This window comes from Peromyscus maniculatus, chromosome 4 (genome assembly GCF_049852395.1).
Source record: "Peromyscus maniculatus bairdii isolate BWxNUB_F1_BW_parent chromosome 4, HU_Pman_BW_mat_3.1, whole genome shotgun sequence".
NCBI classification, from domain to species: domain Eukaryota; kingdom Metazoa; phylum Chordata; class Mammalia; order Rodentia; family Cricetidae; genus Peromyscus; species Peromyscus maniculatus.
The window spans coordinates 25,811,392-25,955,570 of record NC_134855.1 but is presented as its reverse complement, the minus strand read 5'-3'; the positions used below and the strand labels follow the sequence as shown (position 1 = coordinate 25,955,570).

General features: G+C 36.1%; 1 pseudogene; it reads right to left on the bottom strand.

Annotated features, from left to right (window-relative positions):
• Window positions 1-133,869: 133,869 nt before the first annotated feature.
• On the bottom strand, window positions 133,870-134,558 carry LOC143272593 (TGF-beta receptor type-1 pseudogene; annotated as a pseudogene).
• Window positions 134,559-144,179: the final 9,621 nt, after the last annotated feature.

The window sequence follows — 144,179 nt, the reverse complement described above, 5'->3', positions numbered from 1 at the left end:
TAAATCTTTTCAGGAAAGAATCTCCTAGGTACACCCAAGGGTACATTTCCATGATAATTCTAAATACAGCCATGTATTTTTTTTTTTTTAACGCAGATTAACCTTCAGAATAGTACTGAAACACAGCACATCATTTTAAATCATAACATTTCATTCTTGGTCCCTGAACTTGTTACTTTCATTGCATTATGTGAAATACTAATTCCCCTCTAATAGTTCCCACAGGGTTTAACATTCCTAACACTGTTCAGAAGTCCAAAGGTCAAAATCTCTTCTGTGATTTAAAGCAGTCTCTTAACTGTGAGCCCCTAGAAAATAAATATGCTAAAGCCAAGTAACAAGTTACTGATACACAATGTCCCCGAATAATTATTCCCATTGTAAATGGGAAAAATAATGGCCACATTATTTCACTGTGAGGAAACATCAGTGTTCAGTGTGGCAGGTGGAAGCATTTGGGGTACTTTGTTATTTGGGCTTGAAACCTTCATTTTAATTTCTCTTAAGAACACATATGCAAGCACTGGAGAAATGACTCAAAGGACTTAGGTTCAATCCCCAGCATCTACATGGTGGGTTAAAACTGTAACTCCAGTTACATGGATCCAAAAACCTTATCTGGCCTGCACAGGCCCCAGACATGCACTCAATGTGCAGGTATTTATGCAAGCAAAACACCCATGCACATAAAATATAAACAAATACAATCTCAAAAAACTAAAACAACAATAAAATAAAACCAGCCTCTTCTAATAAAAAATACATATTAAATGGAGGGAAACTCCTACACTTTTTTTTTCTTTTTGATTGTTTGTTTTCTCTTCATAACTTTAAATATTTCAGTCTTCTTTCCGTTAGTTTCCAATTTTGGAAATACACATATTCCATACACATGGGCCTCTAGTGGAAGTAATACAGTGTTTTGTTTCTGTCTGCTTATACAAATTTGCCTTTGTGTTTGATTTTTATAAAACTAAATAGATTATGTGAATCTTGATATGTATTTACCCTAAAGGAGTTCCCAGGAGTCTTGACGTGTGGGTTGATATTATTCATTAAATTAACTTCAAATATTTGTATTTCTTTCATTTTCAGCCACTTTTTATTCTTTGTGTCTTATCAAAATTTGTTTGACCTTTTGTCTGCATCATTAGTTATCATTTCCAATTCTTACTTCCCATTCATTTTTTCTCTATGGACTTCAGTGTAGACATTTTAATGTTTACTGTTTGTTCAGCCCATTGTTATCTACTCTATAATATCCCTATATTAAACTAGAAAGAATTTAAGGTTTTAAAATTTATTTCTTCTTTAATAATTTCATATATATGTATACATATATTTACATCTTTGATCACTTCCCCTTCATCCTGTTAGTCTCTTCTCTTTTCTACCAAACCTCTCTGATTCCTAAATTTCTCCCCCAGTTTTATTTATTTATTTTGATTTACTTCATTTAATTAGAATTGAGTGCATGACATAGTTGGAGGATTATTTGCTTGAGCAGGGCCATTCACCAGTTGCTACAAGATGGGCGACTATAGATTCCTCTTCTCCTGTAAAGGTTAACTAGCTATAGCTCTTACCTATCTGTGGACACTGTGGCACAGAATATCAAATTTACAGGTAAGAAATGGCTACTGGAGTCATAATGGCTTGATTGCTATGAGAGTAACCAACTGCTTTCTCATCAGATTAAGATGATTCTGAAGGAGCAATGAAAACCTTGTACTATAAAGAAAGCCTGTGGCTGTGCAAGTCACAGGCTCTAGGGGAAAACCCAACACTGTTGTTTTACAAATATGGACAGAGTAGGTGGAAAACTGGCCTCATCTCATTCCTATTTGATTATACCCATTAGTACTGTTTTCAGCCTTATTGGCAGTGGGCAACAGTTAGTGCAGAGACTCATAACTCATCTTTGTTGTAAACAAGGACAAGCCATTGCCATTTGAAGTTCTTTTCTATTTTTTTTTTTTTTTTTTGCGTAATATTTTCGTGATTTTGTGTATCATTCACTTAAATTACTTCTAAGTGTTACTGGAGAATTTTGACCACAATCTTTAGATAATCTTTTTTACTACTTATTCCCAAGGGAAGAACACACCAATTTGTTATTCAACACCGAATTGTGAGTCCTGAAGGCATAAATATATAAGTAACTGCTGTGGGATGGTCTGTATGTCAAATACTCTGATTGGTCAATAAATAAAACACTGATTGGCCAGTGGCCAATCAGGAAGTATCGGCAGGACTAACAGAGAGGAGACTTGAGAGAACAGGAAGGTGGGAGGAGTCACTGCCAGCCGCCGCCATGACAAGCAGCATGTGAAGATGCCGGTAAGCCACGAGCCATGTGGCAAGGTATAGATTTGCAGAAATGGATTAATTTAAGATATAAGAACAGTTAGCAAGAAGCCTGCCATGGCCATGCAGTTTGTAAGCAATATAAGTCTCTTGTGTGTTTACTTGGTTGGGTCTGAGCGGCTGTGGGACTGGCAGGTGAAAGAGATTTGTCCTGAATGTGGGCCAGGCAGGAAAACTCTAGCTACAAGTAACATTGTACACAGTGAGTAGGTTGTATTTCTGTATTTATGAATATATATGAATATATGTGTGTATATATATTTACAAATGCATATTGTATATACATATATATATTGTGATATTAGTTTAAGATATGTTATATTTGTTTAAGCTGAAGAATATTTGTTTAATGATGCAAAGATATGTTGCATTCTTTTATGTTACATTTGTTTAATTCTGTGAGGCTGTGTTATTTTGCCTGTCTAAAACACCTGGTTGGGCAAATAAAAAGCTGAAGGGTCAATAGCTAGGCAGGAGATGGTACAGGTGGTACTGCCAGGCAGAGAGAATAAGTAGAAGGAGAAATCTAGGCTCTAAAAAAGAGAGAGGGAGGAGCAAGAAAAGGAGAAGGAGAGGAGGATGTCAGGGGCCAGCCACTTAGCCACATGGTAAGCCACAGAATAAGAAGGAAAGAAAAATATATAGAATGAAGAAAGGTAAAAATCACAGAGGCAAAAAGTAGTTAAAGAGTAATGGGATAATTTAAGTTATAAAAGCTGGCTAGAAAGAAGTCAAGCTAAGGTCAGGCATTGATAATAAGTATAAATCTCCATGTATTCATTTATGTGGGAGCTGGATGGTAGTCCTCCAAAAGAGTAAAAACAAAAGAAAAACCAACTACACATGTATTCATGTAACAATAATTAAAGGCAAAAAGATGCCATAAAATTGAAAAAGAGAAGGAAAAGTAGAGAAGGGAAGGTAGAAATGATATAAAAATACTATAATCCCCAAATCTAATATATATATATATATATATATATATATATATATATATATATATATATAATGTTACTCAATGTGATTTTTTAAATACTTCACAAAAGATAGCTTTTATAAGTAACACAAGCAATAATAGAATTTATTTCCTCCTAAAGATAACTATTGTGATGTTGGTATATGAGAGAATTAGTCTTGGGCTAGAAAAATGACTCAATAGTCAAGAGTACACATTGCATTTGTAGATGACCTAGTTGGGTTTCCAGCATTTATATCAATTGACAACTCACAATCACCTGTAAGCCTAGTTCCAGGGGCTCTGATGACCTCTTCTGATCTCTCTATGGATACCTTTGTACTCATATGGACATGTTCATGTGCATACATGTATACACATAATTAAAAATAAAATATTCAAGTGTTTAAAAAGTAATTGTATACTTAGTTTAAACAGCAATGACTGGGCATTTTGTACTGAAAAAAATGATAAACACACGACTTCTAAATTCTCAAATATATTTTGGTTGCATTGCTAACTGTGGTTAATGAATATTTATTCACATTTTGAGGAACTGTAATATTTAACTTAAAATTTATTTTTTGTTTATGTATATGAGTATTTTATCTACATGCATGTATGAATACTATGTGGGTACCTGCTGGCCTTGGATGTCAGAAGAGAACTGGAGTTGTGGGTGGTTGTGAGATGCCATGTGGGTGCTGGAAATCAAATCTGAGTCCTCTGAAAGAGAAGTAAGTGCTCTTTTTTATGTGTGTTGTAACATAAAATAATTACCTTTGAAAATATATGCATATTAGTATTACTCTGTGCATATTTTTCCTCTGTTCTATATTTCTTGTACATAATTGAATGCCATGAGACATGAAAGACAGACTTAAACACTTGACTTTTTATAAAATTCCCCATTCAAATAATCATGTTTTTAATACACACTGCATATATTCTTAAGAACAATCTTCTTAAGTCAGACATCATGGAATATTCAGAGAAAGAAAGTAAGATCTTTCTGATATACAATACTAATACCATTTGACAGAGTGTCTTTGGCCCTAATTGAATGTAGGAATCTTCTAGAAAAGCTGCCCATTCATCCACCATAGGAAATGATGCAGAAGAAAATGAAATAAGCCAAGGTATAATGATCATAATGAAGAGATTTGATGTAAGACAAAAGGCTGGTATAGTATACTTTCCAAAGAAATTACTGAATAAATTTATAGTAAAATAAAAAACAACAAAAGTAGAAATAAGACCCATATGTTAATAGAGATGAACAATGTGTAAAACTGAGATAGTCACAGAAGGATCTGTGAGTTCTCTTTTATCTGAGATATTGAGAACTATCCATGGGACCCCTTTGGCCATTGACTCAACTAGATATAACTGAAGGTGTCACATGGTAGCAAAAGATGTCTAGTTGGGACACTGCCCTCGCTGTTATTTGGAGACTCCATTTGTATTCCTTTCATATATGCTGTGGGATGTTCTGTATGGCAAATGTGTTGCTCTGATTAGTTAATAAATAAAACACTGATTGGCCAGTAGTCAGGAGGAGAAAAATTCTGAGAAGTGGAAGGCTGAGTCAGAGAGACACTGCCAGCTGCCGCCATGACAAGCAACGTGTAAAGATGCCAGTATACCACGAGCCATATGGCAACTTATAAATTAATAGAAATGGGTTAATTTAAGATAAAAAAGTAGATAAGAAGAAGCCTGCCACAGCCATACAGTTTATAAGTAATATAAGCATCTGAATACGTGAGTTGTGGGACTGCGGGGGCTGGGTGGGACCTGGAGAGTAGCTCTCCACCTACAAATGGTGCCCAATGTGTTGCAAGAGTTTCCATCCAAAACCTAAAAAGATTCTAAAACAGAGCTAAAAACAGTTCCTAGTTGTCTCTCTCAAATTACCGGCAGCCTGTATTTTTGAGCTACTATCTACTATGGTGGGCTTGACCTGCAGTATGACGGGAATGAGGCCTCTACAAGTGGCACATTAAGCTGCGTGGTCAACTTAGCCTTTGCTAGTACAAAACAAAAAAAGAGGTTTCTGGGCTACACGCTGCTTTGATAAAAGCATAGACCCACTATTTCTGAGAGTTGATGGCTCCCAGAGCTGGCAAAAAATGTACCACCACCATAATAAAAAGCTAAAATGGGTGGAGCCAGCAGCCACGGTGCTGTTTCAGTCTTAGAATGCTACAGTTTGTAAACAATATAAGACTCTATGTTTATTTGTTTGGGTCTCAGCGGCTGTAGAACTGGCAGATGACAGAGATTTGTCCCGACTGTGTGCCAGACCAAAAAAAAAAAAAAAAAAAAAAAAAAAAAAAAAAAAAAAAAAAAAAAACTCTAACTACACATAAACGTATATATTTAGGAAGATTCTACAGTAGTATGATTCCATATGGTTTTTCAAATGGTCTGGTAGATTGTCCATGCCCATATTCCCACCCTAACTCCTCTTTTCCATTGCTGTACCCACTTGGTCCTCCCAGTGCCTGTCTATAACTATATATGCGATTTCTGTTTACTTGAGTGATCCTTTCCAACAGTCCCTTACTTGATAGAGAACCTCTGATTATATTTAGTTTAATATACATGTTGAAGGCTTAAAAATCCACATATAAAGGAAAATATGCAGTATTTGTCTTTTAGATCTGGGTTACCTAATGCAGGATGTTATTTTTTCTAGCTCCATACATTTACATGTGAATTTCATAATATCCTTTTTAATATATACAAAATACTCTATTATGTACATTTGTATCACATTTTCTTTATCTACTCATCAGTTAAAGGCCATCTAGGCTATTTCCAATATCTGGCTATTGTAAATAGAGCAACAATGAGTGTGGATGAGTAGATTTATCTGTTTTGTAGTAGGATATAGAATCCTTTGGATATATGCCAGAGAAATGTGTACATGGACTTTGAAGTTGATCATTTCCCAGCTTCCTGAGAAAATGCCATACTGATTTCCATAGTGGCTATACAAGTTTGCATTCTCACCAGTAATGAACAAGTGTTCCATTTTTTGCTATATATTTGAAAGGGTGAGCTTTTTCCCCTATATTTTATTGATTTATTCATTTATTTATCTATCTATTTATTTATTAATTTATTTTACATCTAGACTGTAGCTTCCCCTCCCTCCTATTCCCTCCCCTACCTCCCCTCTGTTCCCCACCTCAATCCACTTCTCCTCTGTTTCTGTTCACAAAGGGGTATCAACAAAGCATGGCATATCAAGTTGCTGTAAGGCTAAGCACCTCCCCTTGTATTTAGGTTGGGCAAGGCAATCCAGTATGAGGAATAGGTTCCCAAAAACTAGCCAGAGCATTAGGGACAGCCTCTGCTTCCACTTTTGGAGTCCCACAAATACACCAAGCTACACAACGGTCACATATTTGTAGAGGGCGAGGTCGCATGCAGGCTCCCTGGTTGTTGGTTCAGATTCTGTGAGCTCCTATGAGCCAGGTTAGTTGTTTCTGTGGGTTTTCTTGTGATGTCCTAGAGACCCACAATTAAACATTCCCAGGCTGGGCTCTGGCAATCTTGCGGAAGAGAGGGAGGAAGTACTGTAAAAGCAGCAAATGCTCTTAATCTCTGATCCATTGTATTAGCCGGATGGTCAGCTTTCCCCTGACAAGAGAATCTTCATGAAGGCCTATCTACCTCAGGCTCTCCTCTTAATGACATAAGGGACTGTTACAGACAATTCCTAGTTGTTTAATATATTATGACAGCCTCTCCGTGTGCTGTAGAAGTTATTCTTCATTTGCTAGGCTATAAAGTGTTCTGTTTCCTGTAGTTTTTAAATTTCACTGTTTTAAAGACATTGGTCATTTTCTTTCTTTCTTTTCTAAATTGAAAATACATTTTCTCCCTCCTCTCCTTCCTCTCCCTCCACTCTTCCTCCTAGCTTTCCCCTTTCCCTTTCTCCCAGATCCATGATCCAAATAGAATAGATTTTGCAGGTAGACTGGGGACAGGTGAGGACTGAAGTAGGAGGGATCAGGTTGTGGGGTGGGAGGTTGAGGGAGAAAGTTCATGGAGAGATAGCTAGAATTGTGGAGCATTTGAGGGTCTGGGTGGAAATCTAGTGCAGTGGAAACTAATGGGAATTTGAGGGTGATCCCAGTGAGGACTCCTAGTAATGGAGGATAAGGATTCTGAATGGGTCATCTTTGGTAGCCAGGCAAGGCTTCCAGTGGTGCGACTAGGTTGCATTCAGTTGAGTTGTTGGTTGATGGGGTCACATGGAGATCCCTAAACAATACAGGCTGATGCTTGGACAGAGGGTCACTCTCTGAAAACTGACAATGGGGCTCCATTGCCAAGCACAACATCCATAGAGCTCAATGAACATAGAGAGGTCATATTGGTGCCTGCTCAGAGCCTTTACCCTTATGTTCTATTCTCTTTGGTGATAGAAGGTACTGTGCAGGCCATAGAAGGAGAAACATAGACACCAACCCAGCTCAAAACCCTCTTCCTATAATCTGTCTTACCTGCAAGATGTGCTGGGGCAATGGTGGCACAGAACTTATGAAATTGGCCAACCAACATCTGGTTTATCTTGAGGCTGAGCTCATGAGAGGTAGCCCATGCCCTACACTGCCTGGATGGCCAGGAGACTGGAAAGCCCAGAGACCTACAGCATTTGTTGTTGTTGTTGTTGTTTGTTTTTTCATTATCTATTTGGCTTTCCATTAGTCCTTCCTACTGGAGTTCTCATAAATGTTTTGATCTCTGAGAAGCTGTATCACTAACTCACTAAATTATGCCCACCACCCTTTCGCTTTTACTTTTTTGAAGGTTGAAGGTATGAATTCAGTTCTTTGTCCATCTCTACTCCTGTGTCACCTCTCTTCCCTTCCCTTCTATTCCCCAGAATGAAATCTTTAATTTCATTTCTCTGACTTGTTCTTAAGCTATATCTAATGGAAGCATGAGATGACTTCTATTTTTAACTTATGGTTTCCTACCAAAAATACCCATCTGTCATAGTTGTTATAATTTACTGTTTTTCCTTCTTTAAAGATATACAATAGTCACCTGTGCTGATTTAAAAACATTTACTATATTAACGTTTAACATATTCTCCAAGTTGGCAGTATGCAGTCTTCATTATATATTTGTTCCTTTTTAATTTTTTTTGTATAGGTTTACACTGCCTTTGGGGATTATCCTTTTACTGGGTTGTGTACTTGACAAAGGACAATAATACTATGACCCTAACTGGGTCACTGTACTTTAAAGCAACCTCCCCACTTCAGTAAAAGAATCTTGCTTCTGTGAAAGGAGTATCTTTAGTCAGTAACCCATGGAAAGTTCCTTAGACGGTAAATATTCAACCATTGAAAGTTATTAACACTCCAAATTATCCTCCCAACTTTGGATTCTTCGAATTACACAGTATCCCAAAATTAGGTGAGATCTTTGAAGTGTCAAACGGGTGTGTGCATCCTTTTATTCACTTCTCTTATCAGTATTATCTATAAGGTATCAGGCCTACAAACATCATTAAGTCACCTGTGAACAAATTTGTGCATAGTATTTTATTTAATTTAAAAGATCTTATGACTAAATAGACGAGACAGTTCAGAAAAGCAATATAAAACAACTGTATACATCCTGAGTGTTAATTCTAGTGTAGAACTGAGAGTCAGTTAACCCGTAATCACTCTAAACCTGCTTGTACTTCGCACCATTTACTGATGAACACAGCCTGAAGCTGCTTTGTCTACGTGTGTCAGCACGTGTGCAATCACGTGGGCTTCAGTGATGTTCTTTAATATTCAGGTTTTTTATCTTAATCTGCCATGGGCCTTTATGTCTTTGGAAGTTCATATTAAGCCAATAGGTAAGAAAGAAGGGGAGGTGAGGATTTTCCTAACAAACTGATAGGGATTTGATTTGATTTCCTCCAGTTCCTCGTGGTTTTAAAAACCCGAGACGAGATGGCACTCACCCAACCATTTAAAATGAGGGCTATATTTCTAACGTCTGGAGAACTTACAGTTGCAGTGTTCATTGCATTGGAAGTGTCACATTTTCTAGTATGACAAGATGTATTATGGATAGGAAGTTTTACAGATGTGGAGAAATCTCTCTCCCAGTTGTTTATTTGATTTTCTCCCCTTCTGCCTCTTTGTAGTTTCTCGGCCAACCTTGGGATAATGGGATTACTTTATGCCTTCCACAGCAAGCTCTGGATGAGTGCACAGAGGCCAGTGGCAAAGAAAAATAAGACGGCTGTAAAAATGCAAACATTGGAAGTTAAAAAAAGGTGCACCCAATAACTTGCCCTTAAATTTAAAAGGAACTAAATGAGGAACTTCTGGACAATTTATCTTGCTGTTTACTGATAACAAGTCACTTTGTTTTTATGTGCTCAGTCTAGTATTCCATAATTTATTTGAAAGAAGATGAGAAATAATGTAGATAAATGATGAAGTGTCAGGGTCTGACGCTCTTAAATGAAGCTATTATGGTCAAAGAGAAAACGTAAAACCTGCGGCTCATTATGAGAGTGTTCTACTTGTCAGTTAAGTGAAAAGGCCTGGAATGATTTCCAGTTTATTTGTCATTGCAGTTATTAAAGCTGTCTTTTTGGTGCCATGAAAATGAATTGAAGACTTTATTCGAAGTAAATTTGTACTAAAGCTTTCAGATATATCTTATGTGAGCTCAGTGAGGCAGGGCAGAAGCTTACATGCTGAAATATCACAAGGAGACAGTCCCCAATGTCTTCACAACACTCTCAAATATATAAGTGCCTATAAGTGAAGTGTCATCTCCACAAAGGAACAAACTTTTTGACTGAAATGTATTAAGAGCTCTAGTAGAATATAGAGAGTATAACTGCTAGGAAATACCTTATTCCCACTGCAGGCTGTTTATGCCTTTGTAAACTGATCCACAAGACTCTGTTTCCTAACATTGGTTTACAAGAAAAATTAAAGAATACCTTTACTGATAATTAATATGTAAGAAAATGTATTGACGATTAGCACAACAGACATATCAAACAAACAGAAAGGGTCAACCTCTTAGGAAAAATACCAACAGCCAGGCTAGAACAATTGGTTTTTACCAAAGGGGAGAGATGCAGGAAATGTGAGTTGTAGAATCTGTTTTTTTTTTTTTTAATCAGCTATTTGATTTCTTCTTACTACAAATAACAAACACACTGTTGAACTTTATATGTCTGTTCTTAGTGTCTTCTCCATGGAAGAACACACCAATTGGTTGTCTAAAACCTAATGGTTAGCCCTGAGGGTGTGCATGCAAATAGCATTACTCGAACTCAGCAGATTATGTATAGGAATGTATGTGTACATAAATAGGAGCATATAGAAACAATTACAAAGCAAGAGAGGCCGTTAATTTGAAAGAAAACAAGGAGGGCTATATGGGAGGGTTTGGAGGGAGGACATGGAAAGAAGAAAATATGTCATTATATTGTAACACAAAAGAAAAAAATTAAAGAAAACAGCACATGCCCTTGCCAAGGTGTAAAGATCGTGCAGTTTGCTCATGCTGAAAGAACCTGGAAAATTAGTGCTAGGCTTGAGGTGGATTTTTTTTTTTTTTACATCTTAAAAAATTAACTGTCATGTCTTCCCTTATTTCATGACCAAGAGAAAGGTTTGTGGACTTTCTTTGAGCAGCTCTTAATACTCCAAATGATTTGTGCATATTTTAGCTATGTTTTTTGAAAACGTAGAAGTGAATATTAGCAGGCATATCGAAGGGAAAACAGATAGGGGTTACTCTACATTTGTTTTTATGCTGAGTGTTTTATTTAAAGCCCAGGAACGGCCATGGCATTGGCTCTTTATTGTGGATATTACAAATGTTTTGACACATCTTCAGGGTCAGTTTAGAAACAAAATGGATTCTGCATCCCCCACAGAAGTAATCTTTCAGTGTTTCCGTCAGATTTTATAGCCATTTTCAATGATATTGTCAGAGTGAGTGGTAGATCGGGCTCTTTATTAGATGCCTTATTTTCAAGCATTTAAATGTGTGACAAAACTTTCCTTTAAAATCAAATTTAAAGCTATATTTGAGATATTTTTATAACTTTTATATGCTAATAGCTACAAAGGCCAATCATCTCAAAATGAATGTTTTATAAAATCATAAGTGTGGTGTGATAGGGAGACGGCATTACAGCAAGCAGCAGATAAAAGGGAGAGAGTTTGTCTGCTTCATGCTACAGGATCAGACTGCTTGTTTTTGTAATTAATTGATTAATTAATTTACTTTATTGAGACGGGGCCTCACATTTGCATCACAGGCTGGCCTGAAACTCATTCTGTACCTGAAGCTTCCTACCTCAGTATCATGAAGACTGACATTACACATGTGAACCATTATACCAGTCTCATGGTTTTTAAACTACCAATATTAGCTGAGAAATAAACAAAAATATAATGAATTTTGTAGCATAAACAGCTATTTTGAGGAGAGAAAGCATAATATCCTCAATCAAATATATTTCATCCCAAGCCAGTCACAAAATATACAATATACATGAAATATACAAGCATTGAATCCTAGTACTTAAGAGACAGAGGCAAGTGGATCTCTGTGAGCTAGAGGCCAGCCTGATCTACATAGTGAATTCCAGAACAGCCAGTGCGATATAGTGAGACCCTGTCTCAAAAAACAAACAAATAAACAATATATATGGGAATATATAATAAATAATATATGTGTTTACACACATATATATGGAATATATATTGCAAATTATTTAGTATACAGATGTTAAACATGAAATTAATTAAATTACACATAAATTAGTTGTGATTTTTATTTATTTAGCTCATGGAAGAGGGAGAGAAGCAGGATAGTAAAAAAGAAATGCACAAAATTAAATAAAGTGTGCCATGTAGATTCAATAGCTTCTAATTCATAATAGGTTTATCGGTGGAAAAAAGGCATATCCTTTGGAATGGATTCTTGGTTTTGAATGTTGGAGAAACAGAAAGTTGATGCAATGGCACTGTGTCAGAAATGACATATATTGGTATTCTCTGACCTCAATAGTGAGCCATGCTTATGCTATGAAGCTGGCATATTAATCACCTACCTTTCTCTTCCCTGAATATACCTGGATTTAATGTGAGCCTCTAGACTCGAGAATGATATGGTTTTAAATATCTTTTAAGTTAGCCATAGGAGCTAGAACTGTTTTGTTTTTTACACTCTTCTTTCTTCATGAATAAATATTTATATTACTTTCAGAGTGAATTGATCAATAGATACTTATTACACATAAGTAATGAGAAATGGTGAAGAAATTCAGGAATATATATAGCTTTCCCTGCATACATTTGTAATGAACATATTTATAAATTAAGCAAAAATATATTGTTGCTGGTGGGTTGTCAACAGAATATGTGGAATAATAAGGACAGTTTAAGTCACAGTCTCGCTTTAGTAAGCCTCATTTAATATTATCTGTATTTCTAGTCAAGCTTCCAAATAAACTCAAAGTGACAGGTATGCAGCCACTCTCCACACACACACATTGGAAAAACCAACAAGCAAACAAACCAACGATTCTGTCTGCTGGTCAGTAAATTTTTTATCTTTTCCTAAAGGGTTGATGTCACTGCTAAGAAAACTATAGGAGAACACTATCAAAGGTCCCTCCCCTCTATTAGAAGTTTAAGAAAATAATGTAAATGTATAGTTTCATTTTGCCTAATATTTCTGACACACTGGGTATTTAGCTTTCTCAGCTTTGTCTTCTCGCCTTCCCTTTCTGGTATCCATGTACTTACTGCCCTTTTTACTTTCTTTTTTTTTTTTTTTTTTTTTTTTTTTTTTTTTGGTTTTTCGAGACAGGGTTTCTCTGCGTAGCTTTGCGCCTTTCCTGGAACTCACTTGGTAGCCCAGGCTGGCCTCGAACTCACAGAGATCCGCCTGGCTCTGCCTCCCGAGTGCTGGGATTAAAGGCGTGCGCCACCACCGCCCGGCGTTACTGCCCTTTTTAAAGAGTAAAATTGTTTACTTCTTACCTAATCAGTGACAATTTGGCTTTCCAAATCTCGTCTGGCAGCTTTACCAAATAATGAAAACCTAAAGGATGGATGCCTAGGGCTCTTAAACTCTTCCTTGTGGCCTAGGATTAGTGAATCAGCCACCACCATAGTGAAAACCTATCAGAGGAAATAAAACGTGAGGACACACTTATTTGTGCGATTTGTTCCATTGAGTCCTACCTTCACTCCCAAATCACCAGCAGGGTTATAATAAAATGAATGTTCTATTTTAAGAGGAGGTAGCACAATTTCACTGCTATATGCATTTTTTTTTTTTTTTGGTTTGAAGAGATAAATGAGTCCTTTGTCTTAATGGAAAAATCTTTTCTTTCTTTCTTTCTTTTTTTTTTTTGTTCAGTTGAATAGCTGAGGTAGTTGATAGATACAGTTTACATGGCCCCATATGTTGGATGCATAAACTGAGCCCAGGGGAATTTAAATGGCTTCTTTAAGAACACCCAGGAGCCAAGTGAGGAGTCTTGCTCCCAGACAATGATTTTTCACTTTTTCTACATGGCAGAAGGAAATATGTACCTGCTCTCGAGGATATTTTCTGAATAAAAGGTAATAAGTGGTCAGACATGTAGTGAATATATTAGACTCCTACTTTACCCTGGTGTGCTATTATTTGGGGCTTATGAATAGGAAATTCAAAGTAATCTCAGAAGGAATTTTATTCTAATGTTCTTTCAAGGAATGAAAGCTTTTCTTTGTAAGGAATTAGGATGACAAAAACCCCAAGATTATTGGGAACCTGGTTGCAGATATTTCTTTGGCAAGATTAGAGTGAGTTATTACCAGTAAGTGGTTCACAGGGTTCATTCATTTTCCTTTTGTACGTTGAACTTCAGAGGAACTGTTGCCAAAGGCATTGCAGCAGATCATTTAGTCATGGCGTTGTCTGGAAGAAACATGACCCCCTTTTAGCCTTTCCATCTAGTATTCTACCAGTCTCTCTACCCACACTGTAACTGGGTATTTTGACTGTTCAAATTCTAACTTAGCCACAGGTGAAAGGAAAAATTAAAGACATTTGAGTTTTCATCACTGCACAGGAGAGAGGACTGTTTTTCCAGAAATTGTTAAATGATGCTTACATCTACATCACCAGGCTTCCATGGAAGGACAACCTTTTTGACTCTATGTGATTTCTTTTTTTCTGAGAACCAATATTAGTCACTTGATTTAGAGAACAAGCGCTGTAAGGTTTCAAGCAATTAAATTTACAAATAATTATTTCCACTTTTTACTTCTTTATGAGAATGATTTTTGTACATATAGGGTTCATGTGCTTCTCACATAAAGAATGGTTTCTGTCGTATCAGATGCTCTCTCTTTAAGACCACTTCCCCCCCAAATCCCAAAGTTATACCTTCATATCTTTATGACTCCTTCATTTTGGTCCTATTTCCAGATAAGGTGAAACAGATTTCATCTTTATTTCTTGTTCATGTAATTTTATAGAATGACTTTTAGGGCACTGACTCTCCCAAATTACAAATTACAAATTACATGGAGAGATAAGACAGCAACAACAACAACAACAACAAAAAAAAAACATTCTTTTAATGAGATGAAGCCAATTACTCTAAAATGATCAAATTCCTATCATCGGTATTGAATCTTTACATCCTAGTCTTTCTTTTAAAATGCAGGACAGGTGGATTTAAGAATAATAAAACCACTTACTAAAGAAAGCTTTATTTAATGTCTATATAAGAAAATATAGCTAAAAATACAAGTTCTGTATGCCTATCTCAAGGTAAATGAAATCTTAATTAACTATAAATTGGAGTCCTCACATTAATTTTAATTCTGTGAAATTTTAATCAGATATATGCACTGAAATTACCTAACATATTTGATGATGCTTTTTTTTGCTTGTTTATTGAACACAGGTTGTTCCCAGCCTATATTCACAATAAGATAGTTGTTTTTTAAACTCATACAGAGTTGCTTTTTTTTTAGTTGTTAAAATTTAAGTCTTTAAGATCTTTAAGTGTTTAAGTTTTAAAGATCACATTCCTAATTTTGAAATTGAGATTCCAACATTAGGATTAGATATTAGCATTAATGAACATGGTAATGAATGCATTAGTTAAATTTCTTGGCATTATAAGCAACTGAAAACAAAGATTTAACCCAAGGAAACACAACTCCACCTACTTGCAAAAGGAAATTATTACAGAATTATTATTATTTTTCTTGAAGAATCAAAGAATCAAAGAATCAAAGGATATGAGCAATCAAGAGTAAGGACCAAAGAACTGCAGCAGAAGGGTCTCTGTATTTTGGAATTCTAAACTTAAATTCACTTTTGACTTTTAATGGTTTCCAGACTGACCATTCAGTTGCAGATATTCAGCTTCTGGGAGGAAGAAGTCTGATATTCTTCAGTCAGTTTTTCTCCTAATCATGAGAAAGGTATCTATTTTGCAACTAAATGCGTTAGGGGCAATGGAGGTCAGATTGTAACAGGTGGTATTTCCAGAGAATCAGAGTGATGGCAATGTTAGAAGACCTTCCAAATACTAGACACTAGACAAACCATGCTGATTGTTATGCTGGATACCAAGAAGCTTAAGATCATGAAGGGTGAAACCCCCAATTTGAGTAGTTTACAATGCAGTTGAAAATACAATGATAAGATGGATAGAAAGAATAACAAGAACACACTCTTTATAAAAATAATGTAAGGAAATCAGATAATAGATATTCCAAAGAACACTGTGCTTCACTGCTGCAGTATCTGTTGGAAGTTTCATGGTCATAGAATATCATTTTATGTTTATAAAATCTGAGCTCTGTAGAAAGTAGTCATTTATTCATAAATCATTTTTTCTGGAAGATATGTTAAATTTGATGTGAAGCATAATTCCTTTTCCTTGATAGCATTTGTAAGGCTGTGGGCGGAGGCTTTCAAAAAGCCTAGAGACATTGTCCCATAGCTGCTCTTAACAGATTCACAGATTGTATTGTCTGCAGATTTCTGAGTATGGTAAAGCTGTCCATGTATTAGACTTCTAAAACTTATGTGAAAAAGTGGATTAAGGAAAATAGTTCTATTTCACTATATTTTTATAGATGTCTCTGGGTTTTATACATAAACTATTATTTAATGGGGAAAATAACATGGAGATTAGATGCTGATTAAAGGAATTTCATAATTTTGTATTATTTGCCTCATTTTTCAAAATCAAGACTTATGTTTGAATAGCTGTTTTTTCCTCAAATTTTGAGACCTTCTTCCAAATGCATAGTATTTGTAATTGACTGTTTAATATGAATGCATCCAAATCCTACTATTGTATGTGTTGATATGAGCTATATACTTAATTTTTCATTACAAGATAGCAAAAGCAATAGGTAACATTTTTCCAGACACATCATTATGTTCACACAAAGGCCAATAGATTTTACCTACTAACACAACAGCCCCCTCCATGTCTGACAATTTGCTAAAATAGAACCCACAAAACCAATTTTTATCTAGAACATAGGTAATTCTAAATTTTCACACACACACACACACACACACACACACACACACACACACACACACTCAGAAACTCCCAGTAGAAGAGAATAATATGTTCTTTGATAGAATGCTTCAACTAATTTAATAGGAAAAGACATGTAAATTATATGATCAAAATTATAGATATTTCACAACTTAATTTATTTTAGTAAAGAATTTAAATATTTGTTTGTAGAACTTATAAAACAGCATATAGGGTATAATTTTTAAAATGCACCAGGAGGTGTTGTGAAAGATGCTGGAGAAAAGGCATCAATAGTCTTACCCAGACTTGAGCCCCAGGAACTACAGGGCTAACCTGCTAAGCAGGATGTGTCCATTTGTACAATATTGACATGACAGTTATAAGGTTAACCAAGCACTTTCTGATTTATTTTGAAGCCCACTCTACACAGGGAATCCAAGCATGACTTTGAAAAACAGGTCAAAAATCCGTGGTGGGAATGTTAATAGACTCTAGTGATGAACTTAATACTATTATTTGACATATTGTCAAACTGTCTTTTAAATATCTATGACTGTGCTCACAGATAAATGCTACTCTCAGTTTTAATAGGGAAAGCTTCTCTTTGGAATTAATGGGGGTGAATTCAGAGAATTTTGTGAGTAAATAATGGGATAATAAGTGACAGTTGACTTTCCCTCCCTAAGAAGACATTTACATGATCCATTCCAAAGTTTAAGGAACATTGAGAGGGCTAAATAAAATATTAAATAAGTGAATAAGTAGATAAATAAATAAAATTATAACAGCTAGAATACAGTGGGAAAGGCTATAAATTCACATCTTCAGAGCATGACATAGTCATGGCACTCACAAACCCACATCGGCTGTAGATGCATACACTCAGTCGGAATAAGGATGAGTCCATCAGCAGTCAGGCATGGATAGAAAAGAGGCTCACGGTGTTCCACCATTCATGGCTTTGTTTTCTACTTACAGATCCAGAGAGAGTTGGGGTTGTTGCCTTTAGTTGTGTATGCACTGTGAACCCAGCACGTTCCAGTAAGTAGTCCTAATTTGTTGGCCCTTGTTAAACTAAAGCAGTCAAAAATCAAGACCATCAATCTAGGAAAGTACTGGTCAGGAAGAAAAAGAGTGATAGAAATAGCATGTAAATAAGACAGTGTAAGAGGGAAAGTGTAATCAGAATGCATTATATACATGCATAGAATTTTCAAAGATCTAATTTAAAAGAAAGGGGTTATTAGAACATTCTAAATACAATTTATAAATAACAGAAAATACAAGAAATGTAGCGTGAAAGAGCGTATAAAATTTATTTTTAGAAAACAAACATAAGATTTCCAAAGAAATATTTGATAGTAGTTCATACTGTAGAAAATTTTGGTGTGAGATTGAGATCACAGTGCATTGCCAAGCCGTGTGGAAAGGGTACAGTGCTGAAAGTGGATGGTCTCATGAGAGAGCACTGTATGGGGGTCTGCTAGAGTCACCACATAGACTTTATAGTAGACAAGTATCTTGACACACCACTGCTCTCTTGAAAGAAGGCTTTCCTTCTACATGTCAACTAGCCACTTAAAGAATTTATAAAAATGAGTTAGGCTGTGGTGGCTCATGTCTTTAATCCCAGCACTCGGGAGGCAGAGGCAGGTGTATCTCTGTGAGTTCAAGACCAGCAGCCTGGTCTACAGAGCGAGTTCCAGGACAGGCTCCAAAGTTACACAGAGAAACCCTGTCCCAAAAAACAAAAACAAGCAAGCAAACAAACAAAAGAATTTATAAAAATATTGTAGTTTCTGAATATATTTTATCTATCTACCCAGTCTTTAGGAAAAACATGAAAATCATTTAGTGTGGTATAATAAATAATGAATGACTGAGTTGTGGTCATCTCTTGGGAAACACTCTCTACCTCTGGACTTGAAAGTGTGTTACCGTGTTTAATGTCTTGCCACTAAGATGCTCTTTATAAGACAATGTCCAGTCTTTTCATGGCAACAAGTCATCAAATTCTTAAACTATTTAGTTAGTTTGTGTCCTTTACTTTTAAATTAATTTTGTGTGTTTTTCATCTTCCCTCAAAAGCAGAACAGGCTATGAGCACAGCTCCGAGCAGAGGAAGTTTTGTTCTGGCTCTACCATCTTCCATACTCTCCTTTCTAGATAGATAGATAGATAGATAGATATATAGATAGATAGATAGATAGATAGACAGATAGATAGATAGATAGATAGATAAGCAATAAAATATTAGAGTAAATGTTAGGAAATATAGAAAAGATATTTTCTTAGGTCTGTTTTGAAGGCTTGTCCTAGCTAACACACATCATTTTCCAAATATTTCATTTTTTAAAGTTATCAACTTAAAAACAACTTCTGCATAAACTCACATTAAATTCAGTAATCCAAGACAGGTCCAGAGACTCTAACATATTCTGTCAGAATGCTGTGAAGCAATAAATAGCCATCATTAGATGATCTTAGTATTGTATTGCATGTATTGTCTAAACTTCCATGCCAATCTCACTTTTAAGTGTTTTGAATCAATAAAGGTATATGGGTGTATATTTGTGTCTCATTATGTGGCATGCACTAATTGACAGTATTTGGTAAGTTACATGTGGAAACTGATACTCTCTCTCAGTGAGGAGGTATTCAGTTCTGGTATTTTAAAACTAATGACTAATGCTAAAAAGCCTGTGTTTTCTTTAATATTAAATTTTCATTTCTTCATCATTTTGCATCAAGAATGATTTCATCATATTTACTAGTAGTATGTGATCTCTGAGAGTTTCCTAAGATGTTCCCATGTAAAATTAATAATGTAATCAGCGAAAGCTATTCTATAGGGAGCTCAGAATCCTAAAGTTTCATGTGAATTAAGGACGAAATCTGAGGCATTTTACTACTATTTTTTTCCAGTCTGATCCATTTATAATTTAGATTGCCTAACTAATCTTAGATATTAGAGTTAGGTATTTATAAAGCACTCAGCTGACAAATACAGAGTGTTGGCTATTTTTTTCTATTGGGAAGTCAAAGATCTGAGCTGTTCATTTTGCAGCCTGACAGTCACCATGACAATTCCTTGAATTCCCAAAGCTTTTTCATGTGGCTTCCTCAAGGACGGCTATCATGTTGTAGCTACTGCAATGACAGATGGGATATAACGTGTCATGTGATGGATAACTCTGGAGCCATAGTACTTAATCCTTCTAATACTAATAGCTACATTATCATAGAGATTTATGAGAATGTCAGTTTCAAGTTCCCAGTTCCATTCATGGGTTTTTAAAACTTCAGCTGCAAAAAACATGCATCCATCCCATTAATTCTAATTATCATGGTTCATCTTCTCAGCAGTTTTGCACTCCGGAACCTTTCAGTGCAAATTAACGTACCAAAAAAGTGTATTAATTAATATTTGTAGCTTTTAATTTCTGCAAGAGTGTTGTCTGGAAGCAGCTGGCAGTACAGGGCCTCTGCTATTGAATCTTCGCCAAACAAGTGCAGATGTAATTTTGTTATCTCTTGCTTAGTCATTTACGCAAATTAATTTGAACAATTAGCCTTTTACTGGTCCTTCATGAATCATGCAAAAGGGATCTGCCAAAAATTGCTAGTTGACAGAAAAGAATTGGTTAATGCTCTGCATTTTGTCAGAAGGTAATGTAGAGGGAAATTCAACATTTTTTTAGACTGTGGACAATTGCCTAAATAAGCTGCGATAAGATTTACTTAGCACTTACAAGCAATAAGAATTAACCTTCATAGTAGTGAAGGTTCTGTCCACAGTCATAAAAACATGTAATATTCAACTTGAATTTATCTTAAATATGGATCTAAGGGAAGGCAGCGATTTTATTAAGAAATGGGAATTAAAAAGTAATGTTTACTGTTTTGTAGGTTATAATCCTTTTATTTTAATCTGTATTATATGTATATACTTTAGTGCAGTTAATCATTTATATCATTGGGTAAATATACACTTTCTAACCTCACTTGATAATCTGTCAACTTTCTGAAAAAGAAGTCACCAAGAACTATTAAATTACTTAAATATGCATTTATTGTATTTTTAAGAGTTTGGTGAAAGAGGCCTTAAGTCATAATTAAATTCTCACAGGAAAAAAAAAAAACAAAAGCAAAAACAGGACATCAATTTTTGCTGTGCACATTAAGTCATTGTTTCCCAGAAGGAAGAAGTGTATATTTGTACTATGCTCAGTTTTCTTTGCGACTGGTTCAAATGACCTGAAATTTTGTGTTCTACTTTCATTTCATTTTACCTTTGTCTTGCTTTTTAAAATGACTAATTCTACAGATTATTTCATAGAATTGTGTTGATAGTTCATAGATGACTGTCTTGTCAATACTTCCACAAGTCTTTCTCCATGTCATTAGTTTAGCAAAGTTCTGGAAGGCTTCTCATGGTGTAAGACAAGGTACAGAGAGATAATGGTTATGTAATTTTTAAAGAGACAACATATTTACTTATGTGCCTCTCAATATAAACAGATCTTAAAAAGAAGTCTTGAGGCCTGGACTAACAAGTCATCCATCACAGAATCTGTTGTTGAGCTGTCATCTATCACCATAAAGAAGACAGTCATTGTAAGGTTGCATTTAGAAATCATCAAAAATAACTTCAGACTGAGAAGTGGTTGATTTTCAATCTGTTTTGTTTGTTTGCTTGCTTGCTTGCTTGCTTGCTTTGGTTTTTCTTTATTTTTCAGGTGGGGGACTTTCAATGAAACAAATTTTCCCAATAAGACTAATGCAGGTGCACCATTAGTGCAAAAAAGAAATGTGAAATATTAAAATGTAAAAAAAATCATTTTCAGAAAATCTCTATCTATCTATCTATCTATCTATCTATCTCTATCTCTATCTCTATCTCTATCTCTATCTCTCGCTCATGCTCGCTCGCTCTCACTCTCTAAGTCATTTTGAAAAAAAAATTTTGCAATCTTCAAGAAATGTAAAAAGGTTTTAAAGTGAAATCTGCTTAATTCTTTTGGTGTATTCAAAGAAGCAACAGTATTCATTGGCAACATTAGAAAGCTCAAGCAATAAATAAGTAGAAATTTAAATAAGCACTGTTAATATAATTTTATAAAATGAACTTATTCCCATACTTTTAAAAAAATCACCATGACATAGTAAAATATTAAGTAAAATAGATATTACTTTGCTGTTAAAATAGCTTTTTAAATATCTCTGTTTACTTGCCTTTTTGAGATTGCTACACATTAAGCATAACTATTTTAAGTTAAAGCATATGAAGAAATTGTTATTTGTATTTATAAATTCTTTCTATATTTTTGCTAAATTTTAAGCTTCTCTTTAAAATATGTTGTGTGCTATATAATTTTCTCATCTGGAAAAATTATTAAGATGTGACATTTTGTGGTTATATTTTAAAATGTAGTTACAGCAATTAACTTAAATGTATTTTGTGAATTGTCTTATAGATATACAACACAACCACAAGCATCAACGAATAGTTTTGTCATTAGCAATTATGAATTTGTAAATACAATATTGCTGTGTCAAGTCAACGTAAAAGCAGCAATAAGCTCCGTATCTCTTAGTTAGAGATTTTTTCTTTACTTTTGATAAAATTCGTTTCAGAAAATTGATGGTTTTTCGCGTGTGTGTTTTGAGACATTCTCACTAGTACATATCAATAGTAATTTAGGCTTCACTGTTACATTCTCATTTATGTCTATTATGTACTTTGATAATTGTCGTCCGTATTTCCTTAATCAAATTTAATTTGTATAATAGAATTACCAGTGTTTAAAAATCCAGAGAGAGAGAGGAAGCTGAGAATGGGAGGTATTTTATGGGAGAATAAATAATAATAATAATAATAATGAAAATAATTCAACTGTATAGAGTCAGTCAGTCTTTAAATTTCATCTTACCTCAATTTTATTAGTAAATATTACCACACTATTATTCCACTGTACCATAGTTTATCAAGGACACATAGTAAAATTTCTTTGTCTTAATTATATAAAAAATAACAACTTCCATTCGGAAAACAAAACTTGGTTGGAAGAAAACAAATCAACAAATATTTTCATTACTATATTGACCAAAGTAGTTCAGTGATGATATTTATCCTTCACCAAGCAGCTGGAAAAATTGTCAACACATTTTTCACAAGCATCAAATAAATAACAGCTCCTCAGCACTTTTTTTTAAAGAGTGTATGACTTGATACAATTATTAAATCACTAAGTTACTAAGTAAACACTGAGGTAGAAATAAAAAGGACAAATCCTTCAACTTTTTGTAACAGTGTAACAACATATACTTATGTATGAAATGAGATGGAATTATGTCATTTATATAATTCAGCAGACATGTATTTGATATTTAAAATGCAAATACGATAAAACAAAATCATTCTTTTAAGAAAAGGAATATGACTCCTAATTATCAAGAGATAAGAATGATTTTTTTTGTGTGTGTATATGTGAATAATTATACTTGGAGTTAAACTTAACAGTTGCATAAAATTTAACAAAATAGCTATTTTTCTACTTAATATATAAGTACTTCTCATATTAGTAAAAAGGAGAACTATAAACATATTGCTATATTATTCAATTATTTGGAGATATGATCCATAATTTATATAAGCAATTTTTATTCTTACTTTTTATGTTCTAAGTATTTGGAATTATGAACAGTATTGAAACTAACATTTATGACAATCATTTGTTTATACCATTATCATTTCTTGGAATGGAATTTCACAGTAGATTTTTATGTTGCAAAGCCTATTTTAACATATGTCTTAATGATTGCAGTTTTTCTAATGCTATTAACTCATAACAAATTCTTACCATTGACCACCAAGGAATTCAGATTGTGCTTATTAAAAATGATTTATTTAAAATTATTTAAATATTTTGGCTTCTTTTCATCCAGTATAAGACTTGCATTCTTAGTAATGTGTAAATCAAGGTTTTAACTTATTTTATTGTATTTCTGGTTAACTGATCAGGAAAAAAAAAACAAAATTAAATTAGAAAAAACCAAACTTTTCTTTGTACAGATAGACAGATAGAGATAAAGCCTGGTGGCTGTGTAATTGGAAGTATCGGTGGCAAACTTGGCTGGAGCTTGATTAATGGTATATTAAAATCAGAGTCTTCATGGTAAGTGCTCGATAAGGAGTTTGGGGCAATTTACTTGGTTACTGGGAAGCTTCTAAATTTTAATCATGGAAGTACTTCAGTGTCATTAGAAGCTGAAAGGACGGGGAGTCTGCTGGCAGGTTCTCTGAATCCTGTGACTCAGATTCTTCTTCCAGGGAGCAATTGAGTGCCAGGCATGGGCTGCAATTGAAAATCCTTTTGCTCCCCATGACTTTGATTGCTATTATTGTAATTTAATATTACACAGGATCTTAGGATAAAGTAGTCCATGGAAATTAGAGGAGATAATGCCAGGGGTGGGGGTGAGGGTAGAAACTCAAAGAGAACTCAAAATTCTTCTGTAAAACAGATTCACAGCCACACTTATTTCTTCAGACTACTGCAGTTGTAAGGTGGAAAGCAGGGCAGAAAAGGCACATGGCATACTTGGTTCCTTTAAAGAACTTACCAAAGTGTAAGATCTACTGCTGGAAGGTGAGAGGTATGAGGAAGCAGGGGCTTTCCTCATTCAGCCTGCTTGGTCATTTGCATGTGGAATTTAGCTAAGCATATCATACCTGAGCAGCACCAGTCTTACCCAAATGAGAATCCAAATTGCATGGAATCATAAGCATGACTGGAACCTCCTGGATTCCTAAAAGACAAGGGAGCTATGGCTCCTACGGTTTTAAATAAGGTAAACAAAGGATCAAACCAATGGCCATAAGTTGAGAAACTTAGGAAATGAACAATCCAACAACTGTGATTATACCAAGTAACCAGGAGGAAAATAGAACAGAAATATTATCTGTTGAGTACTGGATTATGAACACATGCTTCCCATGAGGGCATTGCCAACCCATTTTGGAGTCTTGGGATTCTTCTAGTGTGATTGGCTGTCTTTTGAGACAAGTTTCCCAATGATCTATGCAGCTCTTCCCTAGATGATGCTGCAGTAAGCTTGTGAGCTTGTTATCAAAGAAATCTTTAACTAACTATGAAGCAATGTCATTGCCCTAACCCTAGCCATAGCCACCACTGCAGGGACACACTATGTACTCTATTTTGCCTGACAGATGCTTCAAGTTGCTCTGGCTGTATATATATATATATATTTTCTTTCATTGTTATTGAAAAGAAGGCCAATAAAGATACTTCATTTACAATGCAGTTTTCTGCAAAGTATGATCTGTTTCAGTACAGATAATACCATGTATATCCCAGGATAGCTGAGTAAGACCCAACACAAAACTGTAATCATGCTTAACATTTTAAGAGTGTTTTGTAATTTTTTTTGTAACTCAGTTCCTTGGTTCTCAAACATGTATTTTGATGACCATACTACATCACAATGTAGAAATGAATTAGATATACGTTATTTGAGTCATTCTAATCAATAATATATATATATATATATATATATATATATATATATATAAAAGCAGATTCCAAAAACAATTACCTATTTTATTGAAATTGGCAAGAAGATTTGTAGAAACACATCTGTAAGAGTGTACTAGTACTATGACACACCCTTGCAGAAATGTAAAGCAGAGTATGTTGGAAGAAAATCAAATTAATAGAATAGGAGAAACCATGAGAGAGAACTTGAGCATCTAAGTAGAAAGGGTACCAATACTTGTTAGTTTGGAGGAAAGTATGTGCCCAAATCGAGAGCTGAGCCAGAATTTTGTTTGAACAAAGAATAGCAATATGGCCTGCATTTTTCATAGCAGCTCAAGGCAGCCATCCAAAAGATAGTGCTCAAGGACTCTGGGCCCCTTTAGCTTCTGATGTTTATGGTAGTTATCCATAACAAACCCTAGCTGTCTGGCTTGCTTGACAGTCTCTTCCACTCTACATCTCCAAAGTATGCATCAGCTGAATTAATCAGAAATGTCAGAGTAAAATCTACTGACCACTGAGACAGGATAACTAGTTTCTGATTGTCTAGCCAAATGGCTGTCGAAACTGTTCACCATTAACATGCAGCTATGCAGAAATGTAGCTAAACCCTAGAACTAAATAATCTCACACTTACAAAAAGTTACCATTCACTTAGAAGTTGGTCACATTCATGCTCCCAAAACTTCATAATTCCTATTGCATAGATGCCCAGATTTTAGGCTGACTGTCCTAAGTTACCATATTAGAGTCAGCACCTTCTTCTTTGTTTTAAAATATCTCTCAAAGGAGCGAGAATAGATTTTTTTCATTAATAATGCAGTTATCTAGATCTCTGACATGTATGTAATTTCTACCCACCTTGCTTCACAAGATGATGCAAGACAATTGAAATGTGACAATCAACATATTTAGTGAGATATTGATTTGGAATGATATCTCAAGAGAAATAATTTGTTGAGAAAATAATCTCAGGCCATATTACATTTAATGTCTAATCATTTATTAATGAAATACTGAAGTCATAACACTCTGGCAACCTAGTGTATAGCAAGTTTGGTAAATACAGAAAGCTTATATAGGATTGTAAGTAAAAGAATATAAAATCTCCCAACAGTGATATGCATTTCTCTGGTTCCTGATACTAGAACCATCAGTCAATCATGTTACATATTTCCAGTTTTTTATTGACCCTACGATTGTAATCTATCGAGCCAGTTAAATGAATCTTCCACCTTCTGTTCTTTTGATCATTTACCTTTTAATCTATTTTTTTAATGTTTGAAGAAAGAACTGTATATATATGTTTGCAAAAAGTTTGTATTTTCTTTGAGGATGTTCAAGAATGCTTTGCAAATATACTAATATCACCACTCCATGCAGTAAGTTACCTAATGTTTTTTCATACTAGTTCTGAACTCTTTATCCTGTCTCCTATTGTTTCTTTCTGTATAAGCTCATCACTGAGCAAGACCTGAAGAAAAGTGTCAAAGCATGCTGAATATGGCAGCAATAAATAACGGGGTATGTGTGTGCACATGTGCATACTAGTTGTTCATTATCGCCAAAGACAATATTGGTTTCAATGGTGTTTAAGTTGTAAAGCTGAGAGAGGTTGAGGAAAATAACAGAAGGAAGACAAGTCAAAATAAAACAAAACCATGGTATATTAGTGCCTTCTACTCCAGGGATTTCAGGATACCCATGGGGAAATCATGCAATCTTACATACGACTGGAATGAGATAAAATCAGAAATAGCCACTGAAATCCTTGCAGACAGTGATGGACAGCACTTGGGGGATTTTTGTCACATGGAAACAATGAGCATATTTTTTCATGCTTGTTTCCTGCACAATAACGGAGTTGGACTTCTTACAAATGTTTATACATTTCACTGGACACTGTGAAAAACATGATCAGTTCTTTTGTAGTTGAGAAGTTCTATTTGGAATTTTTAAAGCGTTCAGACATAATTGGCCATAGACAGTTGTAAATTTACCTCAATTATTTCAGTTAGGGGGTGAAATGTTCAGTTAGACCTCTTTAAAAACAAAATCAGGAATCAGTTCTGATTAGTATGAATGATGGTCATAAATTAAGAACTAAAATTATGGTGCTCGTGCTTTATTTGAGAGCAGGCCATTTAAAATTATGAAGTGAAACATAAGAAGGCTAGAAAAGTTTGGAGTAGGCTAGAATAACTATTTGGAAGGCTCTGTGCTAATCTGCCATAAGTGTACAAATCAATTTGCCTGATAGGTAATGAGTGACTTGTGTTATATATGGGAATTTTTCAATCAGCATTTTCTGAACATGATTTCTCCTTATGATAATGACTAAAGGATTAATTATCACCATGAGTTCAGCAATAATAGCACTTTAAACTATACTTGCTACCACGTGATGCAGGCTATTGCTTGTTTTTATTTTTAATTTTTAGAAAGATATATGCATCTGGAAATGTTTGAGTCACTTGGTGAAAGTGAACTTATTAAGTTATTGGAATTAAATGATGGGGAGATGACATTTTGAAAACACTACTTTTGCACTGACCATCCCTTCACAGTTTTAATTGACCAGTTAAAGCAGAGAATAATTAACAGTATCAGTGCACATGCTTATGTCAAATAGATAGTTCAATTAGAATATTTGCTAGTTTCTTCTAAAAATCTCTACTCCAGCAGATAGAATGTTGTAAGCAATAACACTGCTAATTACCTTTCCAAAACAATATCCTTCACTAGCTCAAGTGCAACAGATTAGATGTTAGGCATTTAATGAGAATGGCATAGCATACTGGATTTTAATTTTAGATTATTGGATACATGCATGGTAGGCAACGATATAATTGAGAAATGACTATGTTGCTAATTGATACTAATGGAGGCAAACTATAGATTTTTGGTATCATCACTTTTATAGGGAGTAGGAACAATGTTTATTAAAATAATCAAATTAATTATGTTAATGATTATAGTCTAGAGTGCTGCATATTTGCCATAATAAGGGAAGCTGCTGAGTAAAAAGGATAAAAAAATCCTGAATCTCTGGGTGCATTTATTGCAACAGCTGTCATGCTTTGATTTATATGGTATTCTTACTGCAGCATGATTAAAACAACCACTGGGCAGTTCTGAGTGTTATTCCTCAGTTTGTTTTTTCTTTGGTCAACTTATTAACCCCCCACTGGTTTTGTTTCTTTGCTGTTTAAACAGATCACTGTAAAGTAGGTTTTCAAACTCTGCTGGCTAGGTTCCATCACAAGAAATATATTTTTGTTTTACCTGCCATGGTATTTTCAAAGACACAAAGGAAACAACTGCACAAAATAGCTTCTTTTCCTTCCCCTGATCTCTTTTTTTATAAATAGGACCATTTATAACCACTAGCTGATGGATATGACTTGCCATGAGTAAGACCCTGGTTTAAAGACAGTTAATATTAGACTAGTATGGTGCAGATAGGGTCAAAAGCAGGATGAGATAGTTTACAACTAAATATACTTCCATTCTGTGCACAATATCTTAGGTGGGTAATAAAGAATTAGCAGATTGTTGAAAAAAATCAGTGAAATATAAATGTACTTCATTGTCATAAATCATCTCTCCAAGTTTTAGTTTTAATTAGAAAACAAAACTCTTCAAATAATGAACGATTAACAAAGTCAAAAATAATAAAAAATATGTCAATTTTAATATTTGATGTGAACTTGGGATATTTCATATGTATAGCTACTGCTTCATAATAAAATATGAATTTTATTCTATATTGTTATATAGACTATTTTAAAATATCATCTGTGGCATTTAAAATGCATATATCATAACAAATCTTAATTGAGGAAATTCAAATTTAAATAATATTTCTCATTATCTTAGTTGCATATGAGAAAAGTAAAAGTGTAAAATGAGAAGTTGTGGATCCTGGCTTTGACATCATACACACACTAATGCTGCAAACCAGGAAGAGATTAGCATGTCCTCTGCCCAGGGATGACATCAAATTATTGAAGTATTCTGTACTTTATATTCTTTAATAAACAGTTTTCTCATGAACTGATGATTTATTTAAATGGAAACAAGACAGAACAAAACAGCGAGTAACTATTATATTTGATTCCCTGCTTACTCTTACAGGGACACATTAGGCTATATTAGGAATCTGTGGATTTCTTTTCATAATCATTAATGAATTCATCCTTGAGTAGTAGTGTTAACTTTTTAGGTTAAAGGTAACAGGTAGCAATTTTAGAATATATGAAATGACTGGATAAGAATCCAGTAAAAACTTCTCAATATTAAGTAAACTGTAAATTGTTGACTCATGAAAATACAAAAGATTTTTGTTTGTTTTGTTTTGTTATTTTGAGACAGGGTTTCTCTGTGTAGCTCTGGTTGTCGTGGAACTCTCTCTATAGACTAGACAGGGCTTGAACTCTAAAAGATGCACTTGCTTCTACCTCCCAAGTGCTGGGATTAAAAGCCCAAGCCACTCTCACCACTGCCTGGCTCTGGCTAATTTTTATAATTGCAAAGCTGTGCCTTTAATGTATAGGGATAAGCAAGATTCATGGCTATCATGATATGACTATTTCTGTTAGTTGATTATTCTGGAAACATTTGTCAGACTTACAGGCCTGGCCTTAGGATACATTAACCATGCTCACAACAAAGTAACAGTGGACTGGTTATTGTTAATCTTCAATATTATCAATGTGACATGTAATTAACTGATCTGTTGTATATACCTAAGTACTGCTCAATTAACATATGAAGTATATATTAGTAAACCAAACTAACTGCTCACTGAAGCAACTGAGTTCAACATTTTACTCTGAAAACCTTTTATCAACACATATCAATATCCCATTGGAAAGTGGTGTACATATCCTTGAGGTTTGACAGACTTCATCGTGTGTCACACACTGCTGTTTTCTTTAAGTAAATTATTATTTATGGTTTAGCATAGTGAAACTGTGTTTACTTATATTTTTCTGATAAAAACAAATTCAACAACTATAATGACTCCCTCTAGATGCCAACCTCTACTTCTAATCAATAAAATAAAAAGTAAGATTTGGTAATGCCAACAAGGACTAAGAACTCTGACTTCTGGCAGCCCTGGCCCCCTCTTCCTGCCTCTGTTATAATATTTGGCATATAAAAGACTGTCTTGTTAAAAGAAGGTTTTCAAAAACACTATATTGTTATCGATTTCTGTCTCTGATGCTTTCCAAATGTTTATCATGCACATTAAGTCCGATTAATGACAACATAGTAAAATAGATCATATCGGTATCTACAGATAACAACTAAGATTTAAATACAAAAGACCCATCTTCCCTAGAGTTATAGCTGGCTACTCCACATGAAGTTATAGTTATAAGATCAAACTGGAAAAAATAAAACTTATATGTATAAGTTTTATATATATATATATATATATATATATATATATATATATATATATATTATATATATGATCCTCAACATATAAATAAAATAGTTCATAGAGTACAAATTACAACTAATGCAGAGGGGGCATATCTAAACTCTTTTTTATATAAAACACATGGTTGTGTGTGATGCTTTTTTCCTTCATCTTCTCCTTTATTCTATTAAGCTGAACCGTTCTTAATTATCTTAATTTTAAGGTTTAACAGCACAATTATATGTCACATGTTAATGTCACACCAGGTACAGAGGATTAAAGAGAATGCCGAGTCTGGATCTTGACAGCCAGTGGTTCTGATATGCTCCAGGAGTTTCGCTCCTAATAACTTGACTAGCTGGTCGTCTGCCCTCAAGACTGATGTCCTGCCCACTACTCAGCCTCATCTACATCAGATTCTAGAAACAAGTCTTCCTGGCTCTGTAGAAGTGAATACCATGCGGCCCCCTGCATGCATAAAATATGATTCTTGATCAACAAAGGGAACTCAATGATAATTCCTGGAAGGATTTGGTGACTCTAAATGTTGTAAGCCATGGCTGTGAAGGCTAACTGATTAACACCTCAGTTATGTACAGTGGTTGGCATGTTGCAGATCCAGTGTCTAATTCCAATTTATCTTGGACTATCTTTAGCCCTCCAAACAGCCATTCCTTGCCCACCTTTGTGTCTGACCTGATGTCCTGTGATTAACAGATTAAACCCATTTCAAGTGTATTAAACTGATAAAAACCTGATTTTTCCACCATCATTAAATGGTAAATACTTAAAGATTGCATCTAAGGTTCATAGCAGATTTTTTCAATATTTTGTTTTGATTCACCCATCTGATATACCAACCTATGTATTTGAAAATTGTCTTGATTTATGGCTTTGTTTTGTTACTATAAAAGATTTATGAAGTTGATACCTTATTTAAACACGGAATTCAAGGTAAATTAAATCTGTGTTCCCAGGTCATGATCACTTACATTTGGCTCCAGAGTTAGCTAACTAAAAAACAGAAAAAAAGAGAAAGAAAAAAAAAGAAGAAAGGGAGGGAGGGAGGGAGGGAGGACAGGAAGGAAGGGAGGAAGGAAGGAAAAGAAAAAGGTGCTGAAGGGTAGATTTGTCTAGTTTGGTAGAGTTACACTTGCATTTTAACTTTACAAAATAGTCCTTAGCCTGGTGTAATCACAGCCAGCTCTACTTCCCCATTATTTGATTTTGGAGGGGAGTTTTGTCCATTCAAATTTGACATTTAAATGTTTCTTCAATACACATATTTTTACTCTCAGCTTCATGTGTGAGGAACTGATGGAACCCCTAACTCTGGAATTCAATTGTGTTTCAAACCCTTCAGTACAGTTTTCACTATTCCAAACTATGCCTCCTCTCCGGTGTGTGCACACGTGATTACGCTCAGGTGTAGCATTCCAACTTGTATATGAAGGTAAATGTAAGGTCCACTCCTCTATTTGCTTATGAGGAATAACAAAACATTATAGCTACAGCTAAAGATAACAGGAAAGCCTTCTTGTCTTCAATCCCTAACTCCACCATTTCCTTACACAGAGGTGATTCATAATGTTGAACCTCAATTCCTGGTCTACCAAAAAAAGAAAGGAAAATAAAATAACATCTCTCTTACAGTATATTTGTGAAAACTAGATGAACAAATTCATGTAAGGCACATTCATAGGAATGTCTGGTGATGTTACCTATCTCTGCAAGCTATTATCTAATAGCATATAAAAGGCAGACATAACTGAATCAATTTTATAGGATGAATGAATATCTATTACAGCTAAAATAGCTCCCAGATATCTTGTTTGCACAATTACTTTATGTGGCAGCTTAAAAATAAAACATCTTATTTTATATTCCCTGAAACACCTAGTGGTTTATTCCTCAAATGCTATTTAATGAATAGGTTGCAAGGAATGAAATTAGCAATAAACGTATCAAAACAAAGTGTGCGCTATCCTATAATAAAAATATTTATCATAATTTTACATGTAAGTTGCATAAAAAGTGTATCCTGTGACTATGAAAGTTATGTCCTTTTCAGAAAGTGATTTTAGATGTGTACTAAATTACAAATACACATGCATACATGCATACACAGATATTTATATATTTATATGCAACATATATTGGCTCTTGCATTTATATTTTCAGGAAGTAAACTGCAACTATGAGATAATTTTTAACTTCAGGACAGTTTGCATAACCACAGCATTATTCAAATATCTCTGAGATGTTCCCAGAATAAATTCCTTTTGGAAATGGATTAGAATCCAGAATTAAGACCTTTATGTTCAAAGTAATTAGTAGTACTTAGTAGTTTTAGCAGCTTGACCCTGAATTTGTGGTCTCCTCTCCAGACTATGTATAGATGCTTGTGTCAGTCAGTATCTAACCAGTGTACAATAGATACCAAATTACAGGGAACACATAATAGAGGTCTTGGAGCTGTTTTGGCAGTGGGGTGTGCATCAGAAACTTAATGAGAGCCGGGGAAACAAAATGGATACGCAACTTTCCTCTGTGAGAAGTTGGAAATTGTTTCAGTAGTTTTAGAAATTCTTACAGATATATCCCTCCTTATTTTTTTTGTACACAGAAGTAAGTATGCTTCTGAGTGTAATAAAAAAAAAGAAAAAGAAAAAATGTGAAAAGTAGTCACTTTGTGGTTTGAACCTTGGCTGTCTTTAACTGCTAATGTACTTCAATTAACAAGTTAAAAAATATTTATATCATGGAATTTAGAAGCAATTGTTTTTGTGAAAAGATAAGATCTAATGATTAAACCTCAGAATACAATTTTCCTTAAGCGTTTGAAAACTGGAATGGAAATATATATGTTATAAAATAATAGTGTATATAAGAACACAGGTGAAAAGAATCCAAGGAAACAGAAATATGAAGATGAAAGATTGCCTTATCACTGTATTTATTGGTTACAAGAAAACTGTAGGGACCTTAGAAATGTTTTGTGTCCATTCTAATCATACATTTGTGAATATCTTGAGTATGTTGATTGTATGTATGCAGCCATCAGAGGCAATGTTATATTCTAAGTGTGTAACACTTATAAACCCCTTTTCGACCTCATCCCGTTGCTTAAATCACTGTGAATTTGACTCATTTGGAACTAGTAGAAGGTGGGAGACTACTCGAAATAATTGAATTTCTGATTCAACAGCTATATTTCATTAGCCCACGCTTTCCTCTCTTCATTTTCCTGTCTTCCTTATGGCTATAGTTTATCATTGTCCTATCTATAATTTATTCATCCCACTCCTCCTTCATTTTGTCTTTTTTATCTCTTGCTCTTTCTCTTTCCATTTCTCTCAAGAGTACTGAAGATTCAAGAATGAATCATTCACATAGCCTCTTGTTCTTCTGCAAGGGAACATAAACAATGCTTAGGAAAAGTAGAGAGTAACATCCCAGGGCCTCGTTTCTGGTTACTCATGGATAGTAGTCCCTGAATGAGCTTTAAAGTTGGTAGACATTTTGGTGGCTGGTTTCCAGTTCAATCAACTTTAGTACGAGTTTTTATGAATGGAGGCAACTGCAAGACTATACCAGTGCTAGCCCCATCTTCTCTCAGGCTCCTCCATTGCAGCTATCCCGTTGTAGTTGTGTTTTCACAATTTTGCAATTTTTATAAAACCTCAAACACATGCCTGCTATCAATAGAAATGTCTTAGATATATTCTCAATGGAATGAAATGTTCATTTTGTTTGCAATGATAGTAAAGAGTCTTTGAAAAAAAGAACCTGGATTAATAAATCCTAAATAAAAATCCTTTTTGTTAAATCTATATTCTGTCTAGAAAAGAAGATAATCAAATAGTGGCACAAAGAGTGATTCTTACATTTATCCTAATTGTCATACAGTAAACCACAAGTCTCCAGCATTTTGTAGTTTTAAAGGTTTTTAAGAGTCTATTAAGGTTTCTATCAAAGTGAAAGCAATCATACTTTTATAAAAGTATGCATTTTGTACATCAACAGTTTGTCTACTATGAATTTAAAATCACTCATGTTACCAAATACATATTTTATATAGATAGGTTTAGCCCTTGATTGATATTTCCCTGTAAATTTTTAAAATCTTTTCTTTACATAAAATTTTATGACATTAATATTTCTAATATATTCTGAATTTGCTATTTGCCTGTATTTTAATTTTTCAGTTATTCCTTTAGTTTAAGATTGAGAAGCTCTTCTACATTACTGGCATCTTTATCTCATCCTTCTACTGCTTTCATTTCAAGTGATTAATAAGTTCAACTGAAGAATTTAAATATCATTGCTGCTAGTCTCATACAGAGTCTACTAACAGAGCTATTTAAATAGAGAGAGGTGTGTATCTGATACTGCTTTCACCCACTTTGAGTGGTTCACGTGGGTTGGTTCATGGTAAAGGAGTGCAGTGATGTGATATTATCTCTCTTTTGAGGGAAATCTTGTTTCACACCTTTCTAGAGTAAATCATCTTCAGTTTTTTAAAAATTAGTTCTTTGAGAATTCCAAGTAAATGTATTTTGATGATATTCCCTGCTTCTTCCCATTTCTCCCACATTCACACCCTAGCTACCCATCAAACTCTGTGTCCTCTATCTTTTTTTAATCAGCTACAGTCAGTGTCGTTCATATGCTCTTGGATATGTGGCCTTCCACTAGAGCATGGTCAATCCATCAAGCTACACACTTAAAGAACACAGACTCTCCCTTTCCCAGAAGCTATCATTTGTCAATACCTCCTTTGTGAGATGGTGGGGTTTTTGTCCACATCCCCTTTCTATGTTGGAATTTTGTCTTGCTTGAACTTCCATGGGTCTTATATATGCTGTTTCAACTGCTGTAAATTTATACATTGCTATTGCAACTGTCTGGCTATATCAGGAAAACACTGTTTTGTTGTAGTTCTTGGAGATGTCCATCTCTACTGGTTCTTATTGTCTTTCTGCCTTCTGTTAAGTTCCCTGGATCAAGCCTTAAATCTAATCCAAAGCTAGTTGGTTACTCCCATGACATTTTAGCCACTGTTGCAGTAGTGGATACGTCTTGCTAAGCTAGTCATCACTGTGGCTCTTAGAGTTCACAGCTTGCTTAGACTCATAATTACTTTTCTCTGGTAGTGTGTAGAGCAACTTTTATCACAATGAGAGCGAGGCAGTAAGAATGACACTTCTAGATGAGTCACAGCATGGTTTTTCCATGTTCTGTGACTCAACTATGTGATGTCTTCAGCAATAAAATTTTACCATCAAGTTCTATAAAGTTACTGATGGTGTTTGGGAGTCTATAGTCTCTTAGTAGCCTATAACTCAAAATGAAGTAACCCATTCCTGACACTGGGCTCTATGTCCAGTAAGAGATAAATACATGATTATCATTTCATTGTTTATTTCTGTTTATTTTTTGCAGACAGCATGGAAAATAATACGGAGAATAGATGAGAAAATAAGAGGCTAGCGATAATTTAAGTTTTGAAACTGTTCAGTTAACACCCACTATACCTTTCTTATTTGCAAGTGAGTCAAACATTATAAGAGTCTTGAGATAGTTGAACTGAACAACTTCAAGTTGTTCATCAGATTATGTAATATGTTTGCAGTAAGGAGTGTTTGGAAGATTTATAAGGATGTAAAACATCTATAAAGGAATCCATGTCATTTCAGTTTTATTGTATGTCTAATAGGAGGCAAGGCTATCCATCTATCACTCCATTTCATCAGTAAAATAGGGAAGGAAAGGAAATTGGCAAGAATAAGTGCAAACATATTTCTTCATTCTGTTTTTTCCACTGGACAGTTCAATTGTGCTGTGCATAGGCCACCCCCATGACTGTTACACATTTGGCTCCTTTTTTATCCTGAACTGTAGAGAATTTCTAAATGGTCTTAATAAATAAAAAACACAGAGCCAAATATAGGGGTGAAAGCCCTAGAGAGATCGGGGAAACAGGGAAAGCCACGAGCTAACCTCACCTCACCAACTCCACAGCTTCCCAAGAGAATGACATCCTGTTTACCCAGGCTTATATGCCTGGCTGTTCTGCCATCTTATTTGTTTTCTGTCTAGCTATATCACTTCCTCTTCTTGACCATCTCTGTCACTTCTGTCTGTACAGGCCTCCAGAACTCTATGGTTGGTACTAGGATTAAAGGCATGTGTCACCACTGATAGGAATTCCAACCATGCCCCTGTGGTTGCACATACCCCAGCAGGACACTTAGTCATTTCTGGGTCATATGTCCTACTTAACCCATGCCCCATGCGATGTATGACCATGTGATCTATGCCCATATGTGGAGTAGCCGCATGGGCCTGTGTTTGCAGGTGTGGGCTGGCCTGTAGCAGGAATCTTAAAAGTTCTTATTAATAAAATCAAACCTGAGGCGAGTTATTGGGGTCCATGCTGGTAGATCAGAGAGACAGAACAAGCCACAGCTATCTCACCTCGCCGGATCCTCAGCTGATCCTGTTTCCTCAGACGGGAAGCTTCTGTGTCCTCATCCCAATGGCTCTCAGCTGAACTGCTGCTTGAAAGCCTGAAGCTTAACCAGCCACATGCTTAACCAGCCAAATGCTTAACCAGCCAAATGCTCCTAGTTTCTGGTCCTCACGCCTTATATATCTTTCTTTTTTCTACCACCACTCCCTGGGATTAAAGGTTGGCTTTCTGGGATTAAAGGTGTGTGTCACCATGCTTGGCTATTTCCAATGTGGCCTTGAACTCACAGAGATCCAGAGGGATTTCTAACTCTGGAATGCTAGGATTAAAGGTGTGAGTGCCACCATTTTCTAGCCTTGGTATCTAGTGGCTGTCTGTTCTCTGACCCCAGATAAATTTATTAGAGTACACAATATTTTGGGGAACACAATACCACCACACTGGCCTTTAGAAAGACAGGCCCCATGCCCCCGCCCCCTCTCCCATATGTGTCCTTTAGCAGGTCTGATCACATCTATCCCTTTCTCTTTGTCTTAACAAAAGGCTTGTTAGTGGACTCTGTCATGTTCCTGACTTTTCCTCAAAGGGTAAATGTGCTGCTAAAAACCGTCAACCACGTTTGGCTCTGTTCCTTAGTGTGGTCTTGAAAAAACAGAGATCCTTCCCGCTAAGTGATAGGGTTAAGGGCGTGTGCTACCACTGCTGCCTGACTTCTTTGTTTACTTAGAATGGCTTGCTGTTTCCTCTCATCTCCAGGCAAACTTCATTTATTAAAGCAAAAATAAAATCTCACCACATTTCAGCACAAATAAAATATCACCACACTCAACTTTAAACACCAGTGTGGTCATGGGACAGGTATAAAAAGACAAGTCAAGGTTTTAACAATCCCTCTAAAGTCTCACAACTTTTAATGTACAATATCACTTAGCAATCACTGGGCATGATCTGTCTTCTAGAATACCTGTAAGAATCATATGGCTTGAATTTCTTATCTGTCTAACTCTCAACCTACTTACCCTTCATTTTATCTAAATAGTCCATTACATTCTACTCTAGTATGTGTTATGAAAAGCCAAAGATATTATTGATGCATTTTAGTAATAGATCATATATAAAGTATACACTAATTTGTATTATATGTCAGACTAGGAGAATATTGCTTTGATAGTTTATACATTATTGTATAAATTTATGTTATCAACTATTTACTCATTTTCTTTCATCAAATAAGAACAAAAGCATTTTAAAAACTAATAATGTTAATAATTGCTAGAAATATTAGCAAATACAGAAAATATAATTAGCAAAATATTATTCATAATTATTCCATGTTGAGATTTCAACTTTTACTTCATATCTATAGCTTATTATATTTACTTTAAGTCATATACATGAATATTTAATACACTTGCAACCATACATGCTTCTTTTGCTTTCATTATTATATTTTGAAACAATACAAAATCATAAAAATCTATTTGGTTACATGATTTAATAGTTAATTATGTTTGAGAATTGTAATGTTTAGGGAGATATGGAGGATATGTGAGAATTTGGGGAGTGGAAAACATAATCAAGATGTATCCTAGGGAAGTTTTATCAAAACCTAAACAAACAACAAAACAAATACCAGTTATAAAGGGGAATAATTAAGACAGTCTTATAACTCTCATTTCTACTTATAGAAAAACAAATGAAGTAAAACATTTTAGATAATTTGGCCAAAATTTTACAAGCACTATTAGTCTAAAGACATCAAATTAAATAATTTTAAATATTTAACAAATTTCTCTCCCACTTCATGTTTTTGTATATTTTTTGTTAATTTATTTATTTTTTATTCATTTTACATACCAACTACAGTACTCCCTCCTTCTCCTCCTCTTGCTCCTCCCCCCTACCTCCCCCAACCCATTCCTATCCACTCCTCAAGTCACGGGAGCCTTGCACATTCAGTATTTTTAATTGTTGTAACTTTTAAATTTTTACTTAAAATTATCTGTATTTTTCCTTCCCTTCACATTCCATCCTCCAAGCCATCTCATGTAGTCCTGCACAATTTCTCTCAGTATTATTGCCTCTTTTTTCATGATTATTATTGTTATAAATACACATGCATGTATGTGTGAGCATATAAATATAATCTGCTAAGTCTGTTTAAGAATTTTGTTTTTATGTGCATGATTTCAATGTTAACTACTTGGTATTAGAATTATTTAGGAGACTTATCCCTAGGGAAGATTAGTTCTCATACACTTTTAAGTGTATGTGAGAACATTCCACAGTATGTGTGGAGATTATTATATGTATAAGAATGAATTCTCTTTTCATTTTCCAGGTCCCAAGGATGAACTATGGTCATCAGTTTTGTTGGAATGTACCTATATCTGCTGAGGCATTTTAACAAGACTCTTAGATAATTTTGGATATTGAAAATATTTTTATAAGATATATATATATATATATATATATATATATATATATATATATAAACTAAAATGACAATCTTGATACCCTTGGTAAGCATCTATTGAAACAGTTACAGTCAAGAAGCAGTTGATCTGTTGTATAGTTGTTTTATCACAAATAAATCACTTCTTCCTAGAGAAACAAAAGTCTGTATAATCATCAGAAAGTAATTAAATTTTACAAGGCACAGGCAAAGGAAGTAAAATAAAACAAGATTCAGCAAGCTTCTGAAAATTATAAGATTCACATGGTCTCAGTATAATACAGTAACAAATGCTGGGGAAAAGAGATACTCAGGTCATCTGAGCTGCCTCCAATTTGTGCATTGAGCTAAGGATGCAGCTTACATCCCATGCTGGAGTAGGCTCTTTCGTGATGTAATTGTCTTTGAGTCACCCATGCTGCTGTAAGTAAACCCATACAGAGGGTTTACTTCTTCTGTAAACCCCTTCTTCCCAAGTTTTTCAGAAAAAAAAGTATATTTAGTTTTTTTTAGATTGAAAATGTTACCTTGCCTTCCTTCACCTTGATGCTAAGCTTTTTCCTTTTCTCATTCATTCAATAGTTCTCATTTCTGTTAGTGTCTGTGACAGTTCTGTGTTGATTTTCAAATACATTTATAAATATTGGAAAGGAAATATACCTCAACTAAAATTCAATGAAGGGACCCCATTTTGAGTAGATTGGATGTCTTAAGGGTTATCAGTTGCCTAAAGACGCTGGCAATTTGGAAAGCTTTTAAAGTGTATGTTGTCCTTGAAGGGTTCTGGGGTGTTGATGTGAGATATCTCCATGTTCTGAAGACTTTTGAATTCTTTCTTCAGAAAGTCAGAGTATAAGTACATTCTTCAAAGATGCAATGGGAGAGAGAGAGAGAGAGAGAGAGAGAGAGAGAGAGAGAGAGAGAGAGAGAGAGAGAGAGAGAGATGAGGGGTGAAGACATAATCTCTTCCAAATGAAATCAAAACACTCTTTAGAGTGATATTCTCATACTTATAAAAATCCCTGGCTGAGACAGACCCCCAAAAACATATTGATCCAGTCTCTGGGGCTACAGCTATGTTTTAAGTTTGGTGCTCAGCCTCTCCGAGTTCTGATTGCAATAGATGCGTGTAAATTAGTCTGTCAGAACACCATATGGGGGATTGATTAGAGGCCACACTGTTGTCTGCTGACTTTTGTGTCTTTCCAATCAGACAGTTCTTTGTTATTTGGATATATTTTTAGTTTTTCTCACTCTTCCTGCAAGCTGAATAAGAGACAGCACATCTACCTTTGTATTCCTCTCAAATCCACTATGAGAACCATCATATGAGAGATGGACAAAGTGAATCTCATGCCACACTCTTCTTTCTCACTGTTCTTCCAGCCCTGCTGGAAATGATTCTCCTTTTAGTCCCAGAACAAGCAGTTTGCTCACCATCTTCCTTCCTCTGTTCACAGTTTCAAATGTTTAGCCCATCATGTTGGAGAATACATGGTGGAGCATCTTCATTTTGCAAGAGACTGTAGCATCTTCTTACCTGGCACGACAAAGAAACCAGGGCCCAGGATAGATGTAGGCTATCTATAATTCTCAAAGACCTGTAGTTGATAACCTACCTCTCTCAGGTAGTCCTGAAGCCCAAAAAACTCTCCACAATCTCCCAAAACATGATCACTACCACACTGGGACCAAGTGTGCACATACAAGAACCTTTTGAGGAGATTTTACACCAAACCCTAAGACAGGAAAACAGAGGCCCTGTATCCTTTGCTAGTTACACCCTGAAAATGAAGATAAGGGGTGTGGGTGACATTGAAGGATATTATCCATTAAAAATCGTGTTTCTATGTGATCAGTTTGTTGGCAACTGCTGAAATAGAAGAGTATAACATGTAAAGAAAATCATAGGAACCAAATCTTAACCTGTTGTTTTAGTCAACATGCAGTGATTGATTTACTATTTAACTCTTGGAAGATACATACATTTTTTCTTGTCTAATTATGGGTTTCTTTACATATCAATTATTAACAATGCAACTCTGAATTTGAGTTTGCTTTCTGAAATGAGAAGGAGACTCAAATACATACTTGGAAGATACTTGGTTACAACACTTACTGGGTTATGATTCTAAACTGACACAGTGAGTGCCCAAGGAACTATGTTTCTATGACTTCCATGTCCATGCATTCTTGACTTCTGCCAAGCCAGCTGTCAATTCTCCATCTGCTTGACCCTAACATATCCACCTTACTATCTGAGAAAGAAGTGGCACTACCATTTGGCCATCTCCTGGTTTACTAATCTTTTCTATAATGTTACTGAGCAAAGAACACAAACTTCTATTAGTATTCAGGATACATCTTCAAAGTATACACTACTCTGGTTAGTTTTGTTTTTTATTTTAGTTGCTTACTGTTATTTTTTCTTAGGTAAATTGGAGGTTAAGATTTCAGTTTTTGTTATAGCATATGAAAAAGAAGAGCCCTTTGAATTTCTGTGATGACCAGGTATTTGTAATAAAAAAAAAATAGCGCCCAGGAACTTTATTTTTTTTTCATTTGCTTTTTTTTTCTTTGTATATTTTTGTGGGAGTGAGTGAATAACAGCTGTTCACTGGATCCCATCAGAACATACTAATTTTCCTTTTTCAATTAGCAAACTTTCTGCCTCAATATAAAACAATAATTGTAACAGAATCACCAACGGCAACCTTCAGGAAAAGTGCAACAAAATATATGCCCTTAACCCAGTAGCTTTATATATAACTCATTTCTCCAGCATCCACTGGCAAAGCTGAACCTCAATAGCATCTGAGATGCATCCTAAATAGCTTGCCCGAAGACTACAGCACACTCGGCTTATATACTTTCTGAAATCTATCTATATTTTATTTTGTCTTGGAAAAAGATTAAAGAATAGAATTATATTAGAACTGGTGGAGGCATGATCCATGCCCCCTTGATTATATTGAAACATTAAAATGTCATCAGCATGTTAATTTTGTCATCTCAACTGCACGAGATTTATTCAGCACTTCTATCTATTACATTACTCTGAAAACACAATTTATTCTGATTGTGGAAATGTCATAGGCAGCGACTAAAAACATCTGGAATTCTTAGCTTAAAAAAAGAATGCCTGGTTTCAATAATGTTATTTCTAAATTAATTTTATCTCTGAAGAAGGCAGGATTCAAAGATTTTCAAATTATTCAAATTGAAATATTCATTTGATCTGCCAATTTTAATATAAGAGGTCACAAAATCAAGAAATGAAAAACAGAATTACCACATAAAGGGTTTTGGATTTTTCTTTTTTAATAGTTGAGAGAAATAGAATTTTCTGTAATGAAGATATTATTTCAGAAATAGTGACCTGGCTTTGTGTTTGTTTGTTTTCATCTTTATTATCACAAGAATAGCTTGGTTATGCCTATGGTACACCTAAGAATTGAAAAGAAGGGAAGGAGGTAGATAATTAATCCCAACAAGGCCGAGGACACAGAATGGTCAAAATAACAAAGAAATATTACTTTAGCTTTTAGTGTTTGCTTTTATAAAAATCATAAATAGAATCAAAAGTGAAACCCCACGTATTTGCTATTTCCGAGGTAAAATCAAGTCCTTTGCTGGGGACCTCTCTATGGACATGGGACTGAAGGGAAGAAGAGCAAGAGCAGGCTGATGGTAATTTGGGAACATTATCGGTATGCAAACGCACCGGCTGTTATCTTAAATTCTGCATCCTGATAGCTCACTCCAGGCTGAAATAAATATCCATGGCTTGGGCTTGGCAAAAGAAATCAGGGGCCAATATTGTTGCATATACCTTGTTTTCCTGAATATTCGTATTTTTCACAACAGAAAATCAGGATGGTCCTTAAATGGTGCAATCTCTGTAAGGGTGTTGCTCTGATTCTTCTTTCCGAAGGTTTCAAATATTCTGAATTCTAAAATCCATCTCTTCTAAAGGTTTCTGATAGGGAATTTGGGGTCTGCATCAGATTCCAGAGCACTCTCAACAGCAGAAGTCTATAAAGTACCTGCACTGGGTGTGTCCACTGCTATGAGACGATGTTATTTTAATCGTCTGTGCTCACATCTTAGCTATAATTCAATTTGTGTCTTCATGCAGTAGAAAAAATAATTTTGGCAAACTATATGGAAAATAAATATGTCATTATGCTTATTAGACATATGTAGCTGTGGCTTTTTTTTAACGTCTTGCTTAAAAAAAACTTTCAATTTGGAAATATTTTTAGATTTACAGGAATGTTGTGAAGAAGTTACAGAGAATTCCCTTATACTGTCACCTTATTTCCTTCACTAATTTCTAATGAATTAAACAACAACAACAACAAAACATGATTACATACAGTAAAGCTCTAAGATCCTGTTGGTTGGCTGAGAAGTCCTGAGCTTAACTGCATTGACCTGGAGCAGAAAGTAACAAGGAGGGGGAGGTCGGGGTGAAGAGGTTACCAATTTTAGATATCGAAAGACCAAATACTATCTCTAGCCTCTGAATATATGTTAAAAAACTTACATCAAATCTGTCACTGGCCCTGGGTGTCACTGAATTCTGTTAAAAATCCAACTAATGCAAAAGTCTCAAGTTCTTCACGATTCTTCTAAGAATTTCCTGATTTGGGTTGTCCCTCCTCAATTATCTAAGGTCTGGGAAACTGGTAATAGTCTCTCCATTCCCACAGGAGAAGTTCCTTGTGTGGAAGGCTTAACTAGGGCTAGCTGGTCTAAGACAGGTGTTAACTGAGAGCTGATTGCCTCCAAAACATGCTTTCCTTTCAAAGAGCACCCTTGTCTTCAGATCTTAGCAAACTGGATGGATGGCCAGGACTCCAAAATTTGTCTTTCCCTTAAGCTCATAAATCTCTTCCTGTCACTTTACTGTGCTCCCCTACCCACATCCCCATCACACCCCCGCTAGTCTCTCAGAACACCTGGGAGGCCCTAGGAGAGCATTGTCAAATTTTACAAATTAACGAGAAGCAAAGGTACAATTTCTTCTAGACTAAGGACCAAAGTCTTTCCCTTTTCTTCCCCTGTTTATGCAAAGGCTTTCCATTAGCATTTACATGCATTCTTTGTCTTTTCAGTGTAAGAGAGACCAGGCAGAGCCTTAGAGCTTCCCTTTTTTATGTTCTGTCTTTTTATCTGGAAGAACAAGACATAAAAAACCCTTAGAAAAGCACTTAAGAGACTGAAAGAAAGAATGGTTGTGAAACTATTGCTTTTTCTACTTCTATTTCTTTTAAAAAATAAAACACATATTATTTTCCTTTGTGTTAGATAAACATGGTTTTAAACAAATACAGGAAAGAGAGAAACTGCCCAGAAGCCTGGGGTGGAGCAGAGGCGACCCCACCTCCCCAGGGTTACCACTGTTCTGTGATCTCTCTGCACGTAGTAAAGTACCCTTTGGGACAGAGACCATGTCTGAAAGGTATGGTTGGAAAATGTGCTCAGGTGCTCTTAAAGGGTTAATGTTTTGCATAAATTTATCTAATAATTCTATCATTATACTTTCAACAGCTCATAATCATCATGGTTCCCCTCTTAGTGCCCCCCATCTAAAGTGCAGGGTCAGAGCCCCAACTTTGGAGGTTTCAACACATCTGGTTTGCTCCCTAACCCCCAAAGTAGAAATAATGCTTAAAAGGCAAGGAAGGATTTTATTCACAATAACTGTTTGCAATATGAAAATTAAACATTGGAGCCCATCTTCTGGGCATGGCATTAACTTGTGGTTTAAATAGAGGCAGAACCGTGCAGGGAACGAAAAATATCTGTATTTAAGCAGTCTTTGCATAACTGAGCTCTGGTTTATCACTGTTTTAAGTTTTGAATGGTTGCTTGAATGAGTCTTTGCTGGGTGATGAAACAATGCACTTCCCAGTAGATTGCCTGCTCTGTGGGTGATGTCTGCTAAGCTCACCTCCAAGGGGACTGCAGGTTTGTGACAATTGAAGAGATGTGGGATAGATAACTGTAAAGTCAGCAGTAAGATCCCTTAGCTGCCATCCCTTTTGCTTCATTAGCACTGAAGTGGAATGAAGTAGGTTAGGCATCCTTTGGTGTTCAGCTCATGGGTGTGCACAGTCAATCAGGAGTCAAAAATTTTGATAAAAACGGAGACAGGTACAAAGTGAAGAAAGAATTCCAGCATTTTTCTTGTGTAACAGCTCATGGGCTCAAGAGAGGGGTGAGTGCCTTAGGCAGAAGCAGCTTTTGTTTACCTGTTACAATTCCTATATGAAATCATCATATAACAATTCCCAGATTAGTGTGTGCACTCTCAGATTTATGTGCATACATATTTTGGTCATTTAGTGCTCATGTTATAGAAATTATAAAGAATTATTTTAATATCTGTATAAGTAGCTCATTCAAATTATCAAACATACCAATTTCCTATTTGTGGTTATTAGAACAAATTGATCATCACAGGTTTCTGTCTGATCAGTGAGTGCCCGTGCATATCTTTCCATGTAGCTCCGAATTTTCAGTTTCTAACTTTCCAAAAAAGGCCAAAGAAGTGAGAAAGTGAGAATTACTGTTGTGAAATTATTACAGGCCATCCTGGAATGTCAGATGTTGTTTGTATCAATTCTTTCCATGCTACACCGACCAGATTGGGGCCGTTAGTACTCAAAATATGATGTGCCACAACATGACCCCCTGGCACACTGAGTATTTTGAGCTGAGGTGGAGAAGACCACAGGAACACAGATTTTGTTTGCTTCTACCATCATTCCTTTGGCCCTGAATTGTCCCCTAACACAGTTGATGAGAGCTATTTTTCCCCCTCCTATAGAAAACCACAAACCCCATGAAGTTCCATTTATAGTCTCTGTTTCTGTTCTTTTCAGGACCTCGTGTGCCAGATGACTAGTCCCATGTCTGGGTGAAGGAATCTAATAGTGAAGACTTTGGACACAGTGACCTGCTGGGTTTCCTGTCTCTCCAGTTTGTTATCATTATCTTCTTACACTTTCTGCCTAATGAAGTTTCTCTGCAACTCTACTTCTTTCATCATACATAGCAAAGTATGCAGCTTTCCCTGGGCATTTGGGTCTTCATTCCTGAAGCCTCCATTATTATTAACATGTCAGCTAAATAATTTCCTGATGCTGATGTGTTAATCTGTTAATCTTAGTTAATCCAATTGTTACCAGACAGGTCAGGGTCCAGTTTTGTTATATTTTCTTCACTTCCTTTCAAAATAGCCATTTCTCTGCTTTTCCAGGGGTAGAAAAACTACTCTCACTACCTCTACAGTCAACCCCTCTTTGAAATGGCCTAAGCAGCATCTGTTTGCATATCATACTTGCTAAGTAAAACTACATTTCCAATTTTGTCAAAACCTTCCCATGCCCCATCTTGAAAATCCTCTTCTTTTATCCTCGTTCCCTTCTGACTCTTGTCTCAAAAGGTCCCTGGTTTCTGCCTGCTTAGCATCATTAGTTTTCTTCTCTATTACACCTAGGTCAGTGGATTAGCCAGGTCCTGCTCTTATGCCAGATGCAGTGCTGTCTTTCATGCCTAGCCACGGCTTCTGTTGCTCTACAATGAAAACATGGATCATCACCACTATTGCCTTAAGCAGACTCCCACATCATTAGAAAATGTAGCAAACACTCTTTAATCCTAATGCTGCTTGGTTACCATTGTTTTGTGGTAAGGCAAATATTTCAAACTTTTTAATTTACTTTAAACCACTGCTTTGCTTCTATCTCCATACCATTCAAATTTGCCCTATTAAATGAAACAATTAAAAAATCACATGAGTAATTTCCTCATATCATTCTTCTGGCCCATGTCATTTATGTTGTCTTCTTGTGCTTTCCAGGGACTCCTCTGATCAGATCCTGTCTTCTCCTTCCTTCATTTTTAATCTTTTCTCCATTCTCCATTTTTCCCTGCTGTCTGGCCTCGAATTCCGCATTCCATATGTTATTCCCATTGTTGTAGGGAGTTTAAGTTAATCTTTGAGAATATCTAGGTGGCTGTATCTTTATAGTACAGACTAAGTGAATTAAACCAGGTAAATATTCATAATTAGAGAGGTTGTTAAGTCTTACATCAAGGTTCTAGAAGGTAGAGTTTCATTTTGTTTCTTTTCAGGCTCATGTATGTCCTCCATCTTGATGAATGCTTATACATCTTTCTCTTTGGGTGTATTCAGAGAAAGAAAGAGCTTTATTGTCAGACTCACACCTTTAATCCCACACTCAAGAGGCAGAGCCAGGTGGATCTCTGTGAGTTCGAGGCCAGCCTGGTCTACAGAGTGAGATCCAGGACAGGCACCAAAACTACACAAAAACTACACAGAGAAACCCTCTCTCAAAAAAACAAAACAAACAAAAAAAAAAAAGGAAGAGCTTTATTGCCTCTCCTTACAAGGACATGGCTCCTAAGAGACCAGGGCCAAATCTTTATGTTTTCATTTAATGTTAATTACTTCCTTTCTACCAATTTCTTCTAATATGGTCACACTGGGGCTCAGGGATGCAGCAATTGAATTTTTGTGGAACACAAATATTTAGTCCACTACCTCCACAGTGAAGCCCTCTTTGAAACAGTCCAATTTTGGAATACCATATTCTACTTTTATGAATCCCATAAAAGCATATTTTTAAAATATCATACCTGGGCTATGAAGAAAGGAGAGATTTCTATCTTATAGTTAGTTTTAGGTCCTATCTGATACCTACCATAGATCCTGTGATAGACAAAGCTCTCTTTCATGAGCCACGGAGGAAAGAAAGATTTAATTTTAATATACACAGTTTTGTGTTGAGTTATATATTTAACTTGAATTGTACTGATGCTGATTCTCTGAATTTGACATTCATTCATTCTTCAAAAAAGTATTTAATTCAATTGAGCTTTAAGAACAAGTGACTACAATATAATTTGCATATGTCACCTTGAATATATGTATGAATTCACTGAGTTGAAATAGAAAATAAAATACATTCATTCCATTGTGTTTTCTTATCTCAAAAGGCCACTAGTTCAAAACTGTTGTTAAAATTGGAAGGTATCATAAGTTGGGCATGGTATGTATTTACAAAAATACTTTTTGAAAGATCTGGATACCCCACACATACTATATAAAGCTCCGAGGTTAGAGTTCACTTTGGATTTGGCCTGATTCAGATATATGTGTTCATGCATGTAAGTGTGTATATATATATATTTTTTTATAAATTACATCTGGGATTAAAGATTAGACAATTTTTAGTTGGCTGTTTGTGATTATTCTTACTAGTTCATCAACTCCATAGTTGTCAGAAAGGCATTTTTGCATGAAATTTAATTTCTGCAATAAAGATTGAAAAATTGTCTTGTCTCATCAATGTGGAAAACTCTCCCACATTTCTCCCCTTGTGTTCTGTCAGAACAGAATAATCTTTTGAATTATCTGTATAAAACATTTTGCATTGTTCTGGCGATGCTCTGGCTCCATCCCTTGATAGGAAATTGGGCATGTGTGGCTAGGCATCCAGAGGAATATGTTTACCAATGAATTATCTTCCAAGGTTTTGACACCACCATCAGTTATGCCAGATGCAAATCATTTACTCTCTGTCAGTTCAAATACACAGTCTTGTTTGCATGGCTTAAATCTATGTTGGCACCAAAATACAGCAAGCAATATTGCTCAACTTTTGAGTGGAAAGCATAGACAAATGTATACAGTGCCAAAACAAGGAAATAACACAGCATAGACTGAATTTTGCTAAGTGTTAGTTAATGTTAGCATAGTGTAAGATTGTCAAAGGAATAGTGACATTTCCCACTAGGAAAAGGAATGCTCATCCATCGTGGTAGACCTAATCCTTTGATATGAAGGTCTTAGGACAACTGTCATGTTTTATATAATCTGTAAGCCTGTTAATGCTTAAGACTAAAAATAATAATAATAATAATAATAATAATAATAATAATAATAATAATAATAGTTCCTAGAAAATGCCTCACAGAGATACTAAATTTAGTTATAGAATTTAAAAACTACTTTAGCTACAATATTTTTGAGTTTTGTGTCATATCATGAATTGATAGGGCTATGGCCTCAGGAGGAAAAATAAAATGAGTGATTTTTATTTTTACATTATGTTTAGGAATCAAAGTAATTCATGGTATGAAAATTTGGTTCATAAAGTCAGTTATTGGCTTTGGTATGAAGAAAGCTGACATGAACAGAAATGACCAATATTTTCAAATACTTAATAGACACAGTTTATATTTTTTAAAATAAGGGACAAAGTTAATAATCCCTCCTGGCTACAGAGAGGACAAGTATTATAGATTATTGAATTGGAGGAATCAGACTTGGAGGCTGGGGATACTTGGAAGGCAAAGTGCTTGCTTCCCAAGTATGGGGACCAAAGTTTAGATCTCCAACACTAATAGCCAGTGATGCAGGTGCTGGGGAGTCATAGACAAGAACATCCCTGAAGTTTGCTAGCCAGACAGTCTAGTAATCAATGAACTTCAGGCCAAATGTGAGGACTTTCTCCAAAAAATACGATGGAGATGTGATTGAGGAGGACAACTGATAATGGTCCTCTGACTTCCACATACTTGTTCTTAGGTATGCACATGCACCCATGCATATATGAAAATACACACACACACACACCAAGATTTGAATATTAATTCCTCTACTTAATTTCAGTGTTGACATTTTAAGCCTCAGTCTTCTGACCTATAATACAGGAATGGTTCCTCTGAATTCATAAAGATAATCTATTGATTTCATGTATGTGACACACATATATATGCATGATTGTTCATGATAAATGGAGGTCCTTGTCATTAACATAAATAAGGTTACAAGAGCCTAACTAATTGATTTGAGTGATTATTTGGATGTAAAACCATACATGTCTGCAAACAAACAAAAAATTATTAAATAGAATCTACAATTGACTATGAAATTACTTCAAAATCTCCATGTATCTATGATTTTAGAGACTTCCCCATTGTTTCAGTCTACATAGTACTTTTTAATTGTCTTTACTTTGAGACAATGATTCTGAATCAGATATGATTTTGTCTTTCGGGGACATGTGGCACTATTTAAGGTATTTATCACAATGCTGGTGTTGAGTTACAACCAACATCTAGTGCATTCAGACTAAAGATGTCGTCAGACATTTCAGCAAAGCACACAGGGCTCCTTAAAAGGCATTGCCTGGTCCCAAACATCAGTAATGCTTTTCTAGAGAAGTCAACCTCTGTTCTGTTTATAACATCTGAAAGTTAATTTTCTTTTCTTGTATCTAGTCCACCCAATGGAAAGATGCTCTAATAAATTTGAGTGTGTTTTGAGCATCCCATGACTTGACAAATCTCATAAGGAAATCTCACATACATTACCACTTTGTACAGACAATGACACTGTAGTATGAGATGTTAAAACATTCTACTTTGAGTCATGGGATGATAATATTTTATAGTTTATATTTCTGATGGGTTTCATATACCTGTGGTTAAATATTCTGCAACCATTTAAAGCAATCCTTTTTGGTTATCTAACAACAGATTTAATTTGCTAATACACTGTTCCATTTGAACTACTTCAGCAAACGTTTTCTAAACAGAAGTTTGGTGTGCCCTGAGAAGTAAAAGCTGAAGTATATCATGATATCCATCGATGCCTTAATTTGGCAGCTGAGAAAACTGGGAGTGAAGGAATCTGAGCAACTTTGCCAAAATTATAAAAATCACTGTGTGAAGCCAGGGCTCTATTTCTAGTCCTGTTAGCTAAGGGCCAATATTTTCATGGAATACAGTCATTTGTCAGAAATACCTTCAAGTTTATTGTAAAATGATTTTCAAGGAACTGTTTCCTCAGCTTATAGCTTAAAATTGCGTTTCCAAAGCTTTTCCTAAGAGTCTTTCTTCCCCCCCCCCTCTAATTTGATTAGGCCAGCAATTAGGCAAAGAATGTAAAACCTTTAATTTGAAACTTTGCCCAAAAGCCATTCTGGGAGCTCTAGGGCCAAGCCAGACACCCACAGTCTTAAAGGTGTGGATAAGCTAGGTTAAGCTGTCTTGGGCTGGCTGATCTTTGATTTGGTCAGAGTATGAAGTGGCCTGAGCTGCAATTCATCCTTCAGCAGTGGAAAAGCTCTTCTCTGCTATCCTGTTTTAACATACGGAGACTTTAGTAAACTACAAAACAAGTGGGACATAAGATACACATCTTAGACTCAGTTTATAAAGGCCTGTGCTTTCAGGAATGAAACTCACAGTGACAGTGATGTATGGTTTTCTTTATGAGTCCTGAAAACTGATGGATATGTGATCTTATAAATGCTTAGACAAACTAATGCACATAATTATATTTTCCATTTGAAGTCTATTGCTAGGCATTCTAATACAATATCATTAGTTGAAATGGCCACAATGATACAGCTTGGGCAGTTTGTCACGGTAATTACAGGGTGATTATTTTTGACTGGAATAAAGATTTCAGTTTTAGTATGGTAGCAAGCATCATCACAAATTACAAACTGTCTTAGAAAATAATAATAAAAACTTTAGGATTTTAATGCATTTTTTGAGCATTATTCTGAAATAATTTCTCATTAAGCAAAAGGTTTGTAAGTTGGCTAAATAAATTACTTTTAAAGTGATTAAAATATGGCTTTGCCAAAAGGATCCCACTTATCTCATTAATGGTTCCTATGTATAAAAATGTCAACATTAGATAAAATTTGCATGTGGTAAATAAGGCTTATGTCATAATTAACAACCTTTAAAGATTTTTTTCTACAGACACAAAAGTATGACATTTATCTTCACTATTTTCAGAGTGCTTGATTAGAGTAGACAGCGTCCTAACATCTGTATTGAAAACTATATTAATCAATTGATTAATCATGCAACATTAATCAAAAGCCTTCCTAAGTGTTTTAGTATTTGAACAGCTCTTAGTATTTTCTATCTGATCCCTTTTAAGGTGTCCATTAAAAAGATTAAATTTGGGTGGTAAATATTGAGAGGTTGTGGAACTTGTGGCTTCTCACTGGAAGGTCACAGCCACCACTCATTAGTGCTACTTTTAATGGGATCAGAAGCAAAAGTTTTGAATATGTGACTGAATCAATTAATCAGTGCTGCGGTTGACTCATTCCAGTAAGCGGTTTAGTATTTGCCGATTCTGCACGAGGGCCATCTGGATGATTTGTCCTTAGAGGTTTGCCTTTAACATAAGAATATTTTTTACTTAGATTTTAAATTCAATGTCTGATAAACTGGCGCAGCCATTGCCATGCACTCAGTTGCTTTGCAGAAACTAGTTAAAAGTCAGCCTTTATTATTAAGAATGCATTTAAATGATCTAAGTTGCACTGCAGAATGAGTATAAAGCTTCCTATTACTGTAGTGGATGCTCTGAAATCAAATGAATTACCTTGCTCTTTAGTGAGATTCAGCTAGACTTTGAATCAACTATAAATTTTGGGATTGTTGACTTGAAACTGGTTAGTTCCTCATTTTCCAAACTCTTTTATAGGTGAGATTAATCAAGAAAATTTCTTTAGCAAATACATGGAGTATCAGTATAAAAACAAATAAAAATTCAGACAGAAACACACTGTAATAAACATTCATTGGGAATGGACATAATTATCTGTCCTTTCAGAAGGGAGCACTTGACTCTCTGTGTCCTCTGTATTTCTGTTCATAGTGCAGCACTTTCTCTCTACCCACTTACTCTGATTGCTTCACAATGTGAAGAATGGTTGGCTCTGCAAACGGTTTTGATCTGACAACTTTTTATTATTGATAGAGAGCAATTAAAATTTTCTTCTTTCTATTGAACAAATGGTATGTCATTCAGTGAAATCAAGCTTTATCATTTTTCCATATATAGTTTTACCAGTCTTTCCAATAGAATCTAAACTATAGACATTTTAAAATGTGGTATGGCCCATCTGTTTATCCCTGCTGTTGCTTAAGGAAAAATTCTCCAGACAAGAGAACTTCCAGAGTTTGTAAAAAGGACTTTATGATTTGTTCAGTGTATAGATTTTGCAATTTTTTTTACAGCAAAGTGATTAAGTGGTAGTTTTAAATCCACAAATATATTATAATGCTTCAGCAACAAAAACACACAGCTAGGTTGCTGCATTTAAACACATGCTGAAAGGCTTCACTTTCACACATGGGTCTTTTTTATTGCCAGTTACTCTGAAGGCGAAAAGATATTTTAGTATCTGTGATCCAGTGATGCCCACCGAGAGAAAGATATTGGCCACCAGGTCTATATCCTTTATCTGGATAGAGGTGTCTGCAGGAGAAAAAAAAAGAATTCTAGCTCTGTACATATGGCCACAGAGAAGATATTTCACCATGATTTTTTTAATCACGTACATTTACAAAATAACTTTAAGGTAGATTTTTACATAGCATTTAGTGCTAGAGAAATATAATTTAGATAATTCATTTTACTTCCCAAAGTTGATTACCCAAGCGTATTACTTTCTTACTCTTTCCAATTCTATGCCAGCAGCACAATCGTGCTTTAAGGAGAGTTAAGAATAAATCCAATTGTGATAAGATATTATACAAAATTGGTTTCTGTTAGCATGCATGATCTACATTATAATTCTGGATACGTGTTTTGGTATGAAGTATCTGAATAATATTCTTAGTTGATTAATACTCAATGCTATTCAGGTACACAACAAATGCTATATATAAACCTTTATTCTAGTTCTTTGTTGTCAAATAATTACATGAAAAAGAAACATGTCTCAAAATAATCAGAAATAGCTTTGGTTATGTCTCTGTGTTTATGTTGTTTCATATTTGAGTTATATTTTCATTTTGCTATTGACGTGAAGCTTGGTTGCCTTCAGCAGGGAAGGAAATGCAATCTGCATAATTCCCATTAGTTCTTCATTGGGCAAATGCATTTTGATATTCTATAGTAGGTTGCTTGGTGGCTAATCATTTTTTGTACTTAGCAGCAGGTGTTGCTGCTATATAGAAAAAATATTACACATTTAAAAATTATGGGTATAATTTATTTATGAAAGAACAAAGCTTCAATATTTATCAATTCATTAGTTTAGTCATTGGAAAACTTGCAATGCAATTAGTTGCTAATAAGATTATTGTTTCGCTACCTGGATTACTATGCGAAAGCATTTTAGAGAGCTGTTCACCTTTGATCTTGCTTTTGTACTATAACAGATTTGTAGGGCACAATTGTCTCAAGGAATATTGTTTTTTGTTGTTTTTTTTCTTTAAGAAAACTTTTCAAAAAAAGTTGATGGAGACATTTAATTTACTAGTGTTAGCTAATATTTTATTTTTAAGCATTCTTATTTTGATGTTCATTTATAATTTGACTTTGGTAGATTTCAATCTCTTGACCCCCTTATGAAAATCAAAATTGCAAATGTGAACTGGATGTATTATTATGCAATTATAATCCCAGTTACTCGGGAGGCTGAGGCAGGAGGATTGTTTGAGTCTAGCAGTTTAAACTCAATTTGGAGAACAAAGCATGACAGTTCTTTATTCTGTTTCCAAGATAGCTGCTGAACCACATCTGTTTCCACAATTTACAAAACTCTTACCAAGTCAGCTGCCTACTAACAGATTTGTTGGCCAGCCTGAGGGAGATAAAAGAGTTAATGACATTTTGTAAACATCTGTTTCCAGTGGCATGTACCTTATTGTTTTCCTTCTGCTACTGGCCATGCTACTATTTTATGTCATGTTTAGAAACATTACCCTTTTGAGATAGGGTCTGGCTGGCTTTGGACACAAGGGTTGGAATTACATTTTGTGTGCCTAGCCAACACATGAAAGTCATAGTTCACACCCAGATACTCACCTGTCTCTGCTATCCTTAATGCCTGTATAGACTCAATCAAGTATCTAGGTACTTAGTTGTACCTCATACAGTTTTAGTTACTGCATAGCACAATACTACTACTATTACCACTATTACTACTACTACTGCTAACACACACACACACACACACACACACACACACACACACACACACACACATACATTTTTTGTAATGCTGGAGATTGAGCCAAATACCTTCAACATGCTAAGCAAGTACTCTACCATTGAGCTTAATGTTCTTTTCATTGAATTAAACTCTTGTGATGCAAGCTTGAGCTTGTGATAGGAGGAAAATACTCTACACAGACTTGCTCATAAAATTCTTAAAGTACAATTCTGATTTGTCTACTGGTATTGTCTCTAGTAATAGAGACCTTGATAGAAAAGTAGAAACATGAAGGAAAAATCATCTTGACTGTTGCAGAAAATATGCATATTTTTCGTGTAACTTTCAGAGAATGCATTTGGCTGTAAGTTTATAACTAGAACCATTCTAGCCATATGGCCCACCCTATACTGAGCTGACTTGTTTCAAAGATTCTGCTTTATTGAAAAGCATACAGACAAAGTAAGTGGTTGGTTAGGAAATAATTCTGATCAAATGTAGTCCTCTCATTAGATCCTGATCTTTAGTCAGTCAATAAACAGGGTAGTAATTTCTTTGTGTTGAGGTAGACAGTCCACTTATGTTTACTGTAAATGCTCACAGAATTTATCATGGCATTCTTTTTCTGCTGTAATTTTCTATATTTATTTTCAGTAAATCGATGTCATCAAATATTATGATGATATGAAATTTCTTAAGGCCCTTAGAGATGAGAAAACATTAGCTCATGTTGGAGATCCATTTTTCCCACAGTGTCTTTTCTTGGACACTTGACCCTCCCCTGTGTTCACAAGACTACCCAGAATGCATAGAGCTCACTATCCTTTTTATGTAGTTGCTTACATTGTTGAAGCATGAGGAAGTGACATTTTAGTGTTTTACTGAAAAAATAGTCCAATTTTTTTTTAGCTCTAAATAGGAGGAGATAATTGTGAAATGTATTATTTGATTCACTTGGAACTACTCCAAATTTATCCCATTAGAAAAGGTGGCATATTGATGATTACACTTCTTCTCCCTTAGCATGCAAAGTACTTACTAGCACCATGCTTACCAGCAGGGATGAAGCTTCTAGTTGGGGACCAGCTCTATTTCTCCGTGTTTGATGGCGTAAATGAATTGTATCTTCAGCAATAGGGCCTTACCATCAAATTATGGTGAGTAACCCAGTAGCCTTGGTAACAGTCTGATTTTTGTGACAGTAGTACAGGTGTCTTTGGAATTCTTTTGACCAATGACTCCAAAAGATGTTACCCATCAGCATTTTTTTTTCTGACTGGTCTTCTCTTCTTTCATTTTTTAAGTTTGTATATTTTGATATTTGTTTATTTGTTTGTTTTTTGAGACAGAGAAAGAACTTAAAGTTGAGTGGGTAGGGAAGTCCAGAGACTCTGGGAAGAACTGTAAAAGGAGAAAGCATATAATCAAAATATAATGGTTGAAAAAATATTTAAATAAAAAGTAATTTAAAATGGAGTATTTTGACAGTGGGAAAAACAACAGGTCAAGAGTAAAAGCCACAAGTAAATAGGAACCTGGTATCCCCATCGAAAATAGCAAGCTATATGTAGTTTTTGAGCAGTCAGAAGTAAGACCTCAATAGTCAAGTGACTTAGATGTGCTTTTCTCTCTAGGGAAGGGAGAAAGATAAAATTCTGAAATAGTCACAATGTAATTAGGTTGTAACAATTAATTAATTGCCTTTTTAATTATTAAGACTTAGAAGTGTTGAAATGACCCCAGCTCTAAAACATAAACATACTGGAGTGAACTCTCAGCATATCTCAGGTGCTATAATTTCTTGCCTGTCACACATCTGCACTCACGGGGGAGAAGTGATAGCTCACAATTTTTGTACATCTTTAGCCTAAAATTAGCATCAATTGTTCTATAAGGCATTTTGCCCTTTCTATGTAGGATACTGTGTCTATTGAATTAAAAATTACTGTAATATTTTAAATTAGTAGTTCTTATAATGTCCAAAAGTTATGAGTAAAGCTAGGTTGTCTTTTTTATATTTTATAAATATATATAAATATATATTTTATAAATATATATAAATATATAATATTATATTTATTATACACCGGTGTGCTGTGTGGCTGTATGTGTTTATGCTTGTCTGTGGTGTGTGTGTGTGTGTGTGTGTGTGTGTGTGTTTGTGTGTACACGTACACACATTTCAGCCTATTTATAACAGGCACAACCGTTGAGGTCACAGAACAAAATGCACAAGCCAGTTCTCTCCATTCACCATGTAGCTCCTGCGGTTTGAACTTGGTTTCAGGTTTGGCAGCAAATGCCTCTCCCTGCTGCACCATCTCACCAGTCCTTATCTCTCTAGTGATGACAAAGATAATTCAATTGGTTAATTGTATATGTCCACACATGAGGTAGTTCTTTGATTATCCTAAACAATTTTATTATATGGAAGTAATATCTACATGGTATATACTAAAAGAAGTTCTGCTGATCAAATAGACACATTTTGATTTAAAAATTCATGCTCTTTACCCATCATTATACTCTATTAATGCTGTGAAAATATGTACTTTTGTGAAATTGTTCTCTAGAAAACTCATATTAATTGCAGTCTTCATTGATTGAAATTTAATATTATTCTTCTCTTCCTTTAAAATACTGTCACTATTTCTTCAAGTATACTAAAAATGCACTCTCTGTAATGAAGCTCATCTATTTTCCCTTCACTTGTAAAGAAGTCAGCAAGTGATTCCTGTAAGGAGTCTTGGACCACTCTAGAGTTTTCACCATAGCCTCCCTCTCTTTGGTGCCTTTCCTTGAACCTATATTAACCCTCTTAAGACACCCCATTCTTGCTTCAGGAATTTTTCCAATTATATGCCATGCCAAGAAGAAATCATCTTGAAACATAAACAGATTATCAAAATTTTTAAGAGATCCAAATTTTCTGTGTGTTCTGCATTAATGTATAATTGAAAATTAAAGTTCACTTAGGTGTACATTTCTATAATCTTTTCTTCTTACATGTACATTTATTGAAGTAAAACTGGTATAAATTTATAAATTACAGGCAAGTTATTACATTCCAGTTAGGGCATATAAAGATAATCAGTATCGGACCTTAATTTATTTGAAACAGTCTTTTGCTAGTACATTGCTTTGTTTTGTTCAAAGCTCATGAAATGAAACTTGCAAAGAAATGGTGTGATTTAAGCTGCGGCCACACATCTACCTGCAGCAGCATCATCAGCTCGGTTGTTATCTATTCTTATCTCATACTCATTCTACTAAACCCTCGAACATTTGTTAATTCTTGCCAAGTAAAATTTTAATTTGCTCCAAAATTGCATGGTGAACATGGCTATTGCAATTAAGTTTATATTAGAAATTGGCACTAGAGGGAGCTAAGGAATTGTATCATTTGTATGTTTAGGGGAACTGAACATTCATTTAAAAACTTGTATTTTTCTCAGAACCTGCTGATTTTACAAATATGGCAGCCATGCCTCAGCAAATTATAAGCAATAATGAATTAGTTAATTTTCTTTAGTGAAAACTGCTATGGCAAGATTATTAAATTACTGTATTTCTACTTATTGAAAGTAGCTACTAGTCAGTAAATTAGGATTTCTAGGACTCTTTAGGGAAAGGGATTATTACTATTATCCATGTTCATCATTGTTTTGGCCCTAACAGAATTAAAATGCTCATAGTATCTGTTAAAATACAGTATTTTTGTTCCCAAATTTATACTTTGATTAGAATATGCGCTTCTTCTATAGAATCTCAGTATAAAGAGGAAATATTCAGCTGGGCGTGGTGGCGCACGCCTTTAATCCCAGCACTCGGGAGGCAGAGCCAGGCGGATCTTTGTGAGTTCGAGGCCAGCCTGGGCTACCAAGTGAGCTCCAGGAAAGGCGCAAAGCTACACAGAGAAACCCTGTCTCGAAAAAACCAAAAAAAAAAAAAAAAAAAAAAAAAAAAAAAAAAAAAAAAAAAAAAAAAAAAAAAAAAAAAAAAGAGGAAATATTCTCATGGAATATTCTAGGAATTTAGTTACTTTGATTACTTTGAAAGTCTGATTCAATTCAATAATTTCCTTTCTTAGCAAGCTTATCATGCTTTGAGTAAAGTTATGTTATTACCCATTTTTATACTTATCTCTAAAATTAGCAAAAGGTAAAAATTGCAGGGTGTTAAATTCCACAACAAAGTTGTTAAATACTCAGTTACTTGCATTTTGGTTGCTTAGTCGTAGGAAATCCCACTTTGGAAGGAGCTTGCATACAGTCAACATTTCAGACAAAGGGAAACTGTATCATTGCCAGTACCTCATCTCAGGAAGTCATGAGCCAAAGGAATATTTATAAACCCCTACTTTGTAGCTGAGCATGCTGCTATCACAGTAACAAGACCTGAAATGAGAATGTGATTGTGATATTAAAATAAAATGACATTTCATTCTGATTCCATTCTACTTTAAAAATACAGTGACAACAAAAGTATTAAAATAAACTCATTTTATTTGATTCTGTTAGTTAACTTTATTTCTTTGAATCAAAGTACCAATAAAAGAAGTTTTTTTTCCTATGATTTTCAAGTAATAATACTTCTGTTAATATCTGGGTACATTCAGATTTCTTTCTTTGGTGTGTGTGTGTGTGTGTGTGTGTGTGTGTGTGTGTGTGTGTGTGTGTGTGTGTGTACATGTTATTTGTCTGTTCATACATGTATATGCATGTGTGCATGTGTGTGTGAAGAGATCAGAAGTCAATATCTGATGTCTTCTTTGACTGCTCCCACCTTAATTTTTCAGAGAAGTTTGCTCACTGAAGTTGGAGTTCATTAATTTGACTAGGCTGGCAGGTCTGGGAGATCCAAGGCTTGACCTGTCCCTGATACCCAGAGTTGGTGCTATAGATGTGCAGTGCTGTACACAACAGTTATGTAGGTATGGAATGAAAAATCCAGGTCTTCATGCTTGAGCTATAGGCACTCCACTGACAGAGTCATTTCCCTGGTCATAGATTTATTTTCAATATGGTGATATATTAAGGGGTTATTTAGGAAAGAAAATTAGTCAGTGAACTGTGAATGATATCCCAAATGACTTTTTACAACTTACTTCTTTTATGGAAATCAAACATTCTTTATATTGTATACCTTTATTTTCTTTTAGAAAATGTATTTTCTTTATTTACTTTGTATATGTGCATATAAGCATATTTATGTATACATATGTGCATATAGAAGCCAGAGGTCAACATCAATTGTCTTTCTACTGTTCAAAACTAATTTTTGAAATAGATAGATAGATAGATAGATAGATAGATAGATAGATAGATAGATAGATAGATAGATAGATCATCCCTACCCACCACTACCTCTTTCTAATCTCCCTGGCGCCCTCATCTTACACTCTTTCCCAACTTTATGTTCTCTCATTTTTTGTTATTAATAACCCACATCTAAATAATTCTGTCCATATGTACAAGAGTGTGTGGCCATAAACCATCTGCCAGTGGCTAACATCCCCAAAGGAGAATGAATTTCTCTCCCTTTGAAGCTATTAGATGAAAATCATTCTTCTAGTAAGCTTGGAGTCTTAAGGCTCCTGCCTCACCCCATGATGGAATTTTGAATAATCAGAATGTTATCCATTTGAAATAATTGTTTTAATCAAAAAACACCCTTTAAATTTGCATATGATACTTCAACAATGAAGAGGGAAAAGAGTTACTCAAAGTGACTACTAACTAGGATAGCTTTTATATCTGTCAACCAGTGTTTAACAAATATTAATGTTCATCTAAGGTTTTTTTAAACTACAGTTTCTTATTCAAAAGATGCCCCCAGGTGATGCTGATGTTATTTTCTGTGGATCTTATTTTGAATACACCAAGAGTTTTCACTTTCTTTGATCTAGATATGAATTATCTGGTTTGAAATAAGAATGGAAAGCAAAAGAGAAGTGTCTAGGGGCAGAAAAAAAGGATCGTTCTTATCCTGAAAATCTGAGATGTAACTGCAGCTGGAGGGCTCTGTAGCTGACTAGTATTGACCCCAGGAAGTGGTTCTGCAAACATAGGGCCATGCATACACATTCACATTGTCCACTTTAAATTTTCTTTCATTCACAGTAGGTAGGAAACCCACAATGTTAGCTCTTAAACTTTTCAGTAGTTTTAAATATTTTAAATTTTTCAACCCATTCCAAAAGGGTATGTATGAGAGAAATTTATATCTTATCTCAAATAGGATTGTTTAGAGTCTGATCTATTGGGATTTGGATTTCAGCTCTACTACATATTAAATACATTTTTTTGTTTTTGTTTTTGTTTGTTTTGTTTTGTTTTTCGAGACATGTTTGTTTTTTTTTTTCTCGGTGTAGTTTTGGTGCCATTCCTGGATCTCAATTTGTAGACCAGGCTGGCCTTGAACTCACAGAGATCCACCTGGCTCTACCTCCTGAGTACTGGGATTAAAGTTGTGTGCCACCATCTCCCGGCTAAATACATATTCTTAATGAAATTATATAATGTTTGAACATCATTTTTTGCTATCAGTTTAAAAGAGAGGAAATCTTCATAGACACGTAAGTTTTCTCTTTTTCTTGAATGCTACCATTCTCAATTTGTTTGCTGTGGTGATAATATTGTGTCCCTCAAAACATTGTGCACCCTAATAAAGCTTATCTGAGGATCAGAGAAAAAAGCCAGCTACTATTGTAAACATATAAGTCAGGCAATGGTAGCACATACCTTTTATCCTATCATTCAGGAGGCAAAGATCCATCTGGATGTCTGAGTTCAAGGCCACACTGGGGAACAGAGCCAGGCATGGTGATACATGCCTTTAATCCCAACACTAACCACTGAGGTCTGGAGGTCTGTACAGACAGACAGGAAGTGATGTAGCTGAATGGAGAGAGGAAATGAGATGGCAGAACAGAAAGGCATATAGGTGTGGGTATATGGAAAGTAGGTCTTTGGAGACTGAAATGTAGTGAGGTAAGGTTGTCTGTGGCTTTTCCAAATCCTCTGATCTCTCAGGTTTTTACTCCAATATCTGGCTCTGGGTTTTTATTAACAAGACCATTTAGCAATTCGTATTACAGTTTGCCTTTGGTTAATGAACACCTATGATATATACCACACATACATAAATAAATATATATGTACACATATATGTATATGTTATATGTATGTATATACATATATTTATCAGGCCATTCCATATAACTTGCTTTGGTGTGTAAAGTCTATCAATTCCATGCTACCTCTGGCAACATAGAGCTATCATAATTGAATATGAATACAGTGAGTAGTTTGTGAGACAAAAGGGTATAAAAGGAAGCTGAAGGAAGTTTGGGTGAAGTAATGAAAGGCGTATGTGTGAATTAGAAATTTATTCTTTAGGAAGTGATTCACAAATGGAGGATTATGAACTGAGGTACAGTATAAAAATTTTTCGATTTCCTATTTTTTTAAAAAAATTATAATTAATTTAATTTTACATGTCAGCAACAGAATCCCCTATCCTCCCTCCTAACACCACATCCCACCCCCACCTGCCCTCCAATCCACCCCCCATTCCCTACTCCTCCAAGGCAAGGTCTCCCCTGGGGATTCAGTTCAGCCTGGTAGATTCGGTTGAGGCAGGTCCAGTCCCCTCCTCCCTTTACCTAGGCTGAGCAAAGTGTCCCAGCATAGACCCTATGTTCCAAAAAGCCAGCTCATGCACTAAGGACAGGTCTTGGTTCCACTGCCTGGGGGCCTCCTAAATAGATCAAGCTAATCAATTGTCTCACTTATCCAGTTCCATTGGGGCTCCTCAGCTATTGGTTCATAGTTCATGTGTTTCCATTCGTTTGACTATTTGTCCCTGTACTTTTTCCAATCATGGTCTCTATATCTCTTGCTCATATAATCTCTCCTCTTTCTCGATGATTGGACTCCTGGAGCTCCACCTGGGGCTTAGCCATGAATCTCTGCATCTGCTTCCTACAGTCACTGGATGAGAGTTCTATCATGACAGTTAGGTGTTTGGCCATCCAATCACCAGAGTGGTGGCACACGCCTTTAATCCCAGCACTTGGTAGAAGAGCTAGATAGATCTCTGTGTGTTCAGGGATACAGCCAGCATTGGAGACATATGCCTTTAAGACTTGGGGGGCTGTACATACAGACAGTGACGAGGCAGTCACGTTTTTGGGTTTACAACCAATGAGAAGGCAGAACAAAAGACTATAAAAAGACTTACACACAGAAAATAGCTCTTTTTCAGGAAGCTAAAGCTCGCAGGAGGAAGGGTAAGATTTTAGCTATGAGCTCTGACCTCTCGGCTTTCTCTTTTATATTGATTCTGTGTTTCTTATTTAATAAGATGGTTGGTTACATCAACATATCATGGTACCTCTTTTCCTTGTTCTCCCTCTCTGTTCTTGATCTAGCTGGGATCTTCCACTCCCCTAAGCTCTCTTCCCCCCAACCCTTGACCTTCATTACCCCCCTCACATCCAGTTTGCTCATGTAGATCTCATCCATTTTTCTGTAGTTGGGTGATCCCTGTGTCTTTCTTAGTGTCCTCTTTACCAGGTAGCCTCCCTGGAGTTGTGAATAGCAGTCTAGTCATCCTTTGCTTTATATCTAGTATCCACCTATGAGTGAGTACATACTATGTTTGCCTTTCTGAGTCTGGGTTACCTCACTTAGGATGATTTTTTCTAGATCCATCCATTTGCTTGCAAACCTCGTGATGTCAATGTTTTTCTTTGCTGAGTAGTACTCCATTGTGTATATCTACCACATTTTATTGATCCATTCTTCAGTTGAAGGGCATCTAGGTTGTTTCCAGGTTCTGGCTATTACAAACAATGCTGCTATGAACATAGCTGAGCATGTGCCCTTGTGGTATGAATGAGCATTCCTTGGGTATATTCCCAAGAGTGGTATAGCTGGGTCTTGGGGGATATTGTTTCCCAATTTTCTAAGAAAGTACCATATTGATTTTCAAAGTGGCTATACAAGTTTGCATTCCCACTGCTGTGGGATGGTCTGTATATCAAATTGCTCTGATTGGTCAATAAATAAAACACTGATGGGCCAGTGGCCAGGCAGGAAGTAGGTGGGACAAGGAGAGAGGAGTGTTCTGGGAAGCAGAAGGCTGAGGCAGAGAAACTGCCAGCCGCCACCATGACAAGACGCATGTGAAGACACCGGTAAGCCACAAGCCCCGTGACAAGGTATAGATTTATGGAAATGGATTAATTTAAGCTATAAGAACAGTTAGCAAGAAGCCTGCCACGGCCATACAGTTTGTAAGCGATATAAGTCTCTGTGTTTACTTGGTTGGGTCTGAGTGGCTGTGGGACTGGCGGGTGACAGAGATTTGTCCTAACTGTGGGCCAGGCAGGAAAACTCTAGCTACATCCCACCATCAGTGTAGAAGTGTTCCCCTTGCTCCACATCCTCTCCAGCATAAGCTCTCTTCAGTGTTTTTGATCTTAGTCATTCTGACAGGTGTAAGGTGTAATCTCAGAGTTGTTTTGATTTGCATTTCACTGATGATTAGGGATGTTGAGCAATTCCTTCAATGTCTTTCAGCTATTTGAGCTTCCTTTGTTAAGAATTCTCTGTTTAGCTCTATAGCCCATTTCTTAATTGGACTGTTGGACATTTTGATGTCTAATTTCTGGAGTTCTTTATATATTCTGGATATCAGCCATCTGTCAGATATGAGGTTGGTGAAGATCATTTCTCATTCTGTAGGCTGTCACTTTGTCTTGTTTACTATGTCCTTTGCTCTAAAAAAGCTTCTCAGTTTCAAGAGGTCCCGTTTATTAATTGTTTCTCTCAGTGTCTGTGCTATTGGTGTTATATTTAGGAAGTGATCTCTGGTACCAATGTGTTCAAGACTACTTCCTACTTTCTCCTCTATCAGGTTCAGAGTAACTGGATTTATGTTGAAGTTTTTGATCTACTTGGACTTAAGTTTTGTACGCAGTGACAGATATGGATCTATTTGCAGCCTTCTACATGTTGACATCCAGTTATGCCAGCACCTTTTGTTGAAGATGCTTTCTTTTTTCCATTGTATAGTTTTGGCTTCTTTGTCAAAAAATATATGTTCATAGGTGCGTAGATTAATGTCAGGGTTTTCAATTTGATTCCGTTGGTCCACGTGTCAGTGTTTATACCAGTACCAAGATGTTTTTATTACTGTAGCTCTATAGTAGATCTTGAAGTCAGGGATCGTGATGTCTCCCCAAGTTGTTTTATTGTACAGGATCCTTTTAGCTATCCTGGGATTTTTGTTTTTCCATATGAAGTTGAGTATTGTTCTTTCCAGGTCTGTGAAGAATTGTGTTGGTATTTTGATGGGGATTGCATTGAATCTGTGGATTGCTTTTGGTAAGATTGCCATTTTTACTATGTTAATCCTGCCTATCCATGAGCATGGAAGATCTTTCCATTTTTTGACATCTTCTTCGATTTACTTTTTCAAGGACTTAAAGTTCTTGTCATACAGGTCCTTCACTTGCTTAGTTAGAGTTACCCCGAGATATTTTATACCATTTGTGGCTATTGTAAAAAGTGATATATCTCTGATTTCCTTCTCAGTCTGTTTGTCAATTATATATAGGAGGACTACTGATTTCTTTGAGTTAATCTTGTATCCTGCTATGTTGCTGAAGGGGTTTATAAGCTGTATGAGTTCCTTGGTGGAATTTTTGGGGTCACTTATGTATACTTATGTATACTATCATGTCATTGGCAATTTGTATCACCTTGATCTCCTTATGTTGTCGTATTGCTCTGGCTAGAACTTCAACTACTATATTGAGTAAGTTTGGGGAGAGCAGACAGCCTTGTCTTGTTCCTGATTTTAATGGAATCGCTTTGAGTTTCTCTCCATTTCCTTTGATGTTGGCTGTTTGCTTGCTATAAATTGCCTTTATTATATTTAGGTATGTTCCCTGTGTTCCTGATATCTCCAAGACCTTTATCATGAAGAGGTGTTAGATTTTGTCAAATGCCTTTTCAGCATTTAGTGAGATAATCATGTTTTGGTTTTTTTTTTCTTTCAGTTTGTTTATATGGTGTTTAACATTGATGGACTTTCATATGTTGAACCACGCTTGCATCCCTGGGTTGAAGTCTACTTGATCAAGGTGGATAATTGTTTTGATGTGTTCTTGGAGTCTGTTTGCCAGTGTTTTATTGAGTATTTTTGCATCCATGTTCATGAGGGAGATTAGTCTGTAGTTCTCTTTCTTTGTTGTGTCTTTGTTTGGCCTGGGAATCAGGGTAATTGGAGCCTCATAGGAGTTTGGTAATGTTCCTTCTGTTTCTATTGTGGGGAACTATTTAAAGAGTGTTGGTATTAACTCTTCTTTGAAGATATGGTAGAATTCTGCCCTGAAACCATCTGGTCCTTGGCTTTTTTTGGTTGGGAGAATTTAATGACTGATTCTATTTCCTTAGGGGTTATTGGACTATTTAAATAGTTTATCTGGTCTTGATTTACCTTAGGTATGTGGTACCTATCCAGAAAATTATTCATTTCTTTAAGATTTTCCAGTTTTGTGGAATAGAAGTTTTTGAAGTATGACCTGATGATTCTCAGGATTTCCTCAGTGTTAGTTGTTATGTCTCCCTTTTCATTTCTGATTTTGCTAATTTGGATGCTCTCTCTCTCTCTCTCTCTCTCTCTCTCTCTCTCTCTCTCTCTCTCTCTCTCTCTCTCTCTCTGCCTTTTGGGTAATTTGGATAAGGGCTTGTTTATCTTGTTGATTTTCTCAAAGAACCAACTCTTTTTTTCATTGATTCTTTGTATTGTTCGTTATGTTTCTATTTTATTGATTTCAGCTCTCAATTTGGTTATTTCCTGGCATCTATTCCTCCTGAGTGACTTTGCTTCTTCTTGTTCTAGAGCTTTCAGGTGTGCTGTTAAATCACTAGTGTGAGATCTCTCCAACTTCTTTATGCGGGCATTTAGTGTGATGAATTTCCCTCTCATCACTGCTTTCATGGTGTCCCATAAGTTTGGGTATGTGGTGCCTTCATTTTCATTGATCTCTCAGAAGTCTTTAATTTCTTTCTTATTTTTTTCCTTGACCCATTGGTGATTCAGTTGAGCATTATTCAGTTTCCATGAGATTGTAGGCTTTCTGTAGTTTTTGTTGATGTTGAAATCTAACTTTAAACCATGTTGGTTTGATAGATCACAGGAGGTTATTCCAATTGTTGTGTATGTGTTGAGATTTGCTTTGTGGCCAAGTATGTGGTCGATTTTAGAGAAGGTTCCATGGGGTGCTGAGAAGTAGGTATATTCTTTTTTTGTTAGGATGGAGTGTTCTATAGATATCAATTAAGTCCATTTGAGTCATAACATCAGTTAAGTCCTTTATTTCTCTGTTAAGTTTCAATTTGGCAGATCTGTCCAGTGATGAGAGTGAGGTTGAAGTCTCCCACTATTAATGTATGGGGTTTTATTTGTGAGTTAAGCTTTAGTAATGTTAATTTTACATGTATGAGTACCATTGTGTTTGGAGCATAAAGGTTCAGAGTTGAAACTTCATCTTGGTGGATCATTCCTGTAATGAGTATGTAATGCCCTTCTTGATCTCTTTTGATTGATTTTAGCTTGAAGTTTATTTTGCTGGATATTAGGATGGTTACACCCATTTGCTTTTTAAGACCATTTGATTAGAAAGACTTTTTGTAGCCTTTAATTCTTAGGTAGTGTCTATCTTTGAATTTGAGGTGTGTTTCTTGTATGCAGCAGAAAGATGGGTCCTGCTTTCATATCCATTCTGTAAGCCTGTGTCTTTTTATAGGTGAATTAAGTCCATTGATATTAAGGGATATTAATGACCAGTGATTGTTCATTCCTGTGGTTTTTTGGTGGTAGTGTGTGTGTGTACTTTTCTTCTTTGGGGTTTACTGCTGTGGCTTTATCTTTTGCCTGTGTTTTTGTGGGTGTATCTGACTTCCTTAGGTTGGAATTTTCCTTCTAATGCTTTCTGTAGGGCTGGGTTTGTGGATAACTATTGTTTAAATCTGGTTTTGTCTTGGAATATCTTGTTCACTCTGTCTATGGTGATTGAAAGTTTTGCTGGGTATATTAGTCTAGGCTGGCATCCATGGTCTCTTAGCATCTGCATTACATCTGTCCAGGTCCTTCTGGCTTTCAAAGTCTCCATTGAGAAATCGGGTGTTATTCTGATGGATTTGCCTTTATAAGTCACTTGGCCTTTTTCCTTTTCTGCTCTTAATATTCGTTCTTTATTCTGTACCTTTAGTAGTTTAATTATTATGTGGTGAGGTGACTCTTTTGGGGGGTCTAGTCTGTTTGGTGTCCTATAGGCTTCTTGTATCTTCATAAGCATTTCCCTCTTTAAGTTGGGAAAGTTTTCTTCTATGATCTTGTTGAATCATATATTTTCTGTGCCTTTGAGTTGGTATTCTTCTCCTTCCTCTATCCCTATTATTCATAGGTTTGGTCTTTTTATGGTGTCCCAGATTTCTTGGACATTTTGTATTATGACTTTTTTGGCATTGGCATTTTCTTTGACTGATGAATCTATTTCCTCTATTATATCCTCTACACCAGAGATGCTCTCTTCCATCTCTTGTATTCTGTTTGTTATGCTTCCATCTGTGTTTCCTGTTAGTTTACTCAGATTTTCTATTTCCAGAATTCCCTGTTTGTGTCTTCTTTGTTGTTTCTATTTCCCTTTTCAGATCTTCAACTCTTTCCCTCCCCTGCTTCATTGCTTTTTTCATGGTTTTCTTTAAGGGATTTCTTGTTTTCTTCCACTTTTTATTTGTCTTTTCCTCTAGTTCTTTATAGATTTCTTCCCATTTTTCATTTGACTTTTTCTTATTTTCTTTATTTTTTTCCTCCACTTTTTTGTTTTTCTTTTCCTCAATTTCATTTTTCTTGAAAGACCTCTTGCATCTTCATGATGCTATTCTTAAGGTTGCTTTCTTCTGCTTCTTCCACCTTGTGATGTTCAGGTCTTGCTGTTGGAGGAGGGCTAGGTTCTGGTGATGCTGTATTGCTCTTTATGTTGGTGCATGTACTTCTGCCTTGATGTCTGCCCATCTCCTCATCTATAGGTATAAGAGGTGCCTGTGTCTGAGTGAGTTGCTGTTGGTCCACTCTGTTGTGTCTGTGTCTCAGGGGGCCCTTCTGGGTCTAATCTTAGCTCTTGTTCTGATTGGAGTAGGCAACTTCTGTGTCTCAGCGAGCTGCTCTTGGGTCAACCCAAGCTAATTGATTCTGTGACTCATGGTTTCATTCTTGGTCTTATCAGGGCTCTTGGTCCAGTCAGAGCTGACAGATTCTGTGTTTCAGGAAGCCTCTCTTGGTCCAATGAGAGGTGGTGGCAGATTCTATTTCTCACAAAGCCACTCTTGGTCTAATCAGGGCTGGCAGATTCCCTGTCTCCTGAGTTTACTCTTAGTCCAGTGATGGCTCTTTGTCCAATGAGAGCTGTCTCCCTTTCTCTGGGCAAGATGGGAGCTCTATGGGCCAAATGGAAGCTCTCTGGGCCAGATGAGAGCTGGGGGTTGGTCTCCAAGTGTCAAGAAATAGCAGGAGTCTTGGTCAGATTGATGTGGGGACAGATGTAGATTGTAGGGTCCACTGGAGGGTCTTAGAGAAGGGGAACCTTCCTACAGGAGCCCTGCCTGCTGGCTGGCAACTGGGGCCAAATTGGGCAGGTCTTCCCTGGAATGTCTGGGTCCCAAGGATGGGACCTAGGTGCAGGCCTTCCTGGGTATGAACTGAGTCACTCACCTCTGGGCCAGATAGGAGCTCTGGGTCAGATGGGAGCTGTGGGTTGGTCTCCAAGTCTCAGGAAGTGGCAGGGGTCTCGGGCAGATGGGTGTAGGAGCAGGGCATGTAGATTGCAAGGTCCACCGGGGGGTCTTGGAGAAGGGGAATCTTCCCGCAGGAGCCCTGCCTGCTGGCTAGCAACTGGGGCAGAGTTGGGCGGCAGATTTTCTAATTTTTAACTCAAGTATTGTTTGTGAAAAGATCAATAGCAAAATTTTTTCCTGTGGTCAAGATTAGTAGATTTTGAATTCATTAACCAATAGAATAAAAACAAAATAGGCCAAATTAAACAATAACATGGAAATCAATTTTCTGAGAATTAGTGACCATTTGAACTTGAGGTATGATTTAAGATGTTTTGATGTAACTCAATAGTAAAGTCTATTGAATATTTAGGAAACATTTTATTTCATACAAGAAGTTTAATAGGAAGTGCTGCTAACTTTTCTGTACTTCTTTGGTTCAGGCACAGATGGTTATATAAATAGATGAACACATCTCTTAGATTATCTCTTCCCTGTGTTTCTTAGCTAAAGCAAGAGAACTTCTGAGAAGTTTCACAGCCACTTTCTTTGGCTTAGCATATTTTAAGTATGCCCATAAATCAATCAATGACAATGAAGAGATCTGAAGGATGGCTGAGCCCTCCTCCTGATATAAAAAAATTGGAGCAGACTATACCACACCACAAGATTGCTGTATGAGTATCCTGTCAGGAAGTCCTAAACTGTGTCTGAATGTATGGTGGAATAGAATAGTGTGTGTGTATTAAGGTAATTGACAATGTCTAATTTTGGTGGTGAGAACTTGTATTTACAGTGACAACAACATGTTCTTGATAAATATTAATTGAATATCACTTCCTACGGTGCACTTTGAACACAATATTTGTAACCATATATAGTGCAATGTGTTTTTCATTCCTTATTTTACACATTGGTAGTTTCCAAAACATTCTCCTGGAGATCAGATGTTTTCTACATAAATACTCAATAGGACTTTCTATTCTCTTAGCAAAACTTATTTTTCCAAGTTTTTGCAGAGCTGAAGGAAACTAATAATTTGCTTCAAGTCCATCTCCTTCTTTTCTTTTCATTTTTCTGTTCATATACTTTTTTTTCTCTGAGAGATGCCTTATTTTCTTATCTTGCTTGATTTCCTGCCACAAATCATTTGCTATTTGCTTTAGTACATTTTGTTTTTTCTTAAAACTATTTACTTTAACAATTGGTAAATTAATATGGCATAGGCATAGAGCCAGATACCTGTCAGATCTTCATTCAGACAAGTCCCATCTCTACTTTAACCACAGAGTAACTACAGACTCAGTGGAGTACATTGTGTAAGTTTTTTCTCTATGATTAATGGTTCAGTAAACAGATGTGGATGACATTTTTTGTTTCTAGACATAGAAAATGATATTAACTAAACTAGACAATTGAAATGTGCCATTTTTCATGAAAAGTTGTGAAACATAAATTGATATGCCAGTCAGAAACTGAGAAAGGTGGGCTTTTAAAATTGAGGCCATAGCATGAAGAAAAAGAAGAAGAAATAATAATAGAAGTGAACATAATCTATGCCTTTCTAAATCCATATTACTTGAGGAAACATTATAAAAGCTTGTGCCATTGGCAGGAAAGGAATCTTTATACCACTGCATTGTATTTACCAAGAGGTCATTCATATGACTGTGGGTTACTTACATTTTTACTTCTGTCAGCTTCTTGAGAACTCACTTTCATATTGAATTTTAGATTCCATTTCAAAGGAGCAAGGAAACAAAGATGCAGAGTTAGATGTCAGTGTAATAAGGATCTCTAAGTGTCAAAGATGAATTAAAGATTAAAAAGCATGACTATTCTCCAAAAATAAAATGAGTGTATGGCAGATTTTCCATTTGAAAACTGTTAAAATAAAAAAAAACTTGGAATAAATATATACAACTTAATAACTTACAGGTAATTTATTGGATGCTATTTTCCTCTCTGGTAAAATACAAATTCTAAGGATAGAAGTTATTGCTTCTTCTGTTTTACAATGTGTTCCATAAGCAAAAAAAAAAAAAAAAAAAAAAAAAAAACAAATCAAACAAACAAAAAACAAAACCAAAAAAACCATTGTCTGGTACATGAGTGTCCTTTAATAAACATTTGCTTAGTGTGAAGGTTACTGAGAAAAACTGCAGTGATGAACTTAATGAGAGTTAAAAGATACTCACTGAGATGGGGCAATACAAAGATAAATGCATTTCTAGAATTTTCAGTGAGATTTCATTTTCAAATAAAAATTTAAAAAATGCTAATATTAAAGTTTTCTTTTGAAACAGCATACCACTGTGATAAATTTCTTGGGGAGAAAGTAAGGCGCAGAGTAAGGAGTATCCAAACTGTAACAATCACCACAGCTCTGCTCTTCGAACGTGAATCAAATGAAAATCTCAAACGGAGGCTTAACTACTGATTTTCCCTTCTATATTTACTCAAAGGCAAATGAGCAGAACAGTGCCAAGCATAGACCTACCCATTTACAGACTCCTCTGGGTTCACAAAAGTATAGTAGTCCTCTGTAGTGTGGAAGACATAGCTAGTACAGGGAGGAAATGGGAGAGTGTATTTGTATTTTCAGTGAAAATATGAACCCATTAAGCATGATAGACATGGTTGCTGCTTCTTCTTTCTCCTCCAATAATTTAGCATTCTTCACAGAGGTAGTGATGTTCTGCCTTGGAAAGATACGGCACGAACGTTGGGAGTTTTTGAATAAGCAACTGCTGGCCTGTCCTTCTCTTAAGTTACACTTGGACACCCTCAGTTAAAGAGAGGTCACATGGGTTGGTTTTGTTCTACAAACTGTTGATATGAAGTGTGGCAAGAAGTCCTCTGTGGGCATAAGCAGGTTGATAGTTTGTCTTCATTGCCACAATCCTGCTCCTGTCAAGTGAGCAGTATTTCTAGATGTTCAGATCTCTAGGCGGCAGGAGTCTCATTGCCACAGTATTATTTGTGTCTCTGTTGTGTTTAGACTTTTAAAAAATGAGTTATATTGAAAATTTCCAAACAAACACAACAGTGAAGGAATTGGTGTTTTAAAAAAAATCTCACGAAGGAAAAATATTATCTGTACTTACATACAGTGAAGCTAAGCATACACAATTATCTTTTTGTGAATTTAACTCTGCTATCTGTTCTCATCAACTTTCTCTTTTATCTCAAATTTGAACCAGTATTATGTTATGGTTTATGTTTACTAAACACTATTTTTAAATCTATATTTAAGGCACTGTACTTATTTAAATATTACAAACTGTGATTTTTTTCCAAATAAATTTGCTAATATCATTAACATCAGAGACTAGCCTCTATAGAAGACTCTAACCCATTGACTAAATTCTAAGCCTTCTTGCCAATCAAAAATTATTTTTTCTCAGTCTAGCCAGGTATCTTTAAATCATCATTAAATCATTAACATATAAGTATTCATTTTTTCTCAGAGAATTTTACTCAAATTATTTCTCCAACATAAGGATTTCTCCATCCTCACCTCACCCATAATTCTTTAATTATCCCTACAAACACCCATGTCATTTTACCCAGCCCAAGGGAATATCTCCAATTACATTAGACCTTGAATGGAGTTCTTAACTTTTGATTATACTAAATACAATTATATAAGATCACAGTTTATATTTGTCCTATTGTTTTAAAGTCTTTAAAAGTTTTGTTTATTTTTATTTTATATGCTTGGGTGCTTTGTCTTTGTGTGTGTGTGTGTGTGTGTGTGTGTGTGTGTGTGTGTGTGTGTGTGTGTGTGTGGAGTACATAAGGAGACCAGAAGAAAGCACTGGATCTCCTGGAACTGGAGTTAGAGATGGTGGTTACTTGCCATAAGGGCACCAGAGATTGAACCCAGGTCCTCTGGAAGAACAATCACTGGTCTTAACTGCTGATCTAACTCTCCAATCCTTTACTGATTTTTTTTTATTGTTTTGTTTTTTTGAGAAATTTACTAAAAGTGCATTTGGGGACAGGTCTTTATTAGATGTGAACTAGCAAATGCCAATGTTGGTGTACAAAATTGTAGACAATCATATTTCCCTCCTAGCAAGACTTTTCTTTAGTTTTATTTCCTTTTTTATCTTAAAATATAAATTATATATATACATAAAATTATAAAATAATTACAACTTTCCCCCCTTCCCTTTTCCTCCTTCTTTTCTCCCCTTCCCTTTCCCCCCATCCAAACCCTCCCATATAGCTGTCCTTGCTTTCAAATCCATGGCCTTTTATTTATTAATTGTTATTACATTCATGTATGTGTATACATAAGTATTCTAACTATAATATAAAAGGTGTGTATAATGTTACTTGCATGCATGTTTTCAAGGATGGCCATTTTGTGTTTCATACGTTGGTGGTAACCAACAGTTCTCTAAATGGGATTGCTCAACAAAAGGGAAACCATACTTGATACTGGAAACCTAGCTAACTACTCAATGACAATGAAGTCATGGATATTGTAATAGAACCTACAACCACTACTTTACTAAGCCAGCATAATACCTAACAATGATCTAAACATTTATCCTTTTGCCCAGTTAGTTGTAGTCATCATCTCTCATCAAGAAAATTTCTCTGTATGACAAGAGAGAGACTACTACACACAACACCCAAACAAATCACAGAACTGTAGATTCCAGTTCCAAAGACTACATCTACACACTTAAGACTCAGGGAATATTGGCAATGATCAGATAGAGGAAAGACTTTAAGAGCTAGAAGATAAGGAATTTGCTGTAAAAATGTGTCTCCTTCGATTGTCAGAGCTACACATATAAAGTCTCACCAACATGACTATCTAAATTGAGCTAAACAATGTCAACACCAATAGACATGTCAAAGTGCACAGGGAAAAGCCAATGAGGCACCAACAGGAGACTTACAGGCAACTCAGCAATGCTGAGAACAGGAAAAATAGTCTTTCTCAGGGAAGAACACACCACACAGGTCATAATGTCATAATGTTCTGATGTTCACTTTGAATCTCATTTTAAGTTTTCTAGAGTAGCTTTCAAATAGTCCTAACCTTCCTTCTGATAGTGGCTGAAATTGTATTTCAAGTCCAATAGCACACCAAACTCAGTGAGATCATCAAACAAAATGAAAGAAAAATTTCAAAAATTCTTTATCAGATTTTCTTGATATGGAGCCAGAGAATGTATTTCATAGTTTTCTGCATGAATCATTTACACTTATTCCAATGTTGGTTTATAGATCAGTATTTGTAATCTTCTAAAGAAAATATGGTAATGCTGAGCTAACAACTCACCCAAAACCTAGTTCATATAGAATAATTCATTAAATTCATATAGTATATACTCAAAAATTAAACATCTTTATCATATTACCTAGACATACATATATGAGCTATAAAATAAAACTAATTTTAAAATAGTACAGACCATAAATCATTCATCTAGATCAGTGGTTCTCAACCTGTGGACATCGACCACTTTTGAGGATCAAACAAACCTTTCACAGGGGTCACCTAAGACCATCACAGATATTTACATCTTAATTCATAAAAGTAGCAAAATTAGAGAAATGATGTAGCAACAAAAATAATTTAATATTTGGGGGTCACCAAAACCTGAGGAATTACATTTAAGTGTTGCAGCATTAGAGAAGTTGAGAACCAAGATATAGAAAAAAATATTCCTCACTAAAACCCATTCTTTGATGATATTGTAAAATGAAGCAACTGTGATATTTGTGTTATATCTTTCTACTATTCTATGTACGTTCTTCAGTAAAAGTCAATTGAATGCATTATGATTACTCATTACTTAGTTTTCAAGAACCATCTATAATTTAGGCCGAAAGTTGAAAATATCAATTATAATCTTATTCTGTTTGCATGTATAATCTTTTCTTAATTTGATAATTATTATTAATAATCAAACTTAACTTTTAAGTTTGATAATATTTGAAATTGATGTGCATTCCTATCCTATCACTCATGCATGAACGTGAGCATACACACACAATCAAGTTTAATGACATGTTCAATGTTAGAATGTCAATAGGTTTGAAGCAGTCACCAAAATTAACACTGTGCAACAAAGTAGACAAACTGATGGTCACAGGTGCTTAGTGATTTATACCATCCCATGATTGGTTGATTGAAGTGTTGAGGAGAGACAATATTATAAATGACTCTGATGTTATTTGCATCTAGATGCAAATAACGTTGGGTTGTAAATAATTGTTTTCAAATCACATGTATTTAATTTTTATTAGGTAGATATCTGTCATTTACTGCAACATTGATGAAAATTTTGTGAATATATAGAGTCAAAAGTGAAATAAATCTAGTGATTTTTTTCTTATGAAGTACACTCTAGTGTTATATTAAAGAAAGATTACTATTGTTAGCTAATTCTGCAAGTATATAGGCCAAGGAAATCTATAATGACAAACCTTTGAAGCATGAGTGATGTGGAAGAGTTATGGATATTAATTCAGTCTTTGCATGTGGTGTTCAGTGAAATATTAAGCTTTAGAGTCTGTGTGGGAGTGTATCTAAATATAGTTGTTATTTTGCATTTTTATTTTGCAGTTTCTCAGACATATTCATGGCAGGGGAAAAAATAAAAATGCATCTGCCACAAAGGCATAATTCTCAATTGTATGTTGTGAGGTAATTTCTTCAGGGCCAAACCACAGCACAGCCAGAAACCAAACACTGCCAGTTATCTCCTGATCTGTTCTTTCCAACTTTCCTTTCTTCCATTGCAGTGATGTGGGAAAGTCTACAGTGTTTTTCCAGAGACAGCAACTTCCCTGAAGAGGTCTTTCATGGACTATAACACATTGGTTTGATTTAAATGGATTGTAGATCCCTTCTCTGACATACTTGTCAGTAATATGTTTTGCTGGATGAGTGAGGAAGTTCAGTTTTAAAAGCATGGATAGAAATGGGAAATTTTTAAATTAAGAACTCAGATTTGGTCTGAGTATTTTGTTTTGCTAGCATGCTTCTTTAGGGTATCAAAATATTTAACATTTTAAGACATCATATTTTTTTCTTCATCATTTCTCATTATCTTTCATAACTATGCTTTATATGCTCATTTTATTGCCTAATACTGTAAATTGGGATTGCAACCCCTGTTTAGACAACTACTTTTACCCACTGTGGTATATTGCAGAATTCTAGAGGTTTATGTTTCATTTTGTTTGTTTCTTTGGTTTGGATTTTTTTGACTAAACTTGTTGTTTTTAGATTTTTCTAAATAGGCACAGAGAGATGAAGGAATTTATATAGAGTGATAAACAGGAAGAAAAATTGGAAGCTAATATTTGTAACAAAATAACTTTATTATGTAGTAAGAGCTATGTACATAGCTCAACCACACTTAATTCTGATATTATCAATGGAAAAGAAAGATTCTAATGCTAAATAGTAATGCTAAGGAGAAGAAAAAGGCAGATTTGAGAGTCAAGTGCTGGTCAGGCTTCGTCAAAACACATAGTCCTGTTGTTCTCAGAAACCTTTGACAACATTGTGTTGCCACTATATTAGTCAATACACTCAGTTACTCTGAGTAAACAGTCATGATTGCATTACATTGCTTAAAATGGGAGAACATTCCTAAAGGAATCTCAACCTGAAATATATTTGATACCCTAGTTCTCATCTCTTTCAATGGGTCATCAAAAAGTTAATGAGTCATAAAGAAAACAAGACAGATTGTCATTTCACCTGGATTCGATTTCTCTCTGCCACTTGTTAGTCGCTTTATTCAGTAGCTTCTTGGGTTCCACTGTTTGGAGGTTATATGGATGCTCCTCATTTCCCGGGCTACTGGGCCATCTCAGCACATCTGACTTCCTGGTGTTCTTAAGCTCTTGTCAAACTAAGATCAGGCAAAAAATGCCAGTCACTTGGCAACTCATACTAGCCAAAACTTACACTTGTGAAAAATTCAAAACATTCATAAAGAAGCAGGGCAACTCCTGAGAATTTTATCCAGTTTGCATATCAAGTGGAAATATATAGTTGAACATAGAAAGAGAAAAGCAAAGGTAGAAGTCTTCTGTCTTTGTACGTGTCTGTCCAGCAAGTCTCAGGCAGCATGCATGGCTAATGAGATATTGAACTCAAGAAAAAAGTGAAAGTCCATAGGCCTTTCGAGTTAGTCAACTTCTGAATAGATAGTAGACTTGAAATTTCCCTGAAGTCAAGGAGATTAATCAGAATCTTATGCAGCACACTTATTATTTAATACAATAGACATGAGATCTATTGTCCATGGATCTTGGAGTGTGCCCTATCAGCAGTTTACATTGACTCCTTGAAGGAGCTATTAATGGAAGAAACATTTATCAATAGAAACACACATATGAGGTGTATTGCAAGAGTCTCCAGAGACAGATAATTTGGAATGTAGTACTCAAATATACTGTGAGAAACATCCTAAACAAAACACAAAGAAGCTTATAGTGGTGGATATTCAATTGAAACTCTTATCTGTAACTACTGAATATCTGTAAATCAATGTTTGAAGGGATGGCCTCATAGTATTCTTTTCAGCTACATATATACAAAGAGTTGATGGTTATTTGATATACACTTTAACCCAACTGTTTGATAATTTATCTAGTTTTAAAATTTCATGTATGAGTAATGTTTTTATATCATTTTCCAACTCCCCCTCCTCCTTCTACACACTCCATTCTCCCCAAAGCCATCTCAAATTTTTGATTCTTGACCTCTTTTTCTTTAATTATATCATTACATATATATATATTATGAATAAACATATACATATCTTTTATGTCTAGTTAGTTTTGTTCATTTTTAGGGCTAACAATTTGGTATTGGAAACAAATTAGGGAGCTCTTCCCAGGAAGACTTCTTTTCCCTTCTCAGAAGTTGTTTATAGTTAGTAGCTCTACAACTAGTAATAGGGACCCGTGTGATTTCTGTCTACATTGGCGTGTCAACTGGGGCTGTCACTCTTCAGGACTCACAGCTTTACTACTTCTTAACTGTGTTCATCAGTGTAGTTTACCTGTTGTATATATAAGATTCAGTCTTGCCGCAGACTGCATTGTCCTCTGGCTCTTGTATTCTTTTCATTCTATTGTCCACAGTCTCCTCTGAGTCTTATGCATATTGTAGTTATATCCATTATCGCTGGGCACTCCACGGTCAGCTGATCTCTGCATTTTTACCAATTGTGGTTTTCTGTAAGAGTCTCCTGCATCTGAACAAAACCTCTTTGATGAGGTCTACAATTATGCTGGTATAATGATAAGTATTAACAATTCAGTTAGAGATTATATTGGTTTGGGAAAGTAGCAGTAGTAGATAGTAGATTCTCCTCTAGGTTGCATGGACTCATGCTGTTTTCTATTTGTCAATTATATATAGGACAAAATGAAAAAGTCAAATATAGTTGGCTAGGTTTACACTACCAGCCATGGATTCCTTCTTATTTAGAAGGTCTTCACTCCAAGTAAACCCCTGTTGGTTACCTCCAAGATATAAGTGCCATTTTTTTTGTAAGATAATGGGCATACTTTATTACAAGGCCTGAAGACCTGTTATCATTTTTGCAAATGTATACATTCAAAATTACAGCAGGGTTTCTCAGCAGGATCCTTTGTAACAAAATTAAAAAAAACTTATATGATTTAAAGGGCAATTTCACAGAAAACTTGCCATTCTTGGTAACCTCACCATAATCAGGAATCAGCATTTTGTCTTTGTGAAGGTAACTGGACATTGCACTGAGGGCACTCCCCCAATGAGTGTCAGGATGCCTTATATTCACAGAAATGAGTCCCTAAATATCAACTGTTAGTATAAAGGTATAAGTACCACTCTTGCACATATGGGGTATAGTGCTGTGCTGGTCATTGAAGTTCATAGGCATCACAGTCAGATAGGACTATTGATTAATTTCCTCCTTGGCAGCTTGTGTCATACTTAGATGTACTATGAAGTGTAATTCTCAGGGAGGAGGCTTTTAGGTAAGTTCCAGTGCAATCATTCCAAGTTTTGAGTACAAAATGTTAAATGACTTTAGCAATACAGACTTATCTTCAAATTCTGGGAGGCAATTAGGACAATACCCTTTATTATTTGGGGATCTGCTTGTATTCCCCTGACCAGCAAGTTTAAAGGTTTCTTGTACCTGATACTGGGTTTTATTAGTCTATGCATGTTGGGAGGAACATGGTTACCAAAAATGACAAAACTTAATTCAGTTCATTTACATTTTCATACACACACACACACACACTCACACATACACAGAATCGTTTTATTTTATATAAAATTACATAACACACACTTTAACTTTAGGTGAAATTACAGTGAATCCCTATAGTATTTTCAAATATTCTTGGTTCTATTTATCTGTCCACCTCTCTCTCACACTGTATTATGCTCCCTCTTTCCTCCCAGTTAAAGTTTACTCAACCCACATTATTTCCCATCACACACACAAGCACACAGACACACATGAACACACACACACACACACACACACACACACACACACACACACACACAATTAATTGATTATCAGTCTCTTGAAAAATTGCATAGAAGTCAAAATTTGGTTTATGCAAGGCATTCTACAATACTTATTTTATAACAGAAATTACCATGAATACATATCCAAACATGCAGACAAATCATACATTCACATTTAATTATTTTCTTTTGTGTATGGGCATTTTGCCTGTATGTATACCTTTGCACCACATGTGTGTCTTGAACACACAGAGGCCAGCAAGAAGAGATCATTAGATCTCCTTGCACTGGAGTTACAGATGGTTGTCCGTAGGCATTCAAGTTCTGTAACTTGAGCACAGGTCTACTGGAGGAGCAAGCAGCCACTTCTCTTAACTACTAAGCCATCTTTCCAGCCCCCTCACATATATTTCTAATTGAGCTCAGATTCTCAATTAGACTTTTAATGAGAAGCATCAGTCTCGGTCTTAAGATCAGGAAAATATGTTTGCTCTGTGGTACCATACTAACTCATTACTGTGTCCTGTTGTGGGAGTCACTTATTTTCTACTCCTCATCATCAAATTTTGATTACAGTTTTATTTTTGTGAATTTTTTTTGTTTTGTTTGTTTTATTACCCTGTATCAGGATTGGTGGGTAGGTTATACTTGCATATATTTTAGTAAACAGATAGAAAAGGTATTTAAGGGGGAGGACCAAGGAAAAGTAACAGTGATGTCTGGGTAACTAGGTGATATACTTTATGATAGAATTGGCATTAACAAAATTGATCTGAATGAAGTCTGCAGTTTTTTGGAAAATGCAAGCTAAGCAAATTGGGTGATAGAAAGTCAAAAGTGGAAGACAGAGCCTGAGGACACTTTGGGGTCATAAAGTGCTAGCTGTGCACCTTTTTTAAAGAAATAGTCCCATCTTCAGAGTAGCATGGAGGGAAATGTTTAAAGACTGGATCAGGATGACAATTTATTCATAACAGGGTAAGTCATTAGAAAGGTGAGGCAAACCATTAGATCAAGCATGGCAAATGGGTTTCATCTTGATTACTAGACTATATGATTTGTAGTAGCTGTGTGGAGAGATGTGCACAAAAGGACTAAGATTTTTATCTAAATTCTACAATTTAACATCCCGTGATCGATTAGTAATGTCTACATGGGCATAGGAATGTGAGTTACTAGCATAGCCCATGCAATGTTTCTTTTATGACTGTATTAAATATCTTTTTGTGGTTAGTTGACTACCCGGGTCTAAATCTGACTGATGGACATTTAGTTCATCAGTTAAACAGCTTGATCAGAGAATTAGAAACTTTAAAATCCTTTCAATCAGGAATTTGATTGGTGTAAAGAGACCCTATGATTTAGTAGAGTATCCTGATATATCTTTAGACATTATTTGTGAATATAAGTTTGTAATATAAAAAAGAAGCAGGCAGATTAACACTCAATGTTTTTCCCTAACCTGTCTGCACACAGCAAATTTGACAGCATGGCTTTGGAGTTCAAGATTCAGAGGCTCAAACAGCACAAGGAATATTAAAGGGTAGTTTGAAAGGTATCTCTCCATTTTCCTTAATTTTATTTTCATTTTTTTCTTATTTCTATTGAAAATATATTTTTGTACAATATAGTCTGATTACGATCTACCCTTCCCAACCTCCTCAGAGATCCTTCCCACTTCCCCTCCCATTGCCATCCACACCCTTTCTGTCTCTCAATAAAAAACAATGGCCTCTAATCGAAGAAGATATCAGAAGATAGAAAGATCTCCCATGCTCATGGATCAGTAGGAGTAACATACTACGAATGACCATCTTACGCAAAGCAATCTACAAGTTTAACATAATCCCCATCAAAATTTCTACACAATACTTAACAGACCTTGAAAGAACAATACTCAACTTCATAGGGAAAAATAAACATAAACACAGGGATAATAAAAATAAACATAGGGATAGGTACAACAATTCTGTATAATAAAGAACTTTTGTAGGCATCACAATCCCTGATTTCAAGCTGTGTTACAGATCTGTCATAGTAAAAAACTGCATGGTATTGGCATAAAAACTGACATGTTCATCAATGGAATCAAATTGAAGACCCAGAAGAAAGCCCATGCATTTATGGACACCTGATTTTTGATAAAGAAGCCAGCAATGTACAATGGGAAAAAGAAAGTATTTTCAACAAATGGCACTGGCATAACTGGTTGTCAGCATGTAGAAGAATACAAAGAGATCCATGTCTATCTCCCTGCACAAAACTCAAGTCCCGCTGGGCAGTGGTGGCACTTGCCTTTAATCCCAGCACTTGGGAGGCAGAGTCAGGCAGATCTCTGTGAATTCGAGGCCAGCCTGAGCTGCAGAGTAAGTTCCTGGCAGGGTGTAAAGCTACACAGAGAAACCCTATCTCAAAAAACAAAAACAATAACAAAAAAACCCTCAAGTTCAAGTGGATCAAAGACCTCAAAATAAAGCCAGATACACTGAACCTGATGGAAGAGAAAGCAGGTAATAGCCTTGAACATCCAACTTCCTTAACCAATCTCACAGGCACTAAGATCAACAATTAATGAATGAGACCTCATGAACTGAGAAGCTTCTGTAAGGCAAAGGACACTGTCAATAGGACAAAATGGCAGCCCACAGAATGGGAAAAGATTTTAACCAACTCCACATCTGACAGAGGGCTAGTATTAAAAATGTATAAAGAACTCAAGAAACTAGACATAAACAAATTAAATAATCCACTTTAAAATTGGAGTACATATATAAACACAGAATTCTGAATAGAAAAATCTCAAATTGCCAAGAAACACTTAAATAATCATCATCCTTAGCCATTTGGGAAGTGCAAATCAAAATGACTTTGGGATTCCATCTTACACCTATCAGAATGGATAAGGTCAAAAACACAAGTGACAGCTCATGCTGGGGAGGATGTGGAACAAGCGAACACTGCTCCATTGCTGTTTGGAGTGCAAACATGTTCAGCCATTTTGGAATCAATATGATTGTTTCTTAGTAAATTTGGAATCGTTTACCTCAGGATACTTGCTCAACTATGCTCATAGCAGCTTTATTCCTAATAGTCAGAAACTGGAAACAACCTAGATGTAACTCAACTCAAGAATGGATAAAGAAATGTAGTACATTTACACAATAGAGTATTACTTGGCTGTTAAAAAAAATGACATCATGAAATGGGCAGACAAATGGATGTAATCAGAAAAAAATCATCCTGAGTGAGGTAGCCCAGACCCAGAATAACAAACATGGTATGCATTAACTTATAAGTAGAGATTAGCTATAAAGTAAAAGATAATAATGGTATGGTCCACAGATCAAGAGAGGCTATATAACTTGCTTTAGGGGGAACCCAAGGATCTCCCTTGGAAGGATAAATAGAATATATTTATATATTCTAGGGGCTTATGGAGTTGAGAGCAAGAGTGATCAGGTGAGTGGGAGGGAGGGAGAAAATAATGTGAGAAATGAGTGGAATTGTAGGGCATTTCAGGGGTGAGGTGAAAACCTAGTGCAAGGGAAACTCCACAGAACCTACAAAAGTGACCCTAACAAAGACTCCTAGTAATGGGGGATACAGAGCCCGATCTGCCCATCTTCTTTAACTAGGCAAAGCCTCAAGTGGAGGAATTGGGACACTAACTCAACCACAAAACCTTGGCCTACAGTTTGTCTTGCCTGCAGTGTGCTCTGGGACAGGAGCCTAGCAGAGAGAGATTTCATCCAGCAGCTGATGGGAGCAGATGGAGAGTCCCACAGCAGAACATTCAGTTAGACAGAGCTCAGGGAGTCCTGCGGAGGAGCCGGAGGGAGGAAGGATTGGAGAAACTAGAGGGATCAGGCACAACACTAGATCACTACCCACAGAATTAACTATTCGGGACTCATGTGGCCTCAAAGAGATCAGGGAGCCTGTTGGGATCTGATCTAGGTCCTCTGTTAGGGCTGAGTAGCTTGGTGTTCTTCTAGAATTCCTTACAGTCAAGTGGGTGCTGTCTCTTACTCTTTTGCCTCCTTGTTGGACCCTTTTCCTCCTACTGTGTTGCCTTGTCCAACCTTGATATTATGGTATGTGCCTGGTCTTATTGTAGTTTGTTATGCCCTATTTGTTTGATGTCTTTGGGAGGCCTGTTAACACTTTTAGGAGGGGAGGCAAAGGAGGAGGTGGATCTGGAGAACAGGGGAGGTTGAGGAGGAGAAACTGCTGTCAGGATGTAATATATGAGGGAAGAATAAATAATAATAATAATAATAATAATAATAATAATAATAAAAAAACAATAACATCCAAGTCCAAGTAGGACAGAATAAACAAATGGAAGGAAAAGTGCCAAAGAAAAAGTACAAGAAATATATATAGACACAGAAACATAGATGTTCCCACATACAGGGATCCCATAACAATACAAAACCAGAAACTATAATAACTACACCAAATGACCTATGAGGTTTAAAAATGTAATGCCCTGACAAAACGTTATGTATGAGACAAAGATCTTTCAATGATGCCATTGAGCTTGTTTTGTGTTGGCCATCTACTGCTAGTCATGGGTCCTTCCCTTAAGAGTGGTTTGTATCCATTGTCAGACTCTGTGGGAAAAGCTAATTTTTCATTTTCAAGTGGTCATCAATTGAAAATAGCTTTTGAGTTAATGATGGGGTGGGGGGGCTTATGTTGCATTGATTTGTTCAGGCCCCATAAATGCTGTTGCAGTCTCACTGAGCTAATATGTTCATTGGTCCCTCTATGTTTAGAAGGTCTTGTTACTTTAGTATCTTCCATTTTTCTCTGGCTCTTACAATCTTCTTGCCTTCTCTTCTGCAGTTCCCTGAGTTCATCCATGGTGGAACATGTGTTCTTGTGGTAGGATGAAGCATCTTTGGTATATACCCAAGGTAAGTATAGCCAGATCTTGAGGTGAGCTGGCATTTTAAGTTTCAGATCACATTCTACCATTTTGTGTAGTTGAATATATATAGATATATATAGATATGTAGAGAGCTGCGTGTAGCTGTGCCTCAAAGATGGCGCTGGCTTCTGCCTTCCACCCTCCTGACAGTGAGCGCTCTCTGTGATAAACAACTCCTTATTTGGCTAAGGCTGAGGATTTGGCTTGCTTCTGTGTATCTGGACCTATCCGCAGTACCCATGTAGCAGATTAGGGTTGGCTGCCCAGAAGCTATTTAGGTTGTGGGTTGGCTTTCCCCGGGGTCAAAAGATTGTTTCAAGGTTCCTGAATAAACTGCTTGGAGAAGAGCCTGGTGTTGTGTCTTCCTTGCTGGTTGAGGCAGACGATATATATATATATATATATATATATATATATATATATATATATATATATATATATATATCTGGAAAAATTTTCAACTATATTGACTTTTTCATTTTGTCCAATATATAATTGACAAATGGAAAACTGTAAATATTTATGAAATATAGCATAATAGTTTGATATATGTATAGATCATATAATATTAATGAACCTAGTTATAATTAAATATTGCATATTGTTATCATTGGGTTATAGTGTGGATACTTAAAGTTTAATCTGTTCCTGACTCAGGTATACAATGTAACTTAATATATGTAGTCACCATTGTGGACAGTAGATTGTATGAGTTTACTTACTTTCTAAATAAATCTATGTGCTCTTGGACAAACATCATTGTTTTGGAATATTACTTTAAGATGTGTTACATTCATTTATACTGTGGAATATTTGTTTAATAATGCATTTGTTTATGCATCAATTTATGCTGCATTTGTTTAACACTGTAAAGCTGTATTACTTTGCGTTGTTACCTTAGTATCTTCCATCTTTTCTGGCTCTTACAATCTTTCTGTCTTCTCTTCTGCAGTTCCCTGAGTTCTGAGGGAGAAAATAGATGGATACATTCAATTTAATAATGAGTATTCCAAAGTCCCTGCCTCTCTTCACATTGTCCAACTGTGGGTTTCTGTATTTGCATCTACTGTAGGAGGAAGCTTCTCTAATCATGCCTGAGCAAGAAACTGTCTATGAGTGTAGAAGAATGTCTTTAGGATTCATTTTGTTGTTGGGTTCCTTTCACAAAACAATAGTATATGATTTTATCCTAGATCCCTGGCCTATCTAGTCTTAGGTTCTTGACCACCTGTCCAGTGTTGGAGATGTGTTCCAGCTCATGCAGTGGGCCTTAAATCCATTCAGATATAAATTAGTTACTCTCACAAGCTTTGTGTCATTATTACAATAGCATAACTTGCAGGCAGGTCATCATTGTAGGTCAAAGGACTTGTAGCTGAATTGGATTTTGTCTTTCTCATTTAGTAGGATGCAGAGTATCTTCCAGAAGCACAAATACCAGCAGTAGGGGTGAAGTCTCTAGGTAGGCAGACACCAGTTTGACTTCTCCATGTTCAACCAGTTTTGCTGGTGTTCTAGGACATTGGTGGTGCTGGTTGAATGAAAGGGGCGGTGGTCTTCAGACACTGAGCACCTCCTCAGAATTTCAAAGTGGCGTGCATGTGTAATTTATCACCATAAAGCACTACAAGAGCAATGAAAGTCTTGAGTGGGCATCATAAACTGCCCAATCCAATCTAGAGCAAAGAAGGACAAGCCTTCCTAGATAGAGGCTTCTCTAAATAGTAAGGCCCAAAGTCTGAATTGGTTTAAAAGTTAGGATATAACTGTCATCATAGAGCCTTCATCCAGTGACTGATGCAAACAGATTCAGAGATCCACAGCCAGGTGCCAGGCCAAGATCCAGGAGTCAAATCGGTGAGAGAGAAGAGAGATTCTTTAAGCAAGGGACATCGAGATTATGATGGGAAAATCTACAGAGACAGTCATCCAACCTAGTGGAAACCCATGAACTGTGGACCAATAGCTATGGAGCCCCCATGGGACTGGACTAGACCCTCTGGATACACAAGACAGTTGTTTAGCTTGAACTTTTTGGGGGACCCGCAGTCAGGGGGTTTGGGATTCATCCCTGGTGCATGAGGAGGCTTATTGGAACCAAAGTGCCTAAAGTGTGACACCTTGTGCAGCCTTGGTGCAGTGGGGAGGGGCTTAGACCTGCCTCAACTGAATGTACCAGGCTCTGCTGACTCCCCATGGGAGACCTTGCCTTGGAGGAGGTGGGAATGGGGGGTGGAAAGAGGGAGGGGGAGATCTGTGGTTAGTATGCAAAATGAATAGAAACTTTCTTAATAATAAAAATTTAAAAAATATAGTTAGGATATAGGTGAATAATAGTCAAGGAAGTCAAGATACCTAGCTGTTGAAATACCCAGGAAAGTCAATACAGGAATACCAAGGATCAGATTGCTAGTTTCATTCGATTTTCTTAAACATGGAATTATGTAACCGACGTTTTAATATTTACCTATGAGCTACAGGTTTTCCCTCTCAAAATTATAAATGTTTTAGTGATCTGTGAAGGCAAGTGAGTCAGAGATCACTAGAAATATATATAATTTGAATATTCAAAAATTCTGGGAAAATATTTAATTATATGTTAACCTATGTGTTCCTCATACATGCTTTTTCTTGGTTGTTTTTTAAAGAGGATCCCATATAGCCCAGGTTGTCCTTGAACTCTCTATCTGCCTCCATAAAGTCCAGGCTGTCCTTGAACTCTCTATCTGCCTCATCTCCTGTGTGTTGGGATTATCATTGAATAGTGTCACCTCTTGCTTCAGACCACCAATTTCTTCAATAAAAATTACACTACTGAACAAAGAACGGAAAGATATCCTTCAAGAATATTTAGTAGAAATGGCTGATGAAACATATTCCTGACATAGTCTTAGTGGGCCTTAGGCATTTTTAAAGTTATGAAGTTTATAATGGGATATTCTTAATTACATTTAACAAGTGCCCTATATCCAGAATACTTTCAAAAGTGGGTTGTTGTTGCCTCTCACAAGGGACGTTGATCTTTGCTGTATAATCAAGGCAATTCAGGAAGTTACATGATCATATACTCATGAATTAAGGAAACTCTGACCCATCTGCTGAAGGGGTAAATGACTGTGAATATGGCTCATATGTGTGCCCCACCTGTGGGTGGGTACCAGTGTGAGAACCTGGATAGTTATGATCCATTTACTGGGCTCTGTTTTCTACACAAGCAAAATGGACCATTTCCTGGTTAACAACAACCAATGCCAATTTCATAAAGGCATTGTACCTTCTTCCTCATGGAGTTCCATGCTTGATTTAGACTAAGAGCTCAGAACTTTATTTGCTTATTTTAAATATTTAATTTTTATTTTTAATCCTTTGTGTACATCTGTGTCTGTGTGAGTAACTGCAGAGGCAAGAGAGTGTTAAATTCCCTGGAGCTGATGTTACAGGCAGCTGTGAGCTGCCTGACATGGGTCCTTGAAACCAAAATACTTTATTTTATTTTATTTCCTTTTATTTTATTTTACAATACCATTCAGTTCTACATATCAGCCATGGATTCCCTTGTTCTCCCCCCTCCCGGCCCCCTCCCGGCCCCCTCCCGGCCCCCTCCCCTTTCCCCCAGGCCACCCCCCCCTTCCCACCTCCTCCAGGGCAAAGCATCCCCCGAGGACTGAGATCAACCTGGTAGTCTCAGTCCAGGCAGGTCCAGTCCCCTCCTCCCAGACTGAGCCAAGCATTCCTGCATAAGCCCCAGGTTTCAAACAGCCAACTCATGCAATGAGCACAGGACCTGGTACCACTGCCTAGATGCCTCCCAAACAGATCAAGCCAATCAACTGTCTCACCAGCTGGATCAAGAACAGAGAGGGAGAACAAGGAATAGGAAACCATGGTAAATGAAGCCCATGTGAGAAAAGGAAGAAACAAAGTGCTAGAGAGGCCCACAGAAATCCACAAAGATACCCCCACAACAGACTGATGGCAATGGTCGAGAGACAGCCAGAATTGACCTACTCTGGTGATGGGATGGCCAAACACCCTAATAGTCATGCCAGAAACCCCATCCAGCGACTGAGGGATCTGGATGCAGAGATCCACGGTTAGGCCCCGGGTAGAGCTCCAGGAGTCTAATTAGCGAGAAAGAGGAGGGTTTATATGAGCAAGAATTGTTGAGACCAAGGTTGGATAAAGCACAGGGACAAATAGCCAAATGAATGGAAACACATGAACTATGAACTAAAGGCTGAGGGGCTCCCAACTGGATCAGGCCCTCTGAACAGGTGAGACAGGAACCAAAATACTTTAAAGGAATAGTATATATTCCTAACCACTGTTATGCCCATTGTTTGATTAATCTTGAATTGGCTTTTTTATTTTATTTTTTCCCTTTTATTGAAAACAGATTTTTTTTTTCTCATAGAATATATCCCAATTACACTTTACCCTGCCTCTACTCCTCCCAATTTCTCCCTACCTCCACTCCCTTTAGAAAAGAACAGGCTTCTAACAAAACAAATAAAATATAAGATTTTTGTCACATTGAAGTTGGACAAGGCAAACCAAAAAATGAAAAAGTGTCTTAAGAGAAAGCATAAGAAGCAGAGACTCACTAGTTCACACATTCGGAGGTCTCATAAAAATACTAAACTGGAAGCTATAATATATACTCAGAGGCCCTGTGCTTGTTGCTTCAGTCTCTGTGATTTCATGTGAGCTTTGATCATGTTGTTCTAGAGGGTCTTGTACTCCTAGTATCTGCCCTCCACTCTGGCTCTTACGCTTTAATTTTTCTTCTTCCTCATCTATAGGGTTTCTTGAGTTCTGAGGTGAAGATTTTTTGGGGAGACACCCCATTTAGAGCTGTGTGTTCCAAGGTCCCTCTCTGTGTATTATCTGGCTGTGAGTCTCTGTATTTGTTCCCATTTGCTACAGTAGAAAGCTTCTCTGATGATGGATAAATAATGCACTTATCTTTGAGCATAAAAAAATATCATTAAGAATCATGTCATCACACTAATTTTTCTTTGTTTTTTTGTTTTGTGACTAACAGTATTTGTTTCACCCTGGGTCTCTGGGCTATCTAGACTCTGGTTCTTAGCCACCCAAGCAGTGTCAGGGTATATGCTCCATCTTATTGAGCCTTAAGTCAAATCAGACATTGGTTGGTTGCTCCTAAAAGCTTTGTGCCACCATTGCCCTAGCATATGCAGCAGGACAGCATTGTAGAACAAAGGTTTCATGGCTGGGTTGGTATTTATATTTCTCTTTCCTTTTTAAAAATAAATTTATTTATTTATTTATTTATTTATTTATTTATTTATTTATTTATTTATTTATTTTGCATCCCAACCACACTTGACCCTTCCTCCTCTCCTCCCTGTCCCTTTCCCCCAGGCCTCCTTTGTTATTACTGTCCCCCAAACCACTCTTTCTCTGTTTCTGTTTAGGAAAGGGAGGTCTCCCATGAGTATCAAGAAAACATAACGTATCAAGTTACAGTAAGACTAAGCACCTCCCTATGCATTAAAGCTGGACAAGGCTACACAGTACGAGAAGTGGTGTCCCAAAAGCCAGTAAAAGAGTTAAAGACAGCATGTGTTCCCACTATTATGAGTCCCACAGGAGGACCAAGCTACACAACTGTTACATCTATGCAGAGTGCCTAGGTCAGTCCCATGCAGGCTCCCTGGTTGTCAGTTCAGTCTCTGTGAGCCCCTTTGAGCCCAGGTAAATTCTGTGGGTTTTCTTGTGATGTCCTTTATCCCTCTGGTTCCTACAATCCTTTCTCCCCCTCTTCTACTGGATTTCCAGAACTCCACCTAATGTTTAGCTATGGGTCTGCATCTTTTTCCATCAGTGGCTGAATGAAGCCTCTCTGATGACAATATATATTCTGCTATACATATATTTCTTCTTTGGTAGCATGCAGAGTACCTTCCTGTACAAAAGACACTAGAACTTAGGGATGAAGGTTCTATGCAGGCACCACCTTGACCTCTCCATGTTCAATCACTTGTGTGAGTGTTATCTTCAGCAATGGAGACTTGCTGTCTGTTTGTGGAGAGCTACTTATTGTCTTTGCAATAGCCTGGGTTGTGTGGAAATTTCCATTGGTGATGGGTATCTTTCTGTATGTTATGAATATGTGTTACTCTGATTGGTTAATAACTAAAGCAGTTTGGCCAATGGTGAGGCAGAATAAGGTTAGGCAGGACATTCTAACTAGAGAGACAGGAAGAAGGCAGAGAGAGATGCCAGCCAGCTGCCCAAGGAGCAACATGTAATGGGATGCAGGTAAAGCCACAGGAAACATGGTAAAACATAGGTTAATAGAAATGGGTTAATTTAAGATATAAGAGCTAGCTAGCAGGAAGCCTGCCATGTTCATAGTTTAAAAGTAATATAAGTCTCTGTGTGTTTACTTGGGTCTAAGTGGCTGGTGACTGGGCAGGACACAGGAAAACTTTCAGCCACACAGAGGACCATTCAGTCAACAACTCCATTAGATGCAACCCAGTCCCTGGTCCTTGAAGTTTCATTTGGTGATGAGAAATGGCCAAGTTTAGACTCCATATTCCTCATTGTTTGGAGACTTCATTAGGATCACCTTCATATATTTTAGGAAGTCCTCATTGCCTCAACCCTCCCCACCTGATTCTCCAGCTCCCATACTCTTTGTCCTCCTCTCCTCCAGTTCAGTCCTAAAATCTAATCTATTTCTCTTCCCAGAGGTATCCATGTGTCCCTCCTTATCGCATCCTTTATACCTAATTATGAATTTTAGCTTAGTTATCATTTATTTGACAGCTAATGTCTACATATTAGTGAATACATACCATATTTATCTTTCAGGATCTAAATTACCTCACTCAAGATGATTTTTCCTAGCTCTGTCCAATTTGTAAATTTCTCGATGTCATTTACTTTTAAACAATTGAGTAATATTCCATTGTGTAAATGTACTACATTTTCTTTATCCATTTTTCTTTTGAGGAATATCTAGGTTGTTTCAAGTTTCTGGCTACAATAAATAGAGCAACAATGAACCTGGTTGAACATGTGTTCTTGTGGTAGGATGAAGCATCTTTGGTATTTACGCAAGGTAAGTATAGCCAGATCTTGAGGTGAGCTGGCATTTTAAGTTTCAGATTACATTTTGCCATTTTGTGTAGTTGAATATATGTGTGTGTGTATGAATATATGAATATATGTATATTCAAATATACAATGTAACTTAATATAAGTAATCATCATTGTGGGAAATAGATTGTATGAATTTACCTTTCTAAATAAATCTATGTGATCTTGAACAAACATCACTACTATGGAATGTTAATTTAATATGCATTACATTCATTTATGCTGTGAAATATTTGTTTAATGATGCAAAGATGTGTTGTATTCTTTTATGCTGCATTTGTTTAATTAGATCCCCAAAGAGTAAAAATAAACACTACACATAACCTGATATCATGCCACCATATTACTAGTAACTACTACTTTACTTTCTTTTCCTATGAATTCAACATTTTTGATATTTTACATATGTGTGAGATCAAGTAAGATGACTTATTTTTCTGCCTTCCTTTACTTAATACACATCTTTGAGGTTCATCTTTATTGTCACAAAATATAGCTTGCCATTTTTAAAGACTTAATAGTATTCATGTATATAGTTTTCTATATATTTTTTGAGCTGAAGACTGAACCCAGGGCCTTGCACTTGCTAGGCCAGTGCTCTGCCACTGAGCTAAATTCCCAAACCCTCCCTAGTTTTTCTATGTTCTTTAATGTGCTCATATGCACTAACTTGGTTTCATATCTTAGTTATCATCAATGGTACTGAGAGAATCTTTTAGTAGTTGTCTGTTTCCCTTATGGTGTGTGTGTGTGTGTGTGTGTGTGTGTGTGTGTGTGTGTGTGTGTGTGTTCCAAAATCCTTAGCATAGAACACACCAGCAAAATAATGCATTAGAGAAAAAAAGGAATGTGTGATGTCCTGTGAGATGATTGTAACTGGCTTGTTTTGAAGATAGAGTTAGCTTCAGAGAACAAGGTTCTTCATTATTTAGTATTTTAACTGTTGACAAATAATCCATATGAATTCTTGCAAAGTGTTGTGAATTTAGTTTATTACTAAACACACTTTCTTGTGTTCTATTAACACAAGAAAGAAAACCAAAAATTATCAATTAGTTAGGAAACACCCTAATTGTCTCCAATCTTAATACTCTTCTTTTTAATAGTTACTTTCTTACAGCTAGATAAGAGAAAAGTAAAGGTATGAGAAAAGTAAATTCTGTTTTAGTATCAAAGTGTCATTCTTTTTTCCTTCTTTTTCCAGTAGTGATATGCATGTTTAATTAATATTGAATATGATCATCTAAGTTAACTGGCATAGATGCTTTAGCACAGAAGCATACACATTGAATTAATGAGTAACTGTAGGAATGAATATTTGTTAATTTATACTGAAGAACTTTCAAGCTACAGTACATGCTTTTGGGTCACAGAGAAACAAACAAAAATGACACAAACAAATAAACAAAAACCACTGTATGGTTTAGAAAATGGAGGAAGATGACAATTGATGGGTCCATCATGCTTCTCTATAGCTACAAAAGCTAAATTTTGATTTTTATTTTTATTCATTTTAATTGACATAAATTGTGTTTTTTAAAGACAAATATAACAAAGACTGTTCATGTGAATAATATGCCTTGGGCCAGAAGACATATACACTATCAATTTAACTTCCAAAAATTATAGTATAGTATTTTTTTCTAAAATTCCTAACACAAATAAAAATGTTTTATATGTATTTCTCAAACATGCACAAAATGACTCCAAGTGCTCTTACAGTTTACCTATACCATGTTGCTTATTTCTAACCTTCTTTTCAAAGATCTATTTTCAATCATGTATCTCTTTATGTGTCTTTTGTGGGTATGTAAAAAGTAGATTGTTCTGTCTCTCTGACCATCCAGCATTTCACCCCAATAACTGGCCCCGGGTTTGATTTTATTAATAAGAACTGTTAAGATTCCTGCTATATCTGGTGCCCAATGTTCATGGTATGAATTCATGAAAAAGGTGCTTGTGGGCCCCAGCTCAGGCCTGAGCTACACTTGGCTGGTTGTGGTGGTGCACGCTGGCTGGATTTGCTGAAGCGGGCAGAGGCAGGAGGATCCTGAGTTTGAGGCCAGCCTAGGAGGCTTGGGAGAAGCTTCGGCCTGGACTGAACCACAAACAGTGGCTGTGGAACCATGGAGGCAGTGGCTGCTGCTCTGAGTTGCTGGCTACTTCTCATCATGTTGGTGACTGCTGTGATGCTGCTACCTGGGAGGAAGGGTTTACTGCTGTTTGTTCAGAGAAGAATTGCCAGGACTATCATTACAAGAAAGCATCAGCAAAGGTCAGTTTGGAAAAGTTTGGCAAGACAAATTGCTTTTGGGGAGAAATTGCTGTGAAGATTATCTCTTCTAGGGAAGAACGTTCATGATTCCGAGAGACAGACATTTATCAGACTGTGATTACTCCAAACCACAGAGGAGTCACACACACACACACACACACACACACACACAAAAAAAAAAAAATCTGCAGTGAACCATGACCACACCTAATAGCAACTTTGAAATCTTCAAAAGGATGACGGGACCCCACAAAGATGATTCTACATGGACTATGATAAAGCCATTAAGCTGATTAACACCACGGAAAGATCGACTTTGGACTACAAACTGGTCAGGACAATTTCAAGATGACTAGCTGAGATTATCCAGCCTGACAGACTACTCGAACAAGGACTTGTGACAAGCCCTGAACTTTCCTATTATGCAGAGACTGGACAAATGATACAGGACTTGACAATTAACCCAAAAATCTTCTTTTCAAGATTTCCTAAAGATATCTTTACCCCTAGAAAGCAAAAAGAAAATAGATATGAGCTAGATCATCGAATCTACTCTGAGAAAAAAGATAAAGAAATAATAGGATAAATAGGTAGATCACTGAAATGAAAAGAAAAAGGGAAGATATAAAAATGACAAAAGGTAGACTACTGAATCTATTATGAAAAGAAAAAAGAGAATATGGTTAAGATAAGATAAAAAGTGAGATTATGGAATCTACTTTTTAAAAGGAACTACTTGTTTTAAATAAGATAAGTAATGAAAATTTTTTTTGGTCTGAGTTTATCAGATGTTACTGGACTGGATATTGTTAATATATATGATGGAGTTTTTATCTGAATCTGTCAAATGTTAATGGACTAGATATCATTAATGTAATCTTGACTGTGTATATTGTATATACTTATTGGATATAATTTTTCTTGTATTAGTTATAAGCTTTTTATTTAATTTTAGACAAAAGAGGGAATGTGGTAGTATTGTATTCCCCAAAATATTGTGCACCCTAATAAACTTATCTGGGGTCAGAGACAGAATAGCCACTAGATACAAAGGCTAGAAAATGGTGACACTCACACCTTTAATCCTAGCATTCCAGAGGTAGGAATCCCTCTGGATCTCTCTGAGTTCAAGGCCACATTGGAAACAGCCAGGCATGGTGACACACACCTTTAATCCCAAGAAGTAAGTCTTTAATCCAAGGGAGTGATGGCAAAAACAGAAAGATATATAAGGCGTTGAGACCAGAAACTAGCAGCATTTGGCTAATTAAGCATTTGGCCTGGTTAATCATTTGGCCTGGTTAAGCATTCAGGCTTCCAAGCAGCAGTTCAGCTGAGAGCCATTAGGATGAGGACACAGAAGCATCCAGTCTGAGGAAACAGCTGAGAAGTTGGCCAGGTGAGGTTAGCTGTGGCTTGTTCTGGTTCTCTGATCTTCCAGTTCACCCCAATACCTGGCTCAGATTTGATTTTATTAATAAGAACTTTTAAGATTCCTGCAACAGGTATGTGTACATGAGTACAGATAGCTACATACTGGAGAAGATAGTGGAGGATCCTCTGGAGCGGGCATTAAAGGCAGTTGTGTACCACCCTCTACGAGTGCTGGGAAACAAATTCATGGACATCCCTGTGAGAGCAGTATGTGCCCTTAAATGCTCAGCCATATATATCTCTAACCCTTCTTCCTCACCTAATCCAATTCTCCTTCAGCATGTCTTCGTAAATGAAACTGTCATTTCTACACAGTGGTAGATGTTTGAGTATGAAATCTTACCCGAGATCCTATCCTTATTGTGCTGACATTTAATCTTCCCTCTAATACAGATAATATAATATATATTAAAACCTTTAATGCTTTTAAGAATAAAAAAGTGTTTTTCCTTTTTAAGAATGAAAAACAAAGCATTTTTCTCTGCCTATTACCTCTTCATCTCATTGGGTTTCCCTCCTGGGACCCTTCCATAATACATTGTGTGGATCACTTGTAGAATGTTTTCCTCTTTGTTTTGTATCCTTTTTTCACTGCAAAATTGTAAGCTATTGCAACTAAAGGTAAGCAGTTTAAGGAAATTTGAGTATATATTACATATGCATCGTCTCTGAAATTGTTGATAACTGTTTAAAATACAACCTTGTAAATTGACAATGCTTGAATTCAGTAGCTGTTTCCCAAAGGCATAAAATAATCTGACTTAGAATAAACCCAGTTAACTACTCAAAATATTAGCATTATCTAGACAGAGATTTTCCATACACATTTTCCAATGCTGAGTTTCCATCAGGTAATACAAACAGAACAATAAAGAATATATATGCACACACACACACATGTATATGTATACCTATACACACACACACATATATATGTGTGTGTGTGGATATATATATACACACACACACATATATATATATATGTATGTATATATATATATATATATATATATATATATATATATATATATATATATTTCAAGGCAGAAGAGGCACACACTCAGCTTAAGAAATCACAGCTTTCACACTGGGCCATAAGCACATCTGTCCTTTATTCCTAAGGGAACCACTATCTTTAACTTCTAAGGTTGTTCACTACACAAATTGTCTGGACCAAAGATGCAATCCCCAGTTCAGAAGATGTGGAGATATGATGAATCTGAGAAGCATGATATGCAAAAAAAATGCATTTATTCCAAAGCATCTTCTAAGATGTCCACACATTCTATAGCTGTATGTACTGGGAAATTGTTACAAGGAGACACTAGAGTTTAGCTCTAAATTCTCACTGGAAAAGCACAACATGGGTGAGAACTTTAAGGCACCACAATAGGGGTCACAATGCTTCCTAGTGAAAAAAAATGGTGTTTTAAAATAATTTCATTCTCAGTATTATATTTCTCTCTGTAATAGTGACACAAAAGCACACAATTTTATGAAAATATCTTTTGTATTCAAATACGCTGAACTTTTGTTGGGCCCCACAACAAAGTTAATACCAAGTTGAGACCATTTAAGACTATGTATTTAATCTGCTGTCTTACTGTGTACTCAGTCTTAGTTTAACCTGCCCTTGAGAGAACAATGTAAAAACCAACCTTTTTTGCCTTGTATTTCACATGCAATCAGCATTTATAACCTAAGATAATACATAGTTCTAATCTTAAACTATGTTCTCGTCCATGCCCTGACCCAGTGTAGTGCATGGGTGTATGTGTGTTGTGCAATCATATGCTGAAAACAACCAATTGTTTGGAAGCATCTTATACAACAAATAGCTGCAATAATTGTTGGGAACAATAAACAGATAAAGCTTGATAATATATATTTGCAGCACTATTTGTTTTTCAGATCACTTCAGGTCCAGCTGGGCTAACGTGTCTTCCAATGTAAAACTATATTAGAGATTTCTGTAAAACATCATTTCTTCACCATGCTGTACTTTCTGAACTCTTCTTGTTTCTGTCTCCCTGTTAGGGACAGGCAGGTACTGGAACAGCCTTCAGTCAGGCACAGACATATGCAACAGTTTACAGATAGGAGAGTAATCACAAGATACAGACAGGAAGAAGATACAGAAAGAGATGAAGTAAATTCAAATTTGGACTCTTTCCTCATCAAAGTAATCCAAGAAGTTTGTGTTTTCATTCCTTGACATGACATCTACACATTTTTATGCTTTCTGGGTTATTTTTTTAATGTGTTGACTGACACGGTGACAGCCTTCTTGCCTTAATTGGTTCCATATATATTAGCATAGAGGAAATAAGCAAATCATTTTAGCCGTCTGTTATAGACACAAACACATCTTAGAAAAGGCCATGCAACTTAATCTAAAGGAATCAACTTCAATAAGGAATCAATACACATATTAATATATGCTTCCTTTTAAGTGTGTCAATTTAGTCTTGGAATGCGAAAAAAATACTTGATGAATGCTTCTTGACTTACACAGAGCCAAATGACCCTCATTATTGATTGAACTAAACAGTGAAAACAATCTAGGGAGTGACTTTTTGTAGAGGAGATCCTCTGCTGCTATAATTATCATGATGATGGGTGCTAATCTGATTGCTACTACTGATAATAATAATTAAAATTTAATGCTTAAAATAAATCCTTTATAACATATTGCTAATTGTTTTACAAGATGCATAATAAAAGTATTTTATTTTTTTACTCTAGAGTATGAACTATTCTGCATGTCAGAAACAAAGCGTCACAGAACATATTCCAGGAGAAGCCTTGGTATCATCCCTTTATTATCATAAATCTAGCAGCTAGACTCTAATCCAAATATTTCTGAGATCTCACTTCATTTAATAGCTTCTGTTAGTGCGGCCATTGTTAACGGGAGTATGATTCATTCCAAGTGTACAATCATGCTTTCCCCACTAAAGATGACATTGCCAGGGTTTTAATAGGTAAAATGCAGTGGCTTTATTCAGCTCTAGACAGGCTGCTTTCTGCTCTTAAAAGTTTTTTAGGAAGTGAATTAATGTAATAGTTTTACAGTCTGTATAATATAAAATAGACTCAGATTAAGCTAGCAGACTTGTTATTTGACAGTTTATAAAATATTTTAGTATCTTTTTGGCAGTAGCAGTTTGAATGTTGGCAAATGTACACATTGCTCGCAGTTTCAAAACCTTGTAATGAGTATTTTCCACTGTAATAGCACAGAACTGAAATTTGGATAAACCACTTAGACTTGTGAACTCTGACATGCCTGGTAACAATGTCTTTGTGAAAGAATTTTGTCAAGTATGGGAGCTCCTACTAATAGCACATCCATCTTTCTGCACACCATAAATCTTAAGAAAATTTCTATTACTCTGCAATTTGTCTGGCTTATGCTATTTATTAGCCATTTTATTCTGCTGCTTTAAGAAGTAATGTGATGTTCATTTTATTGCTGGTTCAATAAATTGTTAATTATAATGCAGTGATTGCAGCTGACGTGATTTAAAAGCCACATTAGCACTATAGCATTAAGTTTTAACTATTTTACCCTTCAATTCCCTGTTTATACAACAGTAAAAGGAAAATAGCCTTAGACTAATATAAAAAATGAAGGTACTTATATCTATTGATCACATGACACATTAGAAATTCATTTTTAATAAAGGGTACACTTTTATCTTGAAAAGGAGTGGGTGAACATTACACAGTGGAATATTTAAGGAGAAAACATATGAGGCTGAGAAAGTAAAATACAAGTGAATTTAGTTATATTATGTTTATCAATATTCTATTTCATATGAACTATTAAGTAGAAAGATCATAGTGATTTTGTAAATATTTTTCTTACAGAATTGAAATACAGGTGCTAAATATATAAGAGCAGTGGCTTTTGAAGAACATTTTTTTGTTTTGTTTTGTTTTGCTTCCCAAATGGTCAATACTGGAGCAAGAGGGAGCTCTTCTTCTTTCCTTTCAGGCCCAAATGAACCAAAAACTTTCTTGCCTAGAATGTGTGAATATTAATCTCACACTGTACACCCTTTGAGATCTGTTCAGTCACACTCTGAAACCCAGACATTGTGCCATTCTCAGTACCATCCATATTAGCAGTTCCTCATGTGCCACTCAGGATAATTTAGAATGCGAATTCCGTCCTCTTGTGAGCTAGTTCATAGCAAACTTGTCTGACCACAACTGTCTTAGCATTTTGCACATTTCAGCATCATAGTATCTGCAGTTGGGGTTAGTTACCTTCTCCCAAGGCTCAGTATGTCCACTTGAATGTTGGTAGACTGGAACTGCATCGTCCTTTTCATACACATGCAAGGCAGGTATGTTCATTAATTCTGGAAAAAATCGGCAGCTTTCAATGACCCTTATACATCATTTTGAAACACAAGGAAAATAACAGGAATTTGCATTATGGGAGTCCATTTGTATCCTCTGTTTCACCATGAAATGTAAAATAAATAAATAAAAAAAACCTCTTCAATGCTTCAGTTGCATAATTCTTAAGTCTTTACTCATCAAATACATACTGAAAAACTTCCCATGGTTCAGGAATTACTTTCTGTATAACAAGAGTCACTTCTGGATACTGTCTTTGTAAGTTCAGGTTCCAGAGATGGTTTAGAAATTTTCTTTTAATTTCATTTTTTCAACAAAATATTGATCAGAGAATTTATCAATATAGTTTCTTATTCTGTATCATTGGAGTTTCTTTATTTGTAGTCTTGTGCTTTTTAAAAATATATTGTAACATTGATATAATCTTTATTCACTTTGATAAAAGAGTAACTAGTTCATTAACTATTTTACAGTGTCATGGAATGTTACTATCAATACATGCATGAGGCATGTAAGCCATTTGTTTCCAAATCTACTGTCAGGAGAGTGAGACATTTCAAACCAGTCACATCTTTTGGATCAACTTTTGGAGTGGGTCCTGGAATCTGAATTTCATTCTTTAGATGAAAACTATTGTTCTTCTTCAAATGTTCTGATGTAGAAGCCCAGGGCTGTGTCAGGATTTTGCAGTTACATAGCTCACCCTGAATTCCTGTTAAACATGTCCTTGCTGTGGGCTCAGTGTTTGATGCTCTCTCAACACTAAATCAGCTTTTCTCTGGCTGGCTTCCCTTTTTCTTTATATCTCAGGTAATAGTTTTACCTCCTCATGGAGGCTTTGGTTGACATTCTCCTTTCCATTTGAGTTTACCTTAATCAGAAATCATCTTACTCAGTGCTTGTCTCACTCCCTATTACAAGGAAAGTTCTAGCAAGCATGATCTTTGGTATCATTTTTTTCATAGTTGCGTCTCGGTTACTGAACATGCTTCTGGGGATCAGCATATATTTGAGTGAATAAACGTGTGATGGAAGAAAAGAATGAATGAAATGTTTACAATATGGACTGCATAATAATATCTTGTGTCAAAAAAAACAACAACAAGGAACAAGAAAACAATCTTGATACTGTACTCATGCAATATTTGTCTCTAAAATGAGACAGCACTATCATCTTATTCTGTGTTAGCTATATAACCTGGTACAATTGGTTAAGTAAATATTGAATAAAGGAATAAGATGTGAATTAGCACTTTACTCTTTTAAATATTATTTTCAGCTATAAATTTCTTCTTAACCATGTCCACATGATGCTTCTATAGAAACTTTTCTTTTCTTTTTAGAACATCTTGTTCCATTCTTGACAATTTTTAAATGGTTTAAAAATAATTCGTCAAAGTTGAATTCTTCCTTGTAGTCTTCTTGGTTCACAGAGAACAGAAGAGTAAAATGGGTAAAAATTGTTTCTTTTGTGGCTTTAGTTTAAGCTTGAGGCAAAAATCTCTTGGACCAGCTGCAATCTAATCTGGCCTGTCTAATATTTATAATAAAACATTTACCACAAAGTATTCTATTTAATGGAAAATCTTAGGATGTGTATTTCCCTGGATTTTTAAATTGCTTCTTCCATTCACATTACATAGGATGAGACATGGGGTGTGAAAAAAGAATCCAGCTATTTCATTACATATTAACAATGTGTTTCCTGGAGACAGTATCTATCATTGTTATAATTCACTTTTTAATACGTTCATAGAGGAAAAAGTTTCTGGTTTTTTGGTAGTCTCTTTTGAAAGGATGTTCTATATATTTATTGGCAATAAACTAGGCCACGTGGCTCTTTTTTCATAACAAATTGGTGTGGCAAATATTAAGAAATTTATGGGGCTGGCGAGATGGCTCAGAGGTTAAGAGCACTGACTGTTCTTCCAGAGATCCTGAGTTCAATTCCCAGCAACCACATGGTGGCTCACAACCACCTGTAATGAGATCTGGTGCCCTCTTCTGGCCTGCAGTCATACATGCTGTATACATAATAAATAAATAAATAAATAAATAAATAAATAAATAAATAAATAAATAAATAAATAAATCTTTTAAAAAAAAGAAATTTACATAGATATCCACATTGCATCAATGCACCAAATAGGTCTATAACTTTCCAATAGAGGGTTGTTATAAGATTTTTGACACTCCCTTTCTCTGTGCTTAAAGAAAAACTCTCAAAGCACAAAGATTTGAGAAATACAGTTACAAAAGGCATGCCACCCAATGTTATTAAGTTGTAATAAATGAACTCAGAAGTCAGGAAAAATATCACTGAAAACAATGTAATGTTAAGAGTCCATGTCTAAGTAAAGGAACTTGAGAATTCGGAAGAATTAAGAAGCATCATCCTTAAAAGGAGGGCCTATTTTCCAAAGAAGAAAACTGGGTACAAATGAAGGGCTGAGGACAGATAAGGAAATATGGAATTATTACATACAGTAAGGATAATGCACAGACAATAATATGGCAAATGAAAGAAATCTATTTAATCAGTGAAAGTTTATCAGAGTGTTAGCAGCCAGGAGGGAATTCTGTTGGGACAACCATGAAGGTCTGCATTCTTCATCTACCAATTAGTTGATTATCATAGATAAACTACTCAAAACTTTCCATGCCTCAGTCTGTCTTTCAGAGAAAGACAAATGTGCCTCCCAACTTTTTTTTTAAACTAATGATCTATGGGGACCAATGCATCAAAGGATTCTAAAGCCTGCCATCACCATTATTGCTTTAAGTAATGGCTGCCCATTACACAATGTGTATGCTGCTTCCTGGAATTATAAAATATGACAGATTGACAGGTGCTCAGCACACTTTCTAGATGTAGTTTTGAGGAACTTGGTAAAAATTGAAGTGCTAGTGTTAGCAGTAAACACTGTGGTTAATTACATATTATGTGACTGGGATTGAACAAGGTACCAGGGATGTAATAGGAAGACACACCCAATTTTTACCCCACAGAGCTCTCAGTTTAATGGGGAGGAGGCAAAATTGAATGAGCAATAAGATGAGGTGCTGTTTCCTTGAAGGATCTGAGAAAAGGAAAGATAACCAGGGTATAAACTACCTGCTCATAAAAGTGCTATTCTTAATCTATATTGCCCTGTTCTTTTGGATATGATTATAGCTACACTGAAGGTAATGCATAGAATTTTAAAACCATATAGATGATTTCATTCATCTTATTTATTTTACAAAAAAATCTATAATAGTTTTCTGTGGCCTAACCTTGCTCTTTTCATGACAACATCTACTAGAGGTGCATTTCTGTCTATATATATGCTCAGTAGTCATATACTTTTATAATTGGAGTTGACATACTCCCTAACTTTCAATATGTTAATAATAAATTGTTGAAAATATTACTCCTAAGGTCAACAAAGATGGCAAATAAAGGACTATATACAAGATTTCACTGATGGAAGAAAATCATGAGTTCAAGGTCAGCCTAGGCTACATATAGATTGAAAATTTTGAATTTCAAACCAATAAACTCAAGAAAGTGCACAAACAAAAATGGCAGCATCCTTCAATAAACCCAACACTTTCATCGTTCCTTCTTCTTTGAACTGGATGACTTCTCTTTTCAATACATGGCATCTCTAGGATCTCCACTGACCTTTACTTCAGGAAAGGTAAGAAGTCTTTTTCTCATGGTTGCAGTACAATGTTTACAAGCTTCTGTGGGGTCTATAAGTTGCTGATCTCATGATGCTCAAGAAACCAGTTGTTTCTTCTCTGGTAGTACATCCTCACCAGGTGTTATTTCTTGCTTAGTTGTGGTGGTTTGAATGTGAAATGAACCCCACTCTCTTGAGCACCCTTAATATCTGGTACCAGTTACTGTTTGGCAATGTTTAGATGTTGTCTTACTGGAGGATGTAACAAACCAGGACAAGTCTTTGAGAGCTTAAGGCCTTGCTCTACCACTAGTTTATTATCTCTGCTTCCTGCTTGTGTTTCATGACATGAACTCTCAGCATATAGTTCCTGCTGCCATGCCTGCTGTTGGGTACATGTTTCCCCACCATGATGGCCTCTTGTTCCTCTGGTACCATAAACCAAATAAACCTTTCCTGTTAAAGGTTGTCTTGGTCAGTGTGTTTTATCATAGCAACAGAAAAGTAACTAATACACTAGTCTTAGAAAATTTTACTCTTAGTACATAAGGCTTAGTATTCCATCAAAGTTGTTAGGAAGGCTATGCAGTGATTTATGGGCTTGATTTTCTCCAGGATGCCCTATTGCAGTACATGCTCAACAAATTCAGTCATTTTCATTGCTCCAAAACAGCCTTTATCTTCTTACCTCATTATGGCTATTAAAATCTCCTGTTTCATGGCACATTCACCTGTACTATGTTCAGAAACTTGGAACCAAGCAACTAGCCAGAACACTTGTGACACTCACTTGTTATATTTCCCTTTCTTTATGAACCAGAATCATACACAGCACCTAACAATATTTCTACAAATAATTAATTCATATGTTTTGTGTATATATTTGCCCATGTTAGGAGGGTAATTCCTTCATTCTAAAAGTTATTTAAAAAATGAAATAGCCCATAGGGTCTTGTGCATAACTCAGTGATTAAGCATTTGTGCAGCACATACAGCAGGCTAGGTTGAATCCTTAATAGGACACACAGACAAATTATAATAAATTAATTTAATGCTAATCACTTTACTTTGACTATTGAGAATGAGGATAATTTTAATTTCTTCTTTTCTTTCTATTTTAAAGCTTCATGTGAACTTTGGGGAACAGAAAACTAGAGAAGTTGTTATCAATCCTCCTACCCATTCAGTTTAATAATGATAGAATTGGCAGGGAACAGAGATACATTCTGGAAGGACACCGCAGCCTAATGATTAATTTGAACTGATTCCTACTAGATTATGTGATCTGATAAGTTAATTTAGTTTTAGGGAATATTTAAATAAACTTTACTTGCAACCCAAACAATTCTGGCATAGGTTTCAAAAAAGGCAGTGCTCTTTATTAGAGCCCCATGCAGGGTATCACGGTTTTAAGTAAAATCAATTCAATAAATGCTATATTTTAGATGCAATGAACACTGTCAACTTCAGTTTCAGTTTCATCTACAGAAATCATTAGGCTTGATGCAATGCAATAATTTATGTCATTTTAGGCTTTATAATAGTAGAGTCAGTTATTAATAAATGAGCTTTACTTTTCTAAAATTGATGACTACAAAATAATTAGGGGAACTCAGAAGTTACTAATATTTGTTATCCATTTGGGACTATTTTGAATAAACATCCCCAGTGAAATTTGAAATATTAGTATATTATTTAAATCTAGATTGGCATTCATAAAGGAAACAAACTATTATAATTAACTACACATGTCAACACATACACCATCTGTTAATTTGTGATTACTGATAACTTTAGTTTTGCATATGCACATTCATCTATCTCTCTCTCTACCTACCTACCTACCTACCTACCTACCTACCTATCTACCTACCTACCTACATTGTTTAGATAGAATTGTGTCATTCCCAAGAGTTTACAGATTAATGAATACAAAATAATTTTAAAACAGAGATTTTATCTTGAAAGCAAAGAAACAAAGTAAAGTCTTTGACAAGTGTCTTTCTTGTTATCTACATACGGTTCGGAAGATACCCTTAAATTATATATATTCAGAATAAATCAATGTATCATATGAAATTAGTCTGTAATTGAAAATAATGTTCATGTTTAATGTCTTACCAGAAGAAATGTACAGGAGGTCTGTGTACTGGTTTAAGAATCTTAGGTGCCTGGAGTGTTCAAAACCAAAGAAAGAGGCAGTCTGAAGATAAGAATAGGCCAGGCTTCACTAGAAATGAAAAATATCTTATTCAGTAGAAACATATTCAATACATCTTCTATGTAAGGCACAAGAGGCAGAAATGGGTTATTGAAGTACATATGAATATAAATTGTATTTTAGTTAGAAAGCTACCATAGATTGTTTATGTGGTGAATACTCGGTTACTCTTCGATTTTCTGTAGCCTGTTTAGTTATTTACTTCTTCCAATCCCTAGCTAAGGTGCTTTCTCACCAGATGACATGGTCCATTATCTGACTCTAAATTTGAAAATGGACTTTGTTTCCTTCTCTCTTATCTAATGAATCTATACTAGAAGTTATGATTTTTGTACCTTATTTTTGGAAGCAATTAATTAATTGCTCTTTCCCTCTGAAATTCAAATGTGAGAAAAAAGCTACCCATAAAAGACAGAATGTAGATTTCTAGTGCTAAATGAAATAAATAACATCTTATAAAATATTTCTTTTCAAATAAACACCGCTAGGAAATGATTGAGAACTCATTATTGTTAGGAAATGTTTGTCAAAGAACAATACAGGTTAATGCTCAGAGGAGGCAGAACACTTAATTTTTTTATATTAACCAAAGAATAACCACAGAAACTTTTGGAAAATATTTAGATACTTGAACATACTATAATTTGTTCAGTTCTATTGTTATCTGATTTGGATTCTTATTTTCTTTGAAACTAGTTGGTTTTTGTAATTTTTTTTTTTGTATTGCTTGTACGGTTGAAATGGGTTCCATTTTCTATGGCGTTTCCAGGAGTCAGAGTGTGCTTTAATTACATTCACCCTGTCATCCTTTCACTTCTCCTCTCTCTCTCCTCTCCTGCATCTTTAACAGTCTCCTACTTCATTCAATGTTCATTTCCCTTCTGAATTCCATGTCAGAGAGAATATTCCATACTCACATTTGGGAAACTTGAAAATTAACAGCCTATAACTGCTCTTGCCAATAACCAATTAAATGATTAAATGCCTATTGTGTATCAAATGCTGGTTAACACTTTGATGACCAGAGCAAGATTGCCAAAAATGCAGGCTACTGAAAAAGCACAAATTAATAAAAAATAATCAAAATCCATGCAAAGGACTTTAAAAAAATATGCATTTTGAGAATTAGGTATCAGAGCAGACCTCCACATAAAGCTGATGTAACATGGAAGCTGGGAGACAGGTGCCAAGACGGAAATTTTATGAATGGGCTGATTATTCTTTTTTTTATTTTTTATTTTTTTAATTTCATAATTAATTTAACTGATTATTCTTATTGATCAAAGTTAGGAGTTCACCAAATGAGCTCCCAAATTTAGAAGGAAAGAAAATGTACTGTTTTGAATATATTAGTGAAATACAATGCTTAGGAAGTTGGAGTAGAAATGTTCCTGAATTTTTTCCATTGTCAAAACTCATCTCAAGAGAGATGAAGTTAGAATGATCCAGGTAAGTCATTCATGTAAATGGAATAAGTGAAGTTATGGGCAAAGATAGAAGAAGTAGAGGTATTTCAGAGGAACAAAGGGAACAGCTATGAATGAGGTAGGCATGTGAAGACTGGTGAGCAGAACCTAAGGGAACACAGAGAGTCAAAAGACAAAGTCATCATGAGCACCTCATGAAGAAAAATATCTAGAAGAAAATACGGTTATTTGTATTAAATATAGAAGATAGTTTGTCTAAGACAAAAACAACATATACTACACACCCCACTATATATTTTTTCCAAAAAAAGCATAAAATTTTCTTTGTATCTGAGAAAGTTGTAAAGATAAATCCTTTTCCATTGTTTGCCTCTGAAGTTCAGAAGATAAAGTGTGACCAGAATGTTGCATAGTACCAAAAATATTTTACAAGGTGAATTATATCACTTTTTGTACTGAATGGAAAACGTGACTCAAACCTAGTCGCAAATAATTGGAGTAAGAGGCATTAGTGTTCCTTGAGGAAACCTGGAGAATACGACCCTGACTCAGGTAAAATGCTTATTGTGCACAATAGAAGATTTGGTCCTGCTCTGTGAACTGGGAGAAGAAAAAATTAGGAATTGCATATACAATTAGCATTCAACTAAGGTACTGGTTGCTACTTCTCAATTATCTATGTAGAGCAAGAGCATTGGCTGGGCTTAGTCCTGGGGAAAGACAGCTTACTAAGAAATAAATTCCCATATTTATATGGAGAAAAACAGCAACGACTAAACAAAGAAAAATGGGTGTATTTGTCAGTGACTCCGGAAATCAGCTTGACCCAGACTGACCGTTCGTAGTGAGCCAGTGTCTGCATCTGAGATTCTGCCCCGTCCTCGGGGGCGAGTGAGCCAGAATTGACTGTTCGTAGTGAGCCAGTCTCTGCATCTGAAATTCTGCCATGACCCTGTCCTTGGGGGTGAGTGAGCCAGACTGACCATTTGTAGTGAGCCAGTCTCTGCAGCTGAGATTCTGCCATGACCCCTTCCTCGGGGGCGAGTGAGGTCAGCTTCCCCATCATGGCTGGGATGCTCTCCTGCCAACCACTTCTACTTGCAATGGGCTTTGCTAAGTGTCATCCTTTTAGGAGCAGGTTTGGATTCCTAAAGTTCCCTCACTCAAAATTAGTTAACTAACTAAGCAATCTGTGAGACTAAGAGGAGAGAGAGAGAGAGAGAGAGAGAGAGAGAGAGAGAGAGAGAGAGAGAGAGAGAGAATTAGTTTGCCCCAAACCTTTCAGTTTGTTTTCCCTCTCTTCTTGCATACTATATGAAAAATTTCTGGTTGCCAATGAATTTCTACAGACAGTAAAGACAACTCTTCTACTGTGATCATTATAGGAAGCAATGTGAACTTAGAAAATAGAGGCCAGTCTCATTGGAATCAGTGTAAACTGAAACTATAGAGACCTGCAAGTCCTGACAGTTCTTAAAATATTTAAAAATATTGTGAAAGTGCATTGAACAAATCATTTTACTCTCTCATTCTGTGTGTGTGCTTACTAATCTAACTTATTTTAAACAAAAGTAGATCTAATTATTTAAACACACACACACACACACACACGAATACAATGAAACAGTAATTATCAGTACCTTAAGAGATGGGTGTGATCAGCATGTTCTTCTATATTCAATCTTTATGTTTTCACTACTTAGGCTAATAAATTACAGTTTTCCTTTTTTATGCTCTTTCAAATTTAAAGCAGAGTTTTATTTTATTTTTTTTATTTTATTTTATTTATTTATTTATTTTTTTGGTTTTTCAAGACAGGGTTTCTCTTGTGTAGCTTTGCGCCTTTCCTGGAACTCACTTGGTAGCCCAGGCTGGCCTCGAACTCACAGAGATCCGCCTGCCTCTGCCTCCCGAGTGCTGGGATTAAAGGCGTGCGCCACCACCGCCCGGCTTAAAGCAGAGTTTTATAAGTTAGAGAGTAAGTAACAAGCTGAAAGGCTTCTTGTTTGGTGTATGGTGACATTCCCCAAAGACAGCACTGAAGAGCACTAGCTCTGCTCCTCTCCAGTGGCAGCAAATCCAAATTCCAAAGGCGCCTAGGGTTACTAATTATCCCATTCAAAACGTGTCATTAAGTGATCAAACAAATGAGAATATTTTCTGCTTAAAATGCCTTTAGCATCCTTAAAATAAAGATAAGTTCCTATAAAATTGAAAGTTATGCATTAACAAATGTTTCTCCTTGCCTCTCATTAACAAAACTTCCCTTTGCAATGGACTGAAGTCAATACAGAAAACCACAGTAATCAAAATACAGAGTTGTGGAGCCTAGTCCCAGTGGATTCTTCTGTAAAACAATTCTTGATCCTAAAGCTCAGGGAACATTGTGAAAGAGGGGGCAGCAGGCTTGTAAGAACTAAAAGATCAGGAAGTTTACTATAAAATTGACTCCTAAGAATGTCAGAACTGCATCCATACAATGTCAACAGCATGGATAAACATGTACTGAACAAGGACAAAAGACATGTCAAATTGATAGGGAAAGACCATACCATAAGGACTCAAATTAAGACAAAGAACTAAAGGCAACTATGGCATGCTGAGATTGGGAGAAATAATCTTTCTCAGGAAAGAGCACACTGATTGACTATCCAATGCCAAATAGTCCTGAAAACATGCATACAAGTAATATTTTACAGACTGAGCAAGGTATGTTTAGAAATATCTATGTATAATGTATACATATATATGTACATACATATGTATATATGTAACAACAATTAAAAAGGGCTGTGAATTTAAAGAGCACAGAGGGTATATATATATATGGAAGGATTTGGAAGGAAGAAAGGGAAGATGGGAATGACGTAATATATCATACTCTTAATAAAATATGTGTTAAGCATGTGATTTTTTAAAATTTATCTTTTATCATTGTTTTAATTCTCTCTCTCTTTTGCTCTTGCTCTCCCACTCTTGCTCATTCTCTCTCTCTGTCACATGTATGTACCTGCAGAATCCACAGGAGGGCACTGAATCCCCAGCAGCTGGAGTTACAGGTAGCTTTGGGACACCCAATGTGGGTGTTGTGAACAGATTTTGGGCCTTCTGCAAAAACAGAAGATGCTCTTAACTGTTGAGCCATCACTTCAGCCTCACACAAACCCCTTTGCTTCCCTCCAGTTCTTTGGCAGTTCAGAGAAGAACAATATGCAACAATTAGTTAAGCGTTTTACAGCTGCCCTCAATATAATGACCCTCCAGACAAATGAACTAATAAAACACAGGTGGTAGTTCAGTCAGAGGTGATCTCTTTTTTTTGTTTTCAGGCAGAGAGTTCAGGTTTCTGGGTTGTGTGTAAGAAATGGTAAAGAAAATAGAGAGTAGCAGTGCACACATGGGGCACTCGCCTTTAACACATAGGATTGCTTCTTGTAATAAAAAGTTTCAATACACAGCTCTTGTTTTTCTTTGCAGATCATCATAGAAATTCACAAGTGCAGAGTCCGTAAGTTAACCATAAGCAGATCCAAGAGACTTTGTGGGCATTTAAGTGATGTCAGATATCTGGAAGAAAATTTTCATTTGAGTGTGTGTGTGTGTGTGTGTGTGTGTGTGTGTGTGTGTGTGTGTGTTGGATAGGCAGGAAACATGATGCCAAACATCTGGATATTTAGAAATCTTCAACACATTGTCTACCTTGTTAACACTCTTAGAAATACTGTATTTCAAGAGAGAGAGTCACACTCTACTCTTGAAATCAATGGCATGATTTATTTTTTTGATAAAATATGATATATGACAATATTATTAGGTCACTCATTCTCAGATTTTTGGAGTGAAGGCACATCCAAATCAGCCTGCTACTTTCTAGTAAATGCTGTGACTCTGGTACTTGTACCTCCATTTCTAAAGAGTGCTCTAGAGATGTTACTGGTCCTCAGGCCACACTTTGAGTGATAAGGATGTAGACATCTACTGTGAAGTAAAAGGTCACTTGTGTCATATTAATAACTAATATGAACTTGGTGAATTTAACAATATTTTAGAAATTCACTTTTCAGTTCCATTTAGCACATGTCAAGCATTGACTAGTCATAGGCAGACAGTGCAGCATCAGTATTTCTATGTGGACCCCCAAAGTCAGTGCTCTTCTGAACACAGGATCCTAACTTTGCACATTTGTAAAATCCCATGCATGCTATTGGGATTGATTATTTATTTATTTATTTATTTATTTATTTATTTATTTATTTATTTATTTACTTGTTGTTTTTGAAATCATGAAAGGATGCCTGCAAAATTGAGCAGGTGAATAAAGTTGAATACAATGGAGAAAAATTCTTCCTCAGGGTAGAGGCCCTAGCTGGTTCCCCAATACAGAATGGTCAGCCCTGAAAACTTGAACATACAAGTAACATTACACAAACTGACTATGTTTTATTTAGGCATATTTATATGAAATTATAGAAAAAGAGGCCATGAATTCAAGAATGAATAAGAGGGTGGTATATGGGAGAATTTGGAAGAAGGAAAGGGAAAGGGGAAATGATGTAATCATATTTTAATTTCCAAAATTTAAAATGATAATTAAAGGCTGAATACAGCTCAGAAGATCATAAAGGTAATGTATACAACCTTAATAACATTTTCAGTAGCTGTAGATAGAAGTTTCATGAACTAAGCCAATGTTTTGAAACTGAATGATCATTACACTAAATGCAAATATTGAACTTAAATATAATGTATCTATGTTTATGAATCAAGCAGTGCAATCTCTCTCACTCTCTACTTAATGCAGGTCACAATATTGAGCACATATCAGGTGTGAGAGTTTAAGAAAATCAAGGGTGTTTTCTTCTAAACTATTTTTTTTTCATTTAAGAAGTATATCAAAACCACAAAGATGAGATTTAACAATGAATATAAATACTTTAATATTGACCAAGCCTCATGTTGTTAAATTGTTAACAGTGAATGTCTACTTACAATAATTTATAATACTAATTCCTAAATATTTCAAGGTTAGCATATATTAACCTACAGCATTTAGTGAAGTGATAGGTGCTAATAAAATTATTTGTGTTCTGTAGACCTTCACAATATTTATGTATTTATATAGTCCACTACACAATATAGGATATAATTTGGAGATATGTGTATCAAATTTGTATTTACAAATTGTCATGGTAGAATGATGTCAATACTGCAAAGAATTGAAGAATCTGAATATCGACCCATTTTCTTCTTTAAACCAGCATCTGGAAAAAAAATGGAATTCCCACCAATGTGTTCTAAAACAATCCACTGAAAGAAGTTCCATGTTATCCCAAACCTGGAATCCCCTGGAGCACAGCTAATGTTTATTGTTTCAGTTATAGTTTCAGAATGATGACTGATCATTTGAATCTAAACAACTGGTTAAGCTAAAATTGTAGAGGACTAAATTGATTCCCATGCACCTGCATGTGTCCTCTAGTCCAGGAAGTGGCGTGTAGCAGGTACTAATCAGGGCAATGGTCCCTCAGATGGTTTTGTTCCATATGAATCATCTTTGCCAGCATTTCATACTATGGACACTACTGTAGCTGGAGACACTTTATATATATCCTTAAGTCACAGTTTTGCACTATTATTGGCAAGTCAATTTTCACCATCCTACAACACATGGGAGTGGCCAGGGACAGGGTGTTGGCTAAATGTTTCCAACATACTAAGTTGCATGCTACTGTGTGTGGTCATTTCTGTGCCCTTTCTCAGAGATGGAGGAGTTCTAGAAACTTAATTTTGTAGTAGCTTCATCAAAGCTTCCAGCTTCCTTTGGCTACTTATACTGTTAATAAATTGATTTTTAGTAGTTTAATGGGGTAAGTAAAAACGGAAGCTTAAAAAAATATCCTAGTAAGTAGTTTTCCATATAATCTAATATTAAGATTCTATAAATTCTCAAGAAAAATTATGACAACTGTAGAAATTTAGGCAGCCACCTCTTAGTGAAAAATGATGAGCTGAATACAATGTAATGTGGTTAATAATTTATGCAATTCGAATTAAGGTCTGGCATAAAAATCTAATGGAATTATATAAATGATGGCCTAATTTATTTTGTTAAATTATTTTTAGATTTATGTTTTGACATGTTATTGACATCAAGTTTCATCTTAGTTGTTGACTTTTTTTTAGAATATTCATTCCTAAAGAATATAAGAATGATGAATTTTTCAACAATGTTATGTTTTGGAAACCATTTTAGTTAATGAAATAAGTTTTTTAAGGACAAATTCATTTTAAATGACCTCTATACTGCCTGTGTAAGTAACACCCTGAGAAACAGAACATAGAATCATTTAGACATTAATTCATTTCTCCAAGCTTTGCATGTGTAGTTGTTCATTTCTCATTGGGGTCACCATGAAAATATTCTTCAAGTCTTGGGGACTATTGAAGTGTTCATAGTTGCAACCCCAGGACAAATGACACCCAGGACATGAACACCCTCTATCCAAGGTTGTTTCTGAATTCACATCAACAGTATGTGCTCCTGTGAATATTTTACCTACATTACTGTTCAGTCCAGGACTCAGAGACAAATGCAAAATCTCAGAAAGAAACTAAAGGTGAACAAAAGCAAGCAATTTGATTTCTAAATAATTTATTTGCAGCTAAATCATGCATTTCTGCTCTTTACTCTATAGGGGCAAGTTTTTATGACTTGGTTACCTTAGGTAGTCATTGTAATGAGGGAAAGATAAGTAATGCAGTTTTTTTTTTCTTTTTGAGACAGGGTTTCTCTGTGTAGCTTTGTGCCTTTCCTGGAACTCACTTGGTAGCCCAGGCTGGCCTCGAACTCACAGAGATCCACTTGGCTCTGCCTCCTGAGTGCTGGGATTAAAGGTGTGTGCCAGCAACGCCCGGCCAAGTAATGCAGTTTTACAACTGTTTTATACTGTAGAATTAAACCAATATAAGCATACTTAGGTCTACATAATCCAATGACCCAACATAGCATTTTAATGACAAAATTGGTAACAATGAAATGGTCCTGGAAATATATTACTTTGACCTTTTAAATATAGTAGAATTTAGAGAATTTAGGGAAGTGACATGGGATTTTTATTAGGGTTTGTTTTAATTTTAATAAGGACTCTATTCAAGAAAGAGTGTAGAGACTAAAATATCAATAATTTTGTACTAGGATATACTATGAAGAACAACTTATCTGTTTTTCAACAGTACCTCAGTTTCTAGATACATAGTTAATGCTTTATGGATCTTTAGGCCAACATACTCCTATGGCATATCTACCTTTGTATGCATCTACTATGACTGAGGGAGCATCTTCCATGTAGTTGAACAGTATTCACAATCAGGATAAATCCACAGTGATCTAATATAGACATGTTTCTCAAATATCAGAGCATATATGAGCTACACAGTAGTATTGTAGAAATGCAGATATTAATTTAGTAGATGTGAAGTAGAGAATTTAGATCTCTGATTCTAAGATGCTCCCAAGTGAATCTGATGCTCTTAAAGAACAGCTCATGCTTAAAATTCAAGATATTAACTCTTCATTGTATTCTCTTACTTGCACTAAATTTTCACTTATATACTTCACTTATGTTTTGCATTTAGATTTTCAGTGAGAGAAGATGTTGCTTACACTTGTCTCCTTCCACATTAAGTTAGTGTTAAGGACATATCAAAAATATCTTTCCCACATAAAGAATATATGTTGGTTAAACAATGCACTGCTCATGGCTGGCCGCAGCCCTCAGCGGCCATGCCGGGGGAGGAGAGTGCTGATTAGAAGAATCACACGCCATGATTACCTTTATGGAGCTTTATTGGAGGGGGGAGGGAGAGAGAGAGAGGACAGATGGAAAGAGAGGGCGGAAAGAGAAGGTGGCGCACAGAGGGCCCACCAGCTTTTTAGGCTGGGACACCGTCGAAGGCTGATGACATAATTAAGGACAGAATCCTTATATCCCAGACTTTTGCTTATTATAAAAAAAAAAAAAAAAAAAAAAAAAAAAAAAAAAAAAAAAAAGCAGGTAGATAGGAATAGGGGCGTCGTTCCTCTCAAAAACTGCTTCCAGCTGATTTTCGGACGTTGGTTGGCTCTTGGGGGAATGGAGAAGGGGAGTCTTCCGAGGTAGACAAGCATTGTGAGATGCTGTCTGTCATCCGTTTGCTCTGGAGACATGTATCCCCCTTGGCCATGGCTGGGAACTTTCTGTTTGACAAGATGCTGGTGACACAGAGAAAAGCTTAGAGAGAAAAGAATCATTTTTATTTTATGTTGGTAGATCTGGTCTGTCCAGATGGATTTTGAAACATGTTAAGCTTTATCAGAGACAGATTATTTTAAAGCACCTGTTTCCTTTACTAGTTCAGCGTCTATGAGACAGGTGATCAATTGTTAAAAGCATCTCATAGTAATAGATGTTTACATTAAAGTCTTTTTGTAGCTCCCAGACACTTTTTAGTCTGGGGGTGTAAATACCTTTTAGCTGTTACAGTTTCTTACTTGATGATCTCTGGACTTCAGTTCTGTGGTGGTCCTGTACCATTAGCTGAACAGTGAGTGAGAACAGGGAACTGGGAAGAGAAAAGCTTGTGGTGCATGAGAACTTATTTTTTTGGAATTAGGGACAAGGCAAAGATCAGGGCCCTGTCTGTACACACGTGAGAAACACAGGCAGTGGATCTGGAGTGAAGCAATGAGCTCTTATTTTAGGTGGAAATCTTTTTTCATTAAGTAACTCTAAAAGTGCAATTAAATCTGGTGAGGTGGTAAGGCTGTCCTCTGTACCTGACAATAAAGGAGAGGTGGCACTCCAAAACTCCCAGGACTAAGTCAGTGTCTTTGGTGTCCAGAAGGAAAGAAATGGATCGCTTCCCTGCTACGTCCTGGGTTCCCTGCCATGTCTGTAGCCAAGCCTAGGTCTTCTGGAGGTCTTAGCTTGATATACCCATGCATCTTGGTGCCTGGGGGCAGTCAGCTGACTCGTTGTCTTTTAACAAGGCTGTTGATGGCCTGGCAGGGCATTCGCTAGCCCGTGGCCTTTTCCTCCCTTAAAACAGGGACCCAACAGCTTTTGGGAGTCAGCGAGTACCAGCACTTGGCAATTTTGTTTTCAGGCTTTTATCTTTTCCCTGGCACACCTTAAATGCCACAGATGACTCTTTTGCCTGTGGGGTCAGGACCCTTACTCTCCAGATGTTTAAGTTTTAGTTGGAGAGGTCTGGGGAAGAAGAGACAGATTTTACTCTGTGTCCTGAAATTTTCTTTTCCTGATGATTGGTGGCTTAAGGACAGCTTTTGGAAGATCTGCCAGGAGGCAGACTATAAACCAATCCTTTTGGAAGACTTGTCTGAGGCTATAAGCTGATTTTTGGCTTAACAGCCATCCCAACTACTATAAACTTATTTGTATGGGTCTTAGCTGCTTCCCGACCCATCTGTACTTCTCAAGGCAGTTTGAGAATGGGTGACTTTGGGCGAGTTGTTGTAACCGCCCAAGCCTGCCCGTTTGAGCCTGCCCACTGCTGGCAGAAGTCAGACAGAAGAGGTTGCACATGGCAGATGCATAAGTGGGGAAGGAGAAGGGTTTAGAGCTTTAGCAGAAAGCTTGGGGATAAAGTAACTCTTATTTGTCCGTTCGCTGGCAGAAGTTCCCATGACACTGTTATGTGGCCAGGTTTACCAGTGCCCACCCCTATCTGCCAATGTAGGTGGTAAATGTGTCCACCCCTTTGTCTCATGGCCGTAGCCAAGAGAAAAATAAAAAATTAAAATAACAAACTGGGATCAGACTACAATCTTGGGCATCCCCAAAGAGTGGAGAGAGATCTATGAATCAGCTCAAGTCACCGTTCCTCTTCATCAAGGGAAGATGAAGGCTCGGCTGCACTGCAGTTGGTCCACCATTGAACCCTAGACACCATTTACTTCCTCGTCAGGAGAGAAAATGTGCCTGCCTTTGCCAGTACAGTCCAAGGACAACCCCCCAGGGTGTCCGTCAGAAAGAGTATAGCTCAGACTGTAGCCATGAGAACAGCGGACTCACTGTGGTGAAGAATCATGGCGGTAGCAGTAGTGGTAGCTGTGTGGGGGTCCAGCAAACACGCTCACGGGCTCACGGTCGTGCTGGATAGGCCGCAGGTGGCAGTGGTCACAGCAGGTCCTCGGTGCTCTGTGGTGTATCCAAGTCACGGCACCAATGTTGGTTAAACGTCGTGCTGCTTGCTCATGGCTGGCCGCAGCCCACAGCGGCCATGCTGGCGGAGGAGAGTGCTGATTGGAAGAATCACAGGCCATGGTTACCCTTTTAGAGCTTTATTGGGGGTGGGGGAGAGGACAGACGGAAGGAGAAAGCAGAAAGAGAAGGGGGCGCACAGAGGGCCCACCTGCTTTTTAGGCTGGGATGCAATCACAGGCTGATGACATAATTAAGCACAGAATCCTTATAATATATCCCATCTATAAATATCAAAACATCAAAATTGAAAATAGAAGAACATGCTGATTATATTCATCTCTTAGGGAACTGATGACTACTGTTTCATTGTATTCTAGTGTGTGTGTGCACACGCTCATGCTCACACATGTTCATGCACACATTTAAAAAATTAGGTCTACTGTTGTTTAAAGTAAGCTGAATTAGTAAACACACACATAGAGAGAACGAGAGAGTAAAATGATTTGTTCAATGCACTTTCACAATATTTTTAAATATTTTAAGAACTGCCAGGATTTGTAGGTCTCTATATTTTCAGTTTACACTGATTTCAATGACTGGCTTCTATTTTCTAAGATCACATTGCTTCCTATAATGATCACAGTAGAAGAGTTGTCTTTATTGCCTATAGAAATGCATTGGCAACCAGGAACTTCTCATATAGTATGCAAGAAGAGAGGGAAAACAAGCTGAAAGATTCAGAGCAACTGATCTTTAAAGCTGAATGGTTTCAGTTTATTTCATTTAACAGGAAATGGCCCTTTATGGTTCTATAGGCTTCAGGGTCTACAAATTCAAGTAAGTGACTTTAGTGATTGCTATTATTACTTATGGACCCAGGTTACAATAAAAAATATGAAATATATGTAATACTTTAAGAAACAATAGACCTGTGTTGAATACAATCTTTAGGACTAACTAGTTTAAACTGCCATTTACAAAGTAAGAATTATATTTTATAGGATTTAAATTTTCAATATTAATTTTTTTCTAAGTTAAAAATGTAAATAATTTCATCATCAAGAATTTGCTGTTATGAAAGACTGTAAGCATCTGATTGTTAAAAAAAATTATGAAAGATTTACACACACATATAATACTAGTATAATATATATCATAGGATATATATCAAATACATATCAAGTAATATATGTATTATGCATCACATAAGACTAGATGAATTTTATTTAAATATCCAATTTTAATAAACAATGTGTATGATGTGGATAAAACAACCTTACATTTCATGTAAGTCCCTAAATATTATCAAATTAAAGCATACTAATTCTTATTTTGTATTTGGCATAAAACTCCTTACAGTAATTTGTCTCTTATTTTTCTTGGATATGTAATTTAGAGATATATCTCATAAAAAGATCATATCTATAATTTCAGAGAAGATTAATTCTTTTAATACTTTACATAGTGGCAATTAAACAGGTATTCAAAACACATGAATTGGAGATATTAACAAATTTTGGAAACCATAATGGCTTTGGGTAATAGGGATTTCAAAATACCTTTCACAACTGCCAAGGAAAGATCTAACTTGCATTTAGCACATTTTCCATATCACCAACCCATTTCTTCTTGACTTGTACATAGGTTCTTTTCAATATGACACATATTAGACTTCTGCTTCTTCCTGTGGCACTGAAACATGGGTCTGAGGGTCTGATGATAAGCCTTATGGTGATTGCTTTGTTGTGGGGGGGGGATTACTTTCTTCTGATATCCTTACATTTGAATTCCATGAAATAAAGATGTAGACTGGAGTGGGTTAAGCTCCCTGGCACTGTTCCTTCTTAGAGCAAAAGTAGTTTCCTTCTGCATGATTGAAATCATGCCTATATCATCCTCTTAATGTCTGTAGTACAGTGCTTAATGGCTTCATCAGGATATATTACTTTCCTTAGCACGGAGCTGCCAGCGAAACACAAATCATTTAGAAAGAGTAATTGTTAGAGAAGGATAGGGTTCAGGGACTGAAGAATCGCTGTTGAAAGTAAGGAACTAGGAAAAAGCTAAAGGGTTTGTGGAAATTAAGGAACAAGAAAAATTCAGTGAAAAGCATGCTGTTTTAGCCTCAAGATGGGAAATATAGGAGAACGGTTTTCACTCTATTGATAAAAATTTATAGGTAAGCCTTACGTATTGTTAGAAATCCCGTACATTTTACATATTTGTCTATTGTCCATTTTACCAGTTGAATATAATTGCTGTCATTAGAAATTTGGTCTACTTTGTATCTATCATTATCAGAATGGTGCTTTGATAAGAAAACAATAAACCCCTAAAAAGTGAATAAAGAGAATCACAAAATCTATGTAAATAATAAGTAAGAAATAAGAAATTCTTTATGAGATATAGCATTATTGGCATACAAAATGAAAAGATATACTCTAGTGGAATACTTTATATGTTATCTCTATATGTCCATCTTAATTTGGAATATGCCATTATTTTGTGAATATTTTCAATGTACCTATGTCCTATTAGATGAGAGTTATTCCATTTGTTCGCCACGTCCGCATAAAATCAACCCAAATTTGAAATGAAGTAAGTAAGGGTCATGAATAAAAACAAAGACTAAGCATTTTTGCAATAATAAAAATGAAGCTTCCATTCAATGCATTTTCTGAGTACCTTCAGGCCACTTTTCTTCATTGAAGGTTTGAAACAGCCACTTGACAATAAAATCAGCTTGAACCTGCAGATACAATGTCACAAAGTATGGTTTTTATATGAAACAGAGGACATACATTTATTGATAGCAGACCACCACCACCATAGCCCAGTGTTGCTCATCTCTTTGGATGGTGGCTTTAGTAGAACAGAGTTGCTAAACTGCAGAGTCAAGCTAGTCATCCCATTTTTGGAGAAAGGTGTTTGGAGTTCCCTTTGGACAATGCCTCATGTAGATAAGGTACCAGCTGCAAAGAAACATACAAAGCACTTGGAAATGTTTTGCAGTTTAGTGAGCTTCCATTTTGCTTAAGATATATATGAATCTCCAGTCAAGCTTTGGTTGTCTGCAAAGTTTAAATTGAGAAATAATAATATATAAGAATTTACAAGAAAATGTAGCTCACATTTTGAGAGATTCCTTCAAATCAATCACCGCTTAAAACATATTAGTAGTTATTTTGCAATTGTATTTCTGAGAAAAATTCCAGATTTTCTAAACACAATAAATTATTCATTGAGAAAATACAAGCTTATGAATTACTTTGAATATAAGTGGTAATTTGTACCTAAGATATAAAATTCTATGCACAATAAGAAGCAATGAACTCTCAATACTACCTCATTTTCATTTAATTCAACAAGCACTTATTTTGAAGCTGTGTATGACAGGCTGAAAAGATGCAACATAATTCATTTACCAACATGATTTATTGGGTGTTTCTTATTTTTCCAGAATATAATCTCCAAAAGTGTCTCAAAAGTGAATAAAACTCAAGTCTCCATATCGAAGAAATTATGCATGTATGGGAAAATGTAGATGTATATAATTTGTATAACTTACAAATAAATCAATACATCCCATGGGCAAAGAGCAGCAGTTTGAATTTGTAGAAACTAATATTAGAGAAAAAAATGAAATTAAACTGAGTTTTACCTATAAAATATATGGAAGCTATTCAACAAAGGGCTTCTCTTTATTCTTGAAAGTGTATAGAGTAAATGAACACGGTGTCTCCATGTGAAGGACATTCTGAAGGCAATGATGGGAGATGGGCTAATTTAGGGTCTCTTATGTTTCATTTTTTTTCCCTGTGGGTATGAAGGGACATCACTAAAAATAAACAAAAGTCTAAATTTATGATGACGCCTTCAGAGGCAGTATACAATGAAAGAGGGGAGGGTCTCAATAGTAGAAATTGAAATAGAGAAGGGAGTAACAAAGAAAAAAATAGTAAGTTGGAGAGTGAACTCAGACAACGTGGTCATGAGGATGAAAGGCTCAGAGGAAACTTTGTGAGTGCTTCATGATGGAGAAACAGACACCAGCAATTGGGAGACAAACTGAAAGAAACGTGGTTAGTGTGAAATTTCAGAATTCATCATATTGATGTGTCTTAAAACATAAGGAGACAAACATTATAAATAAGTAATTATCTCAGCAGTAGTAGCACATGCCTCTAAACCCAGCACTCGGGTGGGCAGATGCAAGTGGATCTCTGTGAGTTTTTTGAGGTCAGCCTGGTCTACAGAATGAGATCCAGGACAGGTAGGGCTACATAGAAACCCTGTCTTGAAAAACTAAAAAGAAAAGAAATAATTAATTAAATATCAGAATCATTCAAAAGAAAGTTATGGGGAGAGATGAGGTGGGATTGGTATTTGGGAGGAATTAAGCATAGGTTGGAATTTTAAAGAATTTTAATTATCGGAATGAGAATGAGAAATCATTCAGAGAAGACTACCAAAATGAAAAAGCATATTAAAATAATGTGGACATTATTGTATATATATAATAAAAAATATAAAAACAGTGAGCATTTTTCTGAGGTTGTTGTATGCATATGCTTATATTCCTTTAATCCAAATATCAGTCATTTTATAGATAATGCTTAATATCATTTTTATCCATAAGAGATTCCTGGCTCAGATCAGATAAAAAATTTAGCGTAGAACTTACCTACAAAATATTACAATTGATATTTGCATATATACATACTGACTACCAAACCCATGCTTATTGCTTTTAATATTGAATATCAGTTTGGTTATTAGTGAATATATTGTAAGTCTAATAATTTTGTAGCTCTCATTTATGCTCCTGTAAATTTTATTTTATCTGTATATTTTAAAATTGAAGATAAGTTATGATAAAAAAAAACCTTTTCAACAATGAAACAGATTTATCTACCTGAGTGTCAGTCCAAAAACATTTCCGATTGATCATTTTTCCCCTTCACTCATCTTTCTTTAACTTTGGATCCTTGCAGACATTTTTCCACATAGATCATGAGAACAAATATGAGACTTTATTAGAAATGGGTTGGGAAATGGTAATAAGGCTTGTAAATCTTCCTAAGACTTAATTGTGTATTCAGAAGAAGTGAAAATAGCAACATTACCTAATGGTGTTTAATACATATTTTATAATGCTCCTGCTTTTATTATAAATGATTAATAGGTGACAATGAAATCTGTCTTGCCGTGTCTCTTAAAGGTATGACTTATGCATAGACCAACTTAATATTTTGCTGTTTTCATAATGTTTTGATGAGAATCACTTCTTGATGCTTGCCATCATTTCTATAGTATCATAACGAATTATTTCTTCATGTATCTGTTTGTTGAAATTGTATAAATGGAACTATTTACAAGTGTTATATTTATTCTATTGTAAAATGTGTTTGTTTTTAAATTGCTTTCTAGAGAAAAATCATATCTTTTTAAAGAATATGTTATTAATTTCTGATGTTCTCACCCCATAGGTCCAGAAGAAGGAAAGAGGAATGTGCAAAGATTAAAACCAAAGGGAGAGAGAGGAAGGGAAGCAAAAAGCTAACTCAAAAAGAGTAAACATAATCCAGTTGTGTATAATGACTTCACTTTCTGCATTTTCACAAAGGCTATTAAATGAAATAAAGGTTTCTTAGTCTTTCTTAGAAGGTTCTTTGTAAATCCAGGATAATTCAGGAATAAACTTACTGAAGACATATGAAGTCTCAGCAGTTAAAGAGGCTGTGCTGATACAAGTCATTTTCCAAAGAATCCAAATGTTCCTAAAGTAACAATTGAGAAAAAATATATCATTAATAAAAGGCAAATAGTACAAAGCAAAGAAGTCATGCACTCTTGGGAGAAGCATCTTTGAATAAAATACTTATGAAGGTCTGCATCAAGCTGTCAGCAGCCCTAACAAAAATTAAGACAATGCACCGGGAACAATTGTTCCTAAAACAAGGCTGGCGAGTAAATGATTCTATAACTCAATACAGTTGTGAATTTCACATTGTTCCTCACAAAGTATGCAAGTTTACAATAAGCAGTACTTCCGAAACTTTACAGCTTGATTAGTTCCTTAGCATTACCATCCTGAGCATACTGATATCTTTTGACCCCAGACTTCTGTTTCACTTACAAATAATTTATAAAATACATTTACCAGCATCATTACACAAAGTTCGGTGCCTCTTATTAATGGATACTGAGTCTTGAGTAATAAAGAACTGTTATTAAATTTTTGGTATTGCACTAACTTAATTGAAGTTCTCCTCTTTAAAAATAAATAAATAAATAAAGCCTGTTTTTAGAAAGAGTATTGAGACAGGCTCTACCTGCACCAATTGGAGGAAGAGGTGAATAGCTGGTCTCCAGGCAGGACAGCCGCTCTTTCTAGGCCCTAGGCTCTGGGGTACATTCCTATGTTCCTCCTCTACCAAGAACAGCCCTAGTAGCTGGTCAGCAGGTAGGCCTCCTCAAGCCAAGCTGCTCCAACACCCCCACCAGCCATTCGATCCTGTAATCTACAAGTCTCACTCCTTCCCCCAAACACAAAAAACCCATCATCCTCCCCCCAGGACAACCATCCCCCACAGCATAAGAGGCCCCAAGAGACACAGGCTTTACCTGCACAAATTGGAGGAAGAATGACCCCAGAGGCACAGGCACCACCTGCACTAATTGGAGGAAGACTCAATACCTGTACCTATAACTACTTTAGCCTGGCTGGGTAGATGTCAGTGTAAGAATACATTCAACAACATAAAGAGCAATATGATACCACCAGAACCTAGTGGTCATACAAGACCTGAACATCCTAATGCAGATGAAGCAGAAGAAAATGACCTTAAAAATAACTTTATGAAGATGAGAGAGGCCCTTAAGGAGGAAATGAAAAATTCCCTTAAAGAATTGGAGGAAAAGACAAAAATTGGAAGAAATCAATAAATCCCTTAAAGAAAGTGAAGAAAGCCAAGAAAAAAAATATGAAACAGGTGAAGGAAACAGCTCATGACTTAAAAAATTGTAATAGAGACAATGAAGACAACCCAAACTGAAGAAATTCTGGAAATGGAAAATCTGAATAAAGGAACATGAACTACAGATGAAAGCATATCCAATAGAATACAAGAGAGGGAAGAGAGAATCTCAGGTGTTGAAGATACAATGGAGTTAAATCCAAAAAATTATTAGCATAAAACATCCAGGAAATCCAAGACAACATGAAAAAACTAAACCTAAGAATAATAGGGATAGAAGAAGAAGAATTCCAGCTAAAAGGCACAGAAAATATATTCAACAAAACCATAGAAGAAATCTTTCCCAACCTAAAAATGGACATGCCTTATGAAGGTTCAAGAAGCTTACAGGAGACCAAATAGACTGGACCAAAAAAAGTCCCTTCTCCATATAATAATCAAAGCACTAAACATACAGAATAAAGAAAGAATATTAAAAGTTGCAAAAGAAAAAGATCAAGTAACATATAGTGGCAAAACTATCAAAATTACACCTGACTTCTCAATGGAGACTCTGAAAGCTAGAAGGTCCTGGAGGACATTTTGCATACACTAAGAGACCACGGATGCCAGCCAAGACTACCATACCAAGCAAAACTTCCAATCACCATATACAAAGAAAACAAGATATCCCAATACAAACCATATTCAAACATTACCTGTCCACAAATCTAGTCCTACAGAAATTACTAGAAGGAAATCTCCAACTCAAGGAAGTTAGTGGCACTCATGAAAACACAGGCAATAGATAATCTCACACCAGTAAACCCCCCAAAAAGGTAAATATACATACATTACCACCACCTCCAACAAAACCAAAAAATAACAGGAATTAACAATCAGTGGTCATTAATATCACTTTATATCAATGAACTCAATTCACGTATAAAAAAGCGCAGGCTAACAGAATGGGAATGAAAACAGGATTCATCCTTCTGGTCCATACAAGAAACACACCTCAACCTCAAAGACAGACATTACCTCTGAGTAAAGGGTTGGTAAAAGATTTTTAATCAAGTGGACCTAAGAAAGAAGCTCATGTAGCTATCCTAATAAAAGAGATAGGAAAGGACATTTTATATTCTTCAAAGAAAAGTTTAATCATCTTGAAGTCTTAATTCTGAATAGTTATGCCACAAATACAAGGGCACCAACATATGTAAAATTAACATTACTTAAGCTTAAATCACACATCACACCTCACAGCTTAATGGTGGGAGATTTCAGCACTCCACTCTCACCAATGGACAGGTCTGCCAGATAGAAACAAATTGGAAAGGAAGAAGTCAAATTTTTGCTCTTTGCAGATGATATAATATGCATAAATGATTCTAAAAATTCCACCAAGGAACTCCTGAAGCTGATAAACACCTTCAATAATGTGGCAGTATACAAGATTAACTAAAAGAAATCAGTAGCCCTCCTATATACAAATCATAAATTTCTGAAAAAGAAATCAAAGAAACATTACCCTTTACCATAGCAACAAAGAACATAAAATATCTTGGGATAACTCTAACTAAACAAGTGAAAGACCTGTATGACAAGAACTTCAGATCTTTGAAGAAAGAAATTGAATAAGATATCAGAAAATGGAAAGCTCTTTCATGCTCTTGAATAGGTAGGATCAACATAGTAAAAATAACAATCTTACCCAAAACAATCTACAAATTCAATGAAGTCTCCATAAAAATCTCAGCCAAACTCTTCACAGACTTCTCAAGGATAATACCTGACTTCATATGAAAAAACTAAAAACCTAGAATAGCCAAAACAATCCTGAACAGTAAAGGAACTTCTGGAGTTATCTATCACCAAGCTCTAATATAGACCTATAATAATAAAAACAGCTTGCCATTGGCATAGAAATGGACAGAAGGATCAATGGAATCAAATCGAAGACACTGATATAAATCCACACACCTATGAACACCTGATTTTAGACAAAGAAGCCAAAATTATGCAATGGAGGAAAGAACACTTCTTCAACAAATGGTGCTGGCATAATTGGAGGTTGGCTTGTAGAAGAATGCAAATAGATTCATACCTATCCCTGCACAAAACTCAAGTCCAAGTGGACCAAAAATCTCAACATAAATCCAGTTACACTGAACCTGATGAAAGAGAAAGTGGGAAGTAGCCTTGAACAAACTTGCATAGGAGACTACTTCCTGAATAAGACATCAGTAGCACAGACACTATGACTGACAATAAATGGTAGCTCCTGAATCTGAAAAGCTTTTGTAAGGCTAAAGACACTGTCAATAAGACAAAATGGCAGCCTATGGAATAGGAAAAGATCTTCAACAACTGACATTTGGCAGAAGAGTGATCTCAAAAATATATAAAGAAGTCAAAAAACAAGACATCAAAATACCAAATAATCCAATTAGCAAATGGGGTACAGATCTAAACAGAGAATTCTCAACAGAAGAATCTCAAATGGCTGAAAGACATTAAAGGAATTGCTCAACATCCTTAGCCATCAGGGAAATGCAAACCAAAATGACTATGAGATACCATATTATACCTGTCAGAATGGATAAAACTGAAAACACTGATAACAGCTTATGTTGGAAAGAATGTAGAGTAAGGGAACACTCACTGCTGGTGGGAGTGAAATCTGGTACAGCCACTTTGGAAACCAATATGGCAGTTTATCATAAATCAATCTACCTCAAGACCCAACTATGCCATTATTGTGCATATACCCAAACGATGCTCAATCATACTACAAGGATATTTGTTCAACATGTTCATAGCAGGATTATTCATAATAGCCAGAACCTGGAAACAACCTAGATGCTCCTCAACTGAAGAATGGATAAAGAAAATGTGGTATATTTACACAATGGAGTATTATGCAGCTGTAAAAAAAAATGTCGACATGAAATTTGTAGGCAAATAGATAAAACTAGAAAAAAAAATCTGTAACCCAGACCCAGAAAAAAAAAATGATATGTACTAACTCATAAGTGGATATTAGATGTAAAGCAAAAATTAACCAGGCTACAATCTACAACTCCAGAGAAACTAGATAACAAGGATGAAACTAGTGGGGGCAGGCATGAATTGCTTTTGGATAGAATAGATAAGATACTTTGGGTAAACCGCAGGAGGAAAAAGGGAGAAAATGGGGGATGAGAACATGAGGGAATAGGATGATTGAGGAAGGACAGAGAGTGAGAGCAATGAAAGAGATATCTTGATAGAGGGACCCATTATGGAGTTAGGGGGAAAACGGGTGCTAGGGAAACCCCAAGTAATCCACAAGGATGACCCCAGCTAAGACTCCTAACAATAATGGAGAGGGTGCCTGAACTGGCCTTCTCCTGTAATCAGATTGGTGACTACCCTAATTATAATCATAGAACCTTCATCTAGTGACTGATGGAAGCAGATGCAGAGATCCACAGCTAGACATTGGGCTGAGAACATGGAGTCCAGTCAAAGAAAGGGAGGAGGTCTTGTATGACCAGAGGGTTGGTCAAGATCATAATGGGGAAACCCAGAAACAGTGGACCTGAACTAGGAGGAGCTCATGGACACTTGACTGATGACTAGGGAACCTGAAGGAGACCACACTAGACCCTCTGAATGTGAGTGACAGTTATGTGGCTTGGTCTGTTTGTAGAGCCTCTGGCAATGGGACCAGGATTTATTCCTGGTACATGAATTGACTTTTTGGAGCTTATTCCTTATGGTGGGATACCTTGCTTAGCCTTGATGCAGGGGGAAATGGCTTGGTCCTGCCTCAACTTGAAATATCAGACTTTGTTAACTATCCACAGGAAGCCTTAGCCTGTCTGAGGAGCGGATGGGAGGTGTGGTGATGGGGAGGTGGCGGGGAGTGGGAGGAGGGGAGTGAGAGGGATCTATGGTTGGTATGTAACATGAAAAAAATTTTAAATAAAGAAAAGAAAGACTATGAATTTTGAACATGTAAAATCTACAACATAATCTAATTTAGATGAAATAGGTGAAATCCTGGCTTCATATATGCTAAGGCAAGTACGTTCCTATTAACCAGGTCTGAACATAAGTAAGGTTTTCTTTCAATCATTGTGCCCCCCCACATTTTCTTTTGTTGCTGAATGTGGTAGGAAGTACCCATTTGTTCAGGTCACATTTTGTGTCTCGAGTTATCATCATTAACTCATTGTATGATTCTCAAGGAATAGTTAATAGTAAATTACTACCATTATCATTCTAAACTGAAATCTTTAATATCTCATTGAAATCATTTATTGGAGAATCAAGAGGCAGATACTAACACAATATGAAGGGCAGAACAATTTAAAGGACCAGCTGGTAAGGAGCTCACCCCTAGCTTTACTGCCATGTGAAAAGAAAGAAAGCGACATATTTGTGTCTGTAACTTATTTGTTGAGAAAACACATACATTCTAATATGGCTCTAAAATAAGTTAATGAACCATATATTGCCATCATTGATGTTGTTCAAAATAAGATATAAGATCTGATTCTATAGGTAACTGAATTAATATAGATCAAAGTTATATATGGTGTGCAAAGCAAGGATAGTACTTGGAAACAGGCACTAAAAATAAGTGACTGAAAATAGAAAGGCTGAGATGGTTAATGTATTCCAAATCTAAACTCTAACAAGAGTGTCTGTGCCAACACATAAGGCCTGCTAATGAAGCTGGTCCACAGTGCATAGCAATCTGATTCTGATTTGCTTGAGTGGTACTTTTAACAAGACACAGATTTTCTTATGTTCCATCCCTACAAGCCCTCTAGAAAGAACTGTGATGATGGTCAGCATTTTGGATGCCACAGAGCTTGGTTACTAAGCCTGGCATTAGTTGAGAACAGTTATTCACTGAATTATAAAACTAAAAACATGAGTCTTTACAGAAGGAAATGCAGGTCAGAGTTCACTGCCTTCAGGCCTATGGATTCAGAGTGCTATCTCAAGAGGAACCTGCTTCCCAGGGATGGCCTTTGATGAGTGCAGCTGAGGAGTCTGAAATGCCACCACATATTGTTGCCAGACTTATGTAAATAGAGTATATGAGTAGATTTATCATGTGTGTTCATCTCACAATTACCTAGCGATGTGCCTTTAGATGAGATAATAACTTTTAACAGAAGATTAAATGACAGCATCAATGTTCTTGAAAAGCTCATGTTGTTTATAGGCTAATGTTGAAAGTGGGTGATGTGGATATAGGTAGAAGATTCTTCATTTTAGTTGGAATTCTGGTCCTTGAGGACAACAAACTTGAGGACACAGTGTGAAGTCTATATTGGCAAATGTTCTCCCTGCAGGGAGCAGAGGCAAGGTGGGAAGAGAAAAACTTAACTCATCAGTAACTTAAAGAGAGACTTGATGGAAAATTAAAGGGGCAGATACTTAGACAAGTCTCTCAACGTACTGGAAGATCTGAAAGTCTGGTGATTACAATTTGAATAATAACAATAGGAGGCTGAAGTCCCAGTTTTCAAGTCATTTTTATAGAGTCAGAACACTATATAGTGAAGAATGATTTCCCTTTTAGAATGACCAAGAGGACTGGATTCACACACCAGTGTATGATACACCAAGAGTAGTTAAGTGTCTGCTTTTGAAGCATAATGACTGAATGGATCCATTAACACTGCTTCTGTGTAACAATCAAAATGGCAATCTGGAAGAGAAGTTCCATAAATGCTCCTGAGCTGTCGTGTTCTTAGAGAGTTCATTGAGCCTCCAAACCTACTCCCAATCATTAACTAATTTCTTGTGTTATATCCTCAGCAACTAGAAAATCCCCACCTTAGTCTCCTCTATGAAGTAAGTATGACTATAATAGGACTCATCAATTTAAGGATTAGAGGATACATTTAACTACTGATACTAGAGAAGCAATATAATCTCTCTCCCCAATTAACTATCTTATTTCAATACGGAAGAGAAGTTAGGACATCGAAATTATAGTATGTTTAATAAAGTATTATCAGATATGTACCAATTATTTAGGACATACTTTCAGTGGTAGATTAAACTAGCATAGTATCCTTCATTATCTGCATATTAACCAAAATGTTTTCATTTTTCTGAATCTAATAATCTTAGGACCTAAATCCTGTTACTATCAATGGAATCATGACAAGTTGCAATATGATGATATGTTAAGATCACCTGGCAAAAAATGTCATATGCAATTTTGGAGACACAGTGACATGATTTTATGCTAGAGAGTCACTTAGCCTTACTCAAATGAAGATGTCTAGCAGTTTTGTAAAGGGGTCTGCTTCCAATGATCTAAGTCATATCAGAATACCTGGTGCAAAAGAAAAGCATCATGGTGGACTGTGGATTCCTGGCTAGGATAAGAGGACAATGCTAAGTAGATTCAAAGAGGACAATTGGTTGTTTTGAAAGCTACCATTTTTTTTGTAGAAGGCAGATTATGAGAAAATTATGTAGCTAACCAAATATATAGGCTTTTAAATTATTAACTACTTAGATTTTCATAAACTTTTTTTTCTACAATATGTGCTTTTGATATCTTTGTAAAAAAAATAGCATGGTTATAACAGAGTTTACTTTTTGGTCCTCTATTATTATTACTATTATTGATTTTTTCTTTTCTTATTTTTATATTTATTTTTCCTTTTTTATTTAACAGTTTTTTCCTTTATTTTACCCACCACAGTTTCCTTTCCCTCTCCCTAACTCACAGCTACTGCCTTCCCCATTTACCCATTCCTCCTCCTTCTCCATTCTGAAAGGGGCAGGCCTCCCATGGACATGGAACATCAAGTTGAGGTAGGACCAAGCTCCCTCCTCTGTATATAGACTGGGCAGTTGAGGCAAGAGCATTTTCTTGCCCAGTGACTAACTTTTGCCACAATGAAAGTAAACTCCATATGGAGTTTCTTTGATGCCTATTACCTTCTCTGAAGTAGACTAGTGCTGCCAGGAGCAGAAATGTCTTATTGTCATTAAAAAAAATAAAATCTGTTATTAAAATATCTTAAATGCCATTTCTGTAGATCTCTGAAGTGTTTGAAGATGACCTGTATATCTAAGCGATATCGCTCTTTGATCTTAACAACATACCTAACATAACTACAAGTTTAAGTGCAATGACTAACTACTAATTTTCATTTCTTTATATTCTAATTAGTTGGTAATAATAACTTTCAAGGATTAGCAATTTGCATTACATTGTTAAATGAGCTATATAGGTACAATACCTTGAACAAGATTAAAAATATATGTACAGTATTTTCTAACAAAATCACTCCCAATTTTGTATCAATATACATAATTTGTATACAATATACAAAAATCCATTCCAATGTAAAATATTTAGAACTAGTAGTTGCTTTCTAAAAGTATATTCAATAATCTACCTTTTTATCTTATCATATCTATATTGTCTTTTTTTCTTTTCAGAGTAGATTCAATAATCTACCTTTTATCTTATATCTATATCCTCTTTTTCTCTTTTTTTCCAAACAAGAAACCTAAATCTGATCTCCTTTGTTTAGTCTTTTTCCTGACCATTAACAATAACCACTTGTAACCAACCATCTAAATAATGACAATTATCCATAACCCATTGAATGACCAAAAAAAAAAAAAAAAAAAAAAAAAAAAAAAAAAAAAATCCCACCTCTTGGGAATGTGGGCATAGTGTTCTTAAAATTACTTCCTGCTGTTTTGTGGCATAGGGATCTTTAGGGAAGCCTGAAAAGAAAAGTTGGGGGTTAATTGTCAAGTCCTAAAAGAGGTAACTGTATCATTTGTTGTTCAGTCTCTGCACAATGGGAAAGTGCAGGACTTGTTTCAAGCCCTTGCTTGATTAGTCTGTGAGGCTGGATCATCTCAGTTAGCCATCTCAAAATTGTCCTGAGCATTTTGTAGTTCAAAGCCAATCTTTGGGTGGTGTTTGTCAGCTTAGTGGTATTATCCTGATGGAATGCTCATTGTAGGGCACCATCATCTTTTAGGAGACTTCAAAGTTGCTGTTAGGCTCAGTCATGGTTCCCTTCAGAAAACTTTTATTGCCTCCTCTGTGGTTTGGAGCAATATCAATTGTATCTGTGGCAGAATCATGTCTCACAGCCAGTCCCAATTTTACAAATACAAAAGGTTCCATCCTTCTTCACCAAGATATTCTTTGACTTCAAATGTCTGTGAGCGATATCTGGCTTCCCTTTGGTACCAACAATCTCCATGTGAAGATAGGCAAGACTGTTCAACATGGACAGATCAAATTTGATCATCCCTTCCACTGTAACAGTGTACCCATTCAAGTAATCAAAAAGGGATCCATGCTCATGGTAATCCAACACCAGCCACAGCTGAGTCCATGGGCCATTGTCTTTGTTTTCTGTTGTTATAAATCCTAGGATGTTCTTATGGCATAACATCACAGTCTGATAAGTCTCTGCCTCTCGGAACCACAAACGTCCTTCCCTAGAAGAGAATATCTTCACAGCAATTTCTCCCAGACACTTGACCCACCAAACTTCTCCAAACTTTGCCAATGCTTTCTTGTAACATGATGGTTCTGGGAATAGTTTTCTGAACAAGCAGTGGTAAACACTTCATCCCTTGTAGAAGCATTGCTACCACCACTAACACGATGAGAAGCAGCCTGCAATGTGGAACAGCAGTAGCTTCCTCCATCATCCTGCCACCACTGTTTGCTTTTCCTCAGCAAGCCTCCCAGGCTAACCTCAAACTCCAGATCCTCTGCCTCTGTCTCCTTCAGCAAATCCTACAGGTGTGTGCCACTACAACTGGCTGCATGCAGCTTAGGCCTGTCCGGAGTCTGCAAAGCCAGGCAAGGAACTTTTTTGTAAATGCATGCCTCATGTTGGGTGCTAGAAGTAACATGAATTGCTGAACGGTCTTATTAATAAAAAAAAATTGGGGTGATTGCTGAAAGATCAGAGAAACTGAACAAGGCAGCCATGTTCTTACTTCTATGAAATCCTCAGCCTCAAGAGCAAGGCTTCCTGTTTACTCATGCCTTATATACCTTTCTGTACCATGCCATCTTCCTTCCTTCCTACTGCTGGGATTAAAGGCATGTGCCACCAGGCCTGGCTCTGTTCCCAGTGTGGCCTTGAACTCACAGAGATCTGAATGTAACTCTGCCTCCTGAATGCTAGGATTAAAGGCATGTGCTATCACTGCTTGACCTCTATGGTTAATGTAGTGGCTGACTTTGTCCTCTCATCCCCAGGCAAGTTTTATTGGGGTACACAATATATCACCACATTTTAGAGTCTATAAGGCATCTGTCCAGGGCCTTCTCACTTTTAGAGTCTCCATTGAGAAGTTGGATGTAATTCTGATAGGGCTGCCTCTAAATGTTACTTGACCTTTTTCCTTAACAGCTCTTAATAGTCTTAATAGTTTTGATTATTATGTGGTGAGGTGACTTTTTTTTTTCTGGTCCAGTCTATTTGGTATTCTGTAAGCTCCTTGTACATTCATAGGCATGTCCTTCTTTAGGTTGGGAAAGTTTTCTTCTATGATTTTGTTGAATATATTTTCTGTGCCTTTGGGCTGGAATTCTTGTCTTTCTATCCCTATTTTTCTTAGGTTTGTTCTTTTCCTGATGTCTCAGATTTCCTGAATGTTTTGTGTTAAGAATAGTTTGGATTTAACATTTTCTTTGACGGAAGATTCTATTTCCTCTATTGTATCTTCAATGCCCGAGATTCTCTCTTCCATCTCTTACAATCTGCAGGAGATGCTTGTATCTATAGTTCCTGTTTATTTACCCAGATTTTCCATTTCTCTCAGTTTGTGTTTTCCTTATTACATCTATTACAATTTTCAAGTCTTAAGCTGTTTCCTTCACCTGTTTGATTGTTTTTCCTTGGCTTCCTTTAAGGGATTTATTGATGTCTTCCAATTTTGTGTCTGTCTTTTTCTCCATTGCTTAAATTTTTCATTTTATCTTTAAGGTCCTCTATCATCTTCATAAAGTTATTTTTAAAGTCATTGTCTTTTGTTTCATCTGCATTGAGTTGTTCAAGTCTTGCTGTTTTAGGACCACTGAGTTCTGGTGGAGCCATATTGCCCTTTAATTTGTTGAATATATTCTTACCCTGGCATTTATCCATTTCTTCTTCTGACTGCTGTAGGTGGTCCTTGTGCCTAAAGAGACTGTTGTACTTTTAATTGATATGGGTGGTACTTGTGCCTAAAGAGTCTGCTGATGTTGACAGAGAGGGCTGCATGCAGGGAGGATGCTGGGGTAGGTGTGCTTGGACAGCAGAGTGTTTCTTCTGGGAACAGAGTCCAATGGGTTACAGTGGTGATGGTGCATCCTGTCCAAAGGTCTCTCACCTGCTGCTATTGATTTTTTTCAAAGGCTCTGTAATGTAATTTAAGATCAGGTATCTTGATACTCTCTGATTTGTGCTTTCTACTATGGATTGCTTTGGATACTTGGGACAGTTTGTGATTTCATATTAAGACTGCTTTTTTCCCCATTTTTTGATGATACTGGTATTTTGATAGGAATCATATTAAGTCTGTAGATTGCTTTTGATATTTCAGCCATTTTCACAATAATAATTTTTGTAAGTTCATTAACATGGGAGTTCTTCTCATATCATAATCTCCAATTATTTTTCACTCTTGTGTCTTAATGTTTTAGTCACTTGGTTAGACTTCTTCCTATGTATTTAATGCTCTTTTGTAAGATTTTTATGATTAGGATTTTTTCCTGATTTGTTTCTCTACAAGATAGTTATTGGTATATAAAAGAATGACTGATCTTTATGTTGTTTTCTATCATGCTACACAAAAAGTATTTATCAGTTCTAAGAGTTTCTGGTGGGGAATTAGAAGTACAGATTCACATCATTTGAAAATAGTAATTCCTTTATTCTGTTTCTATCTGTGTCCCTTTTATTTCTTTATCTTGTTAGTGCTTTTGTTAATACTTCAATCAAAACAGTGAATAACATTGTAGTAGGCACCCTTGTTTCATGCCAGATTTCAGAAGTATCTCAATTTTTCCCATGTAATAAATGTCAGCTATAGGTATGTCAAACATATCTTTACTTTATTGAAGTAAGCTCCTTCTGTTTTTAAAGTTTTGGGGGGCTTTTATTGTGAAAAGATGTTGAAAATTGTCAAAGGCCCCTTCTGCATTAATTGGGGTTATCCTGTGACTTTTTTCCTTAAACCTTTTTATATGCTACACTTACCTTATCGATTTGTGTGTGTTAGATCACCTTGCATCCTTCTCTCTCAAATGAAATTAACTTGATCATGACCTCATTGGGTTATTGAATATAATTTGCAGGAATATTATTAAGATTTTTGAATCAAGGAAATTGGTTTATAGTTGAATTCTGATTGTTTTTATATCTGGCTTTGGTAACCATGTAATGCTAAATTTTTTAAATGAGTTTGGTTTTATTTTTTTTTTTTCCTTTTTAATTTATGGAACAATTTGAGAACCATTATTATAAGTTTATCAGAATTCAGCAATGACGCCTTCTTGTTCTGGATTTCACAGGTTTTGGTGTATACTCTACTGGTAGGATGAAATCTGTTCCCAGGTGGGGAAGGTGTGGCTCTCTCTTCTGTACTTCTAACCTTGAGCCTGCCTTCAACCATATGCATGCAGTCTTTTTTCCATCCATGTCCAAACTTGGGCTCTCTGCAGTGACTCCCTGGGTCTTCCTTCACTCAGAGACTGTAGCAGCTGTGGATCTGTAGTGTTTTCAAACTAATAATTCACAATGGCATAAATTTTAGTAATACACACTTTCAAAATAGTGCCCAAAATGAATGCAAAGCATTTATCTATCAAAATAGCATCTCTTGCTGCAGCCCGCTGCTCTTTGAAAGAATCACCCTCTCACCAAAGCCTATGACTGTATTTGAGGCTTGTGGTGGTTCTAGGCTTGTCCTAGAGTAGGACATTCAACATTTGTCTCTCATGCACATCTTGGAAGCAGATTCCTTCCTTTCCTTGTCCTGTCTGGGAACTGTGTATCCGTGTCTGTGTTCTGTTCCCTTCTCTTGAGTCGAGTGTTATTTTCTGTTCATTGCCATTATTCTTTCACTTTGATTTAGATTTGTGAAGCTTTTTGTCAAATTTTCTTTTGGGGATATAGTCTAATTCCTTTTATTTTGAATCTCTCCTACACAGTCTCACATTGAGTCAACCTGTCTTGCACTATCTTACCTAGAGTTTTAAGTATGAATGTCAAGCTGATTTGCCAGTAGGATGGCAAACTTATAAGAATCATTATTTCCAGAGTATTGAAATAGTGCCCCGAGCCCACAGCAAATCTGGACAAGAGCAAATAAAGGGAAAAAAACCTAAATTGTGGTATAAAGGGCAAATTTACTTCATTTTTAGAAGCAATTTCTGATTGTAACTTAGCAGTAAATAACAGTTATGTGCAAGGACCGAATTGACTTGTGACCCAAGGTTTCTACTGTGAATGGTAGTTGCATTTTATTGATATATAAAGTTATGTCTGTCTATCATAAGTTCATCATCAAGTAAAAATAGTAGCCTAAGTAACAACTCATCTCCATTTGCTTGAGAGTCTTACTTTGTGTTTATTATTCAAGCACTTTATCTACCTTACCATTATATCATTCATTCATTGTTTGTTGGTAATATATCTATCTGAAGGTACATATAAGCTACATTTCTGCATGCATGTGAGTTTATGTTGTGGGTATGTGTGGCATATGCATGTGTGTGTGTGTGTGTGTGTGTGTGTGTGAGAGAGAGAGAGAGAGAGAGAGAGAGAGAGAGAGAGAGAGAGAGAGAGAGAGAGAGAGAGAGGTATGTGCTCCTGGACACATGGGAAGGCAAAAGGAAAAAGTGGGATACCTCCTATATCACTCACTGCTTTATTTCCTTAAGTCAGGGTCTCTTGCTGAAACTTGAAATGGGTTGGCAGACTATTGACCTGTTATTACCTTCAATCTATACCTCTAGCTTTATGGCATCCTCTGACTAAGAAAAGGTTGCAGAAATTCCACATACTGTACTAGTAAAGAAAAACAGAATATATAACATTACAGACCAGTTGGAAAATTTCCTCTCTTTTAGTAAAATATTTAAACCAATAGGACCCTCTAAACCAAAAGAAAAGAGAGAAAGGAAGAAAAATAAAGGTAAGTGTTGTGTACTAATGATTCAAACCATTCCTACTTAATTTCTATTCATATATTTTCACTGATTATTGGGAGTTAGGATTGCTCCTTATGAATGGGAGTAAGGCTCATCACTTGCTGTGTGCTTTGATTTTTTGGAAAGTTTGGAGCATGAACAGGAAGGAAAGTGAAGGGAGAGTCTGAATATTTTGTTCCCAAGGCTTGCCTCCATCTATGAAAGGTTTCTCACATGTACAGCTCTAGTGGAAGTTCCTTCTCCTTGCCTCCTTGGAATAAAAGTTGATGTCTGTCTTTTGGTGAGACAACTCTGTTGTAAAATATTATTTTAAGGTGTTTCACTTTTGTTTATGTTACACTTGTTTAACTCTGTGAAGCTATGTTACTTTGCCTGTCTAAACACCTGAGGGTATAATGAAGAACTGAATGGCCAATAGCAAGGCAGGAGAAAAGATAATCAGGGCTAGCAGGCAGAGAGGATATATAGAAGGAGAAATCTGAGAGAGAAAGGAGAACAGGTAGGCAGAGAAGGAGGAGGACATCAGGGGCCAACTACCCAGCTACACAGCCAGCCACAGAGTAAGAGTAAAAACTAAGATTACAGAAGTAAGAACAAGAAAAAGACCCAAAAGCTAACGGTAGAAGGAATAATTTAAAGTTAAGAAAAGCTGGCTAACAACAAGCCAAACTAAGACTGGACATTTACAATTAAGAATAAGCCTCCATGTATGATTTATTTGGGAGCTGGGTGGTGGGCCCGCCAAAAGAGCAAAAGTAACCAACAACATTTTGGCAGTCTAATATGGGCCCAAATTTCCATGGGGCTTAAGAAAGATGAGAAAAAAAAGAGATATGGCTCCTTTAAGATAGTTTCTGCTCGCTGATGAGTCCCTGAGCAGCCAGGATATGAAGTAGAAACAACAACAAAACAAAAACAAAACAAACAAACAAACAAACAAAAAAACAACTAAGTAAAAATGCCTGTCCCAGTGCAAGCATTGGCATTTTAGAGCTCCAGGAAGGCTGAATGCAGTTCTTGGTCAAGAATCTCTAACAAGGCCACAAGCAATAGGCTTGACTTTCATGACCCAAGAAGTGGGTGAACCGAGCAGCCAAAGCCAAGGGCAGAGATTCACTGCCTAGCAGTTCAAAATTTGTCCATGCAGTCAAAATGACTAGAAAATATACAGTAAAAGAGGTCCAGACTGAAAAAACCTCTGAACAGGTTTCAGTCTGTTTTACAGTGTGCATGGGCTTAAGAAAGAAAGAAAAATTCTATAGTCACAGAACAAAAAGGAATAGTTTATAAAATAGTTTTTAAAGAGAGAGAGTAAAGAAAAATGCCACATAAGATGGGAAATACACAAGGAGTCTACATCCTGTTTAGTATTGTGTTAATTTTTAATTTTTTTTAATATAGATAAGAGACTTGCTAAGAGACACAGGATTGAAAGAGCGACTGGTGAAATAAACCAGTCTACATACTTTGGGAATGCCTTAATTTTAAAAAGGTTAAAAAAAAAAACCATGTGTTTTTCAAAGGGAAATAAAAAATGCTTTGAAGTTTTGTTCCCACAGGAGATGAGAGGCTATGGATTTTCATAGATGGTATCTATCAACAAAGATTATAGCTGGTCTTCCCAGGACTTGGCCATTACATCAAATTTTCCCTCAGGGACCTTAAAGATATTTTGCCCACAGACAACAGGAAGCAGTCTAGAGAAAACAACATTCACATTCCAAAGAGTTGGATGGGTGTGGATGGTCTTTGGTTATTTGGTGGGTTATGGATGTTTGTTATAATTTAGGGGATTGTGAAAATATAAGATAAAAAGACAACTACTAAACTCACATATTTTTGCATTGGTATGGATTTTGGAATATTGATACAAATTCAAAATTAATTTTGCTACACTGTGTATATGTTTCTACTTTTGTTTAAAGTATTGTACCTATGCTGTTCATTTCAAATGTAAGGTAAAATTCTAGTTTTTGAAAGTTATTATTATGAACTATTTAGGATAATCAAGAAGCATAGGTTGGTAGTCATCTATAACAATCCAATTTGTAAATATGTTAGGTATGTCTTCAAGATATGGAGATACATTTTAGATAGACAAATGGTTGTCAAACCCCAAAGATGTACAGAATGTGGGATTTAAAATGTTTTGTTAACCTAAGGTTTTTTATGACAAGGAGACACATCTGCTCCTGGCAGCACCAATTTACTTCAGAGATGATGAGCATCAAAGAAATTCCTTATGGAGTTTGCTTTCAATGTGGCAAGGCTAGCCATTTGGGCAAAACCTGCTCTTGCATGGACTGCTTGACAGGATATTGTATAAACTGGACATGCAGGACTCAGAGAAAAATGACTGCTGAGCTTTGACAAAACAAGGTGGGATGGTCCTTCAGGGTTCCTTCTTTACAGAAGAAACTGCTAGACATTCTGCAGGGCACAGAGGAAAGTGACTGACAAACTTTGCCAACATAGGCAGGACAATCTTTCAAACTGTCTTCTTCACTGAAAAGTCTGCCAGATACTATGGGCCTGTAGGCTGAAGATAGATGCTCCAATGTTGCAGAAGGAACCAGGCAGTTAGGCGTCTCTGTTACTGCTAGAGTTTTGGGAGTTGTTTTCAATGCACTTTTGGTTTACTCTAATAGTATCATCCTTCTGGGGCCTTTGATAGAGTTGAAGACTAGATAGTTACAGTTGCAATTTTCCTTAGTTACAATAGAAAGTAAATTATGGTCTCCTATTCCTTGTTCTCCCTCTCTTTTCTTGATCCAGCTAGGATCTCCCACTCTTTCCCTCGACTGTCGCCCTTCATTGTTCCCACTCATGACCAGGCTATTCATGTAGATCTTGTCCATTTCTCCGTGTCTTTTTTGGGGTCCCGTTTTCCAGGTAGCCTCACTGGTGATGTGAGTAGCAGTCTAGTCATCCTTGTTCCACATCTAGCATCTTCCTATGAGTGAGTACATACCATATTTGTCTTTCTGAGTCTGGGTTACCTCACTCAGGATGATTTTTTCTAGATCCATCCATTTGCCTGCAAACCGTGTGATGTCGTTGTTTTTCTCTGCTGAGTAGTATTCCATTGTGTATATGTGCCACAATTTATTTATCCATTCTTCAGTTGAAGGGCATCTAGGTTGTTTCCAGGTTTTGGCTATTACAAACAATGCTGATATGAACATAGCTGAGCAAGTGCTCTTGTGGTATGATTGAGCATTTCTTGGGTATATGCCCAGGAGTGGTATAGCTGGATCTTGGAGACCATGGTAAATGAAGACCACATGGGAAGGTGAGAAGGGGAGGAAGCAGAGAGCTAGGGAGGCCCACGGAGATCCACAAAGATACCCCCTCAAAAGACTGCTGGCAATGGTCGCGAGACGGCAGGAACTGACCTACTCTGGTGATGGAATGGCCAGACACCCAAATAGTGATGCCATAAACCCCATCCAAGGACTGAGGAATCTGAAGGCAGACATCCACGGCTGGGCCCCTGGTGGAGCACTGGGAGTCTAATTAGTGAGTATGAAGAGGATTTATATGAGCGAGAATTGTTGAAGCCAAGGTTGGATAAAGCACCGGGATAAATAACCAAATGAATGGAAGCACAGGATCTATGAACCAAAGGCTGAGGGGCCCCCAACTGGATCAGGCCACCTGAACGGGTGAGACAGTCAGTTGGCTTGATCTGTTTGGGAGGCAGCTGTGCATTGGTGCCAGGTCCTGGGCTCGTTGCATGAGTTGGCTGTTTGAATCCTGGGACTTATGCAGGGACACTTGGCTCGGTCTGGGAGGGGGGAATGGACCTGCCTGGACTGAGTCTACCAGGTCAACCCCGGTCCTCGGGGGAGACCTTGATCTGGAGGAGGTGGGAATGGGGGGTGGGCTGGGGGGAGGGGTGGACGAGAGGGGGAGAACAGGGGATTCTGTGGCTATTATGTTGAACTGAATGGTGTTGTAAAATAATAATAATAATAATAAAAAAAAAAAAAGAAAGTAAATTATGTATAAAACTTTGGAGTCTCTTCTTTTCTATCAGCCTTTCACTTTATTAATGATGTTTGTTCAAACTTAATTCTCAATTCAGGATAAGGTATTTCCTTATAAATATTCTTTTTCATTTTTTCTATTAAGGAATATTTTATTCATTTTACATACCAACCACAGATCCCCCTCTCTTCCCATCTCCCACCCCTCTAGACTTCCCCCTCCCCAAACCAACCCTCATTCCCTCCTCCAACAAGGTAAGGCCTCTCATATGTAAAGAGTCCTCCCTTGGACAGTAAATCATCCTTGGGAGATGAGGCATGTTTCCAAGATAAACCTGTGAATAAAAATGATAACTGCTGCTTGTTCTGTGTGACACTCCCAGGCAAATCTTTCAGAAATCCCAATAGCAGCAGAAATTTTCCATATGTAACTCTATGATCATATTAAATTCTTGGTCTCTTGTTAAAAAACAAAACAAAACAAAAAACTCTGGAGTCACTAAGATGGATCAATGGTGGAATGTTTTTTTTTCTAAATCTGCTAAATGCAAATGGACTGAATATTGTAAATTAATTAAAACTTGATAACTGTTTTTTGTATGTAGTTATACTATGTTAAAGTTAAAGCTTTTATTTTTATTTAGACAAAAGGGGGAATGTTGTAGAATATTATTTTGAGGTGTTTTACTTTTGTTTATGTTGCATTGTTTAACTCTTTGAAGTTGTGTTACTTTGCCTGTCTAAAACACCTGATGGTATAATGAAGAACTGAATGGCCAATAGCAAGGCAGGAGAAAGGATAATCAGGGCTAGAAGGCAGAGAGAATATATAGAAGGAGAAATCTGAGAGAGAAAGGAGAACAGGTAGGCAGAGAAGGAGGAGGACATCAGGGGCCAACTACCCAGCTACACAGCCAGCCATGGAGTATGAGTAAAAACTAAGATTACAGAAGTAAGAAAAAGAAAAAGGCCCAAAAGCTAACGGTAGAAGGAATAATTTAAAGTTAAGAAAAGCTGGCTAACAACAAGCCAAACTAAGACTGGGCATTTATAATTAAGAATAAGCCTCCATGTGTGATTTATTTGGGAGCTGGGTGGTGGGCCCCCCAAAAGAGCAAAAGCAACCAACAACAT